Below are 107,334 nucleotides of genomic sequence, written 5' to 3' on the forward strand. Positions count from 1 at the left end.
ATGACCCTGCTACCTATCCCAAACCTATCCTCTCCCTTCCTCCCGGAAATCTCTCTGCCCACCCACCTCATCCAGACCGTCAGCACACCCCATTTCCTAAACCAAGTTGGACCACTTAGAGCCTCAACCCAGAACCCCCAGCATCCCTGACCTGCGCCATCACAGCATCCCCCTTGACCTAGCGCCCTTCCTCCTGCTACCCCCAACTCCACTCCCCACCCAGCAGTCAGAAGCACCTGGAAAGAGTGCCTCTGTCAGTCTTCTGCCGGAGCCTGCTGGTGGCTTCCCACTTCTCTGGGAGGACAAGCTCCTGGCTCTGCTGCAGCCCTGCCCACCGCTCATCCCGGGGTGGCCCTGGGGCCTTGGCACAGGCTTCTGTGTAACAGTTAAGAACTTGGGCTCTGCAGGGCAGGCAGTTCAAATCTAGGCACTGACACCTGCCGCGTCTACATTTTCTTGAGCCCCTTCAACTCCCACGTGCTTCAGTTTCCTCCTTTGCAAAGTAGGGGCACTCAAGTCTATGGGCTATGGAGAGTTTTTTGTTTGTTTGTTTGTTTGTTTTTGGTACTGGGGATTGAACTCGGGTCCCTGGGCTTGTGCAGCAGGTGTCGAAACCACTGAGCTAAATCCCTGGCCCGGGCTATGGAGAGTTAAATGGGAGAATGCAAGACCATCACACAAAGCAGGCAAACAGTGCCGATTATCCCATTAGTGGTATTGGGATGATAAAATCCTGTCCTTCCATCTAAATCAGAAGGCCTATGCTTCTTCTAGAATGTCCGTCTTCTATAATTATTTTTGAGAATATTCATGAATATGATGGATAAGCTCTGTTAAGGGCAAGGCCATGTTTATCTTGCTCCCTGCTAAGACGCAAGAGCCAGCAGATGTTTGTCGAACACATAAATGTGCAGCCTCCATTTGTCCAGTGGTGTAGCTGTTATGTGAGCTTCCAGGGTCAGGGGGAGGCTCCCGGAGTTGATGGCTAGGGCTGCCCTCAACACCGGCCTCCATTGTCAGACCACCAGAACCAACGTACTGGAAATCCCAGCAAGAGTAGAAAAACGGAAGGAAGGGCATCCTGCCAGGGAGTCGCCCTCTACCTCCACAAGCTGGACCTGGGGGCGGTGATGACCCACAGGAGGAAGGAGATCCTGTAGGGGAGCTGGTAGGGATCTGGAGGGCAGCGCTCCAGATGTGTAGCTGGCCCTGGCCCCACCTTCCCACCGCTGGAGGGCCCAACACTGCACCAGGGGAGAAAACACAAAAGGCAGCCACAACAGAGCGAAGGCAGTGGGAGGGTTTTACTAAGTGCACAACACACAACTTCCCAGGCCCTGTGGACGCCCTGCGGTGCCCCCTTCAGCCATCAGGCCCCAGCAGTGCCCCTTGCTCCTCAACCCGCTCCAGACTCTCACCAGCAGGGAAGGCTGGGCTGACAGTGTCTCGGGTGGGAGAGCAGGGGTCAGGCTGGGACTCAGGGTGGGGGTCAGGGCTGGTATCAGATTCACGGTCAGGGCTGAGCACAAGGTCGGGGTCAGCATTGTGACCAGGCTTAGGGTCAGAAGATTCAACAGGATCGGGGCTGGGGGAGGATCCGGAGCCAGAGAGGGGCTTGGGGCTGGGATTGGAAAGGGACCCAGGGTCCGGGCCGCAGCCAGAGCTGGGGCCTGGGCTAAGGCCCAGGCCAGAGCCCAGCACAGAGACAGCCTCGGGACCCAGGAAGGAGACCTTTCCCGGCCTCGTGACGGGTGCAGAGCTCAGGCCAGGCCCGAGCCCCAAGCCGGCGGCGGCGGCGGCTGCGGCGGCGGCGCCTTCGTGCACCCGCTTGTGCTTGGTGAGGCTGGAGGCCTGGCCGAACGCCTTGCCGCAGAGCTGGCAGCGGTAGGGGCGCTCGCCGGAATGCACGTGGAGGTGCTGCAGCAGCGCCGAGCTCTGCCCGAAGGCCTTGGAGCAGTGCGGACAGGCGTAGGGCCGCTCGCCCGTGTGGATGCGCAGGTGGTGCTGCAAGTTGGAGCTCTGCCCGAAGGCCTTGCCGCAGTGCGGACAGCGGTAGGGGCGCTCGGCCGTGTGCGTGCGCTGGTGTTGCAGCAGCGCCGAGCTCTGCCCAAAGGCCTTCCCGCACTGCGGGCACGGGTATGGCCGCTCGCCCGTGTGCGTGCGCAGGTGCTTGAGCAGCGCCGAGCCCTGACCGAAGCCTTTGGCACACACCGGGCACTTGTGAGGCCGCGGGCCCCCATGCGTGCGCAGGTGCTGTGCCAGCAGCGAGCCGTGGCCAAAGGCCTTGCCGCACACCGGGCAGTGGTGCGGCTTCTCCCCGCTGTGGCTGCTGCGGTGCTTGAGCAGCGTGGAGCGCCAGCCGAAGGCCTTGCCACAGGCCGCGCACTGGTAGGGGCGCGCACCGGTGTGGATGCCGCGGTGCTGCGCCAGCGTGGCGCCGTGGCTGAAGGACTTGCCGCAGTCGGGGCAGCGGTACGGCTTCTCGCCGCTGTGGGTGCGGCGGTGCTGGCTCAGCCCCGAGCTGCGGCGGAAGGCGCGGCCGCAATCGGGGCAGGAGAAGGGCCGGGGCGGGCTGGCTGGGGCGGGGAGCACCGCAGGGCTGGAGGCCAGGACCTCGGGGGCGGCAGTGATGCTGGAGGAGAGCGGGTCCACGTCTGCCGCGGCAGGACTGAGGGCTTCGCTGTCGGGGTCGAGGACCAGGGGTACAGGGCCAATGACGTCTGGATCGAGATCGAAACTTGAAGACATGGGGTCCAGATCTTGGGGCTCCTCAGAGGTGGGGTCCAGGTCTTCATAGCCGGGGTCCACGTCTTCCGGGGCAGTGTTGAGGTCTTCTGGATCCGGCTCTGGGTCTTCAGAAACTGGGTCCAGATCTTCGTGTTTGGGGTCCAGGTCTTCCGAGTCCGAGTCGATTTCTTCATAGGTGGGCCTCACGCCCTTGTGGCCCGGGTTCCTGACCAGGACAGAGCGCCGCATCCCGGCTGTGGAACTGCCGGTCGTTTCTGGGACAGGATCTGCAGGGTGAGGACAGAGGGTCAGTGGTGGCATCTTCAGGGGCCAGGGCGTCTCCTTTGCAGGCTGGGCAGGGACTGGAGCAGGGACTGGCTCTGTCTGTTGTCTTTCACCACAGGAGACTTCTCTCTCTCTCCCCAGCCCCAGCCAGGAAGTACAGTTGGGGGACCCTGGCCCGGCATGGGGGGACCCTCCCTTCTCAGCCCCAACCTGGATGGAAGTCATGGGACCCCAAACTAGGTCTCCAGTGCCCAACTCCATGGCTCTGCCCCTCTGTCCATCCTGGCTCTATGCTGGGCAGCCTGGGTCTGTGGAAGAGAGACCTCAGTTCCCTTGTGGGGAAGAGGTTGGGAGGCAGAGCACAAGGCCTGAGTTCCCATTGCAGAGTCAGGGGTGGCAGATTTGAGCATTCATGGTGGGGAGGGAGACCTTTGGCTGGCTTCCCACTGAGCCGCTGGACCAAGCTGAGCTCTTGAACCTCTGTCTGGGGGAAATGGGAGGCAAAGGACAGCTGAGTCCCCTCCTATGTAGCTGGGGAGAGGACAGGAGCCTCCTGCAAGATGACAAGGGGACAGCTACTCTCCTGGACAGAAGATGCAGAATGCCTCTTCCCTCAGCTGGACTGTGGTGGGGGACCCCTCCTATCCAGAAAGAGGGAGGCAGATTCTAGACCGCATAGCCAGGAAGGTGGGGACAGGTTTCAGCGTGTTTCCCCAACTGGCTGGAAGATGGTGGATTCTCATCACCTCTTGGGTTCTTGGGGAAACCTGGACACAGCTCCCGTAAAGGGAGACCCCCGAGCCGCTGAGCCCCTGGCTGGGGCGTGGGGACTGGGTGGACACATTGATGGGGTGGAGGGAGAAGAGCTGGGACCCCTCCCCGGAGGCAGGGGGAGCTTGGAACTACCTGTTGGGCAGACACTGGTGGGATGGGGGTAGCGAGAGCTCTGGCTGACCTTTTGGGGAGGGGGATCACACCCAGCCACAGCCCCACAGCAGGAAGTGGTAAGCACTGGGGGAGGGTGGAGCTCTTGGATGGCCCCCTCGACCCATGCCCACAATTACAGGGTGGGGAGAGGATACTTGGGTGCCCTCCTGGGTGTGTGTGGGGGGCAAGGGAATCCTTAGTTTACCCCAGAGGCTGCGGCTGCCTCCTTTCCCATTTCGCAGCTGGAAGGAGGGAGAAGAAATCCCTGGGACCCTTCCGGAGTCGAGGGAGAGGCTTCCAGAGGCCAGGACCTCCAGACTTTCGAGGGAAGGGAACAATGGCTGAGGCCTTTCCTGGGGTCCTGGGGGGTCAGGAGACCCCCGACCCCGCATCTTGAGGAGAGGGCCTCCTGAGCCCCCAGACCCCAAGCTGGAGGTAGGAAGAACAATACCCAGGGGCCCTCTTGATTTCCAGGAGTGGATGGGCGCTGGGGAGGGGGCGCCCCGGGCGAGATCTCAGGGCCGAGGGCGTCCCCGCCCCTCCCGATCGCAGGCGCGCAGCTCCGGGCCCCCGGCCGCAGAGGCAGGAGGGGCGCGCTAGGCCGGCGGGGCGCGGGTCCCCCCATCACCGCGCGCTCTCCGATCCGCCAGCCCGGGGCGGGGGCGCGCAGGGCGGGGGGCGCGGCAAGGAGGTCACCCCGGGCCGCGCCCCGCGCCGGGGTCCCCGGGCCGCCCCCCTCCCGAGTCCGCCCGGCCCGGCCCGCCCGCCCGCGGGGTCACTCACCCGGCGCCCCTCGCCCTGCCCGGCCGCCAGCGCCCCCCGGACCCGCAGGACGCCCCCCGCCCGCCAGCCCCGCCGGCGGCCCCCTCGGCCCCGCCAGGCGCTCCCGGGGAGAGCGGGGCCGGCCGAGGGCCGCAGCGGGAGCTGCTGGGACTTGTAGTCCGCCCGCCCCGCCGCGGCCGGCGCCATCGCTGCCCCCGCCCCCCGGGCCGGCCTTTGTCCCGCCGGCCTCCCCTTTGTGCGCGCGGGTCTCTCTGCCGGGCCGCGCCGCCGCCGGCCTCAGCCCTGCCTCTCCGCCTCCGTGGCCCTCGCTGGCCCTGCCTGACGCAGCCCCTATGTCTCCGTCTCTCCTGCATTCTCTGATTCCCTCTGGCCCTGTTTCTCCACATCGGTCCCGTTCTGTCTCAATCCCTTTGTCTCCGGTTCTGTCCCTCTGCCTGCCTCCGTCCTTCTCTTTGCTTCTACCTCTTTCTCTCTATCTCGGCCTTTTGTTCATATCTTTGTTCCAAAAGCAGCAAACAAACCAGCGGAGGTGGCACACACCTGTCATCCCAGCACTTGGAGGCTGAGGCAGTGGGATTGGGAGTTCGAAGCCAGCCTGGGCTTCATAGTGAGTTCAAAGCCAAACTGAGCTACATAGCGGGACCCTGGCTGGCTGGCCAGACACAGGCCAAGCCTGCACCTTCAGGTCTTGCCTAACTTTGCTTAAGCCAAGATTTCTTCTCCCCCTAAAATTTTTTTCTTTATGCTAGTGGAAGTCTCCAGGTCTCTGAGGAACATTCTTTCACACCTTGAAAGTCAGTGTGGAATGCTCTCGCTTAATGTCTTTCCACCTCCTACCCACATACTGGTCTCTGCTGTCCCACAAGGAATCCAGGGGCCTAGCTCCAGGGCTCATTTCTGGAGAACCACATCCGGGACTGGGGAGACATCTGGATAGATTTCACCCAAAGACACAGATCCCTGCCAGGGAGGAGGCAAAAAATAGCTCCTGGCAGCCAGGCCCTGATGTTCTCTATGAAACCTAAACACTGGTCTCGGAGTATAAACAGTGATCAGACGAGGCCATTCTGTGACCACATCTGAACCCAGATAGGCACAAGGACAAACTGCAACCACAAAAGTGAGTGCACACACTCCGCCCCGCCCCGCCTCCCTGCCAGTGTCAGCTCTGATTTCCAGTCCTGCTACCTGCAACTACCTCCCCTAAATGTCCAGAGCAATCTGCAAAGTGAGGTCGTTCTACACCAGGACAGACAGTGAGTCCAAGAAATGGCTCTGGCTGTATTGGTTGAGCTCCTGGATACAGCCGTACCTGAAGCCTCATTCTTCCTAGTTCTAAGAGCCAGAAAATTCCCATGTGTTTGAACTCTGATTAGTGGATTTCTGTCCCTTGGATTCATGATTTTTTTTTTTTTTTTGATACCAGGGATCGAACTCAGGACTGTGCAATTTCAAGGCAGGCACGGTGCCACTGAGCTAAATCCCTGGCCCAGTGTTCTTGACTAATTTAGAAATTACTACCTGGAAAGGGAAGGGTACTAAGGGAAATAAGTTAAAATGTGGAATTGGCTAAGCCAGGGTAGGGTTGAAAGCTAGGACTCTCACAAGCATGAACTATAGAATCAATAAGGCTCCCTAGGGTTGTGCAGTGCACAACTTGTCTGGATGTATGAAGTATGATAGAAAAATATGGTATCTACTGAGATTTTTCAAAACTTTTTTGATAAAAGACACATTGCTATGAATCCCCTTTCAAAAAACTCCCCTTCACTTCAACACACTTACTTATCCCATGGTTCTTGCCACTTTCTGAAGCAGCTCTGGAGTCCTCTTTCATGAGTGTATTTAGTTGCACCACTGTGGCTGCCTCGATGTCCTGAATCGATTCAAAACTTTGACCTTTCTTGGTCATTTTGACCTTGGGGAAGAGCCAGAAGCCATGGGTGGCAGATCCGGTGAATAATGTGGATGAGGACACACTCATGTTTTCCCGAGCCTGCCTAACTGTTGGATGGCACATGGCCACAGCATTCACTGTATTTTTGATCACACCTTGTAAAGGCTCTCATAAAAGAGGATTCCGGAACTGCTTCAGAAATTGGCAAGAATGATGGGAAAAGTGTGTTTGAAGTGAGGGGGAGGATTTTCAGGAGGTCTTGTCTTTTACTCTGATAATTGTTTTGGTACCGGGGATCGAACTCTGGTACTTCTGCTTTCGAGGCAGGCGGTGGAACCCTGAGCTAAATCCCCGGCCCTACTCTGATAATTAAAAAAAATTAACCATTTACCCCATATATTGAGGTCCCCCAGGGTGGGAGAGGGCCAATGAAGAGAGGTTGGAGGGCAAGGAAGCTTGGAATTCAGGGTTTGAAGGGTTAGGGTCTGGGGTTGTTCCGGGGTTTGACTTCGATGGGAGGGGGAGTGTCTGACCTTTTATGGCCCTTGAAGGAACTGTCATGGTGTCCAAAGCCCGTGCATGCGTGCGTGTGTGTGTGTGTGTGTGTGTGAGTGTGTGTGTGTGCGCGTGTGCATGTGGGTGTGTGCGCATGTGCGCGCCCGGTCAAATCTGCATAGTCAATGCCATGGTAATGGGGCTGCAGAGGCACAGGCTCACTGCGTATGAGCTGAGTTTCCTGGTTATCTTTCCCCATTATGTTTAGACCTCAGCATCCTGGTGCTGGGCTAATGACTATTTATCTTTATCAGTACATGTTTGCAGTACACCATAATTAGATTTATTGTGGGAGAGCTTGAAGGTGAACACATCTTAATTCTTTTGCTGCCCTCTTCCCCTCCCACCCTTCCTGCTCCTTGCAGTTCTTGCTCCCTTTCCCTTTTGCAAAAGCTCTGTTTCCAGTTTTTCTCCAATTCTTTTCTATCCCTTTTTTCTTCCTCCCTCCATCCCTGATTCCCCTTCCTATTTGAAAAAGATCTCCTTACTTCTGATTATCTTTTATTTTGCTCTTTTTTATATTTTTGCTTTCTTGTATAAGAGAAACCATGCGATATTTAAGCTTGTGTGTCTGATTTATTTCACTTGACATTATGGTCTCAAAGTGCATCTGATTACCTATGAATGTCTCAGGTTTATCCTTCTTTATGGCACAGTAGTACTCCATTGTGTATGAACACCACATTTTCTTTATCTATTCAACTGTTGATGGGTATATAGGTCACTTCCAAGAATTAGCTAGTATGAGTTGTGCTGCTATAAACATGGGTGTGCATACATCACTGTGATATGATGACTTTAACTCTTTCAGGAAGGTACCTAGAAGGGGAATGGTTGGGTCAAATGAAATTTCCAGCTTTAGTTGTTTGAGAAACCTCCTCACTGATTTCCATAGTGGTTGCTCTAGTTTACATTCCCACCAACAATGTAGAATGTTGCCCCTCCCCAGCCTTTATTATTTGGTATCTTGACGATGGCTATTGTCTCTGGAGTGAGATGGAATCTCAGAGTTGTTTTGATTTGCATTTCTCTAATGGCCAGCAATGCTGAGCATTTTCTCATGTATCTGTTGGCCATCTGTACCTCTGAGAAGTGTCTGTTTATTTCAGCTGTTGGGCTGATGTTAACTTGGAAGGTGACTCTAGTCCCGGAAAGCTGGCCCCAAGGTGGAACCTCCCTTCTTTCTCTAGCTTGTTCTTTTGCCACCTCCTGCCTCACAGCCCCAGGAAGGCACATCCTCACCCCCGCCCCAATGGCTCTGTCCCACTCCAAACCCTCTGTGCCATTCAGTGCAAGCCAGGGGCTGGGACACTGCTCAGGCGCTCAGGTTTTTCTCAAAGGAGGAAACAGCCATTGTCACCTGTCAATCCCCTCCTGCCCCCATCTGTCCAAGCATCGCCTTTAACAGTGGGCTGGTGGAGCTGGGCACAGTGCCGCACACCAGTAATCCCAGCTACTCAGGAGGCTGAGGCAGGAAGATGGAAAGTTCAAAGCCAGCCTGGGCAACTTAGTGAGACCAAAGTCTTAGCTTTCCAAATAAAAACCTAACAGGGCTGGGAATGTAGCTCACTGTGAGTGCCCCAGTTCCGTCCTCAGTACCCCACCTATGCAGAAAAAAAGGCGGCCTGATGCAGAGGGCAGATTTAGGCAAGGTGCATTTATTGCTGGCTGGAGCAAGGGTACAAAGGGAGCTGGGAAGCCTGAGGGTCTATCGCCCCTCTCGGGCAGCCCCGATGGCGAGGCATGCCCAGCGGCACGTAGCTCTCCTGGGCGTTGCTTAGTCTCAGTACTGCGGGGCCCTGGTACCTGCAGGGAAACTCCTCCTTGTAGTGGGTGGAGAAGAAGCGCTGTCTCCCCAGCGGGAACTCCAGGTGGATGTACTTACACTGTGGAGTGGGATGGGTCGGCAGGGCACCCACCCTGTCCAGCCTGTGGTGCCTGGACCACCCTGGGGCATCAAAGGCTGGGCCGAGGTGCAGGCGTGTGTGTCTAGGGACTGGACCCCGGAGGTGGGCAAAGGGGGCCGGGCTGTGCTGACCACAGAGCTCCAGGAGACGCCAGCGAGACACGAGAGGAGCAGTGAACCTCGGTGGCTCCATATGAAGAGTCATGGGGAGATCCTGACATGACCTCGGGTGAGCTAGGGGTGACTTGAGGCCGGGGTGGGGTCGGAGGGTGACAGTGTGATCGTCCTGCCAACCGCGCCCATTCGGAAGCTGTGTGGGGCGTCCCCTGTCCTCCCCTCTTACCCTCCGCGGCAACTCTGGAGTCTTGCGCGCTCCGGCTGTTCCGTGCGGCTTCAGCATCGTCTGGTTAGTGGTTGAAAAGTCGAATTCTGCAGATTTGGGCAGGGGCGCCGGCAGTTGAGGGACAGAGGGGCTGAGGGTGGGGGACGGGTTCAGGGACAAAGGCTGATGTTGACCTGGGGCCAAGTACGGGTTAGAAGTGGAGTTGGAGCCAGGCGTGGTAGCACGGGTCTGCGGTCCAGCACTCTGGGAGGCTGAGGCAGAAGACTGCAATTCAAGCCCAGGCTTTAAGGCCTTGTCTCAAAATAAAATATGTTTAAAAGGGCTGGGGTTGTTGGTCAGTATGAAGGCCCTGGGTTCAATTCCCGAATTCCTTCCTCCAAAAAGGACTGAGGTTGGGGTGGGGGCGGGGCCAGACCGCAGGACTCTGGGGGCGGGGCCAAGTAGGACAGCCAGCAGGTCAGAGGGCGGAGCTAGCACCTGACAGAGGAGAAAGGGCAGCTTTGAGTGAGGGCAGATGGAGAAGGGGCGGGGTTGTGGCTGCTCCCGAGGGGCGGAGCCATGCAGGGGGGGGTGCCGTAGCAGGGTGGCAAGGTAGTGCCAAGGCCAGGGGGGGACAGGTTTGTCCAGGGGAGGACTGGGGGTCCTGGCCAGTCCAGGGCGAGGCTTAACCCTGCAGGAGGCAGAGCCAGAGTCCAGCAGGGGGACAAGGCCGTGATGGGGCGGGGCCTCCAGGGACGGGGCGGGGCTTTCTATGGTGGGCGGGGCCTCTCTGGATGGGGGGGGCACACCGCCGCTGCCCTGAGGCAGGTCGGTCCCTGTGAAGTGGAGGCTGAGTGCCTTCGGTGGCTTCCCTCCGTCCCGGGCACAGTAGGCTGAGTGCATGGTGCTTTGGAAGACGTGTCCCCAGCAGCTTTGGCTCTCCCAGGGTCACGTGACCCTGCCATTTCTCATGGGTCATGTGGCGTCTGGTTGGCTGGGTCGGAGGCGGTGGCTGTGGGACCACAAAGAAGCTAGGAAACTGCCAAGTCTGAGATGTCCCGAAGCCCACGGGGAGGAAGAGGGTGGGTGCTGTGTGGCACGGGACAGCTCCCCGCCCCTCTCTGGGCTCCATGACGCTGCTGGGAATTGTTATCTCATTCGAATGAGACAGGGAGGTTTTTACTTTATTCACAGGGGATTGAACCCAAAGCCTTCACAATGAGATACATCCCCAACCATTTTTATTGTTTATTTAGAGACAGAGTGCTGGGATTACAGGCGAGCGCCACCCCACTGAGATATGGAAGTTTGAAAGTAACTTCCCCAAGATCAAATACATCTAGGTGATCCTCACACACATACCAAGCTCACTCCTAGCTCAAGGCCTTTGCACTTGCTATTTGTTTTTCTCAGTACCAGGGATTAAACTCAGGACCTTGTGCTTATGAGGCAAGCATGGTGCCACTGAGCTAAATTCCCAGCCCTGCACTTGCTATTTTCTCTGCCTTTGAAGCCCTTTGCCCTGCTTACCCCTCCCCTTTCTGCCCCTACCCACTGACCTGGCCATAGAAATCCTGCATGGAGGTTGTAAGGCTTCCGGGGCCAGGACACCAGTTTCCTTTCAGGATGTGCGATTCTGGAGTCTGATCATGGTGAAGAAGGAAAGGCTCTGCCAGGGCAGAGTAAGGGTTGAGCGGTGTGGGGAAGCCACAGAGAGAGGGAGCCAGCAGAGGCAGGAGGCAGGCCCTCACCTGGGTCCCACGCATAGAAGTGGTCGGTCACCGTAGTGCTGCCGTGGAAGAGGCTGTCTCCAGGTGGGATACTGACACAGTGGATGTGAGCGGCTGCCTGGGCCTTGTCATACCTGTGGGTAAGGTAAGGTGGGATCTGCATGGCTCCTTGCAGGAAAGAGGGGAGCAGCACTGGCTGAGCTGGCAGACATTAATAATGGGTGACCTGACACAATATGGAGACCTGAAAGCCCCAAGTGACACACTCGGCTGCTGCCGAATACCAACTGGCCCATCCTGGTGGCAGAGATGGCGGTCCCTTGTACCTGTCCGGGGGCAGGCCTTGGGGTGCATGGGTCTGTTTCAGCTCTGAGTACACTGGGCCATACCCAGTCTGGCAATCTCCTAGGGGCACAGAGAAAGTCGCCTGTATGCAGAGAGGGGTGGGAAGGCCAAGGCCACCCGGCCTGCGTGGCTGCCCTCCCCAGCAGCCCCAATCCTGCCTCAGTTTACCCTCTTACACATAGAGGCAGGTGGGCCCAGCAGGGCCTGGAATTGTCTCTTGTAGGAGTTCTCTTTCTGTCCCTTGTAGTCCCACCTGAGGGTATTGGCACCCCCTGAGGAGGGGCAGGGAGAGAGAGAGAGAGAGAGAGAGAGAGAGGGAGAGAGAGAGAGAGAGAGGGAATGGGATTGGTTCCCTGAAACCACAGGGCCCATAGGATTCAATCCCTTGCCTGGAAAAAAAAGGCTGAGAAATCCTTACCAGTCTAGACTGAGGACTATCTGGAGTGTACCAAAAAATGACAAGACTACAAAAGATATATAGAGGTAAAGTGAATGTTTAAATTTTAAAAAATGATTACAGTAAGAGACACAGTACCTTTAACCCCCCTCAAAATCCTCTCTCTTACTTCAAACACACTTATCCCACTGTTCTTGCCACTTTCCAAAGCAGTTCTGGAAGGGCTCTTTGGGGAGCGTCTTCATGAGGTGCGGACAAAACTATGGTGAAAGCTGCTGTGGAGTTGACTGCCATCCAAGGGAAAGGCAGGTCCATGAAAATATCACGCTGGGTCCTCATCTATCTTCTTCACTGGGTCCGGCACCATGTGACGCCTGGCTCTCCTCCAAAGTCAAAACGACCATGAAAGGCCAATGTTTTGAACTGATTCAGGACACAGACGCAGCCATAACAGCTCACCTGGACACTCACGAAAGAAAGCTTTCAAAACGGCTTCAGAAAGTGGCAAGAATGATGGGGGAGGTGTGCTCAAAGCGAGGAGGAGGATTTAGAAGGAGATTTATGGCAATGTGAGTTTTTCAGTCATGAATTTTTAAGTTTAAACACTCACCATATTTTTCAAGCATATCTCCTAACCATACAAAGGATAACTATGAAGCATTGAGCCATGCCTCCAGGGCTTTGCACCTGCGTCTTGGGCCTGGTACTCACTTCACAGGCTGTCTGAGGCTCAGAGAGGGTAAGCAACTTGCTGGAAATCACAGAAATCACCTGCAAGGGTCCTGGAGCCACCGAATTGGAAAACCACACTCCCAGGGGCTCCTCTTTGTTGAGCACCCACTATGTGCCGGGCTCACTGAGACCCTTCAGTTTCACCAGCTCCTGTGAGGTCAGGCCCTGGAACAGCGCCCATTTTGTAGATGAGTGGATCAAGGCTTGGAGAGTCTCACTTGGTCAATCACACAGCTACGAAGGTGCAGGGCCGGGGTGGCCACGGGGAGCTTACACTGAACTCAAAGCAGCATTCATAACTTCTCCCCACTACACAGCACCCTGGAGAAATTCGGGAGGATGTGTCCACTCCACAGCTGGAGAAACTGAGGCCCAAGGAAGTCCGGGGTGGTGTTGGAGGTCGAGTACTATCGACATTTGGAGCTGGCTAATTGTTTTTCACGGGGTGACTGCCCTGTGGGTAGTGGGATGTTTAGCCTTATCCTTAGCCTCTACCTGCAAGCAGGACCCTTTCCCTTAGTGGTGACAATCAAAAACTGTTTGCCGACACTGTCAAACGTTCCCTGGAACTGGGGGAAATTGCAGAATCCCTGCCCCTCTTTGTGCACAGCGCGCAGAGGCGCGCGCTCACCCAGATGGCAGCAGTGCGCGCGGGGCTGCGGGCTCGCGTCGTGGGGCGGAAAGAACGTGCGGTACGCGGTGGGGGGCACGCGCAGCTTGTCCTTGTCGCCAGGCGGCACCGAGTCCAGGTCAAAGATGAGGCGCGCGCCTCCGATCCGCTCCCCGGCGCGCGCCTGCACCTCGGGCCAGCGGTAGGCGGCGCGCGTGCTGGAGATGCCGGGCCCAGCCCGCGCGCCCGCGTACAAGCTCAGGCTGCGGTGGCGCGTGGCGGCCTTGCGTCCCTGCGGGCCCTCGGCCTTCGCTGGCGGCGTGAACGCGCGGCGCGCCTCCGACACGCGCTCCTCGGCCGACCCTCCAGGGTCCTGCTGGAAGAGCTGAGCGCTCGGCAGTTGCGGGACCCGCTGTGCTCGCGCGTTGGGGCCGTGGGAGGGGAAGTCCCGGTGCGTCGTGGAGCGCTGGGTGCCCTGGTGCAGCCGCGGGTCCGGGCCCAGCGCGAAACGCCAGGCCTTGAGAAAGTCCATCCGGGACGCCGGGCACGGCGGGAGGGGGCTCGCGGCCATCGCGGCACAGCGCCACCTGCGCAGGGGCGGGGGCACCGGACCGGGCCTGAGACCGCCGAGGACAAAGCTGCCTTTGACTTCTTCCTGCGCGCCAGGCACTGCGCTGGGGCGGGGTCGTCGGGAAAACAGGCGCACGCCCTGTGCTGGGCCCCAGGGAAGTCGAGAGAGAAACCGGCATTCATTTGGCGTCTGCTGGGTGCCAGGCACCGTCCTAGGCACGGGGGCGGTACAGCATCTGACCAAACAGACCCTGAACCCTGCCCTCTTGTAGCTGATGACAGGGCTGGAGGTGTGGCGCCATGGTGAGCGCCTGCCTAGCACGCGTAAGGCCCCGGGTTCCCTGCCCATCTCTAAAGTACGGAATTGGAAAGGTGCAGGTGGCCGGGGGCTCCAAAGCCCTGGGGAGAACCTGGGCTTTTTTGTAATGAGGTGGGAACCATGGTAGGGTTCAAAGCAGAGGAAGGACAAGCTATTATATAGAACAGTCCATCCACAGCCAGCGCTTCTTTTTGAGATAGGGCCTCACTTTGTAGTTCAGGCTATCCTTGAACTCAGCATGCAGCCCAGCTGCAGTGATCCTCCTGCCTCAGCCTCCTGGGTACGGAATGACGGATGTGTGCCTCCACACCCTGCCGCACAATCTCATTTCCACAGTGCTTTCTCACTGTCCCTTGTGCCCTGTGCAGCTGCCCTCCTGGGGGGGAGCTTTGTGTTCCATGTCTGAGGTTCCCACACCTCCCATTCTCCTTCCTTCTCCCACCTTTAACTCCAGGCTCCCAGCTTGAGACTTTCTTGCTTTACCTGGAGCCGAGCTGTCTCCCTGCCCTCCTCCCTGCTCCTCCCAGCCTCCCTGGCTCTCAGCCTCCGTTCCTCCACGCAGCCCTCCCAGTCCACCTGTGTTCAGAGGCGTGTTTTTCACATTTTGTGGCACACATATTGCCTTGAGACTCAAAGTCTCTTTTTTTTCAGTCCCCCGGGAATTGAACTCAGGACCTTGTGCTTGCCAGGCGGGTGTGGTGCCACTGAGCTACACCCCCGGCCTTCTTCAGGTGGGTGTTTTTAATGAAGCCATGATTTTAGTGTACAGGTTTGTGCCTTCCTTGACTTCACACACCCCAGGCAAGTGCTCTATCCCTGTGACTGTGTGTTGCTAAGTTACTAAGTTGCCCAGGCTGACCTCAAATTTGAGGTCCTCCTGCCTCAGCCTCCTGAGTAGCTGGGATGAAAGGTGTGCACCACCACACCTGTTTTGCTTTTTGGTGGATCATTTTATATCCTGAAATAGTTGAGAATCAAGAAGATTCCAAACTTTGTGGGAGAAGCTGACAGCTAAGATTAGTAACCAGGTAATCGATTCCTGCAATCCCTGGTTTCCTCCTCCACAGGGACAAGGGCAGAGACCTACCTACGGGGGTGTCATGACAGCTAACACGTGCTGGGCTGGGGGCCAGCTGGGCCCTCAGACTTCCTGGCCCTGACCTCCCAGGGCCTGGTCACACAGCTGCAGCCCAGCGTGGTCCCGCCCTGCCCACTGTGACCTCCTCACTTCCCCGAACGATGGTGTCACAATGGGCCCGAGCACCTCCAGGGCAGCCCAGAGGCCCTGGCTTTGCACCCTGCCTCCCAAGGGCTCCATCGGCAGCACAGACTTTGGAAAGCAGCAGAAGGGCGCCATGAAGCAGGTGCTGGTGTCCAGTTTGCTGCTTTTCCAGTCTGCCTGTGCCTCTGCCTCCTCCACTGCCCAGCCAGGCTGGCCCGGTCTCCCCGAGTCCCTGCATCCCTTAATGGCATTCAGAAGCTTCCTTTTAAAAAGCTGGGCAGCATCATGCACGCCTGTAATCCTGGCATTCGAGAGGCTGAGGCAGGAAGATCTCTGGAAGTTCCATGCCAGCCTGGGCTAAGTAGTGAGACCCTGTCTCAAAAAACAACAGCTGGGGATTTAGCTCAGTGGTGCCGCTGCCTGCCTGGCAAGAGCAAGGTCCTGAGTTCCATCCCCGGTACCAAAAAAACAAACAACAACAAGCAATTTTTTTAAACACAAGGGAATTTGGGAAGTGATGACAACATCTCTGTCTTAATTGTTACAGTGGTCACACAACTGCATGACTTTGTTAAAACTCCTTGGCCTGGAGTGGGGGAGGGAAAGCAGGATGACTCATGAAACTAACAATGCTGAGTTCTGTTATGTGTGAATCAGAGCTCCGTAAAGCGAATTAAATTTGTGTGTGAGAGAGAGAGAGGCAGAGAGGGAGAGAGAGAGCGTTAGAGAGACTGATGATCAAGCCCAGGTGCTCTACCACTGAGCTACATCCCAGCCTTTTTTATATTTGAGACAGGGTCTCAATAAGTCTCTAAATTTCTCAGGCTGGGGTTGAACTTGAGACTCTCCTGCCTCAGCCTCTGGAGTAGCTGGAATGATGGGCCTGTACTGTCACAGCTGACTGGATTAAAATTTAGAGAATAAATGAAATAAAAATATGAGTGCTGAGGCTGATGCAGTTCATAATGCCTCAGTTCTGTCCCTCGGGTTGGGGCCTGGTCAGCTGCTCCTGGGGGTGTGATTGCACTTTTCAGCCAGCGCTGCCACCGCCCCCGCCCCCTGCTGCTGTTGCTGCTGCTGGGAAAGGGAATTTGGAAGGCGAATGTTGGATGCTAACAGGAAGCAGGAGAGAGGTCCTGCTGTTATGGAATCCCAATCATTTCTGGGAAGAAGTTGGAAGGAATGGAACACAGCTAGAGCCCGGCCGGGTAAGGGATTAGCGGCCGCTCCTTTTAGCCAGGAGCAGAGTAGGTCTGAGGCTGTCAGCTGCATTCCTGCTCGTGTTTGTCTCACCCCTGCTCAGCCGTGTGGATGCAGTGGGTTTTTTTCATCTCCCTCACTCACATTCGAGGAGTGGCCCTGTCCGACGCTGGCGTCTTGCGGAACTGTTCATGTGCAGCGGAAGGACCCTGGCTGGGCCGGGCCAGCACCCACACCACCAAGTCCAGGACTGTTCCTGAAGGTCAAGGTTGGCTCAAACCCAATGCTGGGTGCTGCAAGGTCTGGACAGAGCCTGCTGAACTCACTGCTGCACCTGGGGCCAGTTGGGGACAGCAGAGGCTCGAGAGAAGGGGTCGCCCACTCAGGCAGGAGCTGTCTCTGCATGCCTTGATCTTGGCTTGAATTTGGGGGGAGAAGGGTGCCCATAGAGCCCTGAACCCAAGTTGCAACAGGACCAAGCCCTGTTTGGATGTTAGGCTTAAATGTGGTGGTGCACACCTGTCATTCCAGCACTCTGGGAGGCTGAAGCAGGAGGATTCCAAGTTCCAGCCCAGCCTGGGCAACTTAACAATTTAGCGAGATCCTGTCTCAAGATAAAAAAGAGAAAAGGGCTAGGGGATGTAGCTCAGTGCAAAGGCCCCGGGTTCAGTTCCCAGTACCCCGCCCCCCCCAACACACAAACATCGCTTGGGATGCTGGGATGCTGTGGGGAAAGGGCCCAATCGCCAGGTGGCAAGAATGGTGACTGTCAGAGGAGGTGGCCGAGGGCTGAGAAGAAAAGTTGGATTCCAGGGATCTTGTGGGACAGGCGCCTGCATGCGGAGGGAAGACGCTGGCATGGTGTCGGGGATGTGTAGGGCCCTGGGTGGATGTCAGGGCTGTCCCTGAGACGGGAACACAAGGATGAGATATTGACATCAGTCTGGGGCCTGCTGAGTGCGAAAGGGCTTGTGGGATGTCCCGCGGTGAGGGGTGCTGGATTTGGGTTGCAGTCAGAGACTCCACTCGAGGGAGAAAGCTGATGCAGAAGTGGCTGTGGCATCCGTGATGCGTCAGGACAGAGGCCCCTGAACAAGCTTAGTATAAGCTGCTCCCCTTAGCGCTGTGTATAGGTACACACCTGTCATCCCAGCACTTGGGAGGCTGAGGCAGGAGGATGACCATGAGTTCAAGTCCAGCCTGGACTACATAGTGAGGGCCTGTCTCCAACAGAACAAACAACACCAAAGTCTACTCCCCTTAGCATGCGACACGTGGGTGGTTTTGCACATGCAACCTGGCTGGGCTTCCACGCAGTGACCAAGTGTCCATGGTAGAACACTCAGGACATGCCCAGGCCAGTGAACTTGGTCCCTAGATTGTCCCAGAGCATCTGGTCTGGGAGTTAAAGATATCGCAGGGCTTCCCACATGGCTGGACATTTAGGTTCTGGCCAAATCCCTGCTAGTTGGGCACCTGGGTTGTGTCAGGCCTGGCTGTTACCTTGGACAAGGTCTCCCAGGACGCTGTGGAGCAGGGAAAGAAACCTGCAGATGGGCCAGGGCCTGCAGGCAGTGACACTTAGCGGGAGCCTGTTCTGTGCCAAGTCACAGGGTCCGGCTTTGGACACCACGTGGTGGCATCACTGCCCCGCGAGCCTGGACTTCCTGCTGACAGGTGGGCTGCTGGATACACAAGCACGGTGCACAGTTATGTTTTCACAGCTGCACGGTTCGGGTGTGGGGGGCACGTAGTATGTGGACTGCAGGGTGCACTGGGCTTGATGGCTTGGTTGTGCGGGGCAGTGCTATTGGGATGTGTGTGGGGGTGCAGCCTAGCCAGAGGTTTTTAAGTCACTGGAGGGTCTGACCTTGGAAAGTAGCTCGTGTGGGGTTCCTTGGTAGGGCTTTTGCAAGACTGGGGGTGGAATCCAGGGTGCTCTATCACTGAGCTACATCTCAGCCCTTTGCATTTTTTATTTTGAGACAAGGTCTCACTATGTCACCCAGGTTGACCTTAAACTTGCGACCCTCCTGCCTCAGCCTCCTGAGTAGCTGAGATGACAGGTCTGCACCACCATGCCTGGCTGCAAAGGGGATGGAAGAAGCATGCCAGCCAGGCATAGTGGCTCATCCCAGTGCTCTGGGAGGCTGAGGGAGGAGAATCGCTGAGAGTTTGAGGCCAGCCTGAGTGAGTTCAAGGACCGCCTGAACTACATAGGGAGACCCTGTCTAAAAAAAAAAAAAAGGAATATTTTGCGAAAGGAAACCAGTCAACATCATGAGTCACTAAGGAAATATAAAACAAAACCACAATGGGATAGATACCACTTCACACACACTTGGCTGACTACAGTCACTTAGAGAGGAGGTCACAGGGATATGGAGAAGTCGAAACCCTTGTGCGTGGCTGGTGGGGACATAAAATAGTGCAGCCACTGTGGAAAACAGTTCAGCAGTTCCTCAAAAATTTAAACCTATACTCCATGACCCAGCAATTCCATTCCTGTACAACCCAAAGGAATTCAAAGTAGACTTAAACAAGCACATGCACATAAATGGGCATAGCACCTCTGTCACAATAGCCTGTATGCCCACCCACAGGTGACTGGCTAAACAAAATGTGGTCTAGCTGCCCAAGGGACTATTATTCAGCTACAAAAAAGGTATACAATTGTAGTACATGCTACAGTGAGGACGAATCTCAAAAGCATTATACTCAGTGAAAAAAGCCACACACATACAGTCACGGTTAGCTTTTCCTGACTGTAACAAAATACTAGAGATAATCGACTGATTAGGAGGAAGGGTGTGGGGTTTCTGGTTTCTGGGGTTGCAGTCCATGGTGTTGCTGCATGGTGGGAGGAGGTGATGGAGGACTTTTCGCCTCACAGCAGCCAGGAAGCAGAGTGAAACAGTGAGACACCAGAAGGGGCAAAGTCCCTATGTCCCCATTAAGGGTGACCCCAATGATCTCCACCCAGACCCCACCTCTTAACAATCCCACTGTGGTAGCTTAGTTTAGCTATAATGAATCGGCAGTTAGAAAAGCCTAAGCTAGGATCGGAGGGGAGGGTTAAGCAGCCGGTTAAACTTAGAAATGTGAAGGAAAATTAGCCCAGCCAGGTTAAGGACTAATGCAGGCAGCTAAGCCAGGCTTAGAGGGGCAAAGGATAAAAGGCTGGGCTGAAAACAGGGACAGGAAGAGACCTCCTGGGCAGAATGTGCCAAGCTAGACTTCACAGCAGCTTCTCCCTCCCTCCCTCCAGACCCGCAGAGAACCAACATGCAAGACAATCCATTTCCATTTTACACTGTTTTGAACCCATCTCCTTTAGAGCAAGCCCCCTCGATCTACCTGTCTATGGAAGGCCAAGGCAAAGAAGCCAGCTGGACTTCTATTCGGAACCTCCGAGATGGGGCACCCAGCCCACAAGGGTCATCCATTTATATGAAATAATCAAGAAAGGTAAATACACAGAGAGAAAGCAGACTAGGGGAGGGGAGAGGGAGGGGTCAGATGCTTGCTTCCTGGGCACAGAGCAGAGGGAAGAAAAACAGTTTCCCTTCTACCCTTAGTTCTTAGCTCAGATAAGATCCTTATAACCGAAGAATTGAGAGAAAAACATTCATGAACAGATGTGGCTCATGTGTACTTGGGTGATGTCCAGAGAAGTGAGTAATGGGATCAAATTCCGGCCTAGATAGCATCTTCCACCCAGAACATTTTTAGTGCAGTGAGAAGACAGGAGGACTTTGAGTCTCCATGGGTGGCAATTACAGGAAGGCAGATAAATGGTAAAGTGCTGGGTGTGGTAGTGCACACACCTGTAATCCCAGCTCTCAGGAGGTTGAGGCAGGAGGATCACTGTGAGTTCGAGGCCAGCCGGGGCTACATAATGAGACTCTGTCTCAAAGAACCAAACCAAAAAGAAACAAAGAGCTTTTTCTATGTGCTCCACCTTCAGTTCAAAATAACCCTTATGCCAAGGTGGCATATTTTGTGTTGGCATACTCTGGTCTCCTATAGGTCTTCTTAGAGGTGACAAAATGCTTTGAAACTAGTAAGGGGCGAAGATTGCCCAATATGTGAATGCACTAAATAGCTCCCGGACTGTACATTTTTAAATGGTGGTTTCAGCCAGGAGTGATGGCAAACACTTGTGATCCCAGCACTCTGGGAGGCTGAGGCAGGAGGATCACACGTTTGAGCCTAGCCTGGGCAATATGGTGAGGCTGTTTCAAAATAAAAAACGAAAAAGGGGTAGGGATGTAGCTCAGTGCAAAGGCCTTGGGTACAATCTCCAGTACTTAAAAAAAAAGATTAATTTCATGTTATATGATATATCTCAATTTTAAAAAGAAGAGGGAATGGGTGTTAACTTTTGGAAAATTTTGATGTCTTTGATGAGATAATCCATGTATACTGCACAAAATTCAAAGGTCTCAAAATGCCATAAAGGCGAAAAGTTAACCAGTCACCCTACTAACCCTCCCTGGAGCAATTCTGGTCACCAGATTCTTCTTTATTCTTGTTGAATGACCTAAGTATGTTCATAACATCTAAAGTTAACTTACAACCTAATATTATGATGATCATACATACTATAAACATAATGGAGGAAGGGTAAAGGAGAGCAATTAGAAAAAGAAATCCCTCTTTGAGCCTTTGTGACAGGTTACTTGGGACACATGCAAAAGAATACATATATATTACACATATAATACATACAAATTTATATACGTGTATAACATATATGCACAAGTACATATATACATATATTACATACGTCACACACACACACACGCGCGCACACACACAAAGCTGGTCGTGATTGTACAAGCTTGTAATCCAGGACTCTGGGAGGCTTAGGCAGGAGGATTACAGGTTCTAGCCTAGCCTAGGTAACTTGGCCGTTTAGCGAGATCCTGTCTCAAAATAAAAACTAAACACAAGTCTGGAGATGTAGCCCAGCGGGAAGGCCCTCGGCTCAATCCCCAGTACCAACACAAAGAAGTATATAAATAAACACATATACCCACACATATTCACATACACACAGATATATAACGCATTTGAAGGACTGTATTTTTTGTTTCATTTCTGAGGACTGAAGCCAGGGCTTCACGCTTGCTGTGCAAACGCTCCACCCCTGAGCCTGGCCCCCAGCTCCAGGTCCGGATATCTAGCGATACAGCGTGGGTATATGGTCAACTCTGACATATTTTCATGTTGCTTAATCCGCCTCGGCGCAATTGCAGCAAGCTCCCAGGGTCATCCGGGCCCCGAAGGCTGGCCGCGCACCCACGTGAGCGCCTCAAATTTGCAAACTCGCCTGCTACCTGCACGAACAAAGAGCTGCTTCGGGGACAAAGGGCGCTCTGAGCGCCTGCGCAGAGCTCGCGCGAGCCTCGCGCCTCTTCCCGAAACGGCCTGGTCCCGCCCCCAGGCGCGGCGCGCAGACGTCCTGGTGACGTCACGGCGGAGTCGCCATGGCGGTAGTGAGCAACCTGGCTTCGGCGCTGGAGTCATACAGGGGTCGGGACCGCCTGGTGAGGCTGGGGCCGAGCGGGGCCGGCGTCCTGGAATTCGCTCAGACCTCAGAGACGAGGAAGCGGAGGCCAGAGAGGGGCGGTGTCGCTCAGGATCCCCCATCGCCGGGGCTCTGCCCAAGCTGGGCTCCAAGTCCATCCCGCTTAGGTTGTTCCTCATGCCCAGCCCGGCTGGATTTCCACTTCCTGACCAGATCTCCGTGCTTGACAGTTAGAATCTGACCAAGTTGCTCCCTGGGTTCCCAACACTGTCACATAGGTGGATTTAGGATGTTACAGGGCTCCCCTTAGGGCTGGACATTTAAGTTCTGCCAAATCCCCTGCAGTTGAGCATGAAGGTTGGTCCATTCAGGTCCCTGAGGTTGGACTCTTAACATGTCCTGACTAGTTCTTTGCCAGTGCGCATGTAAGTTGTACCTGGGAACGTGTGTATGCACACGTGCGCCTTGGTGGTCAGGCATTTAGGGTCCAGCCAAATCCCCTATGATTGAGCATTCAGGTTTTCACACCCTCAACTTAAATTAGACATTTAAATTGCAGTGTTTTACCATCACAGTGGATCTGGAAAGGGTTACATGTAACAGAATATATAAAATAACAGAAGCAGTTTTTGAGGAGCAGATGAAAAATGGAAGCTAGAAGGGAGTTGAACCTGACCCATTTCACAATGCTCTGATGACCCTTTCACTGGGTTCCTTTTCATGAAAGCCATTCAAACAAATTGCTACTTTGTCTGGTGGAGTGAAGCTGGATCCCCTGCTCTCAGCCTGCAGCCCAGCTAAGGGTTTTGGCTTAAGTAGGTTGATGCAAATCTGCATTTCCACCTCCTCCTCTGGCCTGAGCCAGGACTCTCACTGCACCCTTTGGACAATGATGTCATGTTCCCCATTTGTCCCACCTGCAAGTGCTTTTTTTTTTTTTGGTACCGGGGATCGAACTCAGGTCTTGGCACTTGCGCAGCAGGTGGTGAAACCACTGAGCTAAATCCCCGGCCCCAATTTTTTTTTTTTTTCTTTTAGTACCGGGGATGGAACTCGGTCCTTGCGCTTGCAAGGCAGGCGCCGGAACCACTGAGCTAAATTCCCCGGGCCATGCAAGTGCTTTCATTTATTTATTGCAGTACTGGGTATTGAACCTAGGGCTTTTGCACTGAGCTCGTCCTCAACCTTTTTTATTTTTTCTTTTGAGACAGGGTCTCACTAAGTCCCTAAGTTATCCAGGCTGGGCTTGAACTTTGCTATCCTCCTGCCTCAGCCTCCCAGAATATTGGGATCCCAGGCATGCACCAGTGCACCCAGCTTGCAAAAACACCTTTTTAAACTTCCAGCTTTTTTTTGAAGCTTGTTGATTTAGAATCTCCTGCACATTCAACCAGGACAGGGGTGATCCAGCTTATTCAGGAAGAGCTGTTGACTGCTTCTGGTTTCCCACAGATCCGAATGCTGGGGTACTGCTGCCAGCTGGTTGGTGGGGTCCTGCTCCAACAAGGTCCTGCCAGGTCGGAGGTGGGGACGCGCCTGCTGGTGGTGTCGGCCCAGCTGAGCCACTGCAGGACTGTCCTTCGACTCTTTGATGACCTGGCCATGTTTCTGTACACAAAGCAGTATGGCCTGGGGACAGAGGTAACGGGGTGTGTGGGGTGTAGGGAGAGGGGTGCAGACCTCAGGAGGCCTTGGGCTTCAGCCTTGATTGGTCCCTGTTTTATGGGCTTATCCCAAAGTGCTCCCTGTTGGACAATTTATTATCTTTTTTTTTTTTTGGTACCGGGGATCAAACTTGGGTCCTTGCGCTTGCGCAGCAGGTGGCGAAACCACTGAGCTAAATCCCCAGCCCCGTTGTTTCATTTTTGAGACAAGGTCTCTCTAGGTACTTCAGGATGCCCTTGAACTCTCTATGTTGGCCAGGCTGGCGTTGGACTCAGGGCAAATCTCCTGCCTCAGCCTCCCAGGCATGCACCAACATAGCTGGCCTTGGCCCCTTTGTTTGTGTTTTGGTACTGGGGATTGAACTCAGGACCCAGCGCCACGGAGCCACATCCCTGGCCCAGACCTCTTCATTCTTTTTTTCTTTTTTTTGTACCGGGAATCCAACTTGGGACCTTGCGCCTTTGGGGCAGGCGGTGGAACCACTGAGCTAAATCCCCGGCCCAGGCCCCTTCATTCTCGATGGCCCTATAGTGCACCACCACATTAACAGATGGTGATCTAACTGGCCCTGTGGGTGGACGTTAGCGCATTCCTAATGTTTTGCTGCTATGAGGGTTGGGCAGGGAGTAGCCTGGTGCCTGCTTCACTGCACATGATCTCTGCAATGTTGCCCATGTGACGGCAGAGGTATGGGGCCCTGAGAGGGGTGGGGGAGGCGGGAAGCCAGGCCTCAGGGCGCCTTGGGCCCTGCCTTGCTGGGTAGAGGGAGTTGTAGAACTTGGGGCAGAGGCCGGGTGGGGGGTGGGGTGGCTCAGGGCACCAGGCCTTGGGTTTGATCTCCAGCACTGCAGAAACAAACAAACAATAAAAGGGAAGAAGAGGACTTGGGCAGATGTGCCAGGCACTGTGCAGGACCAAGAGCTCACGTGCACTCTGGCTCAGCTGCCTGGGACCCTGTCCCTGCCAAAGGCAGGCGGCTTCCCTAAATGCCTGCCTGCCAGTCTGGAATTCATGTCTGCGGCTTCTCCTGGGCCGGGGAGGGACACGAGCTGTGCACTGTTGGGGCAGCCGGTGTCCTCACCCCACCCGGCTGGGTCCCTCTCTGCAGAGCCCCCTGAGACCTGTGTTTGGGAACTGGAAGCTGCCCAGAAGGAAGGCAGTGTCCCAGCATGGTCATACATGGGAATCTCGATCAGGGAACCGGTGCCCAGCCCAGACCTGGGGAGGCAGAACCTCTCTGGCTGGTGCCAGGCCATGGGGTCTTGAGACCTGCCACTGTGTCCCACGGGTGTGGAAAGCAGAAGTTAGGCTGGGTGGGACTCCGGCCCAGCAGGCTTTCCTTACTGCAGTGTCAGCCTGCCAGGCCGGGACATGGCCCCGGGACAGTGTGTGTGTGGGGGGGTCTCGCCGCCGCCTGGTGTGGCTGCAGTCTTAACGGGGCAGTGGGGAGCTCTGACTGCAGCCCCTCCCTCTCCCGGCCCTGCAGGAGGAGGACGCCTTGGTGCGCTGCCTGTCGGTGCTGGGCAACATGGCCGACCAGCTCTACTACCCCTGTGAGCACATCGCCTGGGCCGCCGACGCCCAGGTCCTGCACGTGGACTCTACCCGGTGGTGGACGCTGAGCACAGCTCTCTGGGGCCTCTCCTTGCTCCTGGGGGCGGCCAGGTGAGTGACCTCACAGAGGCTGCAGGCTGGGCAGGATGCGGACGCCTCTTGAGTTCCCTCCCCCACCCCCTCCCCTCCCCACCCCTCCCCCTCCCCTCCCCGCCCCCTCCTGTCGTGCATGCGTGACCCTGCTGTTTGTTTCCGGTAACTTTTGTAATAACCACACACTTGGGACCTTTAAACAGCCCAGATTTATCATCTTTTGGAAGGTTATATTATTTACAGTCCTGAAAATCTGAAACAGGCCTGCAGGTGTGTACAGGGCAGGTCCACCTTGGAGGCTCCGGGAAAAAATCTGGGTCTTGCCTGCCCCAGCTCTTAGCAGTACCCTCGGCTCATGGCCCCTCATGTTTGCAGCAGTCCTCCTGCCTCAGCCTCCTGAATGCCGGGATGACAGGCATGCCACCATCCCCGGCTTCCTTCCCCCATCTGCAGAGCCAGGAGCACAGTGTCTGCCAGTCTCTGACTGGAGCGCCTGCCTCCCTCCTGTGAGGACCCTGTGTGACACTGGCCCCAGACCATCCACAGTCATCTTCCATCGCCGTGACCTTCACTGTGTCCCTCTGGCCACGCACATCGGGGACCACAGCAGGGTCAGGTCCCGGGAGGGTTAGGGTGTGGGCATCTTGGGGAGGGGCCATGATTCTGCAGAGCAGGCCCGAGAAGAAGTAACTGCAGGGCCAGGAGGGAAGCAGCTGGTGTGGCGGCCTTGCCCTGGCTCCCCAGCACCTGCTTACCTTTTGTCAGCAGAGCCCTCAGAGGAAACAACCAGCCGATTCCCAAAACTAGCTCCTAGCACTTCCCAGCCATGGTGTCTTCCCCAACGTCTGCTGAGAAGCCTCCCCAACCTCTTAGAGGGAGGCTGTGCATCTTTGGTTCTGGGGACAGCGTCCATGTCCGCTGTGGCCCTCGACCTCGGAGGTCCCCTCCAGGTGGCTGTGCCTGTCACGAAGCCTGCCCTGTCTCTCCAGCCCTTGCCTTTCCTGTGTGCCCAGGGATGTCAGGGCAGGTGCCTGGGGCTGCTCATCCTCCGAGCCTGTCCATGACGCGGCCTGGGCAGCTCAGGTCTGTCAATCTGAGTTCCTGAGCTTTCAAGGCGCAGCTGGGCCTGGGGCTCAGAGAGGGTGCAGGACCCTCGGGGGCGGGGAAGGGAGGCCTTGGGGAGCTGGTGTCCCCATCCCCATGGTCTCTGGTGTTGCAGGTCCCTGTGGATGGTGCTGAAGCTGAGGCAGAGGCTACAAGGCCCCACAGCTGCCTTCACCAGGTGCAGTGTCTGGGCTGGGCCAGGGAGGTCCCGGGAGGGCTCACGGTAATGACCCAGCTGCGTCCCCTCAGCCCCGAGCATGTTTGCACGGGGTCATGGGCTTCACCTTGGGCTCGGGGTGGGATGAAATACTTTTTACGGATGGGGAAACTGAGGGTTGCTAGCGCAGGGACTCCTGGGGAGCCTTCATGGGCGTGCCCTGGCAGGCAGGGTCGTCTAAGGAGGAGCCTGTGTCCTGAGGACAGTGGCCTTTGTCCCTGTCATGTCCTGTGCAAACCCAGCCCCCACCCCATGCCCTGCCCGTCTCGGGGAGTCTGGAGGACAGAGGGGTGGACTGGAGGCTGTGGGCTCCTCTGGGGCCAAGCGGAGGGCTGTCCTCAGTCCCCACTGTCCTCTTACAGCCGGCTGCCCCGGAGCAAGCGGAGGGCCATGGAGGCGCAGATTCGGTCGGAGGTGCTGACGCTGCTCAGCAACCTGGCTGACCTGGCCAACGCTGTGCACTGGCTGCCCCCGGGCATGCTGTGGGCCGGCTGCTTCCCCCCGTGGCTGGTGGGCCTCATGGGCACCATCTCCTCCCTGCTCAGCCTCTACCAGGTGGCCCAGGTCGGTGGCCAGGCCAAGGCTGACAGCTCCTGACGCAGTCTGCGGAGCAGGAGGCCACAGCCGGGCCCCGACCGAGGGTCCTTCCCACTGGGCTGGAGTCACCGGGCCAGGGGCTGCATCTTTACCTGAGCAGCCCTGTGCCAGCCGGAGATGAGACGGGTGGGAAGAGGGGCTGGTGGGAGTGCGCCAGGGGTGAGGAGTGTACCCCTCGGGCCTTCTGGGGAGTGCCCTGGGGCTGCGGAGCCAGAGCCCAGGCGGACCTTGCAAGGAACGTCCCCGTCCCTGCATCTGTATCCTCTGGCTGGCAGGGGAACATGGGACACACGTCTGCCTCCCGCTGGGCCTGGAGAGAGCTAAGGGAATCAATTAAATATCCTGGTGCTGGTGCCTGTGCAGCGTGACGTCATTACACTGGTGGTACCGGGGCCCTGGATGCCACAATCAGAAGCCCCCCTCCCAGGCTGCCTTCCCTGACCCCCCAGCAGCTTCTCCATCCCACTCGGGCACTGCCCCGGCCCGAGCCCTCAGCCCTGGAGGGTCACTGTCCACACCCAGCTCCCCCTGGGCACAGGGCCAGTGCTGGCCTCGCTCGCTCATCCCCTGCAGCAGCGTGTGCCTTTGGAGCCAGCGCTGCTGACAGAGTGCGGTGCCACTGAGCATTTCGTGGACGCGGGCTGGGCCGAGCCACACACGTTGGCATCTCTGAAGACTCCCGTGGCTCCTGTGTCCCATCACAGTGCAGTGGGTCGGGACATGCTTGCCTAGGTGTATGTGGCTGCAGGCCGGTGGCAGGGGATGATGCCTAGCAGGGAAGATGTGGCATAACTGCCTCTGGCCTCGAGTGACACCAGCCACAGTTTTGCTTCACGGGGAGACATCTGGTGGCCGTGGCTGCTGGGGCTGCCCTTGGTGACGGTGCCATAGGGAATCCCCCAGCCCCAGCTGGCCCGGAGCGTCTAGTCCTTCCCAGATCAGAGCGGGCCACGCTGTCACCTCCCCGCAGGCCTCAGCAGGGCCCCCTGCTCCCAAGGGCACCAGTGAGACAGGGTGGGGACCTCGACAGTGAATGCCTGTGGGAAGCCCCGTGGGCACCTGGTCTGGTACCAGGAGGAGGGGCCACCACCTGAGGGCTGGAAGGGCTAGGGCAGCAAACACATACACGGTGCTTCCAGAAAAGGAGGCCACCTCCCACCGCATGCCAGCTGACCAGTAGCTCTGTGTGTTTTTAATGCTGGGGACTGAACCCAGGAGCGCTCTACCACTGAATTACATCCCCAGCCCAGCTTCTGAGACAGAATCTCCCTAAGTTACCCAGGTGGGAACCAGATGTGATCCTCCTGCCTCAGCCTCCCTGATGCAGTTCCAAGACTGCAGTTATATGCCCCATGCCTGGCTTCTTTGTGGTTGTTTTTTTAAAGTTTTTCTTTTAGTGCTGGGGATTGAACCCAGGGCATCACACAGGCTAAGTTTGTGCTCTGGAACTGGCACCCCAGCCCTTGAAAGGTGGATTGAAATACAGTCCACTTACCACACACCTTAACCTGCTTAAGGCTAGGAGTCAGTGGTGTTTGGCGTATCCAGCCCTGCTGCTGTCACACAGCCCCTGTCCACCACTGCCCACAGTGACCAGAGCGCCTCGGTCTGTATGCTGTTCCGTCCTGGCTCGGTGGGCCCCTCCCCGCCCCTACCTGGGTCCCCATGTCTCCACTCTGGAGCCCCAAAGGACATCCGCTTCCGCCAGAGGTCATCTTAGACACTTTTATTGCTAGGACCCGGTCTGAAGTTCTGGGTGTTCCCGAAATATCCCGCGGTGAGGAAATGGAATCACTGGAGAAATAACTGCCAGGCGCTAAGATCATGGACCCAGCAGACAATGGGGACACCCACAGAGCCCTCAGGCACAGAGCCCCACCACCGCCACCGCCAAACTCTGCAGACACAGTCAGGCTCTCCTGGGAGTGACCGGGGAGCCCCCACTGCCCTTAAGCTCTGATTCCTGCCACGTGGAGCAGGGCACTGAGGCTGGGGGCCTCCGAGAACTTCCTCTTCACAACAGCAGAGCTCAAAGCCAGCTTTTCTAAAGTGCTCGGGACATCTCAGTACAAAAACAGACTGAACACTGATTAGGACATGGCACACACGAGACCTGCTGGCTGCTGGGGATGCTCAGGACAGGGCAGAGTGTGCTGCTGGTGGAAAGGATCAGGGTGGAGACGTCGAGGTTCTCAGAGGGACCAGGAGCCCAGGGGCAATGACGGGCGGGGACGCCATGCCGCTCACTGGGCTGCCTCGCCCGGTGTTAGCGCCCTGCCCTCTGGTCCCCTCCTGGGCCTGTGGCGTGCAGACTCCACCTACAGGGGCTGCCTGCCTGTTGCCAAGCCCCTGCTGGGTTTGGGAGAATGACTTGCCCCTGGCTGGGGCCCAGTGCCACCCCTCTGGGAGCAAGAATGGCCAGCCCAGCGTCTGGTCCTGCTGCCCTGGCCTCAGGAGGACCCAGGGAGCCTGGGTGGGGGTGAGGCTGAAATGTGCCCCCCACCCCACCCCGGGCAGCCAGCATGCGGACCTGAATGCGGATCTGACCGCCCTGCCCTGCCCAACACCTCTGAGCTACAGCTCACGATGGCCACCTGTCCTCTGGCTGGCAGGGACTCCAGGTGCTTCCTCCTCGTGTCCCAGGGGCCTCCTCCTAGCATCCCGGAGGACTGAAGACCCCTGCCTGGGGTGCAGGCTACTCTGGCTAAAGCCCGAGGCCCCGGGGCTTCCGACCTAGATGGGCCACACAGCATTCAGCCCTCCGCTGGGCGACGGCCACAGTGCCTGCCTGGGCACCGAGGGCCACCCTGTCCCCGCCCAGTGGCCTCTAACCCAGGGCCCCAGTTAGCCCCTCTGGCCAGCTTCTCCATGACCAGTGGGGGTCTCCCAGGGGCCGCGCAGCCCAGCTGGGGCCAGCAGGTCCCCTGACTGAGGTCTTGCCTGTCCCCCAGCCCCATGGGGACCCCATGCTCCTTGCTGCCTGGGAAAAGCAGCTGGGAGCCATCTCTCCCCTACCCTATTGTTTAAAATAGCTCCTTGATTTAGCTGGGGTTAACCTTCCATGAAAACTTCCTTATACAGAAGAAGGTGGAGGGAATTGCCCAGGTGGCACCGCTAATCCTACAGAAAGAGCCACAGGACCCAAGGCACCAACAGCCTGGCCCAACCAGGTGGCTGCCGGGTGTGTGCTTGGGCAGGGGAAGGGCCTGCTGGGCTGGCGAGGTCAGCCCTAGCGGGTGCCCAGAGACACAGGGGTGGGCAGCCCAGGAGGGGCCTGCACCTGGAGCCACCACCCCTCAGAAGAAGATGACGTCTTCCTTGCCGGCTTCCTCCCTGGGGCCGAGCGGCGTGGCAGGCAGTGGTGAGGGCGACGGGGGCACACGCGGGGAGGCGGCGGCCCCGGGCTTGAAGGAGAAGGCCTCGGGGGGTCCATCCGCCGGCGCCGGGCTGGGCGCTAGGAAGCAGGGGTCTGGGGGCAGAGGGGTCGGAGCGTCAGACGCCGTGAGGGGCCGAGGGTGGCCCCCCAGCTTGGCCACTGGCTCACCTGGGGCGGGCGCCGAGCTGTGGCTGCCGGGCAGGACGGGGCTTGCCGACCGGCGGTTCTTGGAGGCGGAGTCGTCCTTGCCCATGAACTTGTTAAGCAGCAGCTGCTGCTTCAGGTCGAAGGATCCTGAAAGAGGGAAGGTGCCCAGGCCTTATCCCAGGCCACCTCGGAGCTACTGACGCCCCAGCAGGCCCCACGGGCCGCTGGGTGACCTTGGAGGGGTCCCTGGAGTCACTCGACATCGGCCAAGAGGACGACTTGGCTCCCAGAGCAATGCCTTTCCTGACACCCTCAGCCCCAGCGGCCACAAGATCCAGGCCGTCCAGCGGGCGTCGCCAGGAGGTGGGCATGGGTACAGGTGCCGAGGGCAAGAACCATGCCCTGGGCCCCCACACCCTACACGTGACCTTGTGCGGCCCTCCAGCCCCATCTCAGCATGTGGGGCCCCAGGCGGGAGCAGGACACGGGGTCAGTCACTGCAACTCTGCCTCAAGGCAAAGGGCCGAGGGGCGGCCCTACCGCACTGCCTCCACCCTGCCTGTGCCCTGGCGCCCTCTCCGGGTGGCACGCACGTCCTTTCTGTGCCCAGTGAGCGCCGTGGCTGGGCCTCCCGGGCCAGGGCCAGGCTCACCTGAGCTCTCCCAGCGCTGGGAGGCCCGACTCTTGCCGCCCTTGTCCTTGCCGCCCTTGGTGGAGGCGGCCAGCTTGGTGGGGATCTGCTGCTGCACAGCCGCCTGCCTCTGGATCTGGTTGGTGGCGCTGAGCAGCTGGATGGGCACTTCGCTCTTGGCAGGCCGGCTCTCGGCAGGGGCGCTGTCCCATCGGACCACCTCGGGCTGCTCCACGAACTCCAGCCCCGCACCAGACATCCGGGTGCCCTGGGCTTTGGCCATTGCCAAGGGCCCCTCGACCCCTTCCCCGTTAAAGCTGGGAGGGTGACTCGGAGGCTGGGCCTGCAAGAGTGACAAAGATCTGTCCCAGTGCTGCTGTGCCCGCCGGAAGCACTCCCGAGTGTCCCTGAGGGCGGCTCGCAGGCCCTCTGAGGGCTCTGCGCGGGGCCAGGAAAAGCCCTGCAAGGCTGGGACCTGCCTTGGGCCTGGGCCTGACCCTGACCCCCACCCAGCTCCTGGCCCAGCTCAGGTGCGTCTGCTCTAGACCCAGGGAGCCAAAACGCACCCGTGTGCTCAACCCTGCTAATCTCAGCCACACACATGCGTATTCGCACTGGCCACCCAAAGCACGGTTTGCTGTTTTTAGGGTTTTTGAGACAGTTCTGCGTATTCCAGGCTCGCCTTGAGCTCACTATATAGACAGTCCTCCTGCCCCTGCTTCCTGAGTGCTGGGACCACAGGCGTGCGCCACCTAACCCAGCTCACGTGCACCCTTTCACGTGCACGCTCGGTGGCACTCTGCCTCGCACCCGCCTGTGCCCCCTCCACGCACACCTCCGCCAGCGACTCGGGCGGCAGTGCCCCGGAGACCGTGTTCTGCTTCTTGAGCCTGCGCAGCAGCTCCAGGCGCTCACGCTCGCGCTCCACGGCACGCTGGGCCTCGCGCAGCCGCTCCAGGTCGTGCTGGTAGGCCTGGCGCTGGCACTCCAGCTCCGCGCGCTCCTGCTCCAGCCGCTCGCGCAGCTGCCGTGCCTCGCCCTCGCGCTCCTGCAGCCGCGCGCCCGCGAGCTCCAGCTCCAGTCGCTGCCGCGCACACTCGCGCTCCCAGCGCTGCTGCTCCTGCCGCAGCTGGCTCTGCAGCTTCTCCACACCCGCCCGCTCCTCGCGCTGCTTCTCGAAGTTGCGTTGCCGCTCCTGCTCCAGCAGCAGGTTCCCGCGTGTCGACTGCAACCGGAACTGCTTCTCGCGCTCCTGGATGGCAGCCCGCTGCATTTCCACAAGGCTGTCCTGCTGGGCGATGGCCGCCTGCGGAGGGGCGGGCCGATGAGCCACACCCCACGCCTAGCCAATCAGGACAGGGCGTGTGCCGCTGGCCCCTCCCCTCCACGCGCAGGTACCTGGAGGCTGAGCAGCAGCTGAGCCAGGGTCTGAATCCGCTGGAGAAGCTGCAGAGCAAGGAGAGGACAGGCGCTGGGCTCCTGGGAGGGCCTGGGAGGCGCGCATGCTGTCCCCGTGAGACGCACACTTGCCACCTACCTCCGACTCCAAGATGGTGGGCAGTCGAGGGCCAGCATCTGTCCCTGGCGCCTCCACCTGCGAAGACATCAGACCAGAGCGGCGGAGCCCACCTGTTATCCCAGGCCTCGCCCTTGGCATGGGTGGCAGAAAGACCCGGGGCCGGGCCCTGGGAAGGCTCTTACCGCCTGTGGGGATTCCTCGCCGCCACCCGGGATGTCGCCGTCCCTGAGCTTCGAGTCGAGGCTGCTGCTGGCAGGGCCCTGCCAGTCCCGGGGCCTGGGGTCGTTGCTGTAGACCTTCTTAAAGCTGCCGTCTGGAACCCCAAGCCAGGTGTGTGAGACACTGCGGGCCCCACAAGTTTGGGGGTGGGGGTGCTGGAACCCTTCTCTTACAGCCCAGCCCCTGCCCTGCTAGGAAATCCAGGCCGGGCTGCAGCCTGCAGCAAGGCTGTGGCTTTTGTGGCACAGGGAGCAGTGGACAGGGAGGGGACCCCAATACCCAGAGACCTCTACGACGTTCCTGCCAACGACACAACCTCTAGGCATGCTCAGGCTGCTGCTAACGAGCATCCCAAGGGCAGCCCCAGAGGCTGGCAGGGAGGCGGGTGACGTTACTTACTCCTGCCGGGGCTGCCCGTGCTGTCGTAGCCCCCGAAGGTCTCAGCCCTCCGAGGCAGGCCCATGGAGCTACCTCCTTCTTCCTCCTGGCAGTTGGTGCTGCCCAGCCGCCTGCAGATCAGGCTGTGGATGCCCTCAACTGTGGAAGGGGACAGGACAAACAAGTCACCCTGCAGAGGCCTGCTGGGGCTCAGGGGGCAGCGGAGCAGGGTTGTCTCCCTCCATCCGCCCTGCCTCACTTGTGATTCTGGACCTGCCCTCACTTCCAGGACGGCAGCTAGGAGCTGTGGATCTGTGTCTGACCCCTGGGAACACAGGGTGGCCACCTGGGGGGTCCTGCATGCCCCTCCCTCCGGCCAGCCCAGGCACCTGCTTTGGCCATTGTTTGTATAATGACAGCCACAGGGAGGGCAGCCGTTGTGGGGAACAAGAGACTTAGACCAGGTGAAGAGAACATTCTAGGCCTGGTACAGCACTTGCAAGCGTCCTTGGACATGAAACCTTGGACACACGAGGGAGGAGCGCGGCATAGCTGGAGGGGCAGCGTGGCCCTGTTCTGGTCTCTGCTCTGTTCTTCAGGACACTCTGGAGGCCACAGCTGTGTCCAGCTGCCCACACCGCTGGCCAGCTGGTGCTCACAGGCTTGCTGGACTAGACAGAGGTTCCCGGCCCAGAGGCAGCTTGGGAGGGGGGCTGATTTAGGGGACCCACGTGGGCACCCGGGAGAGAGGTGGTCAGGGAAAAAGTGCGCTGCCCCCTGCCCCTCTGGGTGGAAGCTGGCCCCAGAGAAGTGGCCCGCTGGCCACACAGAGCCATGGGCCTGGCCTGTCTCACACACGCAGGGCAGACTGGGGACCATCACCTACTCTCGTTCATGGCGGCCCTGAGGATCTGCTCCCCCTGCAGGATTTCCAAGGGGTCGCCTCCTCGGAACAGGCCTCGCGCTGGCCCAGGGTCGTCCAGCCCACTCATCTGGGCCATCTCCAGGTAGATCTGCTGCTTCTCCAGGAGGCTCTGCGCGATCAGCTGGTCCTTCAGGCTCAGGCGCACTGTGGGAAGTGGAGGCTGGCTCAGCCTGGCATCCTCCCCAGCACATGTGCCCTCGGGACCTGGCATCGGGCTGTGGGGATGGTCCTGGCACCCGGGACAAACAACACTGTGGGGCCGGGTGGGGCCTGTCCAGGCCATTGACAAGCTGGGGACAAACTGGGAACCTTAGGAGCTAAGAGTTTTCTAATCTCAAGTCTTCCTTCAGCCTTGCATTGAGGTTTTTCCCTACTGAACTCCTTACACATTTTTTTCCCTTGCTACGAATAGGATTGATTTTATTTTACTTTATTTGATTTGACTGTGAGGTAAGGTCCCACTAAGTCAATAAGTGGCCCAGGCTGGGCTCGAACTTGCGATCCGTGTGCCAGGGAGCAGGGATGACAGGCGTGCCCTTTATTTGATTGCTGTCCTTTTCTGGGGTGCTGGGGATAGTGCCCAGGGCCTGGCGTGCACCCTAGCTCAGGACTTATTTTACAAGACCTTCCTTGCTGTGGCTCCAATGTGCACAGCCTCCAAAGCTCTTGTTCATTCACAAACCTGATCAGTGAATGCAGTGACGGTCTGAGCTGCTAAAAAGAAAGCCTGGCCGTGCTTCTAGGTGTAGCCTGTCTCTCACCATATACAGTGCCGTACCCCTTCAGGGCTCTGTGGCACGAGGACCACCACAGACTCGAGCCAGAACTTGGAGCCCAAATAAACCTCTTTTCTTCATGTCTTCCCCAGCCTGTGGTACTGGGTTATTAGCAACTGAGAACTCACAAAAACCCATAAGCCTCCCCCATCCAGCTAATAAGCAAACACTCTGACCACTCCCAACTGCTTCGTAGTTGATTCCACTAAGTTTTCTAGGCAGGCAATCCTGTCCTATGTGACAAATAATGCTGTCACCTCCTTCCTGTAATATCTTATCCCTGCTTCTTCTCTTCCTACTCTGGCTGGAAACTCCGGAATGAAAATAATAGCAGTGAAAGTGGGTGGCCCTGCCCTTCTCCTGATTTTACACAGACTGTCCCCTCCATTATGCTAGGGGGCTTGAAGTTGGCTTTTCTAGGCAGGAGAGAAAATTTTAGTCAAGAAAATTATCTTTCCAAGCCAGGGGTGGTGGTGCACGCTTGCAATCCCAGCTACCGGGGAGGCTGAGGCAGGAGAAGTGGAAGTCTGAAGTCAGCCTGGTCATGTGGGTGGCCACTGCCTTTGAGTCTAGTTGCACTCCGCAGGGCAGAACGGGGGTGGTGCTGGGGTTCCTGGGCTGCTGTCACTGTGCAAGGGACACGTCCTTGAAGCCAGCTCCCTCTTACCATGGAAGTCCTTGAGTTTCATGGCTCGGGCTTCGACCATCTTCCTCTCCTCCTCGGTCTGGCTGAAGGGCCCCTCTTCCTCATCGGGACAGCTGCAGGGAGCAGGGCAGGGGCATCAGCGTCTCCCGGGCTGGGCCTGCAGTCGGGCTGTGATGTGCAGGGGATGGGCAGGCCCGGGAGGCTGAGAGAACAGGAGGACACTGGGCAGGGCCGGCCATCCCTGCCGACTGGGTCTTGCCAGTGCTTGGCTGAGGGAGGAGGGCCTTCGCCAGCAGGCCTGGCGGGGGACAGGCCACTGTACCCAGCCTAGGGGCCACGCATACAGAAAGGCCCAGCTTAGATCTTGCTGATATCCCAGTGGGGTCTTGTGAGACGGGGCTGGGATAGCACTATCAGCCCATTTACTTTTCTCCTTTTTTTGCTTTTTGGTGGTACTGGGGATGGAACCCAAAGCCCACCACCAAATAGATCTCTAGCCATGTTTTACTTTTTAAATTTTGGGACAGGATCTCACGAAATTGTCCTGGCTGCCCTTGAACTCGTGATTCTCCTGCCTCAGCTTCCTGAGCAGCTCAGCTGGGTCTGCAGCCATGTGTCACCACGCCTGGAAGAGCCTGCCTGGGCGGGGAGGGCAGGCCTCACCTCTCCACAGCGCGGCGGATGTGGGCCATCCAGGCGTTCCTGTCCTCCTTAGAGCTCGTGTAGATCTCGTACATCTCGGGCCCTTGCAGGGAGGCGCTGATCAGAAACATGGCCTTCTCCTCGTTGGCCACTTCACGCACAATGAGCTTTTGCAGGGAGATGACGGGCGGCTTTGAGTCCTGCTGGGGGAAAGGTGGCGGACGGCACCCGTTACCCTGCTGCTTCCCAGCAGCAGCCAGACCCTGGGTCCCGGTGCGGGACTGAGAGGGGAGTCGTGTGCGGTTAGCAGGAAGACTTTGCAGACTGGAAGGAAAAAACTAGACCACTGTAATGATATCCTAGTCTCTCTCTTTCTCGCTTCTTCTTTTGGCCAGTACTGGGAATTGAACCCAGGGCTTTTGCACTGAGCTCCATCCCCAGCCCTTTTTATTTTGAGACAGGGTTTTAATAACTTGCCCAGGCTGGCTTCATACTTGCAATCTTTCTGCCTCAGCCTCCTGGAGAGCTGAGACTGGAGGCATGCACTTACTCCACCCAGCTGCTTTTAAGGTATCATATATATCAATATGCTTTTTTTCCCTTTAAAAAATACGGTTTTGCTATGTTGCCCCGGGAGCCCTCAAATTCTTGCACTCAAACGATTCTCCTATCTCAGCCTCCCAAGTAGCTGGGACTACAGGTGCAGTGGCAATTTTTTTTTTATAATCAGTAATGAATGTACACTTTACAGAACCCAAAAGATACAGCAGCATACAGTATATATCAACAATAGTCCTCATCAAGTCCCTGAGCCAACCGAAATTCTCACTGTTGTGTATCCATCAAGAAAGAATGCTATGGCCAAGGATGGTGGTGCACTTGGGAGGCCGAAGCAGGAAAATCGCCATGAGTTTGAGACCAGCCTGGGCTACATAGTGAGACCCTGTCTCAAAGAAACAAACAAAAAATCCACAGCAACAAAAGGGGGCTTAAGGAGGCGAATGGGATAAAATAAAATAAAATTTATTCAAAAAAAGAGAAAACTCCCATTCATCTGGAAAAAAAAAGAAAGAAAAAGAAAATTCATATACAGTGGAGTACTACTCTGCCATAAAGAAGGAAAGATAGGAAAATGGATGCACCTTGAGACCATAATGTTAAGTGATGTAAATCAGACACAAAGTATAAATAGCATATGGTCTCTCTTATATGAGAAACCCAAGACATATATAACTTAAAGAGCAAAATAAAAGGTAGACAGGAAACAGAGAGACAGAGCTTTTGCAGCTGGGAAGGGGACCGAGAAATGGAGCGGGAGGAGAAGGGAAAGCAAAAGGAATTAAGATGAATTATGTCCATGTGCCAACTCCCCATGATGAATGCAATCACTATGTATTGCCAACACGGACTAATACAAAACTGAAAAATTACAAAAGATTAGGAAAGACTTAAATGCAGCATTTAAAATACATGTACTTGGTCGGCAGAGATGCCCAGGGGCCAGGCCTGGCCCACTGTTTGCCTTTGCAAATAAAGCTTTATTGACAACACTGGCACCGGCGGCTCAGGTGCACACTCCGTACAGCAGTTTCCGGGGTACAGTGGTGTGCTGGAGGAGTCACCTGCCAACCGCTGTGATACAAATGTGTCACGGAGAGCAGCCAGGCAGAATCTCCAAGATAGAGACACCATGTCTTGTGTCTGGGTGACAGGACTGAAGATGGATTTTTATTTTTTTGTGCACTTTTCTGAACTGTATAAGTTTCTGAAACAAAGTTCAGAGGAACAGGGGAGAGGAGCTGGGAAACATCTTGAGAAACTACTTTTAAGTTTTTTTTGTAGGGGCTCCTGTGCTCTAGGCGATCGCTATCCACTGAGCACCACCAAAGCCCTTGAGAAGCCACTGTAAACCTCTGGGCTCAGCAATGAAGGCCACCCTCTCCAGGTGACCTGGAAGCAAATGGGCACCCCAAGCCCTTCAGCAGCTGGAACCCATCCTGCATCAGCGCCTGACAGAACAGGGGAGGAAGTCAAGCCCCCAATGGACGTGCAGCTGGGCAGATCAGCTAACGTGGCCCCCGGTGAGCCTGCCCACAGCCCTGGATTGGTGGCCGCCCAAGCTCTGGCCCTTAGTGATGGCCCACAAGTCCTTAGGGAGAAGGGGTTTTCCCGGCAAGGTTTCTGGGGCTCTCGAGCACTGTGAGTGCCTGTGGAGGAAGGGCGTGAAGACACAGAGGTTCTAGGTCGGGGCCTCCCGGGAGGGCAGGACACACAGGGTAGCTGAGGTGCACTCTCCTGTGGACGTCATCCTCGAAACGCCCCTCCACAGGGCCACCCCACAAGGTCCCAGGCCAGGCCCTCTGCGTGAGGACACTGGCTACGTACCACGGAAGCGAAGACGTATTTCTGATCCTTTTCCTGCAGCAGCAGCAGCACATCAGTCAACAGGACGGCGAGGACATCTGCCGAGACAGCACAGGGGCATCTCAACAGCACGCCCGATAAGTCGCCTGTTCCAGGATGCCTTCAGCACCCCGCTGTTTCTGTTGGAGCCTAGGAGTCTCCTTTCTGACTTGGCACTGAGCATAGGGAAGGCTGGGGCTGCTTCCCCCAGAAATCCCTTCAGGGGCTCCAGCTCCGAGCAGGATGTGGTGGTGCTCAGAATCCCAGCACTCAGGAGGCTGAGGCAGGAAGATTGCTGTGAGTTCGAGGTCAGCCTGGGTTACATAGTGAGTTCAAGGCTGCCCTGAACTACATAGGGAGACCCTGTCTCAGACAAACAAATAAATAAACAAAACCAACAAAAACAACCAAGATGATCAGAGCTGAACCACAGCCCTGCCCCTTGGCCAGGCCACGGTGCCTGGTGGCTCTCCCTGGACTGGGGGCCGCTCCCTGGGGTGGCTCTGGCTAGGATTTCCAGCTGCAGGCTAAGCCTTCTGCTCTCCTTGTCCTTGGCCGCTGGGACCTGGAATGCACACCCACATGCTGCCTCCAGCTTCATCGATGCAAGGAGAGCGGAGCCTGTCCCCTAGTGCCCGAGTCCTCTCAGTGCCTCGGTCTTGGTATGAACATCGTGCAGAGCGGGGCTTTTGTGAGTAACCATAAATCCTGAAACCACTTTTAATAGACCAGAATGCTCGTGTTGCAGAAAGTGCAGATAATACTTTTTGGGGATCCACTTCTTCTTTATTTTTTGAGACAGGGTCTCACTATGTAGCCCAGGCTGGCCTTGAACTCATGGCCCTCCTGTCTCAGCCTCCAGAATGCTGGGATGATCTGTGCCCAGTGGGGATCCACTTCTGATAACCCTGTCTCAATCAGGTATCTTTTTTCCATCTAATTCTCCCTCATTGCAGCCTGTTGATTCTTTTAAAGTTTTTACTGCATTTTAAACTTTTTTGTTGTATTTACTTGTTTCTTTTTTTGCTCCACTGACTGGAGCCCCAGGGGCCAGGGGTCAGGTCTTGCCTGGTCAGGTATGTTCTTGCCATCCAGCTTGGTGCCAAGCCAAGACAGTGCCCCCCCATCAAAGATGGGGTCTGACGATCTGAGGTAACAAGCATTAACCCAAGAGGATGCCCATAATACAAGGCGGCACCTACCATCCGAGATGGCATCCACCACTCCAGCACACTGTCCACTGATCCAAGACAGTGCCCGTCATTCCAAGAGTGTGCTGACCACTCACTGATGAAGGCCCTCATATGGTATGCAACACATCAAGATGGTGTCACCATTTCAAGATGACACCCACCACCCCAAAAGAGAACCCACCAATCCACATGGTGGCTGCCATTCCAAGATGGCACCCACCATTCCAAGACAGTGCCCACTAATCCAACATGGCAGCTGCTGGAGGAGGCCGGGGCGGAGCTTTACCTTTCAAGCGCCCTGATGTGGTCTTCCAGCACAGTGTGCCCTCCAGGTGGAGCTGCCGCTGGAGCATGTCCTCCTTGCGGAAAGTGAGCCCATTTTTGAGTTTGCTGGAGGACTTCAGGTCCATTTTGCCTGCGATCTCCCTGAGGCGCTGGCCCTTCTCCCACTCGCTGACCTTGGCATCCACTTGTGAGATGATGTCTCGGATGAGGTTCAGGGCCTGGGTCAGATCTTCGTAGTCCTCAGTGCCAGCTGCCACACACGCAGAGTTACACAATGTCCCCAAGATTTGCACGTGCACGCGCGGGGGATCTATGAGGGTCATTCCCTGGGGCCACTGTCCTGGGGACCTTCAGTAATCACCTCCCAGCTCTAATACCGAGAAGGAAATGGCCTCCTAAATCAACGCCATGGCCCACAGTTTAGTTTTGACCCAAGTAGAGTTCCTGTGGCATGCAGAAGCTAAGATGTGATTCAAGTGACAAAAACTGTCCTGCACAGCTCCTCCGGCCACTCTCGGTGCACAAACTCCCCCTACCCTTCCAGCTCTTCCTGAGACGCCCCTCGGCTCCTCCCCCTGCTCCGTGGACCTGGTGGGGGAGCCTTCTTGTTCTCCCAGTCTGAATCCACTGGTGTGACCATCATGCCTGGCCCTGGAGAAGCCCGGCGGGCTATGTACCCTTGCTCCTCTGCCCTTCCTGGCTCCTGGCATAACTCTTTCTTGGCCCTGGTCATGCAACACGGAGGTCACCCCTGGGCCTGTCTGGGTGCCTTGGGAATAACCTCGCTTCAGACCACTTGTGCAGGCCAGAGGCTCACCTAGGGCCTTGTCTGGCTTGGCCTGAGCTAGGGGCAGGGAGTCATGGTGAGCACATGTGGCCGGTCCCTGCCTTCTCGTTTGTATTTTGAGACAGGGTCTTGCCGTGTAGTCCAGGCCAGACTTAAACTTTCAGTATTGCCCAGGAGGGCCATGACCTTGTGACCCTCCTGCTCCAGCCTCCAGAGTGCTGGGGTGACAGGCATCCGCTGCCATGCCCAGCTCTGGTCCCCATCTTCATGGCACTGACCACGTTACCCTCCCCATTGGGAAACCCTGGCGCCCAGCACAGTAGATTCTAAGGGGAGCTAAGCCAACTCCCTGCAGCGCCCTGCCCTGCTGCAGCCCCGACAGGCCACGAAGTGGGGCGCCCCACCTGCCGTGTTCTGGATGATGCGCTCCACCAGCACGGGGTACTTGGTTATGCGCTGAGTGATGAGGAGAATGCACTCCTGCACGCCCAGCCGCCTCACGATGGAAAAGTTGCCGATTTTCTAGGAACCGGAAAACAGAAGGCCTTGTGTTAGCATCTGATCTCCACGGGATCAGTTAACGATCAGCTTCCAAGCCTGGGGGGCTCCTTCCTTTTCAGTTTGCTGGGACCCCTTTGGTGCTGACTGTGGGCTCACCTACTGGATGCCTGAAAGTGGGGATCACCTGCTGTACACAGAAGGCCACATGAGCAAAGGGGCCCCTGCAAAACCCAGTGAGGAGGAACGAGAATCCTTCATGGGGAAGCTACGTGGACCACTTGTTGGGCCGTCAGGACCCACATGCGTGCACAGCAAGACCCAAACCCTGAACCTGGACCACTCTTGTTCCCTGACCTCTCGAGGAGCCTGGGCTTGTCCCTCCTCCTAGCGCTGGCTCCCTGGGGGCTGACAGCCAGAGACTCGGCCACTTGGACTCATTTCCTGGCGGGCTGAGGGTACCTCCTGTGCTCTGCAGAGCATGCCGCACTTTCTGTGGGTTTGCACCACTGCTGGCCTGTGCATTTTAGGAATGCTGGAAATTGCAGACACTACTTTTTTTTTTTTTTGCGGTGCTAAGGATTGAGCCCAGGGCCTTTACACTGAGCTGCATCCCTGGTCCTTATTTCATTTTGAGATAGGGTCTTGCTGAGGTACCCAGGTTGGGTTTGAACTTGCCACCCTCCTGCCTCAGCCTTTCAGGGTGCTGGCATTGCAGGCGTGTGCCGCCACACTTGGCTATTTTTATGAGACAAGGTCTTGCTATGTTTTACTCAGGCTGCCCTGTAACTCCTGAGCTCCAGTAACCTCCTGTCTCGGCCCCCGGAGTAGCTGGGACTGCGGGTGTGCCCCACTGCTCTGGGAACAAATTGTAAGTACATGTCTTTCTTAACTTCAGACTGTTAGCCGCGGAGAAGCCAACCTACAACAACGTCCCTGGGCACAGGAAACAGGCTGTGGAGCTGCTTTGGTGCCTGGAACCAAGCAAGGTAGGGGCTGAAAAAGTGATTGCTGACAGACTGAGTGTCCTTTCTGGGACACCATAGCCCAGGCTGGCCTCAAACTCAGAGTGATCCTCCTGCCTCAGCCTCCCAAGTGCTGGGATTGTAGGTGGGTGCCACCACGCCTAGCTGCTTGGACTTATTTTAATTTTGGGATTCTATGAGAGATTTCGCTGACATGTTCTGAGTTGGTTTGTGACTGAAAGTAAAAATGAATGGTGAAAATCACTATAACACCTTATAGTTTCCGGATTCCAAGATGCTACAGTTCTGTGGGGGAAAAAACCTACAGTGAAGGAAAGATTTTAATTAATTAATTTTTTGTTTGGTACCAGGGATCGAACTGGGGTCCTTGGGATTGTGAGGCAGGCGACGGAGACACTGAGCTAAATCCCCGGCCCTGAAAAGATTTTAATTTTAAAAAATTATTATTTTTTACCTTGATCAAGTTGTGAAATTTCTTGTTTTGCTGCAGCAGTAACTTGTAATGACTGACTGCCTCGTTATGGCCACTACAAAACACACCGTATTTCTCTTTCATCCTCTCCCCGTTTTCACCTGAAAACTAATGTCAAAGAGGACGGAAACGTTACCAAAACGAAACATGAAGACCATCAAGGTGTATTTTTGTCTAGTTCATCCGGCTGTGCTGAAATAAAGACAGAGGTGACTGTGCGTGGGGGCTTTCGCTACATCACAGATGCTTAATTAACCTGTGGTCCTTTTTGCCACCAGGGTTTGGTTTCTGAGGAGAGAGTTTATCCAGGGCCGGGGAGGATGGTTTCGGGATAATTCAAAGGAACATGCGCGCCCTAGATCCTGCACACGCGCAGTTCAGAGCGCGGGGGGTGGGGGCGCCCAAGAGACCCTAATGCCTACTGTGGGCTGGACAGACAGATGAAGCTTCATTGTGCGCCTGGTTCCTAACCAGACATAGGGGCTGGGCCCTCCCCTCTACTGACAACTTTACCGTTTAAAGTTTCCTGAGATCCAAGAAGAAAATAAATAAATTTAAGCCAAAGGATGTTAGCAAAATGAAAAGACAAAGCAGTATTTTAAAAAATTAATTCTAATTTCACTTTTTTTTTCCTTCCCGTGCTGGGGATGGAACCTCCCTGTCAGGCACAGGCTGCACCACTGCATCACACCTGCAGCCCCCAAATGGCCGAGGCTGCTTTGGGCAAGCAGCCCAAGGTGAATGGGGGCAGCGTCCCCCACTGTCCCTCCCGGTCTAGGCTGGGAAATGACCATTAGGGGTCCACAGCCCCACTGCTGGTCTAGAATCCTGCTTCTGTCAAAAGCAGCAGTTGGGACCTTAAAATAAAAAATGAAAGGAAATGAAACAACCAAACGAAAGCATAGAGGGATGCGACTCTGAACAATTCTGACAGGAGCGTTTGCTCTTCTGGCCTCTGTGTCCCTAGGGTAGGAGCTGCAGGAGCCAAGGACTCTTTTTCTGTTTTGGGTCTTTTTGGTGGCCCTGGGGCATGAACCTGCGGGCTCAGGCCTGCTAGGGAAGCGCTCTACCAGTGAAAAACCAGAGCCGTTGTTGTCCTCACTGGGTGGGCCTGGAGGTCCCTGCTGGTCACAGCTGCACCCACCTGCTGGACCAGCAGGTCCCCGATCTTCTGGATGACGTAGTTCCGCTCGCTGCCCTCCTCCAGCCCCTCCTGGCGGCGCTCCTTGAGACGGGCCAGGAAGTGGCCATGCATGTCCAGCAGGTCGTCCACGCATGGGAAGAGACGGCTGACGGCCTTGCTGCTGAACTGCAGCTCCTCCTGCATCGCCCTGGAGTAGACCTTCAGCATGATCTTCAGCGTGCGCACATGGTGTGCCTCTGTCTGCATCAGCTCTGCGGGGACATGTGGTGGGGGAGGTGGGAACTGGGGTATTGCTGGCTGCGTGGCTGGGGTGGGTGGCTCAGGAGGTGCCCACCTCAGCCCTTGGCCTTGCGGCCTTTTTCATTTAATTAAAAAAAAATTTTTTTATAAAGCAATGGATCCTTGCTGTGCTGCACAGGCTGGTCTTCAACTCCTGGGGCTCAGATGATCCTCTTGCCTCAGCCTCCTGAGTAGCTGCAGTGGGTGGGCATTCGACCCTGTACCTGCCTTTTGTCCTTTATTAATTTTTATTAGTAGTACACATTGGCAGTACATAAAGATTACATTTGTTGTGTGGAATTGGTGCATGGACATAACACATTTTAATTCTTTTTTTATCCCTTTTTCCTCTCCTTCCTTCCCACTCCATCTATCTCTTGTTCCCCTTCTCGGTTGAAAAAGATCTATCTCCCTACTTCCTGTTCTTGCTCTTTTATTTTGCTCTCTATATATGAGTTTCTGATGCAGGAGAAACCATGCGATACCCATGTTTATAGCAGCACAGCCCACAACAGTCTGTATGCCCCTCAACAGATGAATGGACAAAGAAAATGTGACGTTTACACACAATGGAGTACCACTCTGCCATAAAGAAGGATAAGCTTGAGCCATCCATAGGTAAATGGATGCATCTTGAGACCACAGTGTGATGTGAAATAAATCAGACACCAAGCGTGTCCTTTCTTCTTGCCCAAGTGTCTCGTTCTCCCCATCCAGTGCTGTGGGAGTCCCAGGCTAAAGGAGCGGAGAAAAAAGAGGACCCAGGACATGCACTGAGGCCTCAACACCCTAGGAGGGCTTCACGCCTGAAGTTGACAGAGGACATTTGAGGGCTGTTTTCACAAGAAGGTTGCTCTGAGCGATGCTAGGCCTGTGGGGGGAAAACTCACACTTCTGTGCTGTCTGTGATCCCCCCCAAATTCATGGCTGAAACCTCACTCCCAAGGCCGTGGTATAAGGGGGGACCTTTGGGAGGAGGTTAGGTTATGAGAGTGGAGTCCACATGGATGGGGAGATCCCAAGATGGGTGCAGTGGTGCACCCTAAATCCCAGCTCCTCAGGAGGCTTAGGCAGGAGGAGCACAAGTTTGAGGCCATCCTGGTTAATTTAGCAAGACTTTTCCTGAAAATAAAAGATGAAAAGGACCGGGGTGTGGCTCAGGGGTAGAGTCCCGGGGTGAGGTGCAGACCCGACTGTGCCCTTCACCGTGGCAGGACACAGCAAGAAGGCGCCGCCTGTGAGCCCCGCAGCAGCCCTCCCCAGATGCTGGCGCCTGGGTCTTGGTCTTCCCTGGGGCCCCTGGACTCTGCGAGTTTCGTGAGTTGAGTCCAAGTCGCCGTCTCCAGTGTTCTGTTAGAGCAGCCCAGAGGGACGACAGCTACCACCAAGGCCAGGGTGGCTCAGACCTGGGCGCCCCGCCAGGCCCCTCTCGGGGATTGGGGTCTTCCCTGGGCCCAGGGACAGGGGTGACAGGCGGGAGGACTGAGTGACAAGGCCTCAGGGGAGGTTGACCCAGGAAGCCAGACCTCTCTTGGGGGAATTAGCTACAGGGGAAAGAGAGCAAGCGAGAGGGAGGGAAGGAAAGGAGGGCTGGTGGCGGGGCAGATGTCTCACCATAGAGCACATCCTGTCTCTTCACCACCTCTCGCTTCTGCTTCCGGGCGTATGCCAGGTCCACGGCCAGGCTCCAGGACTCGGCCTCGAACTCGTGGGCATCTGCTTCGATCTCGCTCCTCAGTGAGGCAGTGTAGGGATCTGAGGGAAAGACGGGGACTGCTGGAGGGGAGCGGGGCTCTGGGTCCGCACCCCCGGTGTCCCTGGCATGGACAGCGGTGACCGAGTGTTACCCTCGGGAGACATGCGGTGACTGTACCTTCTACGAAGATGGGCTCGGCGTTGGAGGGTGTGAGGGAGAGGGAGTCGTCAGCCGCCTGCTTGGATTTTGAAAATGCAGAATCGGCTTCATCCATCTCTCCTGTGACAGGTCTAAGGGAAATGAATCAAACAGTTATTCCAAACAACTGCATTCCACACTCACGCTCAGCACCCCTGTCTAGGAAGGCAGAGCAGTCTGTTGCTCTGGCTGACTAAACAGCAGAGAACGTTCCAGGTGCTGGGAGAAGGCTTCCTCGTCACAGGCCATCTTTAAAAACTCGGGACCGATCAATGTCACACCAGGGTCCCTTCTGCCCCGACTCCTGTACCACTCAGGTCTGTCCCGAGGGGTGGGAGTCATGGGTGTCCCTTACTGTGGGCACCCAAGCCCAAAGGACTCCTTCTGCAGGATTTAAGGGGCCCAGCCTCAGTCCAGGGCAGGAGGTATGGTTTTTTTGGTTCCCGGGATCGAACTCGGGACCTTGCGGTTTCGAGGCAGGCAGCGGAACCACTGAGCTAAATCCCCGGCCCAGGAGGTCTGGTTTTGCATAGAGGAAAAAGATAACGAGCTCCCCTTGCTACCAATGATAGGAGGTTTCCGCCTCTCTTTCTACCCAGTGGTGCTGACTGAGATGTTGAGGGACCACCTTAACATCCTATGAAGCTGAGGAGGGCATAGGTATTGGGGTGCAGGACTCCTAGCATGGCCCGGAGGACGAGGGAACCCTGTCCAACAAGATCCGAGTGTCTCACCAGAGCTGGCTCTAGACACGTTGTTTTCAGCCGAGAAAACACAGGGCACCATTAAAGCAAGTGTTAATGGGAATTTCACCCAGGGGGCCGAGCGGATGCATCTGGACCCCCGAGGGCCGCCCCCCACCGCAACCTGACAGCAGAATGAGGGCCCTCACTTACCCGAGTCGCACCCCGGCTCCGGTTCCGGCAGGGCTGGGTGTTGGCTGGGGACCCCCTTTCTGAGAGACCATCATGCTGCTGACATTCCTGGACGGGGCCGGGCTGCCATCAGACAGGAGGGAGCCCCGAGGCAGGGGCTCCTTCATCGAGGCTGCGACAGAGGCAAAGACAGAGTTGCTGCTGAGAAAGTGGGCAGGGTAGCGGAGGCCGCCCGGCCGGAAGCCCCGCTCCGACTGGGGCCGCAGCGCCGACAGGATCTTGGAGGTCAGCAGCTCGTTATCGAGGAAGACGTTCTCACTCCATTTCCTGGGGAAGGAGCCATAGAAAGACAGCTCGGGGCGGCCGGGGAGCGCCTCGTGCCTGTCGCCACCCTTAGAGTGCGTGTTCCCCATGCTGGCACCCGAGCGGCGCTCCCGCTCCTGGTGCCCAGCCGGCCCGGGCTGCGCCCTTTTTATGCCTCGGTGAGATCCTTCTAGAAGACACAGCGACGCTTTCCCTTGCTGTATTGGCTGGAGCAGCGTGGCTGGAGGGCAGGAAATTGGACCCCACTGTGACCATTTAGTGTGCAAACTGCACAGCATTCTCTCTTTTGGTAAAACAATAAAAAAGAAAGAAAGAAAGAAAGAAACCCTCTCCTGTGCCGCCCTTGGTCATTACTGCGGGTGAGAAGCACAGAGAGGTTCGCTGTAAATAATCTATGATGGTGAAATACGCCGTGCTGTGCTCGGCGCAGTCCGTGCCGACACCGCAGGCGATAATCAATCTGAGAGCCGAGGTCAGGGCACGGAAGAGACCCAGGGCCCGCGGGCACGGGCTGCACTTAGCTCACCATTAGCACCGGGTTGGATTCCCCCGTCACCATGTCCTGAGGCTCTGATTCTATTTTATACAGTGACTGGAAACCAACCAACAGGCAGTGGAGCCCTGAAGGACCGTTTACAGCTGTCTGCTCCTTAATTTAAGGGTCTGGACTGAGGGTCCACATCCCCACTGGTGGAAATGTTTCCTATTGACGGAAAAAATGCAACCACTTCTTTTCTTTTTGGCTGCAGTGCATCCAGGCAGGGATGGGGCCAGGGCCTTGTGCATGCTGGGCAGGTGCTCACTCCAAACCCTGGAAGGTACAGCTCTCAGTGACAGCCCAGCTGTTCTTTGCTCACGAGGCCAAATCTCCTCTCCTAGCCGACAAGCCACACTGAACCAGGCCTGACCGAAGCAGGGTGCTCGGCTACTGTATTCTCAGCGTGAAAAATCACATTTTAAGGCTCTGCTGCAGGCAAGGACAGACAGCAGCATGACAAACAAATCTGGTGTCTTCCCAGGCCAGCTCTGGGTCCCCAGTGCACCCAGCTAGTGGTTGCTCTGGGTTACAGGAGGAAGGTAGCTGCAGCTTTGCTTCTATGCAGGTCCTTGTACCCCAAAGCTTTCGGGGGGAAGGCACTGAGTACAGATGAGTGCAGCGGGGAACACACCGTGGTCTGGGGGTCACATGTAGGAAATTCAACCCTGGAGCCACAGCAGAGGGAGGTGCAACCTTGTAAGAAGCGAGTGGGTCACAGGAATGGATTAACATCCTCATTGCTGTCGAGAGTTAATCTGTTAGAACAGCACTGTTAACCCTCTCTGGCTTTCTGCATCTCACACCACCGCGTGCTCAGACTTCTCGGGCTCCAGACCACCAGACAATAAACATCCACTCTTTCCAACAGGTGTTCTGTTATAGCAGCAGAAGACAGACTGAAAAAGCACATGAGATTTTCCAGCAGAGGAGTAAAGAAAGCTTATAAACAAAGATGTTGGTCATCAGCGGTGTGACATCTCGCTGGACATGTTTTCCGTAGCCATTACCACAACGAGGGTGATATTTCTTTGTTGGATGTCATGTTAATAAATGGACATTACGCCACACCTGCCTCGCAAGTGCAAGGTCCTGAGTTTGATCCCCGGTACCAAAAAATAAGTAATTAATTAAATAAATGGACATTACCATCACTACAGTAGATGAAGGTGAAGAAGATGTCGCTCAGACACGAACACCCACGCATTGAGGTAAAAATCCCAAACCCAAGTCAAGACATTTCGGGCTGGGCATGTCCAGCTATTTCTATGCCACATTAAAGCCCAGCCCGGAAGTTATGACCTAAACGTACAAATATGCGACAAATCCTGAAATGCAGCCTTTTCTCAGTCTCCTGGCACGTCTGACAGACCATTCCTGAGAACCAAGGCTGTCAGATGGAGCTGCTTCAGCCACATAGCCCACAGGAGAGCTGCCATAACCACCACCTACCGATGGCTGACTGCACAGAATCTGAATAAACTACTGGTAGCAATAAAGCTATGGTAACAGACACAAATCTTCCTTGTATGATTCAGGACCCAAGTTGAAGTCACGTCTCAGGATGGAGTGACACAGTGGACTCCCTGTAATAGGTGCCCGAGTCAGTTCCCAGTGACAGTAAAGGACTCACCTGTACCTTTCACACACAAAGCAGCCAATCAGAGTCCACACTCCAGTCACCTCCTTTTTAACAGGTGCGCACACTCCAGGCCATGATTCACCTGCCCGACACCCAATTGCCCAGGGTTCCGGGCGGCAAGGCCAGCTGAGTCCTGGTGCCAGCTGAAATGACTCAAACACCATAAAGGCTCATACCCATGTCTTCCTGCCTGCACCTGACCCCAGGGGCTCCTGTGTGACTCTGGGCGGTGTCTTGCTCCTGCTTCCAGGAGACTGAGTCTAAGTCTCTTCCTTCATAACAGGTGCTTCCGCTTCCGGGTTTGCAAGTCTTAGCAGACCTTGTTAAAACAAGTACCAGCCACGCTGAATACACCAGTGGCCTGGGGGCCTGCCTGCCAGCCACGCTGAGTGCAGAAAGCCTTACACCTGCCCAGCCGGACAGTTTTCTTCCCTCTGTGTGTTCTGCAGTGGCTGTGGTTTTTGCAGTGCTGGGGATCAAACCCAAGACCTTGTGGATGCTAGGCAATTGCTCTGCTGCTGAGCCACCCGCCACCCCCCTTCCTCATCTAGATACAAAACTGAGGCTGTGGTGAGAACATAAAAAAGGTGTAGTGCTTTGGAAAACAGTCTGGCGGCTTCTCACACAGTTCAACACAACTACCACACTCCTGGGGTTGGGTCCAGAGGAAGTGAAACATATGCACACTAGTATCCATCAGTCCACGGGTGTCCACAGCAGTGCCATTCATGGTGGCCCGAAGTGGACACAACTCAAATGTCCATCTGCTGAGGAATGGGAAGACAACACGGTCCGGTGCAACCAAACAATGAAAATACGTAGCTGTGAAAGGCATGCAGTAGAGACACATGCTAAGGCGTGGGCAAAACCCTCTCACATGCTTAGTAAAATAAGTTAGGCGCAAAAGAGCACATACTGGACAGGTCCGCTGAGACAGGAAATGCCCAGTACAGGTAAACTCATAAAGGCAGAAAGTGGAGTTACAGTTGCATGCGGCTGCAGCTGTAGCTCAGTGGTAGAGCACAGGCTTAGCAGGTAGGAGGCCCTGGGCTCCAACCCCGGTGCTGTGGAGAGGGGAGAGTAATAGCTAATGAGTATGAGGTTTCTTGGGGCTCTAAACTTGATTATAGTAACTGTGACTACATGAAAAGCCCCCGAATTACATACTTAACCGGGCCAGCCGCGAGGTATGTGAACTGTATCTCAATAGAGCTTCGAGGCAGACACACGGCTATGTGGGGAGCCATGGTTCTGCAGGAGAACAAAACCTGATTTTGCTGTTAACATTTGGGAGGAGCTGGTCATTCTGCTCTTGCCTTGAGATGGGGATAGAGATTTATATCCTGCCCTCATGTTTTCCTAATGCAGGTGGCAGGGTGGGTGGGGCAGACTGGCGATGGTGTGGCTCTCGGGTCTGGGCCACAGCACTGCCCACCTGTCTGTGGGGCCATAAAATCCACTCTGGAGCCGGCTGTGCACACCTGTGATCCCAGCACTCTGGAGCCGGAGGCAGGAGGATCGCCGTGAGTTTGAGGCCAGCCTGAGCTACACAGCAAGACCCTGTCTCAAAAACAGATCAAAGCACCACAGAACAGCCACTTTGGATGGGCTGAAGATGTAGCTTAGTGACAGAGTGCTTGCCTAGAATGTGCTAGGCCATTGGTTCCATCCCCAGCACCACCAAAAAATAAAAAATAAAAAATAAGAAGGCAAGAAAAGAAAAAGCCCCTCTGGAGTTCAATTAGCACCGTCTGCCCCCTGCTGCACGGTGCTATCGATCTGTGTGCTCCCACCAGTATGTCACAGTCGCTTCTGCAAGGGGCTCAGAAGAGCCAGGGAGGAAAACAAGGAGCCAAGGGTGCAAATGGGAAATGGCAGGTAAACAAAACCAAGCCTCATTCTCAGCCACGGACAGACAGCAGCCTGTTCTTGGGATGATTTCCTAAAACCTGCTTTGTGTTGACTTCTTAGGTTTAAGCGTGGTCTGTTGGGGTGGGTGAGATGGCTCTGCCTCACGGGGCTGCTTGGTGACTCAGTTGCTCGTAAATCCTGGGAAGTCACTGGCTTTTTCCTCTGATAAAGTCCCACAAGTCCCACTTGCTCTTGTAGAAATGCAAGGCCCCCCTCAAAAAAAAGAAATGTAAGGACCCACAAAGACATCACATGAGCAGGACTGAAGAGTGATTTTAGAGGCAGCCTGATGTGACAGATGCCCTATCTTCATTAGTTTTCAACTGTTTTTTCCCCTACACTGGGAATCTAAACCCAGAACCTCCGCATTGAGCTACACCCCCAGTCCCACCCCTTCCTTCTGAGAGGTTCTTGCTAAGTTGCCAAGGCTGAGTTCAAACTAGTAATTTCCCCCGCCTCAGCCTCCCGGAGTGCTGCGATCACAGGTAAGCATCACCATGTCTAGCTTTTCTAGCTTTAAACCTTGAGGCACATGTAGAAGCACACTGGCTTCCAGAAATACCCACTGTTTTCTTTTCTTTTTCTGGCGGGGCTGGGATGGAACCCAGAGCCAGGTGCATGTCAGGCAAGCTCTACCCCTGAGCTACACCCCGGCCCTGAAATGTCAACTTCTAAGCAGCAGCTGTGAGTCTAACTGCAGAGTGTTGCTGCCCCTCGCTGGCAAAGTGACTGAAAGTGTCTTTGCAAGGCAGCAGGGCCTTAGCACAGAAGTTCCAGCGGTTTTCTGCCAGAGGGCACTGGGACAGCGGGGAGATGGACAAGACAACAGGCATGTGCAGGCAGAAGCAGCTTTCCCCAGCCACACAGCAGTCTCAGGGCTGGCCGAAGACTCCTGCTCTTTTTCCCATAAGAAGTGGCCAGCGACACACTCTTTGTTTGGCTGAAGACTTCCTTTAGAGTCAGAGAGTGTCCTGGCTCTGGAGAGTTCTAGCAAGCGCCAGCTATCAGCAAGAGCTTGAGAGGCAATTACAGAAGATTGGACGCAAAATGAAGTTTTCAGTTCACAGTTCCTGGCTTTTCCGCCACAGGAGGACAGACAGAATCGATGTGAAGGCGACACATCGATTTCTCTGTCCTGCCTCATTTTGGTGGTACACGGGCGTGACAACGAGTAGAAGTACAGGAGGGGAAGGAGAGGAAGAAACATCCAGCTCCACACCTCGGGGGACAAAGGGGAAAGTTCAAAGGACACCTTGCAGTTTAGACAGTCAGTCTGAGTTGGGAAGAACAGTCTCCTCAAATCTGGTATCGGTGGCCCTCAGTATTCGTGGGTTTAGTGTCAGTGAATTCAACCAACTCTGGGATGAATAGCACTGGAATTGTGCCTGTGTCCCTCAGCATCATCCCTTAACCGATACCATACAGCAACAGTCTGTCATATGGACAGTGTTTCAGGGACGGTGAGGAGGATGCCTGCAGGCTCTGCGCGAATGCTACACACAGACTGGGTAAGGTGGAGCTCGCCTGTAATCCCAGTACTCGGGAGGCTGAAGCAGGAGGATCGCTGAGAGTTCAAAGCCAGCTTGAACTACACAGCAAGATCTTGTCTCAAGAAACAAACAAACAAAATCCATAATCCTACCCTCCGAGTTGACTGCTCAGTTCATTATGTTTAATTAATATTTTTTTCTGAGATGGGGTCTCCTTCTGTTGCTGAGTCTGGCTTCTACTTCCTGGACTTAAGTACTCCTGTCTCAGCCTCCCAGGTAGCTGGGACTACAGGTGTGTCACCACACCCAGCTGAGAAATAACGTTTATTAATAAGTGAATTTGAGGTCTCTCTCTTATAGCAAAAGAATAATATTAACGGCAAAACATACACTTGTGCATATGGGGGTTTAGAGTGGTTCCGACCCCTGCCTCCCAAGTGCAAGGTCCCAAGTTTAATGCGTGGTACCAAAAAACCCCAAAAAACCAAACCAAACCAAAAACATAAAACAGTGATGTGGGTCGTGCCATTGCAGAACATGCTTGTGGATCATTACAATGAAATTATATTTTGTGTCAGTCCATGGACTATTCCATAAGTTAAAATAAAGGGACAGTTAATGCTCAGGTCCACGGCGGGGTAGGAGAAATGAACCTCAACCTGAACTTCACACTTTTCACAAACAGGAACTCAAAACGGACCAGAAATTGAAAAGAGAAAAACGCAAAACCATAAAACCTTTCCCAGGCAACAAGGCCAGAAACCAAGGGCTGGTGAAGCCGTCTGATATAATAAAAAAGCATGATCTACACGAAAAAATAGAAATAATTTCATCAGAGGAAAAACCTGTGTGCAACAGTGGGCTGCTGATACCACCGAAAGCTCTAAGAGGCTCGACATCACTGGTAGGCAGACACTCGGGCCAGTGTTCCCAGGTGACGGTGGGGTGTTGGGCGCAGGGAACAGCGTCCCCAGGAGGCTCCTGGGGGCAGGGCGGCGTCTGTCCGGTGGACACCTCAGGCTGCTGGCTCTCTCAGGTTCGCGCTCCTCCCACGGGTTTGCACCCAGCCCCTGCTGTGGGGTGCGGAGGCCTGGGATTCGGGAGCACTCCCTGGAACCTTCTCCCACCTGTGTAGGGCCTCCCTCCGTGCCAGAAGCCTGAGACGCAGCTTGGGGTCCCCGGGGACACTACCTTTTCCTACACCCCAAGTCCAGGCCGCCAGGGGTCCTGCTTCTGCCTCCTCTGTGGGATCTGGGGCTCGCCTGTCACTCACCCAGTCTCTGGTCCCGTGCGGTGGCCACCCACTCTCAGGCCGCCCCATTTGTGGGTCTGGGACCCTCCCTGGGCCCCTCATCTATTGCCACCACTGGCACACTGCGCCCCAACTGCACGGACTTGCGGCCTGAGGGGTCTTCAGGGTCCACTTAGGGTGCCCTGTGCCCGGCCGCTCTGGAGCTGGGTGCCCGGCAAATGGTCCAGCCAGGCATCCCACGGATCAGGGGTGCACCCTGACCTCCCCGAGGGCAAAGCTCAGACGTCTCTGGACCCTGCATCCTCAAGTCAGGCCAGGAAGGGTGCAGGTCGGGTGGCAATGGCTGCGGCAGGGAGAGCATGGGGGGCACCCAAAGGCAAGGCCCGCAGGCCCAGTGCCCCCCCAATTTGAGGATGAACGTGAGCTGGGGTGTGGCTCAGGAGCAGAGTGCTGCTTGCCTAGCATGGGCAAGGCCCTGGGTTCTACCCCAACTCCACAAAGATGAATGAATGGATAAACAGTGTTTAAGGTCAACCTTCACCGAAGAAGGCTGTATCTTAGACGGGGCTTTGAGTTCCACTCTACACATAACTGGGCCCTTTGGTCAGGAAGCGAATGGTGCCCTGCAGGACGACGGGGACCAGGGACAGCCACGCCCCCAGGGGTTCCCACGGAGGAAAACCAAATGGGAACCTGCACGCAGAAGTGAGTTGGAGCCCTGCAATTCCTGGGAATTTCGTGTGGACCCCACCTCTTAGATACGGGTCACCCCTGACCAGTTTCCCACAGACACTCAAAAATGCCAGCAACGTCCTAGGCGGAAACCACACAGAGCTACCCTAAGGTAAAGGGATGTCGCCTGAACGCTGGCGGAGCACTGCTGCAGGAGTGAACTTTGGAACTATTTCCTGGTTTATCTCTTATTCCTGTTTATTAACTTCTTGGCTTTCTTTACCTATTATTACGGCCAGGATCCAAAATGTCCCTGACGGTCTCCAGGGTTCAGGGACGGGGGTTCAGGAGGTGATGTTGGGGTACCGAGCTCGTCCATTCTGTGTTCGCGGCAGAATGTGCCGCACGGGGTGGGGGTCACAGGGCCGTGACCTGGGCGGGTAGGTTTTTGTCCCTTGCTCCGTTCTTTCTCTCTGCTTCCTGGGGTGAGCAGCTGTCCCCCGCCAGGCCCTCTCACCTTGGGGCCAACCAACCATGGACTGAGTGCTCCGAAGCCGTGAGCCGAAATAAACCTCTCCTCCTTTAAGTGGCGGGTGTTGGGTATTTCCTCTCGGTGACTGGCAAGTGACTAAGACACCTCCATAGCCTTCTGCTGTATTGTTCCACCTCATCTCTCTCTCTCCTGCAGTACGTTTCCCTGCCTAGGGGTGAACCTGGGGATGACGGCAGAGGTGGAGATATCGCCCCCCGAAGCTTCTTAGGCCCCAGCACCCCTCTCCCTAATCCCTAACGATCTCCCATCTCTCCTTCTCTGCCCTCTTCTACCAGACAGGTGGGATGTTCCAGAGCTTTCCTGTTCTGTTTTTTTAATTTTGAGATAGCCTCTTGCTATGCAGTCCAGGATGTACTCAAAATTGTGGCAATCCTACTGCCTCAGCCTCCCAAGAGCTAGGATTACAGGTGTGCACCACCATGCTCAGCTCCAGAGCTTTTCTATGCAGCACATGATCCCTGGACTGACAGGTGCAGGACAGGTGCCCGTGCTAAGGGGCCTGTGGAGCGTGGACTAAGGACAAACGAGTGCCCACGGACCCTCGAGGCCCCCGAGTCTTCACAAATCACCCACTGCCACAAGGGGATGCACCTCCTCACCCCAGGGAGGGCCTGGGGCTCAGCTCCTCCTTTCCTCCCTCTCTTCCTCCTTCCCTCTTCCCCTTCTTTCTTTTTGTGCTGGGACTGGAACCCAGGGCCTCATGCGTGCTAGGCGAGCACTCTACCCCAGAGCTGCATCCCAGCCTTCCCTTGTTCTTCATAAACCTTAACTTCAAGGTCTTTTAAAGTGGGGGGAAACACCTACCTAAATTATTCCATTAATCAACATAGCTAGGCGCGGTGGCACAGGCCTGTCATCCCTGCACTTGGGAGGCTGAGGCAGGAGGATCACCTGCAGTTCGAGGCCAGCCCAGGCTACACAGTGAGCTCAGAGCCAGTCTGACCTACATAGTGAGACCCCGTCCCCAAAACAAACAAACAAAACACAACACTACATTTTCTTCTATTAACGTCTAGGACTGTGTTAATCCACTTTCCATTACTGTGTTGAAAGCCTACGGATAATCAACTGAGAAGGAAGGAAAGTTTGTTTTGAGTGCTGGGTCACATCAGGGCCAGAGTACAGGGAGGAGGGAGGAGGGGACCCTTCAAGGACACGCCCTCCCCAATACCCCCCCCCCCCCCAGGCTGGGGATCGCTTGAGGCCCCGATGATAGGGAATACCACTGTGGCATCGCTACATGAATGCCTAATCCCCAGATCTATACCCTTGTTTACCAAAGATAAGAAGTAACCGAGGCAGACTGCTGTGGGTGAGTCACCTCAGAAACCCCACCAGAATACAGCTGGCCATTCTTGGGCCTTGAACCTGCTTGCTGGCTGCCTACCGCGGCAGCAGGAATGTGGTACAGACTTTTCACTGGCAAAGATTCCTGGCTGATAAGGAACACAGATACCGGCCCATAAAAAGAATGTCACCTCTACCACTGTTACCTGAATCTGATCCTTCTCTGCTACTAGCACAAGATGAGTTTAAAATGTGTAAAAAGAAAAATTAAGTTAAAAAATCAGAATGGGGCATGGTGGTGCATGCCTGTAATCCCAGCACTTAGGAGGCTGAGGCAGGAGGATTTCGAGGAGTTGGAGGCTAGCATGGGCTACATAGTAAACCATGTCTCAAAAAAAAAAAAAGTCACAAAAAACAAAAAAACTCCCAACAACCCCAAAGCAGCAGTCTTTTCTTGGGGGTACAGAGCTGAGTTGGAACCCAGGGCTCACCCACACTATGCAAGTGTTCTACCACTGAGCTACCGCCCAGGTGCTCCACCAATACTGACATTGTTTACAGATGTTTACGGTGCGGTGTGTATGTGTCTCTCACAGTGTGTATGCGTCTCTCACAATAGCAGCACCAGCAAATGTTTTGTGTTTTTTCATGTTGCTGTGGGCCTTGTATCGCTTTAATCATTTCCCTGTGCTCAGGCGTTTCAGTGCATTCCAATCGCATACACCAATCTCCGAGACAGGAGAAGGAGGCAAAGGTCAGAATTTTTCGAACAGATTTTAGATATGGGTCACTCAATTGCTTTTCCAGAGGGCTATGCTAATGAATACAACCTTGCAGCAAAACCCTGCTGAAGAGGGGGAATCCCGTGAGGTGATGTATGTAGCAAATAGCAATTAACTGAAGTTAAATGGGATACTGAGTGTTCCTCCACATTTTCCCATTGTTTGCAAGTTCTTATGATAGCTCTATAACTTTTATAATTTGTGTGAGTGTGTGTGTGGTACTGGGAATGGAACCTGGGCCTTTTCACTGAGCTACATTCCCCGCCCTTTTTATTTAGAGACAGGGCTCTCACCAGGCTGGCCTTAAACTTTTGACATTCCTGCTCAGCCTCCCAAGCAGCCGGGAAAAGCTAAAATTATTTCAAAATAAGGGTTAAAAATAAAGCTCAAAGTAGGTGGCCACAGCTTGTTTTTTTTTGGTACCGGGGATTGAATCCAGGACCTTGTGCTTTTGAGGCAGGCGGCGGAACCACTGAGCTAAATCCCTGGCCCTATGGCTACAGTTTTTGATGCTACGCAGCAAACAGAATGTTGGTTTTCAGATGGCCTGTTTCTGAGTTAGGCGGGCTGAGCGGCCCTAATCCCCAAATGTGAAATCCAAAATACTGCAAAATCCAAAGCTTTTTTCTTAAACTGGGGATTGAACCCAGGGTCTTTGCACTGGGCTACAGGCCCAGCCCTTCCTCAAGCAGAAAATTCCACCGCTCTTTCAGGATGTGATGGGCTACTGTATGTGGGCGTACCTAAAATCTTGCATAAAATGACCTTCAGGGCATGCCTGGAAGGTGCAGATAAAGCGTAAATGAGTTTCGTGTTGAGATTAGGCTTCCATCTCCAATTTACATTTCGTGTGTGCAATTATTCCAAAATCCAAAAAACCGGACCCGCCCCAACCAGGTCTTTCACCTCTGCTGCTTTTCCAAGTGTGCAGCTGCGGATCCGGGGCCCTGATGCTTCCAAGTCCTCCCCAGTACGCAGGCCCGGGAGCCGGGGCTTGGGGCCTGAGCTTCACTCTGCGCCGGCCAACTTTTCAGGGCTGTGACCCAACACCCCAGGAAAGCAGCACCACAGCGGGCAGGGGCAAAGAGAGAAGGGGAGAGCCCCAGGGATGGCAGACAGGGCCCAAGGTGGCAGAGATGTTCTCCCTGCCCGCCCACCCACCCGGCCTCGGAACCATCCCGTCTCACAGTGCCGTGGGTTAACAACCTCATCTCCTCAGTGGGTTAAACTCGATGAAGAAGCACTCAGAATGGCAGACAATTCCCCCACCCAGCGGCCAGCCTCAGGGTAGTTCAGATCCCATCCGTGCTATGACTATCTTTGCCTTCCGGGCCGGTTTTGGCAACAAACAGCAGCCACCTCACAGGACTCTCAACGAGACTGAACAAGGAAACCACGCTGGATGGTGAGTCCGAATGAGGGCCGCGAGGCCCCTAGTCCCCAAGGCCTGGCTGGGAGCAGGCTGATAGCGTTTTCCTGACCTGCAGCTCAAGGACAGAATCCACAAGTCCCCAGGGAGATCCCAGCAGTCACTGTCTCTCAATAGCCCATGGTGAAAGCCAAGCCAAGCCAAGCCAAGCCAAACCAAACCGCCCAGCAAGCACTTACGCAGACACGGACGGACGGCACTTAAGAGAGGCTGTGGGGATGATGAGATCAGCCCCCCAGCCCAGAGAAGCCCAGGTGAGCAAGGAGTGGCATAGTGGCAAAGGAGTCTGAGTGCTTCCGGACTGGGGGCTGAGTGTCTCAGCCCTGTCCAGGGAGGGGTTCCTGGGTCATGTGCACTGGGTTCTGAAGGCTGAGTAGGAGGTTGGCAGGAGAAAAGAAGGAAGCAGCAAGCCCATTCCAGAAAGGGGAGTGGGCAAGGCAGAGGGGACGAAGGGCAGGAAGAAGATGGTTAAAGCACAGGGGGTGTGAGGGGTGCTGTGGGTGGGGGCCGGGTGAGCAGGGTGTACAGGCCAGACCTGAGGATAGGAAGGACAGGCGGGGCCCGGTTCATGGCTCTGAGTGTGCCGCCTGAGTGCGCTTGTCTTCCTGATGGAGCCCTGGGAGTGATGAGCCTGCACCTGGGAACCAGTCTGGTGACCAAACCGTCAGGAAGACGGGAGCACAGAGGCAGGGCCAGCGGGGCAGGGGCTGTGAACACTGGGAGGGGAGGAGTGGGGACCATGAGCCATCTGGGTGGGTCCATGGGGAGCAACTCCTGGCCACAGGCAGCCAGGACCCCAAACCACAACGCTGGGAGAGTGGGTGAGGACTGAACCTTGAAGCACAGGGTGTGGTAAAAGCAGGGTTCTTTGGGCCGGGGATTTAGCTCAGTGGTTTTGCCGCCTGCTGCCCAAGCGCGAGGACCCGAGTTCGATCCCTGGTACCAAAAAATTAAAAAAATAAAATAAAAAAATAAAAACATGACTCAGTGTCTTCCTCTACTGTTCTCACTGGATCTGGCACTGCGTGACTTCTGGCCCTTCTCCAAGGTCAAAATGACCATAAAAGATGAATGTTTTGAATCAATTCAGGGCGTGGAGACAGCACAACACTCATGAAGGAGGACTTCCAGAAATGCTTCAGAAAGCAGCAAGAAAGACAGGATAAGTGTGTTCAGATTGAGAGGGAGGATTTTCAAGGAGATGAATGGCAATGCATCTTTACAGTCATTTTTTTTTTTTCAGACAGTGTCGCTATGTAGTTCAGGCTGTTTTGAACTCACTATATAGCCCAGGCTGGCCTTGAACTCAAGGGGATCCTCCTGCCTCAGCCTCCCGAATAGCTGTGTGTCACGTGCCCAGCTAAAAGCAAGGCTGTAACACAAGCTACCTGCCATTCATCCGGGGCATTCCTAAGGGACCCCACTGATGGGGTCCAGCCTGCAACTGAGGTCCCCGAGGTCAGGCGACCAAGTGTCCTCAGTAGCGACCTGCTCACAGCTTGTTCTCAAAGAGGGCCACTTGGTCTCCAGAGCTAAGGACGCCACGCTGCTGGTCACCTATTTCTGGGACAAAATCCTACCTAAAGCCTGGATCTACAAGTGCAAAAGAGGTAAGTGTTAAACCCTTAACACTAATTTGCTTAAAGAGAAGCCAAACAAATGTCATTCGGGGTAATGGCAACAATGGTGGCAGATGGTCACAGAAACCTGGGGGATTCCACATTCGAAGAGCTTCAGGTGCCCTTAGGTTCTCCTCCTGCCCCGGGCGGAAAGCACGGAGCTAAGGTACGAATGTGGTCTAAACAGGAAAGATGGGAAGCACGGGAAATTCCGTTCTCAGAGGAAGAGCTATTGGATCTACACCTGCCTTAGCAAATACAACGCATACAAGTACATTTACGTGAAGTCCAAGTTAAATAAGAATGTGAAAAAGCACCTGGTCTTTTCGGTACCTAGGATGGGGCACGAGCAGTCTAACTAGGGAAGAGGTGCTGTGAGCCACAAATCCCTCCGCGTGTGGGTCTAGAGCGTGCAGGGGTGGGCGGCCGGAAGCCATGAGTCTTAGGTGTGAAGGGGCATGCAAGGAGGACACCCCTGGCACAGAGCGGGCTCCGAGATGGGCTCGCTCTGGGGGCAGCCAGGACAAACGTGAGCTGGTGAGCTGGGCGGAGGACGGGCGGGCGAGCAAAATGCCAGAGAGCTCCTTCCCCTCTGGCAGGGCCAGAGGAGGCCAAAGGGGAGAATTCCACACCTGGCCTTGAGGGGTGGGCGGAGGCGCAAGGCAGGTGCATCATAGAGCGTAAGAAGTGACCTCCAGGGCCGGGGATGTACGTAGCTCAGTGGTTCTGCTGCTTGCCTTGCACGCGCAAGGACCTGAGTTCGATCCCAGGTACCCAGAAAAAAAAAAAAAAAAAAGTGACCTCCAGCCTGTGCGGGGAAGGCGGACAGGAAACATAAATGGATTTCGCATCTGGACATGAGCCCCCCAAATGGTATCTCATTATGTGTATGCACATATTCCAAAATAGGCCGACTCTGAAAAACTTCTGGCTGCCACCGGGGCCTTTCTGCCCCCTCTCCCTCTCCTTGCCACCTTGGAACCACACGAGGGGGTCTTTCTGGAACAGGGATCCGGCAGCAAGAGCACTGGGGTCATCAGAAGTGTCCCTTAAGGGACCTCCGGGATTGAGAGCGAGGGACCTCAAGGCTCCCTGCCTGTTTCCCCCATGGGCAGGGGGATAACACAAGTGGCCTCTTTGCTGTGATGGAGAATGTTCTAGAACAGCCTCTGGCATGCAGGAAACTCAGGTGCTGGCCATTTGTATGGCAGCTCACGCGTCCATCACCCACCAAGTGGGCTGTGTCCCCTCCGCTCAAAGCCAGCCATGATGCTCACCTCCCTTAGAAGGCTCAGCAGGTGACATCGCCTTAGGGGACCGATGTCAAACAGCCACAGCGCATGACTGTGATCTCCAGTCCGCCTTGCAGGGACTCTGCTGACCTCAAACTGTCCTGCAGGCCACCCCTTCTGGGTCCCCTGGCTCCAGGTGCTTGGCATGCACACGTGTGTGCACACACACACACAATTCCCTGACTGGTCTGATTTCCCTCCTAGCGCTCTGAGTTCCTTGCTCATTATTCATGGTGGTTGTGTTCAGGAAGGCCCTGAGAATGCTGACTTAGTGAATACTGAACCTGCACCCCGGGGGAAGACAGGGGCAGAATCCGGGTAGGGTGTTTCTGTCAATGGAGCCGTACATGACCTCACTGATTGTTGGATATGTACCTGTTTCTGCTGAAAGATGCCTTGTTTCATAGACAGTGTTGGTTCATCCAAACTGAACCCCCAAGCAACAGTACCATCACTTAGGCCTGACTGCAGCATCTTAAACACTGGCATTTTCCTCATGAAGCAAGTCACAGGCGCTCTTCTGGAAGGGGACAGCATTTAGTGCCATGCTTGGGAGCTATGTCTGTAAGTTTAAATCTAGCTGGCCCCAATGCCTCATGTCCTCACAGCTGGGGCTTTGAGAGGTGACTGGATCATGGGGCTGAGATACTTAAGAGTGAATTAGTCCACGGATGCCTTTATAGCTAAATGTGATTTTGGGAGATAAAGCCCCATAGGAGGAGGTGGTCACTGGGGGCATGGCCTAGAAGGGTCGATCTCCCTCCTCCTCCCTTGATCTCTCTGCCTCCTGCCTACCCTGCCATGGACTGTTTCTCCTCTGCCAGGCCTCTCTGCCATGCCACCTAGCCTTGGAGCCAGCTAACTATGGACTGAAACCTCTGCCAACTGCAAGTCAAAATAAACCTCTCCTCTTTTAACTTGTGGGCATTGGGTATTTTGTCCCAACAATGAGAAAGTAACCAAGACAGTGTTCAAAATCAAAAGTGCCATGAGAAGCATGAAAAGCCAAACCATGTGGTGCTTCTCAGAGCTCAGATAGGGCATGGGCTCAGACTAGGAGGTGGGGTGTCCCTGGCTCTCCCAAGCCAGGACAGGGCACATTGGGGACTCCATGCTTGGTGCACATTTGGGAATGACCAAGACAGTGCTGCCAGCATGGGTTTGGGGTTACAGAGAAACTTTATACATAGATGCAGACATAATGCATAATGGAACCTCTCCATGCTCACTGTACCGAGGCCCATCTTACTGGCTTTGGACAAGTATTTTGGCATTGGAGACTTTGAGGCTGTGACTCATTGCATGATGATTAAGGCTGTCATTCCCTGTGGTCTCCAGCTCTGATAAGGAAGCTTTTACATCTTTATCTGCATCTGATGTGTTAAGAAAGCAACCCACACAGCAAAAGGACCGGAACTCTGGCAGCCGCCTGCTAAGCAGACACCAGAAAACTACTCAGCAGCTCTGGGAACTCTCACCTATCTACCTAGCTGTGGGCTTGGCTAGAGGGTGATAAGCTCTGGACGATCACAGCACCTCCGGGGCTTCCACTCTGAAGCATCGAGCACACACAGGACCAGACTAGGAGCTGTGCATTTTCACACCTTCAGCACCATTTCCCGGGTGGGCTCGATGTCGGCCAGAAGGAGGAGGAGGCTGAGGCAGCACCACCTCTCCAGCAGGAGCTGTGAGAGCTTCTGAGGCTCATGACGACAGCCCACTTGGAAACTGCACTCTGGGGCCAGGGTTGCAGCTCAGGGTTCAGCGCTTGCCTAGCATGTTCAAGGTCTTGGTTCCACCCACAGCTCCGCAAAAAGCCAGAATTAAAACCCAAGACAAAAACACTGTGGGGCAAGGTGGGCACGACAGTGCTCTAGCTGAGAGACTGGGCTGGGCCAATTCTCTGCTTCCTTCCCAGCCTGGGATCTTGTCTGCCAGGTCTCAGCCACACGCTGAGAGACACCAGGGTCACAAACACCCATGACTCACTTTCTAGTTCTCGTGAGATCCTAGCATGTCAGATGTGACTAATGCACAGAGCTCCTACAGCTCAACAAAAATCAAACAGTGTGATTCAAAACCAGGCAAAGGCTGGGAAAAGGCATTTCCCAAGACAGACCAAAACCCTCAGCATGGGAGAAGGTGCTCAGTGTGATCGGTCACCAGAGGAAATGTGCATCAAACCCCAAGGAGATCTGCTCTACACACATCACATCCACTTGGCCCCATAATCTTTTCTTTAAAATGGAAATTAACAAGTGTTGGTGAGGACTTGGAGAAACCAGAGCCCTCTTGCAGGTCAAGGGAATGTGAAGGGGTATGGAGACCATGGGAAAGTACGGTGGCCCCTCAAAAAGTCCAGGATAGCTGTGTGCGGTGGCGCACACCTGTCATCCAAGCACTTGGGAGGCTGTGGCAGGAGGATCGCAAGTTCGAGGCCGGCCTGGCTACATAGCTAGACTCTGTCACAAAAAACCAAAAGAAAAAGTTAACAACAACAACAAGGGTGGAAGGTGGCAAATCTAACCAGGATGCCAGTCATACAGACTGAACATCAGAAGGAGACTGGGAAGAAAGAGCAGCCTGATGCACTGGTGTATGGGCGTTTTTTTCTTTTATTATATGTGTAAAAAGAAAGTGCAAAAGATGTAGAAGCAGGTGGAGATGGTCCTGCACTTTCCAGGCTTGTGTGCAAGATTATCTGTGTCCTTTGGCTCCAATCCTGCACGATGTCTTGGTATCAGACTGGAGGGACCTTCAATATCACTCTTAGGTTTTTCATGTGCTGAAAAAGAGGATGCCATAGAAGCCAGGGGTGGTGTTGCAGGCCCACAATCCCCGTAAGCTGGTAGGCCAAGGCAGGAGGATTACAAATTTGGCGCAGCCTGGGCAACTTAAGACAGTTAGTGAGACCCTGTCACAAAATTTAAAATAATAAAAAAGGGCTGGGGGTATATGGCTCTGTATGAAGGCCCCTGGCTCAATCTCTAATACAAAAAACAAAACAAAACAAAACAAAAAACATATGCCTTGGGAATAAGTGTTTCTCTCAATCTGGTAGGAAGCCGGATGCTGAACTGTGGGGGTCCCAGCAAAACAATCCCATCCCCTGGGGCCTTCCCGGGCAAGGCATCTTTTAAACAATTATGTCAAAGCAGTGGGCTGTGCAGAAACTAAAGTGACAGGCTGGAAAACACTGAAATAAAAACAACTGATTCTGAAAAGATTAATTCAGGTATAGCTATTACACATCCGACATCTTCCAGAAAACCCCCTTATGGCCTTTTGTTTTTTCTTTTTTTATGGTACCGGGGATTGAACTTGGGCCCTTGGGCTTGCCAGGCAGGCAGCGGCAGCACCACTGAGCTAAATCCCTGGCCCTTTTAAGGCCTTATTAAAAAAAAAAAAAAAAAAAAGGAAGGTGGCCCACTGAGTAGCTGCAATATTTGGCGTGCAGTCAGCCTAAAATATATTTACTGTCTGATTCGTATAGGAAACATATGCTGCTCCCTGCTCTCCTGTAGCTAATTGGTTTGTCCTGGAAGGGAGCACCTATTCCTAAGAAGGAAATGTACTTACACAGTGTGGGAACTCCCACTGCCACACCTGATGGTGCCGAAGGCCTCCAAATAAAGGAAGCACAAAGTGGATTAGCTGCGGGGAGTCATTAGTGAATTCCAGCGTCCTGAAATACTGCAGGCTGGGGACAAATAGGTGGCAAACAGGTAGTGCCCAGAGTTGTTTCCATGAATCTCGAGATCCCTACCATCCTAAGAATGCCAGTTATAACTGCTAATGGAAGGCGGTAACCAGGGCCCACGTCAGGAAAATGCCAGAACCTTGCAAAGTCCTTCATTAGCATTCCTTTTACAACCACAGTGGTGTGAGCTTGAATATATTTTAATATATCCAGCGTCTCAAGGTCAGACTTGAGCTAGGTGCAGGGGTTGGTGGATGGCACGACCCCCCCCCCCCCCAATCTTTTTTCTTTTCAAAGAGATGAGATCTCACTATGTTGATCAGGATGGCTTTGAACTCTCCTGGGATAGTGGGATCCTCCTGCCTCAGCCTCACAAGTACCCTGAACTACAGGGATGCACCACCATGCCAGCTTAATTTTTGTACTTAATGAAGTAGTATTTGAATGTATGGGGAAAGAACAGATTACAGGGTTTACAAACAGCCAAATATTTGGCTGATTATAATATCAGGTACCTATTTGTACTTTATAGCAAGTTATCATCAGACTATACAGATTCAGAAGCTTTACAGGAAGAATTCAAGAGCTCTCTTTATGACCTTTCTTCTCTGCAATTAACTGACTACTTCATGAACTAATGTTCACCATTTACTTTAACTTCAAAATACTGGAAAATTGTTATGTGATGTAAAGAACCTGTGAAATGAATACTTGTAAACTTGTTTTCCCTTAGGAGTCATTAGAAATAGCAAGTTTCTTTCTTGTTTTGATTTTTGAGGCAGGATCTTGCTATGCAGTTCAGATTGGCCTTGAACTCAGGGCAGTCTTCCTGCCTCAGCCTCCTGTCACCATGCTCGGTAGAAACACAAGGTTCTTATGATAGGTTGAATAGTGGGCCCCCTCCAAATTTACAGCCACCCCGAATCTCAGAATGTGACCTTAAATGAGAACAGAGCTGCACAGATGCCCTGAGCTAAGGATCCCCAGGTGGAATTTCAATTCCACGTGGGCCCTAGACCCAATGACAAGTATCTCTGTAGAGGAAGGAGACAGGGAAACTGAGGCACAGCAAGACACACAGACACAGAAAGGAAAGCTGTCTGGACAGAGAAGGCCAAGGGAAGATGGAGGTGGAGATGGCTCTGATGTGGCCACAGACCAAGGGATGTGGGGCATCTTCTAGAAGCCAGAAGAGGCCAGGAAGAATATTCTTCCCTAGCACCTTCAGAGTGAGCTCAACTTTGTAGACATCTTGATTTCAGACCTCTGTTCTCTAGAACTACTACAGTTTGGATTTCTCTGTTTTGTTTTTCAAGGCAGGTCTTGCTAGGTAGCCCAGGCTGGCCTTGAACTCATGACACAGCTCAGATTGGGCTTGAGCTCACACTGATCCTGCCTCAGCCTCCCGAGTTGGGATTACAGGTGTGCGGTGCCCCAGTCCGCATAGGCTGGATCTCGAGTGTGCCCCAGTGGCCCACACGCTGAAGGCTGGGTCCTCAGTGTGTGGCCCCATTGGGAAGTAATGGACCTTTCAGAGATGGGGTCTCACAGGAGGAAGTGAGGTCACCGAAGGGGATGCTGGGACCCCAGCCCAGGGCACCGTCTCTATTTGCTGGCTGCCTCAAGGTGAGCAGCCCGCCCTGCCACACACTCCCACAGGCCCAGAAGCAAGGGGCCGAGGGACCTGAGACTCTGTGGACCGTGCGGCTGAGCGCGCCATCTTTCCTAAACCGTGAGTCCCAAGGTGGTACTCGGGCATGGTGGACGGGACCCGTTAGTAAGTAGTAAAAACCATTTCCTACAAAATAGGGTGGAAAGCATCAGTCTAGTGTGTGTAATAAAGAAGAGTATTGTTTGATAAAACTGGATCCCATTGTACGGGCGCTGCTTGGGTCACAATTGGGTGTAAAATCTTCTCTTTCACAGTGGTCATGGTCAAAATGAAACATATCCAGCTGAGACGGCTATGATGAGTCCAGATTGCCCTGCCTTTGGGGTCCTCTACCAAGGGGGCCTTCCCGACCCATGGAAGATGCTCTGGTCCTTAAAATCTCCTGGACGGGATGTGCGGTGTCCTACTTGTCTGGCCATCTGGTAGGCCTGTGGACGTCACCTTAGGGACCTTTAAACTTGAGATCAGCTAGCTGTCTCGTTCAGGTGACCTTTACAGGACAGTGAAGGACCCAGGCCCAGAAACCTCTCCAGCCAAGAGTGAACTCTCCAGCTTGCCTGGAGCCAAGACAAAGGGACAAACCAACAACAACAAGATGACACAAGGTGGGGTCAACTGTGAGAAATGGGTGCTGCCCGGGCAGCTGTGTGCCTGGTGGCACGGTCCCTGTCACTGTTCCTTCAGCATTCGTGCTGTTTCAGCTGAGGTCAGGTGAGGCTGAGCCTGAAAAAGGGGAGACTAAAGTACAGAAGCCAGCCCGGCGTGGGGCACATGCCTGTGATCCTAGCACTCAGGAGGCTGATGCAGGAGAGTTGCCACAAGTTCAAGGCCAGCCTGGAATACACAGCGAGTTTAGGGCCAGCCTGAACTACACAGCGAGACGCTGACTCAATAAAAGAAAACCAAACCAACAAACGAAGCAAAACTAAGCTGTGCGCACTGTTGCTACTCTGTTCTACAGCTGCAGCAGATGGCTGTTCAGGGAATGAACGAGCACCCCAACCCTGCCAGCACTCCACAGACCCTAACAGCCTCATGCAGTAAGGAGCGTTGTACGTTTCTGGTTTTACAGGCGATGAAGCTGAGTGTCACCCCATGCTGCACCCGTGCAGGAGCAGTGTGAGCTCCTGCAGCGAGCTGTGTGCCATCATCCTCCAGGCCCTGGGCTCGGCTCCCAGGTGGGGGGCCCACACGGAGCTGCAGGCGCAGTGCAGCGAAGCCCCAGGCGCTACAGCCCGCTGTGGCAGGAGAGAGGGAGGGCATGGGGTCCCAGGTCAAGCTGCAAGTTAAACCTTCAAGTTTAGCAGAAGAAAAGGGGTGCATGAGATTGCTGTGGCTGCTCTAACAATAATGGGGTGTGGGCAGGGCCGGCTCCTACCACGCCTCCCGAGGAGGAGACTACATCTCTGGCTTGTCTTTTCTCTTTTTGGTACTAGGGATTGAGCCCAGGACCTTTGCACTGAGCTGCATCCCCAGCCTCCCCCTTCTGTTTGTTCTGTTCTGTTGAGAAAGAGTCTCACTGAGTCCCTAAGCTGCTCAGGTGGGACATAAGCTTGCAATCTTCCTGCCTCAGCGCACAGGCCTGAGTCACCACACCTCGCTCTTTCCGGGTTTTCCTCCTGGCCACCCATAATCCTTGGTCCTTTCCTCCACCCGCAGGGCCAAAAGCACAGCCCCTTCCAGTCTCCTTCAGACCCCATCCTCCTTCTAAAGACCCCTGCGATGACGCCGCGTCCCCCACTCAAGCAGGACCACCCCCCATCTGAAGGCCTTCGCTTAACCACACCCGGGAAGCGTGTGCTCACTGAGCTTCAGCCTCCACGGGCTCTGGGATGGAGCGGGCGAGAAGGGACCCACGCCCTGTGGAGTGGGACGCGGCTTTTCATCTCCCGGGCCCAAGACACCTTCAGGGGTGGGTCTGAGTGGGTCACACCAACATGGTGGCACCTATAGGCTACAGGGCACCACGTCGTCTCGGAAGGACTGTGCCAGCTGACGACTTCTGGTCCTGCTGCTGTTTCTGCCTGGTCACCGGGCCGCCCGTCCTGGGATCCCTGGAGGACACGGCCTCTGCCACTCACATTGACCTTGCACACGTCTGAATTCTGCGCTCTCTCCACGCAGTCCTGGCTTTGTTGAGGTCTTTCCCAGGAGGACTCCCTGTCCCCAGCTCTGCCCTTCCCAAGCCATCCTCCCAACCCTCATGGACACGGCCAGCGCCTCCTCTCCTCCTCTCCTCGGCGGTAAGAGCGGGCTTGAGGCTTGGAAACGCCTGCAGTGGCACTGTCAGCTTAGCCACAGGCTGTCCCGGCCCGGCCTTCCTACCTCCCATTGTCCCATCTACCAGCAGCTGCCAGGGCTCAACCTGCCCGGGTGTTCCGGGGGGCTCTCCTGCCTCTGCGGGGGCCACACCTGCGGAGCTGCACGGCCGCCTCACGCTGGACAGCGCTCGCGCGCACAATGGTAACCTTTTCCCGCGTGGCAAGGACCTGGGTCTCTCTCACTGACTCAGTCCCAGAGCCTGGGCCCAGTGCCTGACACAGAGGAGAGGATAATCTGTGGAGTCCACAGCCTGCCCCTTGCCGTTTAGCTGGGCGAGTTTTTCCTTTTTGCCTTAGGGCTCTTGTAGCTTTACCCCTGGACCTTCTGGCTACTTGGTCTCAAACGGGTTCCTTAAAATTCTGTCCCACAGCCAGAGCCCTTTTTATTGTACTTCTAGTTCTCCTCTGATTGCTATTTAGCATTGCTGTGCATCTGTCGCCACTATAGTTCATCACACTGAAAAGAAACCTCATAGCCCTGTTTATCACCACCCTTCTGTCCTCCCGGCCTGGTAGCCATGAACCCACTTCCGGTCTCCATGGATTTGCCTGTTCTGGACATTTCCTATAAACGGAACCCCATAATCTGTGGCTTTGTCGGGGGCTGGCTTCTTCCAGTGTGTCTGGTGTTCACAGGGCTCATCCACGTATCCGAACTCCATTCCTCATTGCTGGGTATTCCGTGGCACGGATGGGCCACACTTTATTTATCCACCAGCAGAGGGACATCTGGGTGCTCTCATTTTTAGACATTTCACAAAGTAACACAAGCGTCACTAGCACCCAATTCTAGACCATTTTATGGGCTTGTCATTCTTATGGGTGGGTTTCAGGAAGAGAGATTCGAGAGGGGCATTCCAAGCAAGCAGCTTGGGAGGAAGGGGAGGAGTCACTTTTCGGCTTTTAGGAACATTTGTGTAGAGACGGCTCTGACTTGCAATGGTTTGACTCGTGATTTCTAACTAGAGGATGGTACAAACCCAACAGGCCTTCAGTAGAAACTATGATGTTTGTTGGTGTATTAAATGCATTTAACAATTATGGTGGGTTTCTCCGGACATAACTCCAGCATAAGTCAAGGATTATCTCTCCACATTTTTTTTGGTAGACCCATGCATTAATTTCTCCTAGGTTATACCTAGCACTGGAGTAGCTGGGTCCTATGTCAATTCTGCCAGTCTGCTTCTCACCAGCGCTGTAGGAAGGGCCCCAGTTTTCCTATCTTCCATTTCACTTAAGTCTTCAGTTAGGGGCCCCCAAGGGGACATCACAAAGGGTCACAGGGCCCACTGTCATCAATATCATACCCTGACCATGGAATTGGCTGCTTCCAACACCTAAGGGTGCTCAGATTCCTGGTGCTACGCTGCATCTGGCTAGTTCCCACGCATTTCATTCTTGTAGTGGCTGCCACGCACTTCAATCCCTATTGTAGATGACTGTGATTTATCATTCTTTCTAAATTGTTTTGCTCTTCAAATGAACCTCAGCAAATTAAAGTTAGCATCATTAGCACGTAACTGGGAGGCCCCTGTGTGCAAGATTATGCTGGATCTCGCCAGGCACTTTGACACAGCCTTGCTTTTCCCCCATTCCACAGCCATGATGGAGGGGCAGCTTGCTTGACTACCTCCTCTTTTGCTTTCTCTCCTGAAACCCATTCATAAGAATGATGAGCTGCCCAGGTCTGGTGGCACACGCCTGTCATCCCAGCAATCAACAGGCTGAGGCAGGAGGATCTCCTTGAGTTCCTGAGGCAGAAGGATCACCACACCCAGCCAAATGGCACATTTCTAAAAGGTGAATTTTACAGTACACAAATTCTATCTCAATGAAGTTCTTACATTAAAAAATAGTGACATAACTTTAAAACATAACTATTTACCATGTGTTAAATACGTACTCTCAGAGAGTGGAATTTTAGAATTTTTTCATAAATTTGATCATAAGCATAAATCAGTGTACTTGCTACTTTGAACCTAACCAACTACAACTTTATACCCCGGTGAAACTATGTGTCTACACATATAAAAAGAAGCAAGCAAGCTGAATTTACACAAAACTAACTTGATCAACAAAACATGAGCACACAGCTGCAGGGATTGATTTGCTGAGACCTCAAGGAGATGATTATTTTAACCAGCTTTCCTCTCCTCCTGTCAGCTACATTCCTCCTCCAAAGAAATTCCTACCGCCCACTCCAGAGCTGCAACTGGAGTTGTTCTGCCCGGGGAGGGAGGTTTCCCAAGTTTAGCAGCTCTCCCTCACTTTCAGAGGTAAGTGAAGTTTGCTCTAAGTAACAAAGAAACAGGCTGGACATAACAAAGGTCTTTGGGTTTAAATTATTTAAGACAGCTAGAGGTGAAAATGTTTCAAAAGCCACAGAGTTTGATGAAATGGAAATATGATCCAGGATATGTGAACCAAGGCTAGCTTGACACAAGATCAGAAGTATGTTAAACATGTGGTAGGTAAACACACAGGGAGGCACAACTGGTTACCACAGCCCTAGTCCCCGGGGCTGATGACAACAAGCACAGCAGTAGCCTTAAAGCTGTAATTGCTATGTGACAAGAATGAAAATTATACCACAAGTATGCAAGAAACAACCTAGGTGCTACCCACTCCCGTCTACTTAAGAAAGCAAGAAAGAGAAAAGAATCACAGAATCTCTCTTCTATGCCTGAGGGCATTTTAAAATGAAATACGGGGGCCGTGTAGCTCGTGTGAGGCCCTGAGTTTAATTGTTACCGCAGAAAGTAAATAAAATAGATAAAAAGGAAATAAGCTATGTCAAATCAAAACAAATTACCAGAACAAAAGTAATTATGCCTTTAGTTTGTTTGCTCTAGAACAAGTCTTTATTTTTTCCCCCTCAGAAGGGCTTAGTGACCCACAGAAACAGCAAGCAATCGACAAATGTTACACCCTGACCTAGTGCAAGCAACCAATAGGCTCAAATTCTTGGCCTCTTTATTGCTTGGAATGTCAACCTAAAAATACAGGCATAGGAGCAGGTCCATTCGCAATATACCAGGCACCTGGTGCATATGATCTTGCGGAATATCCCCCAACTAACCCTTATTCCAGTTTTGACGATGTGGATGCAGGGACGGCGAGATTACAACGTTACTAGGTGGTAGACCTGGGATAAGAAGCCAGGTCTGATGCATGACACTCAAGACTGCGCTCTAGACGTTCCTCCTTACTGCCCTGGGATTAATCATTCACCTAGATTATCCTAAAAAATCATCCCCACAAAACATGCAAAGCCCAAGGCCAGAGAAAGTTGTACTGAGCGTGCTGAGATCTTCGCCAAGGCAGACTCGAGAGAACAGTCCGGAAGCCTCACCACACGCCCACTTGGCAGAGTTCCGTGTCCGACTGCTCCGGGCAGGGACGACACCTGCTCCTGGGGTCAGCACCTCCGGGAGGCCCACCGAGTTACGGGGCTGGGCGCTGCGTGCATCACTCCAACCCTGGTCCTGCCTCAGACCCCTGAACCAGCACGCAGAGGCTGCTGGTGAGCTTCTCCCCTCCCCAGGAAGGGAGCCTCAGCGCTCACCAGGGCTGGCGGGAGATCGGAGGGGGCTGGGGGGCTCCTCTGCACTTCTGCACCCTGCATTGACCACCACAGCCCGATGCATTCAAGGGGCAGCTGGAAACCCAGCTCCCATCCACCTGCCTGGAGGAGGGCACCGGGGCCCTGGCAGGAGGCCTTGGGCAGCCTCTGGGGACCCTGCGCCCCAGGACGGCCCGGGAACGACCGTAGCCTCCCTCCCCGGCCCCGTCCTCTTCGGGCCTGCCCCGCTTCCCTCACCTCGGCCGGGTCCCCTGCAGACCGCTCTCCGCCCGCTCCGCCACTACACTAGCCGTCGCCGCCTCCGCCCGGCCTCCACGGATACTCAGACGCCCGAAGCCCAGAGCCGGAAGCAGGAGGCCGCTCGGGGAGAGCGGGCGCATGCGCGGCCCCGCCCAGGAGGCGTGACCCAGAAAGGAGGTGTGGCCTCGAGGCGGGGCTGTCTCCACCTGGGACTTGGCCTTAGGCTGGGTCCCTAGCTGCCGGGTGAGTGCTTGGCCTCCGCGCTGTTGGGGCCCGCAGGGGCGGGGGAGACCCCTGTGGCGGGCCAGTGGGCTTGAGGGGCATTGTGTAGGCTCAGCAGGGGTGCTGGTGACGCGCAGTTCTGAGGGAATCCTCAGAAGGCGGGGGGGGGGGCAGCGAAGGGCTGTCTTGGAGGAACTAGGGAGGGACGGGGGAGGGGAGGTGTCCGCCGGCACCCGGGAGCCCTGCCGGGGTTGGGCACCTGAAGGAGATGTGGCGAATGGTAGGGAATCTGAGAGGGGCGAGGCTGTTGCTAAGGAGCCGCACAGCCTATAGAAAGGCGGGTGAAAAAGAGTCGCGTACTTCTCAGGTGGTCTCAGACACCCCAAACACACACACCTGGGCTGGTACCGCCCAATACTCTTTTTCACTTTTTGGTGTGGGGGATTGAACTCGGGACCTTGGGCTTGCAAGGCAGGCAGAGGCACCACTGAGCTAAATCCCCGGCCCTGGTCAATATTCAAAACAGCCTCTCAGGCACTCCCAAATACATCCGACGCCCCAGTGAGGTCCACCAGAGAACCCCAACCAGTCAGAACCCAAGAAAGCATGCCAAATATCCCAAAGGCACGAGACACTCCCACCTAGGAGCTGTCACATGCCCTCAAATAAGCTTTTGGACATCCAGAAATGTATCAAGACCCTAGATGGGAACTTCTGGGTACCCCAAAACATTCCTGCAATTGAGATGCTGTCAGATATCTGCAAGCAAACGTTCTGAGTCTGAAATGCATCCCAGGGAGCCTCCCCCACAGCCCACACGGGTGCTATTAGTGGACACTTGGAGACACAGCCGATGCTGCTCCAGCACCAAAGCTCAGCACCTCACCCCAGGTGACATCAGACCTTCTGGCCTTGAAGCTGCTTGTCCAGCCCAGGTCCCCCACAGCGGGGCGGTTGGGCACAAACCAGGAGGGAGCCAGGCAAAGTCCAGGCTGGTCAAGCAGACTGCAAGTCCACTTTAACACACAAACAGTATGTTGTCAAAGGCCCTAAGTCAGATGCTTTGGGTTGGGGGTCCCCCAGTGACCACCCCTCAGTTTAAGTCTAAGTTTTACCTTCATGGTCAAGAGGGGACATATCTAAGGAATTGGGGGTCCAGAAACATAGAGGCATACTTAGACACCCCAACTCAGTGGAGGTGGGAGGTCACAACGCAGGTACTTCAGAGGGCTCATCGGGTGAGGAAATGGTCCTCCTCTGAATCGCTACAGCTTTTGGATTTTGTCAAAGGCAATGGGGAGCTACTGGAGATTTTTATCAGGAAGAGTACATGAACCTCATGTCTACAGCCAACCAAAGTTATAGAAACCTTGACACAAGTATCCCCCTAAATATAGAAACCAACTTTCTCAAGGAGTCTATCAATGTATTTTTTTTTTTTTTTTTGAGACAAGTTCTCTTCATGCAGTTCGGGCTGGCCTTGAGCTCACTCTGTAGCCCAGGGTAGCCTCAAACTCATGGCAATCCTCCTGCCTGAGACTCCTGAGTGCTGGGACTACAGGTGTGGGTCACCACACCTGGCTGTCAAGGGACCTGTCAGAAAGAAGAATGTCTTTCATCTTCTATCCATCCAAAAATGCCTCTAGACACTGCCAAATGTCCCGCTGGGGGGCTGAATGGCCCCCAGCTGAGAGAGACTGGCTTCTGAGACACTCAGATAGTCAATCACCTATCCTTATTCAGGCCTCCCGGGGGAGCTGGGCTTACACTTTGTCTTAAAGGCTCAGGAAGAGGTGGAAGAGGAAGTTGCAGGAATGGCAGTGAGGGACAAGGCTCAGGTGAGGCCCCTGGCAACCAAGGGCTTCAGGGTGGCTCGGTCACGCGGCCTGGGGTGGCTGAGTGGTAGCAGAGAGGTAATCGCCTGGAGCGGACCCGTTCTCTATTTGCTTAACATGTTGCCAGGCCTGTTCCGTTACTGCAGGGAACCCCAGCCCTGGACCGTGGATAGGTACCATGTTAGGAACCGGGCCTTAGGAACAGCAGAAGGTGAGGGAGAGAAGCTGCACCAGTATTTACAGCTTGATAAGGCACCTGAATAGCCCCAAATGACCCCCTCCCCAGCCCTCACTGTGAGAAAACTGTCTCCTCTGAAACCAGGCCCTGGTGCCCAAAAAGCTGAAGACCCCGTTCTACAAGTCAGACAGTAACGCCTGGCTTCCGGCACCCGTCAGGGGCCAGGACTGTGCTGCGGAGTGCTGCGGGGTGTACTTGTGTGCCTGTTGTCAGCCTGCTGGGAGAGCAACACAGGTCTTGGGTGGCACTAGCCTCCCGGCGGGTGTGAAGGGCTGTGGTCCCGGCACAGGGTTAAGGCCTATGATCTAAGTGTGGCCTCTTACTGGTGGAAAGGCCTTGGACGGCAGGTGTGACCAGGGGAGGGGCAGGAGGAGGTGGAGAAGGGAGCCAGTGATACGTGACACTCCCGGCCTGTACACCCGGCACCATGCTAAGTGGCACCCGAACTGCTTCTCTGACACAAATGCAATCTTCCTGGCCTCAAAGGAGGCTAGGGATCACAGCACTCCATCTCGAGCCCTCAGCGTGGTCTTCAGAAGGAAGAGCTCAATTCCCTCCAGCCCAAGGGTAGGCTAAATGTCACGCTCTGCTTCCGAAGGACAGAACAGAAAAAGTGACCTGGAAGGCAGTACCATACCCAGGCCGAGTGAGGCTGACATCACCAGCGATGCTGTGTGGAGAGCCTGTACCCACCACGGTGGGATGAGGAGGTGTGAAAGCCCAGCACCCCTGTCTGATGCGGAGGAACACCAGACAAACCCGACTGGAGGCTGTGGTGCCAGATCACTGGCCAGTGCAAACCATCACAGTCAAGAACAGGAGGAAAGGATGGAGAGATCCTTGCAGACCAGGGGAACTACTAAAGATAACACAGATCCTGAACTGGATCGAACAAGAAGCAAACAAATAAGCAAAACATACGAAACCTAAGCACAGCCCGAAGGTTGGTAACAGCATCGAATGAATGTTGTCGCTTAAGCTGAGACTGATGTACCAGAGTTGTGGAAGATATTAACCCATGAGCAGAGATTTAAATAGCACGTTTTGACTAATCAGTGGATCCCAGAAGAAACCAGGCGAGAAATAAAAAACTCCCTAGAATGAAATGACAACGGGAGTCCAACATGCCAAATCCTACCAGCCACAGGGAAAGCAGTTCTAGGAAGGAAGGTTACAGCTGTAGGCACCCATGGAGAGAACAGAGGTATCGAAGATAAATAAAGCAGTGGTGCACCTCAAGGTCCTAGAAAGACAGGAACAACCCAAATCTGAAACTAATAGGAGGAAAGAGATGATAGAGATCAGGGTGGAAATTAATGCAATTGAGACAAAAAACAAAATAGGATTAATGAATCAGAGTTGGCTCTTTGGAAGGATGGGAAGGGGATCTGGGGACAGGGGAAGGAGAAGTAAAAGGATTAGGATACTAGTTTCCAGCCAGGTGTGGGGGACCCATGCCTGTAATCCCAGCACTGAGGAGGCTGAGGCAGGAGGATTGCCTTGAGTTTGGGGCCAGCCTGGACAACACAGCAAGACCCTGTCTCCAAGAAGGAAAAAAAAATCATCGGGCCTCAGTAGTTTCCTTATCCCAAAGGCCAGAATTATGGGACAGAGTTGCCTGTTTTAGAGCACGTGCCTGCGGGGTCTGGTGACTGCTCAGCAGAGGAATGCCACCCACTGCTCTTATTATTTGAACGAAGACTTCCAGGATTCTGAGGAACATTCCAGAAGCAAGAGCCGCTGGAACCCTGTCTATCAGGAACCTTGTGTCTGTGAGGCTGTGGTGACTGGGGGAGACTGAGACCCGCCACCCCCAGGCTGCCTTGCCTGTTGCTGGATAAACCCAAGAGCCTGCAGTAAATATGTGCGGAGGCTGCAGTCCTGCCATTGTTACCTGCAAACTGTGCTCCAGTGAGACCTGGTGCACACATTCTAGTGCCTGAGTCCAGAACATTAGTTCTCAGCCCTGTACAATTTTTAAAAATAATTCTTAGCTTGCAGGCCATACCCAAAACCAAATAAAAAGCAAATTAATGGGCTGGATTTGACCCTAAGTGCTCCTGAGAGTGTTGCATTAAAAATGTTTAAAGGAGCTGATGTGGTGGCGCATGCCTTGATGCCAGTGCTTGGGAGGCTGGGGCAGGAGGACTTCCATGAGTTTGAGGGCAGCCTGGGTTACATAGTGAGAATCTGGCTTAACAAAAAAAGTTTAAGAGGCCAGGGATGTAGCTCAGTGGTTCCACCACCTGCCTCGCAAGCATAAGGTCTGAGTTCGATCCCTGGTACAAAAAAAAAAAAAGTTTTAGGGAATTGCAGATGCCTGGACTGAAAACCAGAGCCTGGGTCAGAAGGGTCCCAATTAGGGATGACAGAGATGCCATTCGACACCCAGTGCATTCTGTGCACTGTGATTCAGTGCTCAGGATCCAGCCCAGGACCAGGACTCCCCAGCCCCAGGTGGCAGCAGAGCAGAGGCGGAAGCCTGCCGTGTGTAGCTGCAAACTCCTAGCAAACTCAAGCGCTGTACAGCTCACTGGGGGACTTGCAAAATGCAAATTCGTGTGCGTGTGTGTGTGTGTGTGTGTGTGTGTGCGTGTGTGTGTGTGCACACGCCCAGGGAGTGCTAAACTACATCCTCAGCCCTTTTCATTTTGAGGCTGAGTCTCACTAAGTTGTCCAGGCTTGTCTTGAACTCTTGATCCTCCTGCCTCAGCCCCCTGAGAGTGCTGGGATTATTTGGACACATCTAGGGCGAGACCTGGATTGGCCACTTCTACATCTCTAAATCTCTGGGTAACTGTGAGGCTGCAGGTTTGTGGACCATCTGGGCACAGGAAGATGGGGCTTAAAGAACTCTGGCTGTTTTCAAACAGCAGGGAGAGGAATGAAAATACACTGGTAAGTGAGGAGCCAGGAGCAAGGGCAAGAAGCAAGGGTTTCGCTCAGCCTGGCGCTGTTGGAGCGAGACACTCAGGGGCAGGCTCGGGGACGGGCTCTGTGCCAGCAGCCGTGGGTCCAGGTTTCCAGTTCCCCCTTCCACCTGCCGCTGAAATCTGAAGCCCAGGACAGACCCAGTACGTAAGCCCCAGCCCCGCAGAAGAGAAAGGGATGCCAGCCAGAACCGGAAGCTGCCTGTTGCTCAACTCATGGACCTCGAAGGACCTCGCAAGGCAACGCTACACATTTCGACAGCAGCCTGAGTGCCCACACAGTCACCGAGGGTAGAGACGCTGCTCTCTCTGCACCGACATCTAAGCCACCTTGGGCAAGGTGCTTTCTCACCAGCCCATCGGGTCTCACTGGGGCAATTCATCCCCTGGTGGGGACATCTGGCAATGTCTTGAAACTGTTTTTTGGCAGTACTGAGCCTTGAACCCAGGGCCTTGTGCATGCTAGGCAAGCACTCTGCCACTGAGCTACATCCCCAGCCATTTTACTCTGATTTTATTTGATTTGTGACAAGGTCTAGCTAAATTTCACCAGCTGGCCCCAAACTTGTAATCTTCCTACCTCAGCCTCCCAAGTAGCTGGGATGACAGGTGTGCACCACCACACCCGGCTTCTTAGTCCAGTTTTCTGAGCAGAGACCCTGGTTCCCCTACCCCACAACCTCAGCGAGCCTGGGGGCAGGAATCTGCTTGTTAACCATGAATTCGCCTCCCTCCCCAGGCTTTAGGAGGTGACCTCATTTGGAAATGAGATCACATCGGGGTAGGGTGGGCCCCTAATCCAACATGACCGGGTCCCCCCAGGGATAAAAGTTGAGATGTAAGGAGGCATCGCCAGGGCCGAGACCACCCAAATGTCTCTGTCCATGGTGACCTATCCCTGCTTCCCTCGAGGGCCCGAGAGAGCCACCCACATGGGGAAGAAGGAAATACAGTGGACCCTTGAGTTACGAGCAGCCTGACATATGAACAACTTGGGTTACGACCAGAATTTAAGTTTTAACTTAGAAAGCCTTGAGTTACAACCCCAATGCTGGCTGCTTGTGCTTCCAGATGGTCTCAGATACAGATTTAACCCATAAAGAGTTCTGGAAGGAACACTGCAGCATCCTTACCTGTGTGGGTTAACCGAGAAATCTTGGACCAGTGTCTCTCTAAGGACACTGAGATCCGCCTGTGTACAGGAGAGAGACTTTGAAGGCTGTGTAGAGGAGCCTGAGCCTTCATGACTGACTTGAGTTACAACCAGCCCTCGGGAACCAATTGAATTTGTAAGTCAAGGGTCCACCGTACATGGAACAAGGATTCGCAAAGGAGGCTGAGGCAGGAAGGAAGAGGGAGGGGTGGATGGATCGGGGTGCGGGACTCACCGGGGCTCAGGAGCGGCCTGCTACACAGCGGGCAGCTGGAGTGGCCCGTGGAGGTCCCCCGCACCAGCCGGTGCCCGCTGACACACTCCCACCTCTCCCTGCTGTCCCGAGCCTTCAGCTGCACTGCGCTCTTCCCCTGCAGGGACGGGCTGGGTGTCAGGGCACCTTCCGCCCTTCCCTGGCCTGTGCGCCTGCCCCGGCCCCGCTGGGGGTGGAAGTGGGGCGTGTCCCCTCCCCGCCTGCCCCTGACCTTCTCCTTCTGCCTGGTGACCCGGCTGCGGAGGGAGCTCAGACGTCGCTTCACCCTGGTGCTCTTGACGCTCTTCTCGCTCTTGACCGCCCCGTCCTCGCTCCTAGAGGGCAGGAAGGGCTGGTGGGGACGCGGCGGCAAGGCTGGAGGTCTCTCCGGGATCCGCCTGGCCTCTCTGGCCTTCTCATCCTGCCTCACCCTTCCTGTGGCCCCTGATTCCCTTCTGGCCTCCCTCCCTCACAGGTGCACTCAACAAACATTCAGAGATGTCTGCAAAGTCCCGAGAGCTAAGGGGCCTGGCTTTGCAGGAGTCCAGGAAACATGATTTCAAGCTCGAGGTTCCCAAGCGAGCTGGAGATCTCAGCTCTGTCCACCTCTGACCTCAGCCTGTAAGAGGCACTCTCCACCCCCAGGCCCAGGTCTAATCTGCCTTTAAGTCCCGCCCATTTATATATCCGGCCCCTCCTACCAGTGCCCCCTGTTCCCTCTCCCCCATCCCACGGACTCATTTAATAAAAATGTATAGACTTGGGGCCGGGGATTTAGCTCAGTGGTTCTGCCGCCTGCCTCGCAAGCGCAAGGACCTGAGCTCGATCCCCGGTACCAAAAAGAAAAGAAAAAAAAGAAAAGAAAATTTATAGAATCAGGGAGGGACAAACAAGCCAGCTCTGGCAGAATCTCTTCCTTTCTCCAGTGTACGGAGCTCCTGGACGGTTGCTAATACCCACAAATGTTTGTTGAATGAGTAACTGAGGGAGGGAAGGAGTCACAGAACTCCGCCCCATCTGCGGCCCCAGCCTCCGCCCCTAGACCTGATCATGCCCAAGTCCCCGTGGCACTGAGGATAGAGTCTGTGCTGGGGACCCGGCGACAGTGCCGCTGTACTCACTCCGACAGGAACTCGAACCACGTGAGGCTGGCGTGGGGCACTCCGGGGCTAGCGGCCAGGCGAGCCCTCTGCCGCGCCCTGCAGGGTCGGAGGGGACAGACGCACGGGTCGGAGGCTGGCAATCGCGGTCCGCGTCTGGGACCCTCCCCCGCCCGCCCGCCAGGACCCTGCGCGGGACCCTGCGACAGGTTCCCGCAGAGGGCAGGCAGGGCTGCCCGTGGGGACACGCCCAGCAGGGGCGGCTTTCGGGAGACAGGCTTCTCCCGCTTGCTCGCTCGGCTTCTGCTCATAGCCGGCCCATCCGTGCCCACATCCGTTCCCCGAGCTGGCATCTCGGCGCCTCTCCCTGGCCCTGCCTCCACGGGCTTCCTCCCACACTCCTGTTTCCGATGCCCATTCCCGCCTCGCCTGTCTCCACACCGGTCCCCTGTTTATTTTTGTTGTATTTATCAGTACACGTGTGTCGTGCAGGATGCTGAGATTCCTTGTGCGGCGTGGGCACAGGTACACAGCATACCCCAGTTCCTTCTTTTCCTCAGCTCTTCTCTCCCTCCCTCCACCTCTTTGCCCCTTCCCCTTTGAGAACCAGCTATGCTCCTGCTTTCTGTGGTCTATCTTATTTTGCTCTTTATTTTTACTGTGGGTTTCTCATATAAGAGAAGCCATGTGATATTTAAGCCTTTGCGTCTGATTTACTTCACAGAACACTATGGTCCCAAGGTGCATCCGTCTGCCTACAAATGACTCAGGCTCATCCTTCTCTATGGCGGGCAGTCCTCTGGGGTGCAAACACCGCACTGTCTTCATCCATTCGTCTGTAGGTGGACATCGGGGCCACTCCCACGATTTAGCTGTTGTGAGCTGTGCTTCTGCAAACCTGGGTGTGCCCGGGTCACTGTGATACGATGACTTTAACTAAGGGGACCTAGAAGGGGACCAGCTGGCCCAAGTGGCGTTTCGTTTCCCTGTCCTCCTACCCTGCCTCCCCTCCCTCCTGTTCCCCACTCCTGTTCCTACACCGCTCCCGAACCCGCCTCCACACCCGTCCCTCGCTGTCCCTCTACACCTGCTCTCTCCATCTGCCCTGGGCCTCGCCCGCACCAGTCCCGGCCCCTTACCCGTGGTACTGGCGAAGTTCCTGAAGCACCTGCTGAACCATCAGCCTGCGGGAGGGGTGGGGCCAGACAGCCCGAGGTGGCCGGGTCACAGACCCATTCCCTGGGTCCTGCGCAGGCTCAGGAGGCCCCCATCCCGGGCCCCTCTCCGTGAGCGATGCTCCTCCCGCAGCCCAGCCCTGCGTCACCCCGCCCAGGAGGACACTCACACGTGCTCGGGCTCCACATGGTCCTTTTCTAGGCTCTCCAGCTCCTGGGGTTTGAGGCCTGGAAGCAGCCCCAGAGCAGGGGGATGGGTGTGAGGCTCCAGCCTGGCCCCCATCCTTCCCGGCCCCCTGCAGGAGTGGACACTTCCCAGGCAGGACCCGTCGATCTTGGGGAGAGGACAGAGAGCCGGGACATCACGGCACCTGACTCTCCCAATGGCCCTAAGAGATCTTCTTATTACGTCTTTTAAAAGCATTAATTAATTTACAGTAGTGAGGATTGAACCCAGGGCACCCAAGCCCTGAGCTACGTCCCAGCCCTTCTTACTTTTTATGTTGAGACAAGATCTTGCTAAATGGCCCAGGCTGGCCTAGAATTTGTTATTCTCCTGCCTCAGACTCCCAAGTAGCCTGGGGTAGAGCCATGCACGACTGTGTCTAGCAATTATGTCTTGTTTGTTTTGTTTTTTCAAGACAGGGTCTTGCTATGTTATTTAGGCGGGACTTGAACTCACTATGTGGCCCTGACCGGCCTCGAACTCGTGGCAATCCTCCTGCCTCAGACTCCCAAGTGGAGTGCTGGGATGACAGGCCTAGCCACTACAGCTGGCTGTTGTACCTTCTAACAGAGGGAGCCAGAGGGGCTCCAAGAGCTGCCAGAAAGTGGCCTGCTTGGGTTTACACAGCATGTCTGACTAACAGTGGAGAGGTGCAAGCCCCTAGGATGGAGAATCAGAGATAAAGAGGGAGATAAAAAGAGAAGCAGGACCGGGGATTTAGCTCAGTGGCACTGCGCCTGCCTCATAAGCATTTGGTTCTGAGTTCGATCTCCAGTACAAAAAGAGAGAGAGAGAGAGAGAGAGAGAGAGAGAGAAGCAGAGTGCATGCCTGTCATCTCGGCATGCTGGGAGGCCGAGGCAGGAGGATTGCAAAGACCTTGTCTCAAAATTTAAAAATAAATAAATTAATTAAAAGGGCTGGGGATTTAGCTCAGTATAAAGACCCTAGATTTAATCTCCAGTACGAGGGGAAAATAAAAATTAGAAAAGGAGAGACAGAGGCAGAGTCCTGGGATGGGCAGATGCTAGTGGCTCCACCTCCTCCCTGGACCTGCAGGACAGGCATTTTGCCCGGTTCTGTCCGGAGAAATCTACCCTGGTCCTCCTGCCCCGTCCCCTCCTGAGGCCCAGCTGGGACTCAGCCATGGGACCCTCTAGCAGGAGCCCTCCCATCTGCTCCACGAACGGCTCGCAGGCAGGCTGGGTTACCTCGTGCAGGTGCCGCTTCTGAGCTCAGCGTGAGGTCCAGGGAGGCGGTCTCCTCGAAGGCCAGGGGCACCGACCTTGACCTTGCTCTCTTCTCGAGGCTAGCACAGTCCTGCGGGGCCGGGCCAGGTGGAAGCATCTCATGAGCCTGGGGGACGGCCGAGTGCGGGCAGAGGCTCCCCACCACACATGGCCAGGGCCACCGCCATAGAACCTGGGGCCACACTTCCCTGAGCCCCAGCCACGGCCCTGGTGACAGCCACACTGACCGAAGCATGGTCTGTGAGCTGAAGTTTCAGGCTCAGAGCCGCAAGAACACGTGTTTCCCTGTGGGTCATGTTCTCGGGCAAAGACCCTCAGGGCACAGGCCACAGCCCCAGTGTGTGCCCTGAAGCTGCACTGCAGTCTCAGGTCTGAGACAGACCCTCCTGGCTGCGGAGGCAACCACAGACAGAGCTTTCTTTCCTCTGCGGCCAGCAGCCACAGCAAGGACCCCCCGAGCTGGAACAGAGCTGCAGGGTGAGGAGACCTCTCCCCATGGTTAGGATTAGATGCGGTGATCAGGGTGGGTCCCCCATGGTTGGACCTGGGTGGCTTTATAAGAAGAGATGGAGGGAGGCCAGGGGACATAGTCTCTTGCCTCGAATGTCCGGCACCGCCCTGGGGCTCTGCCAGCACGAAGCTGCCAATCTCCAGATGCAGGGCCTGCACCTTGGACCTCAAGTCATGTGCTGTAGCAAACCTCTAGGTGACATAGTCACTCTGCAACAGTGTCATGTGGCGCAGAAAATAGACCGAATTGCAGACCGAAACCCAGGGCCCGGAGATGCCTGGCCATGGACGCCTCCCTCCCTCTTCCCCAGCACGATCGAGTCCTTCGAGTTGGTGGTGCTTCCTCCCACCCAGAGCGCTGGCTTCTGGAGGCAGCTTGTGCCACTGTCAGGGTGTGTCCAGGCAGTACTCACCTTGCCAGGGTGCTCGGCTGCAGTCCCGCCTCCAGACAGACAGCCTTGGGTCCAAGTCTTCAACCCTTCCCCGGACAGGTTGAGAGCCAGACTAGCCAGTGTCCGGGGGAGGCAGGGGCTCTCCTCCACAGGCAGGGGGTCAAAGCTGAGCCTGCAGCGGGGACAGAGGCTGTGGAAGCTTCCATGGGCACTGCTTGCCTGGCATCGGGGCCCCCCAGGTTAGGGAGGCGTCTGTACCTCCCCGCTATCAGTGGGCCCTGCGTCAGCATAGAGGGGAGAGGGAAAAGCCGAGTGACATTTGCCAAAGCTACATCTGTTTTGCAGACCCAACCCTTTGGCACAGATTCCTATTTGGGGTGACTTGGGAGGGGCTGAGGGAAACGGGGCAGGAGGAGGTGGCTAAATGCCCTCCTTCACTGCTGGATGCCAGCACTGTGGGGTGCATGGAGCCAGGCACATGTGTGGGTTTTGATGGAAAGCGTATCTGTGACTTTTTGCAAATTTGAACAAGTAGCGTGTGAGCTGGGTGTGTCTGTCATCCCAGCACTCTGAGAGGCTCAGGCAGGAGAATTTCAAGTTTAAGCCCAGCCTAAGCAACTTAGTGACTTAGTGAGACTGTCTCAAAATTAAAATTAAAAATAAAAAGGGCTGGGGATGGAGCTCAGTGTGAAGGCCCTGGGGTTCAATCCCCAGCACTGCAAAAAACCAAAACCACAACCCATCCCACTAGCAGGCTTAGGGACGACACAAGTCTCATGGCGAGTGTGCAAATCTGTGGGTGAGTGTGAGCATGGCTATGTACAGCCAGCGCTCACAGGCAAGTGTGCAGATTTTGGTCTGTTTGTCTTCAGTGTATACCTGCAGTTTCCAGTTTGGGCTTGTGCATGTACAATGGATCTGTGTACATGTGGATCTGTGCACACATGAGGCTCTGTTTGTGGATGCACACGTGTACATGTGTCCACACACGTGTTTATGTATGCATACGTTTGCACAGTGTTTGACTGCATGTGTCCGTGTGCACACACACAAGCTCGTGCAACCATGTGAGCGTGCAAGCACATTTGAGGTTCCTCTGACAGCGCAGGCCCCTGGTGGCCCTGGAGCTGGACAACACACATGCAAGCCTGAAGCGTGTCGCAGAACTCGCTCTGTCCTTGGAAACTGCTGTCCTGTGGGTGCTTCTCGAGAGGTACAAAGGGAGGGCCCGGCCTGACCTCTGCCAGTCCTCTGAGCAGCTCCGTGACCTCTCCCAGCTGCGTCTCCGAACCAGAGTCTGGGCCCCTGCGGAGCTCGAGAAGGGCGAGTCCCTCTCAGCTTCTGTCTTCAAGGGGCTGCTGCCGGAGGCCCCACCGGCCGGGCTGGGGGAAGGGGCTGCTAGGCCGAGGTCCTGGAGATACTCGCTGCCCTGCAGGGCCCCTAAATCCAGGCTGAGGTCCTCCGTGCTCTCACTGAGCTGCTCTGCAAAATCATCTTCCTGCAGGCGGCGGGAGGAGAAGGCATTGGGTGGGACTGAGGGCCTTCCCACCAGTGCTTGATCCCCCAGAGGGCCTGGAAGTCTGAGTTTTGCTGCCTCATTCCTTAGCTGGCACAGCACAGCACCTCGCTGAGCTTCCTTTTTTTTTAAAACAGGGTCTCTGTAGCCCAGGCTGGCCTCGGACTCGCTATAATGCTCTTGCCTCAGCCTCCCCAGTGCTGGGGTTACAGGTGTGCGCCATGATGTCCAGCTTAAAGCAACATTTTTTAAAATGTAAAAATAATGCAAGGTGATCCACAATGAATAAATTATCCAAATTTTAAATAATGAGCACAGCTTGAGTATCCCTTACCCAAAGTGCTTGGGATCAGGAGTGTTTTGGATTTGGGGTTTTTTTTTTTTCATATTTTGGAATATTTGCCGATATATGATGAGATATTATGGGGATGGGAGTCAAGTCTAAACATACAATGCGTTTGTTTCATACTCATCGTATACACATAACCTGAAGGTCAGTTTATGACACCTGCATTGTTTTCTTTTCTTGGTAGCGGGCACGGAGCCCAGGGCCTTCGCACTGAGCTATAGCCCCAGCTATTTTTAAATTTCTTATTTTGATACAGGGTCTTGCTAAGTTGCTAAGGCACCCAGGCTAGGCTGGAACTTATGACTCTCCTGCCTCAGCCTCCCCGAGTGTGGGGATCACAGACGTGTGGCACCACACCTGGTTGCCGCTGTGGCTTTTAACCAGCAGGAGGCAGAGGGCAGTGTTTAGCCCTGCTTGGGGGTAGGTAGGGCACTTCCCTCACATTAACCTCTCTAAACATATGGCCTCACCCTCCTTTTCATTTTTACTGTGGTAAAATATATACAACATAAAATTTACCATCTAACTCTTTTTTTTTTTTTTCCCCAGCACTGGGGATTGAACCCAGGGCCTTTGCACTGAGCTACAGTGCCAGCCCTTTTCTATTTCTTTCATTGTGAGACAGGGTCTTGTTAAGTTGCCCAGGTTGGGCTCAAACTCATGGAGATCCTCCTGCCTCAGCCTCCTGAGTGCTGAGATCACAGGCCTGCGCCACCACACCCAGCTGACCCTTGTTTCTGCCCTCATTTCCCTGCTATTTCCATGGTTGCTCCTTTCGTGCCTCCTCTTCCTCTCTTTGTCCTTTAAGTGCCTGCTTCTTTGGTCTCTTTCTAAATATCCAGAGCTCAGGGCTCCTGTTAGCAGAGGCGCTTTGGCCTCCGGGGCTTCCGGACAGCCTGCTTTCTGGTCTCACCTTCTTCCACATCCCCCATTCCTGTCCTCTGGGCCTGGACAGCCTCCTCCTGACTCCTGTCTCTTTCCCCCCCCCACCCCGCAGTGAGGTCTCCTTGGTGTGTCTGCTTTTCATCTTCCAGTAAATATAAACGGGTTGGGACAGCCTCGGGGCCTGTGACTCCCTCCCTCCCTGGGCTCCCTCCTGGGAAGCAGTGGGCACTGGGCCAGTGCTGGGGAGGAGGTGCAGCCAGCACAGGCTGTCCCAGCTCCCTGCCAGCAGGTGCTCGAAGGCGGGAAAGGGGCCTCTCCGTTTGCTTGAAAGCTTGAGTCTATCTTGGACCTCACTTCCCGGGCGAGGGAAGAGGGGAACCCGGCACGGGGGCGCTGGGCAGACACTGCACCTGCTTCCACCCGGCAGAGGGTGAGCTCCCCTAGGCCAAAGCCAGAGGCCAAACCTCCCAGGATGCCCCAGTTTTCGGAAGTGCTCCCCGCTTGCATGTTCAGATACTACACAGATGGACTTCTAGTTTTCAAAAGTCTACACCAGTATTCATCTTGTCCCCTGGAAAAAGGTCACACAGCAAAGCTACCAAGCAAGCGTGTTGCCTCCTCAGTCTCATGTTGCCCGGTAAAAAACCGACTTCAGAAAACATGGTAAATAAATCCAGACTGACGCCCCTAACCCCAAAACCTGATATCTGAATGCTCCAAAGATGTTTTGAGCCCTGCCATGGCGACATGCAAGTGGAAAATTCCACACCTGATCTCGTGACAGGTCCCAGTCAAAATGCTGAGGCTCTAAAAATAGTGCCTAAAATGACCTTCAGGCTGTGTGTGTGAGGTGCGCATGAAACACACATGAACTTTGTGGGGTATTTTTAGTCCTTTTGTTCTTTCCCACTCCTCCTTCCCCTATTCCTCCATCCCTAGAACCCTTTCTCCTCAGCAAAAGGTCTACCTACTTGCTTTGTATCATCGAGCTTTTATTTTGCTCTTTGTTTATACTTTGGATTTCTCATGAAAGAGAAGCCATGTGATATTTAAGCTTGTGTGTCTGATTTATTTCATTTAGTATCATGGTCTTAGGGTGTATCCATTTTCCTACAAATGAGCCAAATTTATTCTTCTTTATGGCTGGGATATATATATATATATATATATATATATATATATATATATATACACACACACACACACCATATAGTATATACATAGTGTATATACACTATATATATTATAAATATATAGTGATTTTCTTTATCCATTCAAAATTTTGTGTTTAGACTTGGGTCCCTTCCCCAAGATATCTTTTGTACATGCAAATGTGTGTGTGTGTGTGTGTGTGTGTGTGTGTGTGTGTGTTTTAACCCCACATCTTGCTGAGTGTAGTGGGGCATACCTGTAGTCTCAGCACTTGGGAAGCTGAGGCAGGAGGATTTCTGTGAGTTGAAAGCCATTCATCCATTCATCCATCCATCTATGCATCCATCTATCAGTCCCAACCATCCATCCATCCATCTATCCATCCCATCCATTCATCCCATTCCATCCCATCTCATCCATCCGTCCATCCATCCATCCTTCCCTCCCTCTTCTTCTCCAGAAAGGATTCCACTTTCCTCATTTGTAAAACTAGGTTATATCTACTTTGCTGCATCTTGAGGAGGCCTCCCTAAGATAATGTCTATAAAGTGTCTGGTAAAATGCAGGCGCTAAACAAAGTGTACTTGCTGCCACTGTTGTCCTCTGCACCTGGCTAACACCTGCCTGCTGGTCCTGCATGGTGGAGAAGAAACCTGGATCCTCAGGTCTCCAGGGTCCACAGCTACTCTTGGTGGCCAAGGCTGTAACTCCAGAATCGAAGGGCTGGGCACATGACTTGGACTCCGAACCTGTGGAGAAAGGGGGCAAAGTGTCAGATGAAGCCAGGACCTGAACACAGAGAGAAGGGATGGAGAGAATGGCCTGGGGTGAGGCTTGAGGAGGTGGGTGGAGGTGCAGGGGCGGGATGAACCCTTGGCGGAGACACCTGTGGGGGCCAACGCCTCATAGGAAGAGCAGCAGTCGCCTGAGGTGAGAAAGACACGGGGTGTTGAGTGCGCCGAAAGCCGCCTTTAGAAAGTGCTGCGTGTCTTGGTCACTCTCCTCATTGCTGAGACACAAGGTTGTAACACGCACAACTTGAAGGAGAAGAGGTTTATTTTAGCTCACAGGGTAGTCAGGGCGCATGGCAGAGGGGGCTCTCATCACGTTGGCCGGAAGCAGAGACAGAGGGAGGAGCTGCGCCCTTCCAGGCCACGCCCGCGGTGACCACGCTTCCCCTCTTCCAATCAGGCCCCGCCTCCTGACAGCACCCCCAGCCTTGGATTCATCGGGGAAGGAATCGGCACGTATGCACAGCATCCCATGATCCAGTCACCTTCCAAACTCCCGCCTCTGAGCGCTGGCCAGTTTGGGGTAGATCATGGTCTGAACCGTTGTACCTGGTTAGGCTCCTGTTCATTCCATAGCTTGGGCTCCCTGTGGCTCTGTTGACCCCACTCCCAGTGACCTGGGGACAGTCGTAGTTTACACTGCTGAGCCAGGGCATTAATTTACTTCCAGCACCCTGGGCTTCCCTCTCCAAAGTGTGTGGGCTGAGGCCTCCCTGCCTGTAGCCGGTGTAGCTAACAGTGGGGAGAGGGTAGCACTGTCTCTCTCTGTCCCAGCCAGAGATAAGCCGAGGAAAGGGGACTGGGCAGGCTTGTCCGAGCACACTTCATGTTCTTGCTCGCCCAGCTGGGTATGTTACAAACACTGCTCCAGATTTTGGGGGCTTGAAGCATATACAATTTTTTTTTGGGGGGGGGCTTCTTCTTGAAGAAAAAGAATATATGTGATCCCAGCACTCGGGGAAGCTGAGGTGGGAGGATCACAAGTTTGAGTCCTGCCTGGACAACTTAGTGACTTAGAAAGATCCCGTCTCCAAATAAATAAATAAATAAAAGCCTGAGGATGTAACTCAGTGCAAGGGCCCTGGGTACAATCCCCAGGACCACACACACACACACACACACACACACACACGTGTACACATACACATACGAAAGAATGTAACATTATGAATACTGAAGAGCTGGAGCATTTGGGAGGTATTGAGGACAGCAGAAAATAGTCAAGGGAGAAATAAACACACTCTATAAATAGATGAAAGAAAAGGAGCCATGTGCACACATGTATGTGTACAAAAATAACAGAAATTGGAAAACTGCCTGGAAATTCCTCAAAAAGTTAATGTAGGAAGTTAGCACATGACCCTGCGTTCTAACTCCTAGTTACCTGCCTAAGAGAATGGAAAACATTCATTCACCCCAAGACTTGCCTTTGACTACTCATGGCAGCATTGTCCACCACAGCTGGGTGGAGACACCTCAGATGCCCACCAGTGGATGAATGGGCACACAAACTGCGGTATATCCACACCGTGGAGGATTATTAAGCCATGCAAAGGGGGTATTCTGCACACATGACAACATGGATGAACCTTGAAAACACATTAAGTCAGAGCAGCCAGTCACAAGGACTCCATGTTACCTAATTCCGTTCTTATGAAGTGTTCAAAATAGGTAAAATCTACAGAAGACAGGGAGTAGGTTAGTGGTTGCCAGGGGCTGGGGGAAATGGAGGTTGTGAGGGTGATGTGAGCTTCCTTTTCAGGCAATGAAAATATTTTAAAGTTGATGTGGTTGTGGTTGCACAACTCTGGGAATATGCTGAGAACCACTGGTTTGAATACATTAAATGAATGCATTGTGTGCTGTGTGAATTATATGTATCTCAATAAAGCTGTTACCAAGAAAGCATCCTTGGGATCCCTGGCAAGGCTATCACTGGGGCAGCTGCATATGGAGCCTGGGCCCCAGTTCCAGGCTTGGGGTGTAGGGGTGAGTGCTGGAGGCTGATGGGAGCTTGGGAGGGGAGGGGTGCACCACAGGGGCCATCAGAATAGGCATCAGCAGACATCTGTCTGCTACCCTGGCAGGGGCCTGGAGGAGGGTCGAGGTTTCCCAAATCCTGCAGAGGATGAAGGTGGAACCTCCGGCCATGTAGTGGTGAATCCTGAAGGTTGAGGACCCAAAGGCTAAAGGTGAAAGGGCAGGGATGGTTGTCTTTTTATGGAAGATTAGGACCTAGGAACAAGAAGACTTCATTTGATGACAGGCTCGACTCCGATCCGTGTTTTGTAGACTGACCCCAAATCTTTGTGTCATGAACTGAGTCTCAATCCAGGTGTCATAGATGGAACTTCATTCTTCTGTCATAGTTGAGCCCCGATCCTGGTGTCATATACTGAGCCTGTACCTTGGTGTCATACACCATGCTCTATCTTACAGTCAGGTTGAGCCCCACACCCAGTGTCATAGGCTGAGCCCCAATCCCGGAGTTATAGACTTAGCTCCCCTCCTGGTGCCACAAGCTGAATCTCAACTCTCATCATATACTGAACCTTGATCTCAGACACAGCCTGAGCCCTGGTCTCAGACATAGCCTGAGCCTTGATCCCAGACACACTGAGCCCTGATCTTAGACATGAACTGATCTCTGATCTCAGACATGGACTGAGCCCTAATCTCAGACATGGACTGAACCCTGATCCCAGACACAGACTGAGCCCCGATCCTGATGTCATACATCAAACTCTGATACTGAGCATGAATTCTCTCTCCTAAAGCTCCAGATTTTGTCTCCAGTGACCCCTGGTCATTGCTGCCTGATATTCTCATGGACAGTCCAACCTGGAGCTGTGGAGACCACCTTGTCATGTCCCCCCTCCTCCTCCTCATCCCTTTATTGCTGTGACTCCCCTGTCCTCCAAGTAAGCAGGCAGGAAATCCAGAGACCAGTCTTGCCTCCTTCCCACCCCACAGGACACCAAATTTTGTCAAAGTCACCTCCACACTTCTTTACCCCGTTTCTTCTTTACTTTGTCCTTCCCTTAGTTTTAGTCCCCATTACCGCTCTCCCCACAGACTATAAACCTTGGTGTCATAGACTGAGTCCTTATCTGGTGTCATTGACTGAGCCCTGGTCCCTATGCCTGAGGCTGAGCCCCAATCCTGTGGTCACATCCTGAGCCCTGACCTAGTTTCATAGACTGAGTCCTTCTTTGCTCTCTCAGGCTGAGCCCAGATCCCAGGGTCGTAAACTGGGCTCCATCAATTGCCAACAACAATTGTCCTGTACAAATGCCAGCCATTGTCACTGACCTCAGCCACTGTCTCTCCTGCCTGGTCCATGTGCCCTGGAGTGGGTGTGTCTCCCTGGCATCATAGTTTAACGGTCACTCTCTTTTCATGGCTCCCTTACACTATAGATTCTAGTCCCCTTAGAGTGACATTTGATTTTGTTTGTTTGAGACAGGGTCTTGCTATGTAGCTCAGGCTGGTCTTGAATTTGCCATATCCTCCTGCCTCAGCCTCTGCTGTGCTCGGGTTACAGGTTTGGACCACCACACCTGGCTTAGAATGACACTCAAAACCCTTTCCAGCCTGCCTGTCAATGCCTTCCACCCTTGAGCCCCCAGAGCACCATCCTCGCGTGTATCTCTGTGCTACTTCCACCCAGTTTTCCTACTCTTTCGGCCTGGCAGTAGAGGGCTGTGTTGGATTCTTTGTAGATTCAACTCGAGGATTTTGATGGTTCTGCTCTCTTTATCTGTGCCTTGTTGTGTTGTAATTACTTTACTTGCATTTTCCCATGGCCCACGGGTCAAATTCAGCTCCCAGCTAGATTTTATAAATAAAGTTTTATTGGCACACAGTCATGTCCAGTCACGCATGCATCACCTATGGCTTCCATCACACTACCACTGCAGAGCTCAGTAGTTGCATCAGAGACCACATGGCCTGCAAAGCCAAAAATATTTACAGCACCATCTAACCTTTTATGGAAAAAGTGTGCTCATCCCAGCTCCAGAGTATGGTTCTGTGAGGGCAGAGCCTGTATCTGACCCACTTTTATATGCTCATGGCCCAAGTAATAAAATCTCACATGTATCAGCCACTTCCTATCTGCCTGGTGTAGTGCTGAGCTCACTGTGCTTTTCATTTTCTCTCCTCGAAACCTCTGCAAAGTCCTCCCTTTCTAGAGGAGGGGAAACAGAGGCCCAGAGAGATACAGTAACTTTACCAACATCAAGTCAGCCGGGATGAGGAAGAGTTGGGATTTGAACCCAGGCATTTCTGAGTTCAAAATAGCAGCCCACCATCACCAGGCTGCCCTGGGCTGTGTTGGGTTGGGCAGAGTCAGTGCCCATATGTTTGTTGATGAATGATAGACAGGTGGATAAATGGATGGATGGATAGATGGGTGGGTAGTTGAATGAAAGGGTGGGATGGATGGATGGTTGGATGGGTAGATGGACGGATGGAGGAATTGATGGATATAATAAATGGATGTCTGATGGTCTGGATAGAAGGCTATTGGTTGGCTGGTTGGCTGGATAGATAGATGGGTGGTTAGATGGATGAGTGAATGGTTGGATAGTTAACTGACTGGACATCTATCTGGATAGATGAATTATTGGTTGGCAGGTGAGTTGGGTAGACAGATGGACGAACCATGAGATGGATGGAGAGGTGAATGGTGGATAGCTAGCTGGCGGGGTGGCTGAATGGGTAGCTAGCTGGATGGATGGAGAGATGCTGTGGTGCATCACCTTCATGAGACGACATTCTGAGGGGTGGGGCCAGGAGATGTATAAGGAGGAGAGGCCGAACTGGGCCAGAGAAGCCAGGCAGGAAGGAAGCCCAGGTAAGACACAGAACACACTCATGCATGCACCTACTGGGGGCTGAAGGAAATAAAACGGCCAGGATGGGCCAGTGGGGCAGCCGAGGGGACAGGCAGGATCAGTCTCTCTCCACAGCGTTGCCTGCCACCCCCAGCGCAGCCCTGCTGCCTCCCTCGAAAGTCCTGCTCGTGCCCAGATGGCCAATCATGCAGCTGCAGAGGGGCACGGGTGGCACCGTTCTCCCTGCAACCTGGGCCAGAGCCAGCAAGGAAGCCTGGGAGCCATTCAGGGCCACAAATGCGCGGGAAGGGTTCTTCTTGGCGCGGCCCCTTGCTTTCCAGGGAGCCGCCCACCAGCCCAGGGGAGACTCCGCAGTCTCTTCCTCCACAGCCCCTGCAGCACCAGCCATAAAAGGGTGTGAGAGTCACCGCCAGTCCCCACGGCTCACTCCTCATCTGCCAGCCTGAACACCACAGCCTCAATCTGCTCGAGCAGCCAGGAACGAGCAGGCCTCCCTGGGAGACCTGGCCACGGTGGCGAATTCTCCAGAACGGCCCCTCAGGCCTCCCATACAGCCCAGCTTTGCTCACCAGGCAGAACCCACCACAAAGGCAGCTCCAGAACAGGAGGGCCTCCAAAGCCCCGCTCCTCTGGTGCATACTTGCTGTGTGACCTGGAGCAAGTCACCCAACCTCTCCAGGCCCGGTTTTATAAAGGCTCAATGCCAGCAGCAACTTCCATCACTCAAACGACGCTGCAATTGTGCCCCAGTTCCCAGGCCTCTGGATCTCTCTCCGTCCCCAGTCTCTCAGTATGCCCAGTTGTGCTGGGCGCACAATTAGTCTTCAAAGGGCACCACAGGTTGCATGGGCTAAGGCACCTGCATGCTGACCCCGTCTGCTTGGAGACTCACACTGCCCTGAACAAGGCCTCAGCATGTGCAGCAGAGGTGGCCAGGATTGCTTAAGGCTGTGCCTGACCAGTGGGGATCCTTACATGGGTGGGGAGGCACAGGAAGGTCAGGGAACCAGGAGGCAATGGGGGCACGGCCAGCCTTTACCGAAGTGCCCCCTGCACCATGTCCTGGGGACCCAGACGTCATCTGGTTCCTGCCAAGGCCTAAGCTCCTGCTGAGATTTGGGAGGAAGTGGGTTTCTTTCTTCCCCAAAAGGGTTCACCCCAGCCTTGTGGGATAGAATCCCAGGCCTCTGCAGCTCTTCCAGAGGCAAGCCAAGGTCCCAGGACCCTGGAGGGGGCTGGGCACCGGGTAGTGCCCGCCCGTGTGTGTCCGAGGGAGGCGCATGCCTGGGGATCTCAACTCTGCCACCTACGCTGCCACCCCAAGCTCTTGTCCTGCAGCAGCTCTGGGACCCAAGAGCACCAGGGACGCCCTGCGTGTCACCAAGCTGCCCTCAGGAGTCCAGGGGCTGAGCTGAGGGTGGGCTCTTCTCATCCTGAGCCGAGTCCCTTGCAGGGCCTGGGCCGGTGACCCCTCTGGCACAAAGGCCTGTGACATCCCAGGGGATAGTCTGGGGGGAGTGGGGGTCATGGAATCTGGGGCGGCTTAGGTAGAGGCTGTGCCCGGGCCAAGGGCAGGCTCTGGGGATGGAGAGCACTGTGGACGGCTGCCCAGGGGTCCAGGGCTGCTGGCCGCCACCTGCCACTTACCTCGCTTGAAGGCCCACCGCTTCGGCCACAGCTTGGAGAGAGCCGGCCAGGAGTGGTTGAGGGCAGGGGCGGCCATGGGGCCTCGTGTTTGAGGGTGATGCGCAGGAGCAGAAGCCGGCCGGGAAGCCCTGCCAGGACCCGCTGCCAGCAAGAGGGGTGGAGACTGTAGCCCGAGGCTGCCAGACACATCAGCTGATGGCCCAGGGCTGTGGGAGGGGGGCTGGAGTTTCCAGCCCGGGGGCCCCGGGATCCCACACTGGGAGCAGGCCAAGCCCTTAGCACCCCAAGCCCCTCGGCCCATCCTGGGGGCCTCTCCCCCTGGCTGCACAAATCCAGCCTGGGCGTGCATGAGCGTGTGTGTGTGTGTGTGTGTGTGTGTGTGTGTGCACTAACCATTCTCTGCACATTTGACAGTGCATTTATGTATCAGCAGATGGAGCATATACCTTCAGGTATAAGTATGTGTTTAAATAAGTCTTGAGACACTGAGTGTGGTGGTGTGTGCCTGTAATCCCAGCCCTTGGAAGGCTGAGGCAGCAGGATTGCCACAAATTGGAAGCCAGTGTGGGCTACACAGTGAGTTCAAGGCCAGCCTGAACTACATAGTGAAACCCTCTCTCTCTCCCCCTCTCTCTCACATACACACACATAAAGAGTAAGTCTTGAGTGTCAACTTGTCTAGGTGGGGGTATAGTTGAGTATCTAGATTTTATCACTGAACTACATCCCACCCCTTTTTATTTTTATTTTGAGATGTACACAGGATTATAGTTGTATCCTACCATGCCTGGCTTCTAGGTGGTTTTGAAAGTCTCTGTAATATTGTGTGTGTGTGTGTGTGTGTGCGTGTGTGCGTGCATGTGTGTGTGTATGTGTGTGATGCTGGGGCTCCAAACCAGGGCCTTACCACTGAGCTACATGACCAGTCCTTTTTGAAACAGGATCTTGCTAAGTGGCCCAGGCTGGGCTCAAATTTGTGATCCTCCTGCCTCATCCTCCCAGGGTGCTGGGATTACAGGTGTGTGTCACCACGCCCGGCTCATTATCTGTGTGTTTAACAGTGTGTCAACTATCAGCGTGCAGAATGTACTTTTGGGTTGTACTTGTAAATCTTGAGTATTAACTTCTCTAGGTGGGGATGCATTTGAGTGGGTGGTTTTGAAAGTCTGTAATGCTCTGTGTGTAAGTGTGTGTGTGTGTGTGTGTGTGTGTGTGTGTGTGTGTGTGTGTGTGCGTGCGTGCGCGGGGGGGGGGCTGTGGTATCTGGGGTTAGATCTACCCGAGTCCTTTCAGGCACGTGCTGCCCCCTGCTGGTGGAAGCCCCGCACCTGCTTCTCCACTCTGCTTGAACCGACTACACCTCTCATCTCTGGAAAAATCCTCCCTTCCTGACTCACCTGAGCCCTGGAAGGGCAAACTCACTTCACAACAGTGCCGACTAGCCCGTGGAGCTAGGTGAATGCTATAGTGGAAGTGAAAAACAGAGCGATCGTCAGGGCCCGTTCTGCCTCATCCTAGTAAAAAGAAAAATCAGGATCCGAGCCTTCCAGGGCTGCCTGTACCTCAGCCCAGCAAGGGAGAGCCGAGCTGGAGCAGCGTCCACGGATGGGATCTCGAAGGGGCGGGAACACAGTGGTCCTTCCTGGTCCGGGAACAAATCCCCAGACTCCAAGTGCACCCCGGAGCCACAGACACCCCAACCCTGCACAGACCACGACGCCCTCCACACGCGCACACCCGTGGTAAAGCTCAGTTTGTAAAACGGGCGCTCCCAGAGATGATCCCAGGGGACCAAGCTCCCAAGGGACTAACAGAAGTGGAGAGAATCTTGGACGCATTTTGCGGCGCGTAATATTTTCAGACCTCTGTTGACTTTAGGTAAATGAAACCGCGAAAAGTGACACCTCGGATGGTGAGGGTGGGGGTGGCGCCCGAGACTGGCTTAAAACTGGGAATCACCACGAGTCTTTGTTTTGAGGCAGCGCAGCGGAAGTTTCTGAGCCACACAGGACTCACGGGCGTGGGCGGCAGGAAGGAAGGTTGGGTGCAAGGCACTGACATGCAGGAGAAGATGAGCTGCTACTGTGGCCAGGCGCCTGAAGGCCTCACGCGTGTGACCGGGTGGCGACTCTCACAGAGGGACAAAGAGGGGCCCAGAGAGGCCGAGGCATTCACCCACAGCCACACAGAGGCAGGGGAGCCGGAATTCGAACCCAGGCCCGCCCAACTCGGTGATGGCGGTGGGATAGAGCACATGCACATGGCAGGGCCTGAGGTAGGACAGGAAAAATAGAGGTGAGAAGGAGACGAGGAAAATCGTGATGACAAGGTTGCGGTTTTTAAAAAAGCTCCATCTTCAGTGCACAGATCCACTCAGGGTTGCAATGGCACAGGAAGCCCAAGCTCTCCCCCTGAAAATTGTTCGCAATCCCACAGGTCTCCTGCTAAGTGCTTGGGCAGACAGCAGCTCTCTAACCCTCAGACAGGCGCCGGCGGCTTGCTCTCTACCCTAACTGACAGACACTAGGAATGCATGTCTTCCATCGCCCGTCTTAAGGACACCCCAAGACCACATACCCCACCCCTCAAAGCTGGATGTGGTGGTGCACACCTGTAATCCAGCACCCTGGGAGGCTGAGGCAGGAGGGTTGCAGGTTCAAGCCCAGCCTGGGAACTTAGTGACTGAGAGAGACCTTGTCTCAAAAGATGAACTAAAAAGGGCCGGGATGGGACTCAGGGAAAAGGCCCTGGGTTCGATCCCCGTTACCCAAACAAACAAACAAATAAACAAGCCAACAGAGTGAAGCTCAGCCGGTCCCAGCACCCTGAAGGAAGCTCCCCTGCTGCCATCACAGGCTCCTAGGGCCAAGAAGGTGAGCCGTGTGGGTGCCAGAACCATTCCCCCTCCCCACCCCCGTGGAAATGAGAAGACACATAAACAAGCCTTAAAAACAGACTTCCAGATCACCTCCAGCAGCCCCAAAGGGAAACGAGATGGAACACTCTGATACTCAACCACCTGGACTCTCTGAACTGGCAACAAAAGAGGATCTGGGAAAAATGAAATCAGAAATAATTTCTCAGATAACACCAAAGATTTTGCTCATGGTGCAAGACATGATTAATAAATCTAGAGAAGACACAGATAAAAAAATAGAGGATCTGAGGAACATGATGGAATCCCAACATAGGAAACAAATGGAATCCATAAAATGGATACAAACAGATTTCCAAGAGATTAAAAGCTCCATCGAAAGTCTGCACAGCAGAATGAACCAATGTGAGGATAGAATTTCACATATAGAAGATAAGATTGCAATTAGTGAGGAGGAAAAGAAAAATTGCTTTAAAATTGTGAGGGAACATGAGAAATCAATCCAGCAGCTGCTAGACGAGGCAAAGAAGAATAACATAAGACTGATTGGAGTCAGCGAGGAAAGAGGAGAGAGTGCAGATGACATAAAAAAAAAACAAACTGTTCACAGAAGTGATGGCAGAAAACTTCCCAAGGAGGGGGAAAGAACTTGACATACAGATAAGTGAGGCATATAGGACTCCAGCTAGCCTTAATCAAAAAAAATCTACACATAGGCATATAATAGTTAGGATTCCAGAAATCCAACAGAAGAACAAAATTCTACAAGCAGTGAGAGAAAAAAAACAAATCACATACAAAGGAAAGCCCATCAGAATCACAGCAGACTTCTCAATGCAAACCCTCAAGGCAAGAAGAGCTTGGAGTGATGTATTTCAAGCCCTAAAGGAAAACAGCCTCCAACCCAGATTGATGTACCCTACAAAACTATCTTTCAAAATTGATGGAGAAATAAGATGCTTTCATGATAAAGGGCACCTCAGGAACTTCATGAATACCAAACCAGCACTCCAAAAAATTTTAGACAATACCCTAGGAAAAGACAATGAGGATCACAACCCCAGGAAACCCAGCAGAATGGATCCGTTGGGCGTGACAGGTTAAATGCAAAGAGGGAGAATCCAACAAAAAGAAAAAGTCATGACAAGGCTTTTAAAACTTTTGACTTCATCTCCCTAATGAGTGTATAATTCAATCTTATTATTGTACTGATTAGTATTTTTCTGATTCTAGAGTTGCACACCTTTCCTTGTGCTATATTGGCTATTTATCATCATCTTATGTCTACATTTTAATTGGGTTGTCTATTAATGAGCTCTAAGAATTCTTTATATATTCTGCTCATAGGTTATATGCATTGTAAATATGGTCTGTTTAAGGACTGCTTTTCATTTTTTCTTTTTTGGTACCAGGGATCGAACTCAGGTCCTTGCGCTTGCGCAGCAGGCAGTGAAACCACTGAGCTAAATCCCCGGCCCTACTTTTCATTTTAATGATGTCATTTAAAGTTCTAAATTTTGATGGAATCTCACTTATCAATTTTTTTCTTTTATACATCATGTTTTTTGTATCCTAGGTAGTTCTTGCCTACCCTGGATTCATAAATATTTTCCCTTATAATTTCTTCTTAAAGTTTTATACTTTTAGGCTTTCTTATTTAGGTTCATAGATCCCTTCAAGTTATTTTCATGTATGGACAAAAAGGGTTGAGCTTAATTTTTTATATATGGATACCAGGTGTTCTAGTGCCGTTTGCTGAAGACACTATCTCTTCCTTGGCTCTTGAATCGAGTTTATATTCTATAAAATGCTAATGTTAAATAATCTTTCAAAACTCAGTGGACCATATATGTGTGGTTCTATTTCTAGATTCTCTGTTTTATTCAAATGATCTATAGGTCTTTCCTTACACCAACACTGCCTTGATTACTGTAGCTTTAGAAGAAGTCTTAAAATTAGGTACTGAACGTCTTCCAACACTGTTTTTGTTTTTGTTTTTGGCTTTTCTGGGTCCTTTGTACTCCTACATAACTTTTAATTTCAATATCCACTCCTTCATTTATAGCAAGTATACACAGACTTGAATTTTTATATATACCTTGTGTTTTCTAATCCTGCTAAATTCAAATACAAGTTCTAGGGGCTCCTAGAGATTTCTTAGTATTTTCTCTGTAGATGATCATTTCATCTACATATAAAGATTTTGCTTCTACCTTGCCAATCCTATCCTAATTGTGTCATTTTATTGCCAGACTATTTTGGTGGGGCCTCGGTTTCAAAGTTTAATGGACAGATGAAGAGTAGGCATATCTGCCCTTGCTCCCCACTTTAGGGAGAAAGTATTGTATTGTCGCCATTCATAGAAGGAGTTTTTGTTGGAAGTATGGAGTACATGTTTTTGATCTGTTGAGAAGTTTCTGTTCTACTTCTAGTCTCCTGATAGCTTTTACCATGAACAGCTGTGGAATTTAGTCCAATACTCTTTCTCCAACTAGTGACAGGATCATATGGCTTTCTCCTTTCCTCTGTTAAAATGATGACTTTTGGGGGTGGATCTTCCAATGCTGAACCAACACTGCCATCCCTATAATAAAACCACTTTCTACATCCTGCCAGATCTGACTTCTAAGAGTTTGGTTTGTTAAACAAATTTCTATCTATCTTCATACCTTTTTCTTCTATTATCTTTATCCAGTTTTAGGATTAGCACAATGTTGATTTCCTAAAATGAGGGGAGAAGTGTTCCTTCTTTTTTCCTGCTTTAAATGTTTGATATAATTTATCAGTTAAAATGTTTATGAGCCTGCTGTTGTCATATAGGTAGGTTTTCAAGCTAGGAATATACTTTCTTTAATAGGTGCTGTTCAAATTTTATATTTCCTCCAGAGTTAGTTTCATTAATTTGTCTTCCAAGTTACTTCTTAGAAGTTGTCAAATTTATTTCAAAAAAGATTTTTGTAACATGCTTTCTATATCCTTTTAAATTCTGTAAAATCTGTGGTAATGTCTCCTAGATCTTAATATTGTAGTTTTAAAAATGTATAACTGATATTGTGTAACAGGAAAAAAAGGTCTAAAAGAGCAGGGGAATTGGGAGGGGTAGGGGAAGGGAAAAAAGGGAAAGGAAAAAATATGAGAAGAGGAAAAAAATGGAAACAAGGTCTTTGCAAATAGGGAAGGGTGGAGGGGGTGAAGGGAGGGCAGGGGAAGGGAAAAAAAATAAGAACCAAGAGACTCATGTAAAGGTACAAGATCCCAATGATGAATGTAACTGTATTGTATACCTAAAATGTACCAATAAAGTTAATGGGGAAAAAACAAAACAAAACAAACGGAGCCAACAAAGCAAAAGAACCCCAACCCCAGGTCCTAGGGCCTCTCCCGAGGGCCCACTCTCACTTCCCTCCAAGTGTGGGCATGCCGAGTTCTGCCTAGCAGAGCCTGCAAGTCTTTTCTGTGACCTACGTCATGGAACCTCCGGGCTCTCCTGTGTAGGGGGTGAGCTGGGGTCCCGCCTCCTCTTGAAGGGACCTCCTGGGTCCCCCTGCAGGGATGGCAGTGGGGGAGGGGATGTGAAGGGGCCCCGACCAGGCACCATGGGGTACCCACCGTCCATCGGCCCTTTGGGGCTGTGGAAACGTTACGTCCTCTGGGAAGCCGGTCCAGAAGGCCCAGACCCGGTGAAGGAGCCTGCGGGAGGCAGACAACTGGGACAGCCCCCCCTTGACCCTCCCCAGATGCCAAGCCCTGGCTTGGACCCTAAGTGCCCCGGGAGTGACATTCGAAGCCTATTCCCAGGCTGCCTCACCCCCTCCATGCTTCCTGGTCCCTGGTCAACGCCTCCTGGGACCCCAGAGTCCCCGAAGCGCGTCCCTTCAGGGCAGTGGCCCCGCGTTGGGGGCAGGGAGGAACTGAGGCCTGGGTGTGCCCTGCACAAACCGCAGCAGCCTCCCTCCTGTCCTCACCCCATCCAGTGGCTGGGGGCTCCCCGAGGTGGCCCAGTGCAGAGCGGGCCCCAGCCGGACGGCCCCCAGCTCCACCCTTCGGGCCTGTCCTGGGGAGACCCGTGGGGGAGGAGGTCCTGGAACCTGCAGTTTCCAAAGCAAAGCCCATCCGGAGGCTGCCGGGGGGCGGGGGGTGCAGCTCACACCCTGCCCCTGTCCCCTGGCTGCAAAGGGCTCCATCCTAGGGTCCTCAGGGACCTTAGCATCCCAGGTCCCCCCTGGTGGAGCAGACAGCCCCCCCGTCCCCCTGGGCAGCAGGCCGCCTGCCCCGCACTCCCTCCATCGCTGTCCTCATGGCTGCCTCTCCCCGCGGGTGCCCCAACCGCCGTCCCAGGCTGGATACTCACCACATGGCGCCAGGCCCGCGGTGGCCTGGGTGCCCAGCCTGGCCGCCAGCTCCTGTGGCCCCCATGACCCTTGGCCAGGGTTCCTGGGCAGCCCAAGGCAGCACCGGCTGCCACAGCGTGGTGTGACCACAGCGTGACCCAGCTCTGCCCCTACTTCCTCTTCCTCAACCGCCTCTCCGGGCCAGCTGTGCACAAGCAGGGGTCTGAGGAGAGCATAGAAGACGGGGTCCGAGAACAGGGCATCCCTGTCCACCCCTCACCCCCATGTGTGCCCGTGTCCCCAGGAGGAGGAGTGGGGTGCTGGCGGGAGGCACAGCACCTCCAACCACACCCCAACAGCTTCCTGCGGAACCAACCGCCCAAGAGGGATGGGTGCAGGGGTGCAAAGACGGAGACATGCAGGGACACACGAGTCACGTGGGACACAGGCGCTTGTCCACACTGCGTGCCGGGAGGTGGTAGCACCGCCTCCACTGGTGTGCACATGCCAGAGGGCACAGGGCGCACGCGTGTTACACAGGGATGTGCTCACAGCATTGCGCATGGGGCCCTGCAGAGCCACACGCATGCACAGGGCCACACATCTGTACCAGGAGGACGGGACAAGGAGACACAAAGAGGGGCGTGGGACCTGCCACCCAGACCCAGCCTTGGAGGTGCCGGAGTACCTGTTTGCTTGCACGTGGACACAGGGCAGCACAGCTGGCCACACATCCAGAGATCTGGGAGTGCAAATACATGCTCAAGCACACCCAGGCCAGACACCTGGGGCTGGATTGTCTCGACTCGAGGGAATTTTGCAAGGTGATTGTGAAATGCAGCCGCTGTGAAGTTTTCAATGATCTAACTTTACAATTAAATAAATCACATTACAAAGACTGCATCTGCAATTACTTTCGTATGGAATCTAAAAAGTCTAACTCAGCCAGGTGGCACACACCTGTGATCCCAGGCACTGAGGAGGCTGAGGCAGGAAGATTGAAAGTTCGAGCACAGCCTGGGCAACTTAGTGACTTAGGCTCTGTCTCAAAATAAAAAAATGAAGAGGGCTGCGGATGTGGCTCAGTGCAAAGGCCCTGGGTTCCATCCCCAGCACCACACGCACAAAGTGAAAATGATAATTTTTACGTTGTAGGTATTTGACCACGACAACATTCACCACTTCCTAATAATTTGCCAGCACCTTTCCGTTATCCATGCTTCTGAGGGGGCAGATGTTTGCTGACTCCAGGGGTAGAAACAGTGTCACCGTGTACTCCCGCTGTCCTGTGCCACCTTCGGGGCATCACCCTGGGAGCCTGACAGGCCACGGTGGGAGCACTCTTACAAGCCCTCACCTTCCGCCTGGCTGGAGGGCCGTAGCTGAGCACACCCACCCGCCACGCTCGGGGACGCACACGGTCACACACAGGCACAAGGCGCACAGCTGCACACGCGTGCACAGGCACATGCGGAGGACTCGCAGCTGTATACTTGGTGCCAGAGCCCTGCGCAGGCTCCCGAGTGTGCCGGTCTCTAGAAATGGGATGGTGCGGGGAACACCGAGAGGGTCACTCTGGGAGACTCAAACAGGCGTGTGTGTGGATGGGAGCAGGGTCACACCAAGAGCAAACAGCACATGGGTGACAGGATGGACACGCGCGCGCGCACACACACACACCTTGCATGCTGCAGACACACACGGCTTCACGATAACAGCCACACAGAGATTCAAATACTCAAATTCACACTCAGAGTCCGGGCACCTCGGAGACACGGCCTCACACACTCATGGTCATGTGACCCCTCAGATCACAAACCCTCGGTCCTGGAAACCCGCCCCTCACCGACCCAGGACTCAAACTCATCCCCAGGGATGCACGGGGTGGGGGGGATCCACAGAGCCCGCATGCGAGGGCCACCGGCAGACACGGAAGCACTCAGATTTGCACACACCTCTGGTAACCAATCGATTGGTTCTTTCATGCAATGCACATTTGCTGAGGGCCCACTGTGTGCCCGGCATGGTCTGGTGATCAAGGCAGTTGCCATCTGCGGCTCATAGCCCAGCGGGGGGGCAGGAAGCAGCCCTGGGTGACTTCGGATGGTGTGAAATCACCGTGACAGGAAGTAGGTGGCACAAATTGTCGCAGGCTGGGTGGGGGAGGTAGCTGCTGCAGGCGGGAAGGTCAGGGAGGGTCGCCGGGTGGACGTTGGGGTGCTCAGAGGCTCAAAGTTCACCAGGCCCTGGGAAGGCACAGGGTGGCGGGCGGTGCCAGGGCTGGGCTGGGGCGTCTGTAGCCAGGCCTGGCCGAGGGTGCCGTGCACACTTCCTGGCCTGGCTCCCTGCCCTCTGTGCCCTGGTTTCCACCCCCACCCCCCACTGGCCACTGCCGATGTCCCTGCTGCCTCCTGAGGCCGAATCCAGACACCAGCCCCTTGCCTGTGTTCACTTCTGGGGCCCCTCCGTACCCCAGCCCACTCCAGGGAGGGTCCCTCTGCCTGCCCCACCACCTCCTTGTTAGATAAAATGGATATAACATACAACCCACCATTTTAAACTGGATGCAGACCCGTCATTACAGCCTCTGGGAGGCTGAGGCAGGAGGATTATGAGTTCAAGTCCTGCTTTCTGGGCAGCTTAGCAACTTAGCCAGACCCCATCTCAAAAATTAAAAAAAAATTAAAAGGGGATCAATGAGAAGGCCCTGGGTTCAATCCCCAATACATGGAAAATTTTTTATCATTTTAGCCACACCTAAGTGCACAGTGCAGGGGCGTTACCCTCATTCACATGGCCGGGCAGCCATCCCCACCACGCATCTGCAGAACTTTCTCATCTTCTGGACCTCTGTCCCCATGAAACAGCAACTCCCCAGCCCCTGACAACTGCACTGCTTCCTATCGTTGGCTCTGAGGGCTCCTGGCCCCCGCTGGGAGTGGAATCCTGCAGTGTGTGTCCTTCAGTGCTTGGCCACTTTCACCGAACATTGCGTCTACAAGGTGGATCTGCACTGCAGCATGTATCAGGATTCCCTTCTTTTTCACCGCTGAATAATAGTCCACATTATGGGTAGACCATGTTTTATTGATGCATCTGTTGATGGACAGTGGGGGTCGTTTCTACTTTTTGCCTGTTGTGAAGAATGCTGCTAAGAACATGGTGTACAAGGGTCTGCGTCCTTGCTTTCAACTTTTGGAGAGTTTCAAGCCAATGCCAGTGAACCCTTTCTGCTTCCAAAAGATTTCAAGTTATTTTTTTCTTCTGGTTGTAGCCGCTAGGTGATAGCACTTTCCCGTGGCTTCTCCCCTAAACGGGCTAAACCCTCAGAGAAAACTGGAAATACCAGTTGGGAGGGGGAAGCAGGGGGCTTTACAGGCAGCAGGGGGTGGCCTGAGTTAGGGAGAAACTTGGGGTTCGAGACCCACCCTTTCTTCTCCCTCTTTTGACAGAGGCGTGGTGGAGTGAAATATTTTGTGCTGAGGGAAAAATCCAAGAATCGCCAGATGGGCTAAACATGAAATATGAAAAATAAACCGGTATAGATCTCAGAATTTACAAGGTTGCTTTCACAACTTAGAGTTGAAAATATGTTTGAAAACAATTAAGATGGAAAATCCAGAAACCAAGAAAAAAAGACAAATATATACGAGATGTGATCAACATATATAGCGAATGTTTAAATTAAAAAAATTCATTACAAAGATACATTGTTACAACTCCCCCTCAAAATCCTCCTCTTCACTTCAAACCCACTTGTCCCACGGTTGGCACTTTCTGAAACGGTTCTGGAGTCCTCTTTTCGGAGTGTCTATATGAGACGAGATAAAAAATATGGTGGATGTGTCTCCCAAGTGCCATCCAATACAAAGGCAGCCTCGTACGAACATGACGCTGGGTCCTCACCCACTTTATTCACTGGATCTGGCACTGTGTGACTTCCGGCTCTTCCCCAAAGTCACAATGACCATGAAAGTG

General features: G+C 54.3%; 4 protein-coding genes across 10 annotated transcripts; 1 reads left to right on the forward strand and 3 right to left on the reverse strand.

Annotated features, from left to right (window-relative positions):
• Nucleotides 1-1,286: 1,286 nt before the first annotated feature.
• Nucleotides 1,287-4,869, reverse strand: Znf358 (zinc finger protein 358). 2 transcript variants are annotated; one of them, XM_087202016.1, is made up of 2 exons: nucleotides 4,723-4,869; nucleotides 1,287-3,014 (listed from the first exon to the last, which is right to left on the reverse strand). In XM_087202016.1, exon 2 carries the CDS (start codon nucleotides 2,974-2,976, stop codon nucleotides 1,363-1,365), a length of 1,614 nt encoding a protein of 537 aa, XP_087058142.1. In that variant the 5' UTR covers nucleotides 2,977-3,014; nucleotides 4,723-4,869; the 3' UTR covers nucleotides 1,287-1,362. The 2 variants fall into 2 exon arrangements, with proteins under 2 accessions (XP_087058142.1, XP_004865378.3); XM_004865321.4 differs by lacking the exon at nucleotides 4,723-4,869 and adding an exon at nucleotides 4,145-4,424.
• Nucleotides 4,870-8,826: 3,957 nt separating this feature from the next.
• Nucleotides 8,827-14,170, reverse strand: Saxo5 (stabilizer of axonemal microtubules 5). The gene is given in 9 exon segments (XM_004866040.3): nucleotides 8,827-9,060; nucleotides 9,424-9,509; nucleotides 10,212-10,326; nucleotides 10,328-10,414; nucleotides 10,962-11,071; nucleotides 11,154-11,266; nucleotides 11,459-11,559; nucleotides 11,646-11,749; nucleotides 13,238-14,170. Coding segments are annotated over 9 exon segments (1,842 nt in total). The 5' UTR covers nucleotides 14,136-14,170; the 3' UTR covers nucleotides 8,827-8,832.
• A 7,778-nt stretch (nucleotides 14,171-21,948) lies between these two features.
• Nucleotides 21,949-27,642, forward strand: Pex11g (peroxisomal biogenesis factor 11 gamma). Its single transcript, XM_004865319.3, has 5 exons — nucleotides 21,949-22,079; nucleotides 23,513-23,701; nucleotides 25,212-25,390; nucleotides 26,592-26,654; nucleotides 27,056-27,642. The coding sequence occupies exons 1-5, from the start codon at nucleotides 22,020-22,022 to the stop codon at nucleotides 27,288-27,290; spliced, it is 726 nt and encodes a 241-aa protein (XP_004865376.1). The 5' UTR covers nucleotides 21,949-22,019; the 3' UTR covers nucleotides 27,291-27,642.
• A 1,359-nt stretch (nucleotides 27,643-29,001) lies between these two features.
• On the reverse strand, nucleotides 29,002-103,705 carry Arhgef18 (Rho/Rac guanine nucleotide exchange factor 18). 6 transcript variants are annotated; one of them, XM_087202005.1, is made up of 29 exons: nucleotides 103,377-103,705; nucleotides 89,474-89,602; nucleotides 86,190-86,445; nucleotides 84,973-85,123; nucleotides 84,011-84,119; nucleotides 82,746-82,803; nucleotides 82,540-82,584; nucleotides 81,422-81,499; nucleotides 80,533-80,635; nucleotides 80,283-80,418; nucleotides 47,387-47,537; nucleotides 46,470-46,582; nucleotides 46,211-46,351; nucleotides 44,318-44,568; nucleotides 43,156-43,281; nucleotides 41,622-41,739; nucleotides 40,432-40,680; nucleotides 38,935-39,011; nucleotides 36,571-36,752; nucleotides 35,929-36,020; nucleotides 34,447-34,629; nucleotides 33,582-33,719; nucleotides 33,146-33,276; nucleotides 32,982-33,038; nucleotides 32,843-32,890; nucleotides 32,280-32,750; nucleotides 31,466-31,787; nucleotides 30,835-30,960; nucleotides 29,002-30,759 (listed from the first exon to the last, which is right to left on the reverse strand). In XM_087202005.1, exons 2-29 carry the CDS (start codon nucleotides 89,490-89,492, stop codon nucleotides 30,587-30,589), a joined length of 4,104 nt encoding a protein of 1,367 aa, XP_087058131.1. In that variant the 5' UTR covers nucleotides 89,493-89,602; nucleotides 103,377-103,705; the 3' UTR covers nucleotides 29,002-30,586. The 6 variants fall into 6 exon arrangements, with proteins under 6 accessions (XP_087058131.1, XP_087058130.1, XP_087058133.1 ...); XM_087202004.1 differs by having other exon boundaries at nucleotides 86,190-86,449; nucleotides 89,463-89,602; XM_087202007.1 differs by lacking the exon at nucleotides 103,377-103,705 and adding an exon at nucleotides 96,151-96,354 and having other exon boundaries at nucleotides 36,571-36,749; nucleotides 86,190-86,449.
• Between the last annotated feature and the right edge of the window lie 3,629 nt (nucleotides 103,706-107,334).

Source organism: Heterocephalus glaber, unplaced genomic scaffold, assembly GCF_053883595.1.
Source record: "Heterocephalus glaber isolate CG9 unplaced genomic scaffold, H.glaber_assembly_v1.0 deba00001761, whole genome shotgun sequence".
Taxonomy (NCBI): domain Eukaryota; kingdom Metazoa; phylum Chordata; class Mammalia; order Rodentia; family Bathyergidae; genus Heterocephalus; species Heterocephalus glaber.

What these genes read in the sequence shown, in the direction of transcription:
- Pex11g (XM_004865319.3), top strand. Translation starts at nt 22,020, where the DNA reads ATGGCGGTAGTGAGCAACCTGGCTTCGGCGCTGGAGTCATACAGGGGT. An exon ending in ACAGGGGTCGGGACCGCCTG is followed by an intron (nt 22,080 to 23,512) that starts GTGAGGCTGGGG and finishes GGTTTCCCACAG; the next exon opens with ATCCGAATGCTGGGGTACTG. An exon ending in CCCACAGCTGCCTTCACCAG is followed by an intron (nt 26,655 to 27,055) that starts GTGCAGTGTCTG and finishes GTCCTCTTACAG; the next exon opens with CCGGCTGCCCCGGAGCAAGC.
- Znf358 (XM_004865321.4), bottom strand. Translation starts at nt 4,331, where the DNA reads ATGCGGGGTCGGGGGTCTCCTGACCCCCCAGGACCCCAGGAAAGGCCT. An exon ending in AGGCAGCCGCAGCCTCTGGG is followed by an intron (nt 3,015 to 4,144) that starts GTAAACTAAGGA and finishes CTCACCCTGCAG; the next exon opens with ATCCTGTCCCAGAAACGACC.
- Arhgef18 (XM_087202007.1), bottom strand. Translation starts at nt 96,339, where the DNA reads ATGTGTCTGGCAGCCTCGGGCTACAGTCTCCACCCCTCTTGCTGGCAG. An exon ending in AATTTCACAACTTGATCAAG is followed by an intron (nt 41,740 to 43,155) that starts GTAAAAAATAAT and finishes TCCGGTTCCTAG; the next exon opens with AAAATCGGCAACTTTTCCAT. An exon ending in CCAGCGCTGGGAGAGCTCAG is followed by an intron (nt 30,961 to 31,465) that starts GTGAGCCTGGCC and finishes TCCCTCTTTCAG; the next exon opens with GATCCTTCGACCTGAAGCAG.